General features: G+C 40.4%; 2 protein-coding genes, 1 long non-coding RNA gene and 1 pseudogene across 5 annotated transcripts; 2 read left to right on the forward strand and 2 right to left on the reverse strand.

The window, feature by feature from the left end:
* Positions 1-9529: 9529 nt before the first annotated feature.
* LOC121028514 (uncharacterized) lies at positions 9530-15375 on the reverse strand. Its single transcript, XR_005789275.1, has 3 exons — positions 11187-15375; positions 10199-10380; positions 9530-9740 (listed from the first exon to the last, which is right to left on the reverse strand). It is a non-coding gene; the product is annotated as an uncharacterized LOC121028514 (long non-coding RNA).
* Positions 15376-17495: 2120 nt separating this feature from the next.
* On the reverse strand, positions 17496-88891 carry AVL9 (AVL9 cell migration associated). Of its 3 annotated transcripts, XR_005789276.1 has the most exons (17): positions 88579-88891; positions 66507-66596; positions 64910-64995; positions 62180-62251; positions 50783-50872; positions 49979-50045; positions 48314-48354; positions 47295-47333; positions 42782-42851; positions 41719-42257; positions 33106-33240; positions 31091-31310; positions 28505-28622; positions 25802-25855; positions 25233-25321; positions 21735-22059; positions 17496-20920 (listed from the first exon to the last, which is right to left on the reverse strand). XR_005789276.1 is itself a non-coding variant. In XM_040472305.1 (16 exons), exons 1-16 carry the CDS (start codon positions 88874-88876, stop codon positions 21944-21946), a joined length of 2124 nt encoding a protein of 707 aa, XP_040328239.1. In that variant the 5' UTR covers positions 88877-88891; the 3' UTR covers positions 17496-21943. The 3 variants fall into 3 exon arrangements, 2 of the variants coding, with proteins under 2 accessions (XP_040328239.1, XP_040328240.1); XM_040472305.1 differs by having other exon boundaries at positions 17496-22059; XM_040472306.1 differs by having other exon boundaries at positions 17496-22059; positions 66507-66627; positions 88579-88780.
* A 6444-nt stretch (positions 88892-95335) lies between these two features.
* On the forward strand, positions 95336-98452 carry LSM5 (LSM5 homolog, U6 small nuclear RNA and mRNA degradation associated). The gene is made up of 5 exons (XM_040472307.1): positions 95336-95453; positions 96592-96687; positions 96973-97000; positions 97724-97796; positions 98194-98452. The coding sequence occupies exons 1-5, from the start codon at positions 95408-95410 to the stop codon at positions 98224-98226; spliced, it is 276 nt and encodes a 91-aa protein (XP_040328241.1). The 5' UTR covers positions 95336-95407; the 3' UTR covers positions 98227-98452.
* An 8628-nt stretch (positions 98453-107080) lies between these two features.
* On the forward strand, positions 107081-108154 carry LOC121028009 (ribose-phosphate pyrophosphokinase 2-like; annotated as a pseudogene).
* Positions 108155-144179: the final 36025 nt, after the last annotated feature.

Below are 144179 nucleotides of genomic sequence, written 5' to 3' on the forward strand. Positions count from 1 at the left end.
AGCTTAGAATTAAAGGGGGAAAAAACAGGCAACTAGAATGAATAAACTTAGCAAGTATCCTTAGGCAAGGATACAAGAACAATACATATAAACAAAAGTCAGTTGTATTTTATATACTATCAATCATAAAAAATCATTAACAATGACATAACAAAATTAGGAATAAATTTAGCAAAAGATGTATAAGGCCTGTACACTGATAACTATACAACATTGCTGAGACAGATTAAAGACCTAAAGAAGTGCAGATAGAGCATGTTCATGGACTGAAAGAATATTGTTACGATAGCAATTCTGAGGTGTTCTACACATTTAATGCAATCCCTATCAAAATGCCAGTACACTTTTTTTTCTCAGAATTGAGCTGATTTTAACATTTTTACAGAAAAGCAAAGGATCTGCAATAGCCAAAACCATTTTTACAAAAAGAACAAATTTAGAGCCCTTACACAAAAAATTTCAGGGGTGCCTGGCTGGCTTCAGTCAGTAGGGCACGTGACTCTTTGTCTCAGAGTTGTAGTTTTGAGCCCCATGTTGGGTGTAGAGATTAGTTAAAATCTTTTGGGGTAACTGTGTGGCTCAGTTGGTTAAGCGTCCGATTTGGGATCAGGTCATGATCTCCCAGCCTTTGAGTTTGAGCCCCATGTGGGGCTCTATGCTGACAGCTCAGAGCCTAGATCCTACTTTGGATTCTGTGTCTCCCTCACTCTACCCCTCCCCCACTCACGATCTTTCTCTCTCTCAAAAATAAACATTAAAAAAATTTTTTAATCTCAAAATTATACTATAATGAAGAGAGTGGTACTACATGATGATGTAGATAGGCACAATACAGTAGAATCCAGAGACATATTTTCATGTGTTTATGATCAATTTTTTGACCAAAGTGCCAAGGTAATTCAATAGGGAAAGACAGTTTTTCAACAAATGCTGCTTGAAAAATGTGTTCATGTTTTTATACATATGAATATTCATAGAATTACTAAAAGAAACATGGATGAGTTCCTCTATGTGATATTGTGACACCTGCTGGTATCTGAGAATATTTAAAATTGTTACTATCTCTGATATCTTTAAAGAGCTTTTAAAAATAAAAAGACCAAGGACTCTACAGGGAATCGATTCTGTGAGATAAACAATGAACAGGAAAAGAAATGGCTAACCGAAACATGCTCACCTCATTCATATTAAGTGAAACACACACACAAATAAAACCAACACTGAGATACTATTTCTTATATATTAAATTGGCAAAAATCTAAAAGATTGACATACTGTTAGTGGAGAAACAGGCACATTCGTACATTGTTAATGGTCCTGCAAATTATTATCATAGTTGTTGGGGATTTGGCCATACCGATAAAATTACCAATCCTTTCAACCAGCAATCTCATATCTAGTGATCTCTCCCCAAAACAAAATGACAAAATGTATTTTTCCACCTGGCAAAAAAAATATTTTTAACTGTAAATATGCACAAGGCTGTTACCCTTAGAACATTAATTGCAATAGCAAAAAAAAAAAAAAAAAAAAAAAAAAGGAAGAAAGAAAAAAAAGAAAAAACAACAACAACAACAAAAAACCCAAACCAGAAACAACCCAAATGTCCATCAGGAGAGGATTGGTTAAATAATGTCAAATCCAGGGGCACCTGGGTGGCTCAGTCGGTTAAGCGGCCGATTTCGGCTCAGGTCACGATCTCGCGGTCTGTGAGTTCGAGCCCCGCGTCAGGCTCTGTGCTGACAGCTCAGAGACTGGAGCCTGTTTCGGATTCTGTGTCTCCCTCTCTCTGACCCTCCCCCATTCATGCTCTGTCTCTCTCTGTCTCAAAAATAAATAAACGCTAAAAAAAAAAAATTAAAAAAAAAAAGTCAAACCCACAGAGATTTCCAAATTAATGAGCAAGGTAGAAAGTGTGTGTGTGTGTGGTAAAATATATATTATTTTATCTATAATATTTGCTTATGTGTTTAAAGTAGAAAAAGAAATTACAAACATTTTTAAATGGTTAATTAGAGGGAGAGGGAAGGAACAGAATGAGGGCCAAAAATAAAAGTCTTCTTCGACTTTGAATATATCTTGTTTGGTAAATCTGACTAGAACTAGGTAAACTTTTACATAATTATAAGGCAAAATTAAATTTTAAAAATTTAGGATGAAGCTAATGAATCTAAATTAGTATCCAGTGGGTGGCATAACCACACAAAAAATTACACACAGTAATTTGTGCATCCCTAATGGAACAAACCGTAAGGAAAAAAAAATCTTTCAGTGTTGTCAGTCACATCGTTAGTGGTAGTGTTGGTATCCGCATCCCGAGACATACTGTGTGTTCAAGCAAATGAATAATAATCTAATCTGTTATTACGAGAATCTCTTTAGAACTGGGATTCTCTGCGTGGGGGAAAGGAGAACCAGACGTAAAACAGAGGAGGGCAAGTAAAATCCCTGTGGTCCTGAGTTTGCAGTGCGAATATCTGTAGATACTCACCATACATCTTGAACAAAACATTTTCCTCCTTTCTACTGAAAAGGTCTGGAAACAATTACCAATCATGGCAGGGAGCATCCTAGCCCCTGGACTGTAGTTTTGGAGATAATATTTCCTAATAAAAGGAACCAAAGATTCTGGAAGAAAAGGCTGATTCTAGATATGAGGCAAGAAATGTACAAAGGAGGCTAGAAACACCTTACACCAGCTACCAAGGAAACTATCGAAGGCTGTTACAGTCACGTCAAAAGACTTAGGAACCAACTAGCCAACATGAACCATTGGCCAGGCCTGACCAGGGCTCCGTCGGATGGGAAACATCTAAGATTCAAGATTGCTGGAAAGGCCCGAGGGCCCATAAGGGAAGCAGAGGCATATGGGGTGTGACAGTAATCACCATGCAAACCTTCTCCTCAATGGCTTAGTGCTATGGAACTGCTGGCCACAGGAATATGACCTGGTGGGTGAGGGTAGGCCCCATCCAACAGGCCAGGATGGCCCAATGCTTGAAGGAAGGTGCGGGGAGCAAATTGCACTTGTGAGAGACGGCCTGACTCAGCATCCAGGCTCCCTGGGATCAGTCCCCAGTCTGGCTTTGTAGGGACTGACAGCATGCACAGAATTCTTTTAAAAAGAGAAAAAGGGCACCTGGGTGGTTCAGTCAGTTGAGCTTCTGACTCTTGCTTCTGGCTCAGGTCACGATCCCAGGGTTGTGGGATTGAGCTCTGCTCAGCGCAGAGCCTGCTTGGAATTCTCTCTAAAAAAATAAATAAATAGAATACAATAAAAAAGAAAAGAACCATTGCAAAGAGAGGACAATGTGAGCAACAGTAAGAATAACTCCAAGAAGAAGATACACACGTTAATAATTTTTTGCGAATTAAAGCTTCTGAATCATAACACATCTCCCCTTCACTTGTTGTGGTTAATTTTCGCTGCCTTTCATCACTGTGCCAGAAGCAGTATTTTGGGCGGGGGACGGGGGTGGGGCAGTAAAATGCAAATATTAATATATGTCTTTGAAAGTAGATCTTTTTCCAATACCAACCACATGTTGTGTCACATATCTTCTATGCTGAAAATATTCCTATGAGGGTGCCAGCTGTTTAATGGTACATAAAGGGACCTTAATTTTACCCTTAATCTACTGAACCTCCTAGTGGATACCACATAAAATAGGTTAATGCCTTTTTTTTTTTTCCTGGAAATGGTCTATTAAATATTTAACCTTTTTATCTTCTTCAAAAATAAAAACATTAGCATGAAAATTTTCAAAAACTCTCTTACTTTTATGTGGAAAAAGTGTACCCATTAGAATATTTGATTTATTAAACCCTAAATAAGAGGACTTTATGTCAAAAGAAATGTCATTAATCATCTAACATAATGAATGTCAAAAAATCTACTCATGTGTTCCTGCCAAAATATGGAAACTTACTATTTTTTTTTTAAATTTTTAAATGTTTGTTTATTTTTAAGAGAGAGAGTGAGACAGAGCATGAGCAGGGGGAGGGACAGAGAGAGGCAGACACGGAATCGGAAGCAGGCTCCAGGCTCTGAGCTGTCAGCACAGAGCCCAACGTGGGACTCAAACCAGGAACCTTAAGAACATGACCTGAGCCGAAGTCAGATGCCCAACCGACTAAGCCACCCAGGTGCCCCTGGAAACTTATTTTGAGGGAAAAAAAGAACTATTACAGAAAAACAAAATAACTCCAGTGGATTAGAATGTATCAAATACATTTAATCCACAAGTTCATTTAAAAAAAAATTTTTTTTAATGTTTGTTTATTTTTGAGACAGAGAGAGACAGAGCATGAGCAGGGGAGGGGCAGAGAGAGAGGGAGACACAGAATCCGAAGAAGGCTCCAGGCTCTGAGCTGTCAGCACAGAGCCTGATGCGGGGCTCGAACCCACAAACCCCGTGAGATCATGACCTGAGCCGAAGTCGGATGCTTAACCGACTGAGCCACCCAGGCGCCCCCACAAGTTCATTTTTAAAACCTACAAATAGTTGATCATTATTAGAGGATAAAATAAAGGGAAAGAATCAAGCATTTTATCCTTCCTTTTATATGCAAACTGAATCATGTGATAATAAGAGGGGCAAATTTTTTCTTTATATATATTCTAGCTAACAGATAAAGAAGGAATGACAGAATGAGATATCACTACTTTTTTTTAAATTTTTTTTTAACATTTATTTATTTTTGAGAGACAGAGAGAGGCAGAGCATGAGCAGGGGAGGGGCAGAGAGAGAGGGAGACACAGAATCCGAAGCAGGCTCCAGGCTCCGAGCTGTCAGCACGAGCCTGACGTGGGGCCCAAAGTCACAGATCGCGAGATCACGACCTGAGCCGAAGTCAGACACTCAACCGACTGAGCCACCCAGGCGCCCCGAGATACCACTACTTCTTATTCCAAAATGGATCTATGCAGTAATCATTAATATCAAAATATCAGGAAAACAACAACAAAAAGAGAGAGAGAATTATGTTGGTAGGATGACAGCCTACCTATAATCATCTTGCCTCTTCTCTCCATCAAGGAAACCTGATCAAGTCTCTATACCCAAGTACCAATTTATGAAACTATAGAAGTTAGAAGAACGCGTTAAATTATGCAATCAACAAAATCCAGATTTTGGAAAACCACACAGGACAAATGACTCCATTTCTTTAACAAATTGAAAAAATAAAGTTGTAGAAGGAGGAACCTATAATAGAGACTTAAAAGATGTATCCACTCATAGCATTATGTAGACTTTACTTTGGTCCTGATTCAACCAAAAATTAACATGGCTTCACACAGAAACTTGTACACAAATGTTCATAGCAACATTATGTATAATAGCCAAAAAGTGGATAAATAAAAATGTGGTATACCCGTACAATGGAATCCAGCAGTAAAAAAAGATCCATGCTGCACTATAGATCAATCTTGAAAACTTTATGCTACGTGAAAGTAGTCAGACAGAAAACACCACATATGGTATTATTCCATTTATATGAAATGTACAAAATAGGCAAATCCATAGCATGTATGTTAGTGGTTGCCAAGGGACGACTGGGAAATGGTAAGTGACTGCTATTGGATACAGGGTTTTCTATTTGGGATGATGGAATTAAGATAGTGATCATGACTGTACATCTTTGTGAAAACGCTATAAACCACTGAATTATACACTTTAAATGGATAAATTTTATGGGATGTGAATTGTATGTCAAAAAATATGGCATTCATGAGACAAATGGAAATTTAATTACTGATTTGTTACTTGATAATATTAAGTTATCAGCTTATAACATTACAACATCTTTGTTTTAGAGATACATCTTAAATATTTACAGATGAAATATACTGCTGGGGTTTGCTTCAAAAACAGTATAGGATATAGCTGGAAAACCGTTATTTTCCAGGTATCAGAGAAAGAACTGTATCAGGCAAGAATTATCAGTGGATGCTGTGATGATCCTAAAATATGTCCACAAATTCTTTGATAGTCTCCCTTCAAGAATTGGAGCTTGGGGGAAAAAAAAGTTTAGAGCTTATTGTTTCTTGTAATGTGGGTTGGACTTAGTCACTTAAAAAAAATGTTTATTTATTTAGAGAAACGGGGGGTGGGGGTGGGGGGGAGAGGGAGACAGAGAATCCCAAGCAGGCTCCATGCTGTCAACACAGAGTGTGATGTAGGGCTCGAACCCACAAACTGCGAGATCATGACGTGAGCTGAAACCAAGAGTCTGACGCTTAACCGACTGAGCCACCCAGGCGCCCCTGGATTTAGTAACTCCTAATGAGTCCGCTGTAGTGGAAATGACAGTGTATGAGTCCCAAGAGCAGGTCACAAAAGGCATTGCTCTCTCAGGGATCACTTGCTCTGAGGAAACCAGTCCATGCCACGAGGACACAGAAGCAACTCTAGAGAGAAGTTTGTGAAGCAAGGAACTGACAGTTTCAGCACAACTTGCCAGGTATATGAATGAACTGTCTTGGCAATGGATTCTCCAGCCCCAGGCAAGCCTTCAGATGATGGCAACTTCTGGCCAACACTGAAATGTAATCTCACCAGAGATCCTGAGGCAGAAACATCAAGCTAACCACTACCAATTTCCTGACCCACAGAAACTGAGATCATAAATACTGTTTTAAACAACTAAGTTTTGCATATGTATTATGCAGCAACAGGTAAATACAGACGCTGAATCTAAGGGAAATGTTGATGATAAGCAGATTATTTGCATGATCTTAAAGCATCTCCGCACAGACTGTTTCTTATTTGCAAGGGGGAGGCAGTAACTGTAGAGTGATGCAATTGGGCAACAACCTTGACCAGTGATCAAGATCAACATCACCAATAAGGGGCAGATAGACATACGCCTCCACATGTGATATCCTGAGAGGAACACAACATAAACTAGGCAGTATTCTGGGCAAGAATGTGTATTTGGAATCTAATCATAAGAAAATGGTAGACAGATCCCCAGTGAGGACCATCTTACTAAAAAAAAAAAAGGAAGAGGTATTTATTTTGCCAAAATGTCAATGCTATAAAAGAGAAAGTCTCTGGAAATGGAGGCTGACAACTGAATACAACACCTAGCCCTGAACTGGAAGGGAAAAAATGCTATAAAGAACATAATCAACAAAATTGGAATATGCAAGGTGGAACAGAGGTAAAATTGAGTCAGTGTTAAATTTACTGAAGTTGGTGACTGTACTATACGTAAGAGAGTATCCTCATTTTAAAGAAATACATAATGAAGTATTTAAGGGTAAAGGGCTATGATACACGTAACTTGCCCTCAATAGGTGGAAAAAAAGTGTTTGGGGGAGGGTTGTGTGTGTGCGTGAGAGCGAGAGAGATGAAGGGATGAATCTGGGTAAAGGGTGATAGGTATTTGATTTTGTCTTACTATTTTCATTTTTTGTTCCTTACATGTATGCTTGAAATTATTTCCAAAAAAAAATTTAAAAGATAAAAATTCTGTGGGGTTGAGGGGAAAAAGTAACGGTAAAAATGAAATAAAGCTGGCTGTAAGCTGACAATTATTGAAGCTGAATGGTATATTGTAAAAGGAGGTTTACTAAATTCTTCTACTTTCGTATATATTTGAAATATTCCATAATAAACGGCGGTGAAGTGTAAGAGAACTGAAGTTAAAGATCCCAGGTGTCTCTTCCAGTGCCTAGTTCTATGGTCTTTTTAAATGCATTAAAAAAATTATTTTTAAGGGGGCGCCTGGGTGGCCCAGTTGGTTAAGCGGCCAACTCTTGATTTTGGCTCAGGTCACGATCTCATGGTTCATGAGTACGAGCCCCACGTGAGGCTCTGTGCTGACAGCATGGAGCCTGCTTCGGATCCTTGGTCTCCCTCTCTCTGCCCCTCCCCTACTTATGCTCTCTCTCTTAAAAATAAGTGCTAAAAAAGAAAAAAAAAATTTTTTTTTAGTGCATTCCCAATGTTACATAACCATCACCACCATCCATCCCCAGAACTTTTTATCTTGCAAAACTGAAACTCTGTGCCCAGTAAACACTGTCTCCCCTCCCCACTCGCCCTCCTTCCAGCCTCTGGCAACCACCCCTCTACTTTCTGTCATAGAGACTAGGACTACTCCAGGTCCCTTATACAAGTGGAGTCACACAGTATTTGTCCTTTTGGGCCTGGCTCATTTCACTTAACAGTGACTTCACGGTTCATCCGTGCTGTAGCAGGTGCCAGAATTTTCTTCCTTTTAAAGGCTAAATGATACGCCATTGTCTGTACACGGCACATTCTGTTTGTCTGTGCCTCTGTTTGTGGACACTTTGGTTGTTTCCACCCCGACTACTGTGAAAAATGCTGCTGTGACCATGGTGTACATGAGCTCGTTGAATCCCTGCTTTTAATTTCAAGCCTGGATTTTTACAATTTGTTAGGGAAAGGGAGTTATATTTTAAATTCCTCTTACCATCTGGGATCTAGTTTGTTTGATGTTTTTAAGTGATCTTCAAAGGGGCGATGATCATGCTTTTCCAGAGAAAGCACAGACGTGACTGGTCTTGACCGTTGCAGCTGAGCTCGTGTCTCATTTCAAACGGGTTCCTTCACGTGCAGTGCTATTCACGTGCCTATTTGACAGTTATTTCTGTTGGACGGATTGGATAATAGGAACCCTGTTTTAGGTTTTGGACACCGGGTAGGCACAGGGAAAAATGACCAAAGTTGGTCAAGTTCATGAGAAAGGGCTTGTGGGCCTGGTTTCTCTAGTAGCACAATCCCCTTCTGTGAGGCCTGAGTACTATTATTTTCTCATGGTTGCTTTTCCATTAGCAGCATGTACCCCAGGATGGTGGCACTTCCTTCCCCTTTCCTAAAGGGTTACATAATTATGCAGACCAGCATCATGGGCCTTTTTCCACTTGGACAGTACTTTCTGGAACTGCTAGATTTCCAGATGAGAACTGTTTATTCTGGATCAGACTTACTTTGGTCAGCTGAATCCTCCTGGGTATGGAGAGTTTTTCTTACCCTTGGCCTACTTTTTGTGGTACTAAATATCCTTTTACAGTTTCACCAAGCACTTTGTAAAATAGAAATAGTTGAAAGTGCTGCTTTATTTTGCTTCCTTAGCTCCTTTTGCTGTTTCAGTACGTACATCAGTTACCCTGGGGTTGGTAAACTGTAACCAGAGAGCCTTGCACTGGAAGGGATGTCACAATATTCATCAAGTGCCTACTATGCGCCAGCCCCTCCCCCGCACCATCCATTATAATACTAGATAGTTATTACCCCCAGAACATTAAGAGTGGTGATGGAGGGGCACCTGGGTGGCGCAGTCGGTTAAGCGTCCGACTTCAGCCAGGTCACGATCTCGCGGTCCGTGAGTTCGAGCCCCACGTCGGGCTCTGGGCTGATGGCTCAGAGCCTGGAGCCTGTTTCTGATTCTGTGTCTCCCTCTCTCTCTGCCCCTCCCCCATTCATGCTCTGTCTCTCTCTGTCCCAAAAATAAATAAACGTTTGAAAAAAAAATTAAAAAAAAAAAAAAAAAGAGTGGTGATGGAGATGTGTTCAGGGCCTAATGGGAAAAAAAGAAAGGCAAAGCGAGAGGCTTTTACTTATGTGTAATGTCTTCTCTACCCTGATCACTGCTTGGATTGTCCCCTCCAACACATTACCATTCATTAGCAGAAGAAAATCACCAAAGTGTCATTGATCTCCAAAATCAACTCATTTTTCCATGTTCTCAAACCAGCATGGGAAAAACTGGGAAAAGACAAAGGAACAAGAAGTGCAGAGGGAAACAAGTTGGGATTCCTGCCCTCCTGTGAACCGCCTGTATTCGTAGAATCTTTTTTCTGTATTTTCCTCTTCTCTACATTACCTCACTTTTCAGTGATTAATAGCTAACATTACAAGTGAGCATCATACTTATTAGTATTAGTTTTTCTAAATGTTTATTTTGTGTATTTTGAGGGGGAGAGGAGCAGAGAGAGGGAGAGAGAGAATCCCAAACAATTTCCATGCTACAAGCGGAGAGCCCATTGCAGGTCTTGATCTCACAAACCGTGAGAATGTGACCTGAGCTGAAACCAAGAGTCAGACACTTTACCAAGCCACCCAGGTGCACATTGTTAGTATTACTCTTAAGTGACATAGCAATCCTTCTGTTGTTCCCAATTTTTCATTATCCTTTTCAGTGACATAGAACTCTATACACATACCTTTTTCCCCGTTTTGGATGACTTCCTTGATGTAAACCCTTAGGAATGGAATGTTGGCCAGGCTTAGGATGAGATTAAGTCCATTTAAAATGACTTCGATGCTCTCCCCTAATTAAGGTACAGGTCCATAAAAATGCTCATTCCTGTGTTAGTGACTGGGATCCTGCTTTTTAAAAGGGCACCTTTTAAAGCAATGAAACAAGTATTAGCTTAACATTCAAACGCACTCGAAAAAACTGTTGGAATGCGTGAGCTTGCTAGACTACGGGAAGCATGGATACCCAACAAAGGAAGGAATAAATGGTCAAGTGCTGGAGGAGGGTGTCCACTTCTGTCCGAGTGGCCTTACTCATCATTCATCTGAGACTTTGAGCAGTTTCCCACCTTAGAGAGGAAGTTGGCACCTGTCAGGTCCACTTATATGTGGGGTTTTTTGATATAGAACTGTAATATATATTTTCTCTTCCTTATGATTTTCTTAATAACATCATCTTCTTCTCCCTAGCTTACTTTATTGTAAGAATATCATACTGAATCCATATAACACACAAAATATACATCAATAGACTGTTTATGTTATTATCAGTAAGGCCAGTGGTCAACAGTAGGCTATTCGTAAAGTTCTGGGGGAGTCCAAAGTTACACACACATTTTTGACTGCAAGGGTGCCCTTAATCCCGTTGTTCAAGGGTCAACTGCACTTCTTTTCCTTCCTGTATCTGCTGCTTGGGGTTTTCCCTCTCTTCACTCTCTTTTCCTTAAGACTTGTATTCTCACCAAGAGTAACTCGGGGTGGTTGCTATGCATCTCAGTCTCCTTCTGGCTTTAGCATCTCCAGAGGTTCTTAGTTCCCTTCCATCATCACTCATCCCTTCCTAGAGCTTTACTCACTCTGAGCTTCTCCTTTTCTGCATCACAGGCGATGGGACCCCCTGAGGGTGGGCTAAAAATCTGCTCTCACCTTTACTGTCTCTCTTCAGAATCTTACCTTCTTCACTCAAGAAACAGAGCAAATGCCACTTCCTCTGTTGGAGAAGTCAAGTATGCCAAAGATGGCCGACGGGGCTAAAACAAACTCTGGTCTCCAGCTTAGAGACCCCTCCTCTGGGTTCTTCTTCCTTTGTTTGCTGTGTGGGCAAAACCCCCCACAGATATGGACGTTGTCGGCTATAAATTACCCTCCCGACTTGCATTCTGGGCTCAGTCCTTTGGAGAAACAGTCTCCTCTGAGCCCAGCGGTGTAAAATAAATCTCCAATTCACCAAGATCTCCGAGTGCCGCTTGCTTCTTCCACCATGGTTCCAGCCTGGTTCCGTAACACCTCCAGGAAGCCTTCTCTGATTGTCCCAGCAGAAAGGACTGCCATGGCACTTTAGTGGCCCTCTCAAGACACTCATCACTTTTTATCAAATTTTAGAGGTCTCCTCTTGTCTTCTGGACTCCAGACAGGACCCTAGTAAGTCGGTTTGTGACTGAGTGCATCTTTACTTGCTGCTGCTGGGGCTGCAGCCGAGGGGAGCTGTTTTTAGCCGTCAGGTTTGGGGGGCTGCTACCCAGAGCATTTCGGTTCTCTAGCACCTTTATCCTATGTTTTCATATATACGCTGTCTCTCTGACATGCAGGTTTCTATGAATGGAGACAGAGACCCCATAAACAACACTGTCCACAAGGAAACCCATTCCACATTCCCGAGGAATTGTGTTAGAAATTTTGGAAACACTGCCTGCTTTTCAAGGGAGAAAGGTCACAGGATTTAGCCTGATAACTTAGAAGGGAATAAAACACATATCTTCCAACCAGAGAAGTAGTGGAGAGTATCCTTCATTTCCAACAAAGCCCCCAAAGAAAAATGCTAAGGATTCATTAAGCCCAGATGCTCAAAGGAGTGGAATTCATGGCACACAGAATAAAAATGTTTTAAACCTCGAGTCTCAAAACGAGGGAGCTATCACTAATACTTTAAAGGTGGGAAAATATGTAAGATGAAAAAATTCCAGTCCTGCTGGCCCTGTGATTTTGAACAACCATACAAATGGGTGACACACACAAAATATTCATCTTTACCTGTGAACCTTAACCAGGGAATTTCCACTGTAAAAGCATTTAGTGGGAGTGAATGACCTATTGAGGGCACGGAGGCATTGGTGTCTCATGGATGACCTTGCACAAAGGGCCAGTTCAGGGTCACTGCAGCTGAGGACGGTGTAGTTTAACTTCAGTCTCAGTGGTTTCTAGGAAGCGCTGCTGAGGGACCATCATCTAGGGCACAGCCAGGAGGGGCACGTGGAGAGGCTACTTTTCAAATCCTCTGCTATCCGACTTTGACCTAACCATTCCCCAGAGCAAAGCACTGCCTTCTGGGAAAGTTGATCGGGGGTAAAAAAAAAAAAAAAAAAAAAAAAAATCCATGGACTGGATCAAATAGAAACGAAAATCCAGATGATGACTGCAGATGGACTTTCTGAGCATACAAAGTACTCCCTGCCTGTCAAGTGTGTGAAGAAAAAGTGAGTTTTCTACACCGCGCTGGTGGGGCAGGTCTCCTGGGTCTTCACTCGGCCAGAAGAGTAACTGAGACGCTGGAGTGGCCCCCGTGCTCTCCCCAATCTCTCAGACTTGCTTTTCACTGACAAGCGCCGCTAAACTCTGGCAAAATCCACGGAAAACACGGTCTCACAGTGACCGCTTTTTGACGGAGAGCGGCAGTCACAGGAGTTTTGTTCTTGGGCCTATTGTTTGGGGCGAATGTGATTTAAAGTCGGCGGAAAGCTGGGAGATTGGACTGCTGAGGAAAGGGCAGGGTGGCTGCTGGGTTCCGATAAACATCACTGAATGTGTGGCCAAGGGCAGGGCGAAAGAGGGTGTGAGTCCTTCTCAACCAACTTTCTAATCCGCAGCACCCGACCCGCCTCGTGCCCGCAGCCAAGCCCTTCCAGGTTTTCCCCTGCCTTCTCTGAGTCTATCCCCCTTCTGCCGGCTGACAGGGCTCTCCCCATCCTGACCTAGCTGTGGAGGGCCCAGCCACACCGAAGAACATTCACTGCTTCCAAGTCTGCCTGTGCTGATCTCCCAGCCCCGGAGTCCTCTACAGCCTCTCCCATCACTGCACCTGACTCCCACCTCATCCCCAACGACTCTCACTTAGCCTTCAGGTCTCAACTTGGGCCAGGAGAAGAGACTTTGAGTCGTCCCTGTTCAGAAAGCAGCTGGCCACCTTGATGGGCTTAAACGCATCCTGGCCTTTGACCTGGCCCTTTTTGCCCTCTGTGATAACTGCTCACCTGTCCCTGCTGAACAGCGGGCTCCAAAGGGCCAGGCACCACGTGTGTACATAGTAGGCCCTTAAATATTTGATGGGGAGCAGCTGGCGTTTAAAATGCAGTATGAGGGACTTGGGTTAATCTTAAGAGGGGCTTCCCAGTGCGAGTAGCTAAAGAGGAACAAATCTTGGGTCTCTGGAGGCCAGTGTGTCTCTGATGTGTTAAAAGTCCTTAGAGTTTGTGGCTGCCTGGGACAGTTCTGGAAAACACTGGACACTTATGTGATTTTTAGACTTGGGGAATGTCAGCCCTTCAGATTCAAAAAAATAAGGTTCCTTCATCCATCTCCATAAACCAGTGCATAGAACCTGTAACAAAATGAGAAAAATACAGACAAATTAATCAGTACAACTCAATTATTTGGTTTAAAGGATTCTCCTTTACTCTGACCCTATGCTCTTCTCATGTTTGCATATTAAGATGTCTTTGTATGAAGTGAGAGTGAGAAGATGAAGTAGTTTATAGTAGTCCTTACATGGCAAAAGAAGAAATGTTAAAACTTTCTAGCCATGTCCGGGCGCTGGGGTAGTGGGAGGAATTTGACCTCTCTACTCTAGATCACCCTAAAAAGAAGTTCCAGGTGTCCAGGTGAATAAATATGAAAGGCAAAGCTTTAGAAACTCCTAGAAGATCATAGAGAATCTCATGACCTTGAGGTAGAGTAGTCTTATTTACAAATAAGACACAGAAAGATAGGATTTCCTCTAACCCTAAGAGGAAAGACATATTTAACTACATTAAGAATTCTAATCATTAAAACAGATCATAAAGAATGAAGATAAGTCACAGAATGAGATATTTACAACACACATAAATGACAAATAGTATCTAGAATACAAACATATACATGCATATAAAAACTCATAAAACGCTCAAGCAAATAAGAAACAGACAACCTAATAGACAAATGAGTGAAAGACTTGGAACAGGCATTTTACAAAAGTAGAAATCTAGGGGCGCCTGGGTGGCTCAGTCAGTTAAGTGTCTGACTTCAGCTCAGGTCATGATCTCGCGGTTCACAGGGGTTCGAGCCCTGCCATCGGGCTCTGTGCTGACAGCTCACAGCCTGGAACCTGATTCAGATTCTGTGTCTCTGCCTCTCCTTCCTGTGCTCTCCCTCAATGGCTAATAAATGAAAAGGCACTCAACCTTATTAGTATTCAGGGAAATGCAAATCAAAAGCCACAATCGGATACCATTTCACACCCACCAGACTGGCAAAAATTAAATTCCTTGTGATACCAAAGCATTGGAGACAATGCGGAAAAACATCCAGCAGTTTCACTCTGGCATCTACACCCTGGAGAAACACATGCAGGTGCACTAGAATGGTCAGAGCAGCACCGCCATTCATGTCAGCCCTGAACGGGAACAGGCTAAGTCCACCTTTGGCAGACTGGATAAACTGTGGGATAGCTGTAGAACGGCATTGTATTAATAAAACAATGAAGGAGAATAAAATCCTAAAAACAAGAATTAAGCAGAAAAATACAAATGGTAATTCCACTTATTCAAGTTCAAAAATAGACACAAAATAAACTATGCAATTTGGGATACAAATGTAGGAAGAAGGAGGTAAAATTATAAAGAAATAATTATCTCAAAAATGAGTATAAAATACTTCTGGAGGAGGAAGAATTAGGACCATGGAGAGACACACGGAGTAGGGTGTTTAGGTGCTGGCTAATATGCTACTTCTTACCTGGGTCGTGGTTACATGAATGGTTGCTTTAGATTTATTTTAACGTATATTCCTTGCTCTTTTCTGTAGGTATATTTCACTTGTTGCCCATCTTTTTTTATTTTAGAGAGCAAGAGAAAGCATAAGCAAGGGAGGGGCAGAGAGAGAGAGAGAGAGAGAGAGAGAGAGAGAGAATCTCAAGCAGGTTCCAAGCTCAGGGTGGAGCCTGACTCAGGGCTGGATCCCAAGAACTGAGATCATGACCTGAGCCAAAACCACTGACTGAGACACCCAAGCGCTGCCCCACACATCTTCTTAAAAAAATGTTTTACCAACTGCAAATCTCCAAGCCTAGGAAGCCCCTATTTACGTGGTTCTCACTAAACTCTGAGTCCAACTGTTTTAGAAAGGACTCAAAGTAGCTCCAAGGCGGGGGGCACTTTAAGAAAGGAGAGAGGCTGGCGCTGGGTCTTCGATTGTGGGTTCTCTCAGGAATGCTTCTCTGAACAATCAGGGGGTGGGAAAGTGAGGCACAGCAAAGGCTGCAGTCGGCCCCGGAGCTTGTGGAGGCTAGGGCAGCAGTGGAGAAGCTAATGGGGCATGAGCTCCCGTGTGGTGGACCTTGGGTGCCTGACTTAGGAAACTGGACTTAATTCTGTAGACAGTAAGTAGATATGGAGGGTTACCACGTAAGAAAAATGCCATAATGTTTTGGGAAGATGTATCTGGGTGTGGGGGGTAGGGCTAGATGGAAACCAGTTAAGGGTCAGATGCACTGGGAATGTGGAAGCAGAGCTAGAAAGAGATGGAATGGAGACACATTACTGAGGAACAACAGTGAGAACTTCGTGACAGAGGAACACATTTTCCAAAAACTGATGAGCTGTCTTTTCCAGTCCTTCCACTATAAAGCTGGCTCTAGGGGCATAAAGAAGAACTAAGAGAAATTCTGTTTTACAAGGACAGGTGGCTGGAACCACACATGGTCAGAACAGGACTGGCAGACACACTGACTTGATGCTGAGGGCCTGACCTGAAACTTTAAAATTCCCTACAACTTTTGAGGAGAAATTGCCTGGGCGGGAATAAGCAGGAAAAGTAAAGGATGGTGGTCATAGCCCAAACCAGAACGAGGAGTCTAATGAACCCCAACATCCTCATCACCTGGCTTCAACAACGATCCGTATTTCATCATGTGGCTTTCGTCATTTTCCCACAGCTCTAGTCCACATTCATGTGCTGCAGGAATGTAGCCTGATCCAGTGAAAGGTAAAACCCATACATTTAAATGGTTTGAATCTTGGTTCTTGTCCTATTGGGATGTCAGCAGTTCCAAATACAGGTGTTCACAGGTTATGCAAAGAGCATAACCATTCTGATCTCCTGCCCCAGGCTGTTCCCTGGCTTCTGACTCCATGATCATACAAAGTGTGCTTAGTGTGGGGAGATTAAGTCCAGGCAGAGAAGACCTTCACGAAAGGCTATTCCTTGGAAAAAAACTGGCCCCATAATCATACTCCTTCTAGATGTTACCAGATTCAATAATTGCAACTCCCATCTTATCGGAGTAAAAAACAGGCAGTTCTGACCTTGGAGAGGAGGGGGAACCATCACCCCACCACAGCAGAGCCTGACGCCCAGTTGGCAGAGGTCCTTGGAAAAGGGGAGAGGCCGGTGGCACCGAGCTCTACTGTGGCCAAGTACCTCATCAGCTCCGGGGTGTTAACGGTGCACGTCAGAGAACATTGGTATCTTAAATTAACCCTGCACTCAAGTCAGCGCACGTTCCTGTGGGGCAAAGAAATCTATCTGCTTCTATGAGGCACATCACAAAGCTCATCTTTTGTAGAACAGCTGTAAGAAAATCACCATACATGGAAATATATATGAAACTATGCCAGGAGCCCTCAGTGGAAATGCCAAGGGCTAGTCCGAAGCTTACCGGTCCAGATGGGAAAATGGGCTGCTTGCGACAATGTTCTATTCCCCTGAGGGTTTCTGTCAGTGAGCGTGTGATATGACTGCACGACCAATCTCTGCTTGGTTATACTTTGTGCACTTAGCCTTCCACAGAAGCTAAGAGGCTCTTCCTGCAGAAGCCACCACCTTAAAAATAGAGGCACCACCATAAACAACATCAACACGAGAGTTTAAAGGAGTAACGAGTCCTTTAGTTGGGTCTGTGTGCTGGTTTCTTACACGAAGTTGGCACTGCTGTCCAACTGTGGAGCGGGCCAGAGACCACACCAACAACATGAAGGGTATTTCTAGAAAGACAGGCCAAGTACAACTGTGTGCAGGACAAACAGGATAATTTTATTCTTATGTTTCCTTAAAATAAAAATACAGAACTTTTACAATTCACTATGATTAGACATGATTTATAATTTTAACATCTTTTTTTTTTTAACAAATGACAACGGAAAGAAAGAACTAGTACAAATTATAAACCTACTGGAGCAAAGAGAAACTATCTTTCTGATCAAAACATGTGCCACAGCCAAACCTCCTCAGAAAACTTTCTAAGATTTCTTAGCTAAACTTTCTCAGAGGGTTTGTGGGAAGCCTTTAATCTCAAATATTTAAACTATTTTTGTGACCACTAAATGCCTTCACCAACTTGTTAATCAAACGCTTCCTACATTTAGGAAGCAATGACCAAGTGGTCTGAAACACGTTAAGTCTTGATCCTATTTTTCCAGCTATAAATTATTAATATTTCAAGAAAACAAAGTATTTTCTAAGCACAGAAGCTTTCTAAAAAACTTCAATTACCATTTCTGGCTCAGTACCTGACTGAAATGTTCAAATGTTTATATTGCACACAAAAAAATCTGAGCAGCATACTGTGTGTGTGTGAGAAGCTGATGAAAAAGAAGACTGGGGAAAAAACCCTAAATTGTGTCCCATTTACATGATTTAAATATATAGTTTCTATATCTTTAATTAATAGAAGTAAAAAGGTAAACTTTAGAACAGCACAGAAATACAAATCATTAGAGTTTTACAAAATATACTCAACCCCTATACGTGCACAATCTTTTTAATTCTGGAGTTACCATACAAGGGAGGAGCTAATTTCTTCCCCTTCATACGAAAGCAGGAAGTCACACGTACAAAGTTATTTATATGAAAACAATAAAGATCCACATTCCTCTTCTTTGTCCTTGACAAATATTTATGGAATGTTGGAAATTATGAAAAAACAATTCCAATGTCACGAAGTCCAAAGACCTGGAATGAAATACTCCCAGTGGCACACTGCGTTGCACAGAATGACAATCCTCTTCTGGAAACCAGGGCTGCACTCCCTGTCAGCTTTAATGGCTGCCCACCGACCTGGGTGGAAAGGCCACAAATGCTGGGCCACCTCTGGTGGCATGCAAATGTTGATGCCATCTCGAGTCCCAACCAGCTCCCTGATAAAATAATGGACAATATGTAGCAGCTACCGTCCCAACAGGCTACTCGCCCCAACCGCTGACAAGTATAAAAGTTCATGCGGTTCAAGATCAGTCCACTGCCCCTCCCAGAGCTGAACACTCCCCAACTTGTCACCAGGCCCAGAGGGAAACACGGGCTGTAACTTCCACAAAACAAAGTAAGAACAAAACCTGCCTGCCGGGGAGATAAGATTATAGCTTCATTTTCAAACTTGTAACCAGATTAAAATCCTAACTTCTCTGTAAAAGAATTCTTATAACTTTCAGCACATTAAATACTGTGTCCTCAGAATACCTTCATTCAGATTGTAAGTACCTTGTTCCTCAATTTTGTGACTTCTAACTTCTCTCCCTTCCAAATTTGCTTTCTTCTTACGTTTCTAAAGTAAATTATCATAAAAAAAAAAAAATCCAATGCTTAATATAGAACTGAGAAAGCAAGATAAGATTGAGGAAATCACGTCATATGCTCTGGTTTGCTGCCTGAGGATATTTCTGCTGTTTCTTAAAGCAAAAAGTAGATAAGGATTGTTTTAGACCTTGGGCACTGACTAGTAAATCACTAGGGGATCTGGAGATAGACTATTCATCCTGGTTATGTGAGTCAAATGCATACGCGAGAGAACTCTGAGCCTCACTCTTGACATGCAACTTTTTCTCTTAACGCAGGTCGGGTGGTTGGTAGCCTTAACTCTTTTCCTTCCCTATGTCAATTGTCATTACAATGCCTTAGTAGGAACTAAATGCCAGGGACTTTTCCCCAGCACTACTTTTAAGTTACCTAGATAGCAGTGAGGCCACCGCCAAGCTACAGATGCAGTCTGTGTGGCTGGCACGCCCTGGAAAGGCCTGGCTGACCCTAGCTCCCTCAGGCCTACTTACCAATACTCAGTTCTTAGACACAAAGGGACTGGAGCGAGTGTGGCCAAAGCAGAACATCCATCTTTACCGGTGCTATGTCTAAAGATGGCCCCATGTTGGCTCCCGTGGCTCACAGAACCAGGAAGGCTACAGCTTCTGGGGCTGGCCACTCAGCTGAAGCCTGGAATCCAAGTCACAAGCACGCGGGCTCCCAGGACAAGGGGCCAAGCTTCCTGCCTTCGACTGTGCTGGCCGCCCTGGGGCCCCTGCCAACAACATATTAGCTTACGCTCCCTGAAAACTCCAATGCCTCCCAGAACCTGAAGGAAATATAGTTAGTCTTTTGACTACTTCTCTGACAAAAGTTCTATCTTTTGAGATACTCACTTTATGCTGAAAGTCAGTTAAATGACCAGCTTAAGAGCTGAACTCTGAACTAGAAAAATTAATAGCAAGTTCATGTAAAGGTATATGTTAAAATGGGGAAAAAGTGATCTTAAAGCAAAGTTAAATTTCACGTAACCATTTTTATCTCAGTGGGATAGCAACGTGTAGATTGGCCTGCTTCTGAACAGTGAGAGATGAGAGTTTACCCCAAGCCCGCAACCCAAACAAACTGGAGGATGGACCAGCGGCGTGCCGGCCGGCCTCGCAGCTGCTCTTGGCGCTGTGAAGCTTGGGCAGCAGAGAGCTAACAACTGCACACTAACACTAGACACCCCGACTAATGATGCGGCCTCATGAAACAGGATGTTAGAATGAATTCTTTACAATCTCAGTGCAACACTAATTAAAGTTACCTTTTAAGGTGTTGTTTGGTTATTACTTTCTTCTCTTCAAATAGTATTTCCTGAGAAGGCTAACTTCCCCAGCAGAAGTGGAGTTAATAGAGTTCTCACAATAAGCCCTTTCATTGATCATCACTGAATTCTTGAGTTATTGTGCTCAAAAGGAAGTACGCTTTTACGTTTGTCAGACTTGTGTTAAAACACAAATAGGAGATTTTAGAGACATTTAGATTATATCCCTATGTCCGTTTCACATGCCCTAGAAGAATTTACTTCTTACATCAACATTTTGTAAGGGATAAATCAAATATAATCACGTGTTCTCCTTAATTAGATCCCTTATTTTCCCAACACCCTGTCATATGTAGATCATACTCACAACATATTTGTCAAGTGTCCTTTGTTACTGAAAAAAGTCTGTCCCCTGTAAGTACTCCCTGAGAACACCCATCCAGAGTCCCCTTGAAAAGCAAATGAGAGCTGTGCATGGCAGATACGTGAGGTCCAGTTGTATAAAAATCTTCAGTACGTAGCACACATGTGCATGCGTCTAAGGTGAAACCAGAGGTCCTTTGTGAAACAAGACTGATGTCACAGCTGTAGTTTTCTCCTCTTGCCTCTTGCTTTTCTAAACGTGAGTGAAGATGAGATTTCTATTTAATATTTATGGATCATCTCGTTTTTCTTTTATAAATACTTTTATAATGGGGTAGGGATTGATTACCGAAGGATTTTCCATCAGGGAAGTAGAAAGGCCAAGTGCCTTGAAAAGCTGTATGAAGAATAAGACTAAGAAAAAACCTGTTATGTCTGTAAACAGCCAATGGGAAACGGTTTAAAAGAAGAAATAGAAGGCACAAACTGCGGGTTAAAAAATGCTTGTAGAAGACTGCAAGATAACTAGAGTTGACAGAACTCACACCTAGGGCTTCTAAAGCCTTGCCCTAAATACACATTCTGGTTATACCACTCCAACACCACTGTGACATTCTCGATGCCTCAGAGCAAGTGCTTAGGACTGGGAAAGAATAAACTATAAACATAAAACACTTCATCCTCAGAACTACTGCCTCTGGCTTTCACGTTTCTGGGAGTCAGTGAATTGATAAGTGTGTTTTGTGGGTAGAGAACCAACAAACAAAAAACCATCACATAATCAGCAAAATAACAACAAAGGGCTGGACTGTATGGCCCCTTAACTTTATAAGCACATTTTAGGGCCAACTTGAAATTAAAATAGTAAGATAACTTAATTTTACCACATATAAATTACAATGGCCACCTGGATATTCAAACAGCGAAAGAGAACAGAATTTACATAAGTAAAAACTTTTCTAAAGTAAACAAATGTAGAATATCAGGACTGAAAATTCATTAGAAGGTTCACTGTCTGTTTTAATCAGGCTCAGACTGAAATAAAAGTAGTCAATTTAAACCCCAACCTGGAAAGCCATCCCCTCTATGGCTGCGATTTCATCTCTCCAGCATCCTGTGAATTCATCTAGACAGAGGGCAACCATCCATGTAAACAGTTCGACGTACTGGTCCCCTGCTGTGGACCTGTGGCCGATGAAGAGGAACAGTCTGGGAGCAGCAGACAGACAGGGAACACTTAAACTTAAGGAAGCGACCACGGCCTCTGGACACCTTGTCAGGGCTTCCCGTCGGGCGGCTCAGTGAGACTCTGGGGGGCGGGACTGGCGAAAGTGGAAAGCCAGGAAGACATAGCTGTCTTTGCACTGGAAAAAGCTCCTCCAACTGATTGGCCTGGAGGGAGAGGAGAGGAAAAACAAAAGGAAACATGTCTTCACTTTTGTTAGGAGATACCGAAAGACCAATGCTAATAAATGTTTATTTACTGTTACACATCAGTATGTTAATAGTTACTAAAACAGCATTAAAAAATTTTTTTTAACGCTTATTTTTGAAAGAGACAGAGAGAGACACAGAGTGTGAGCAGGGGAGGGGCAGAGAGAGGGAGACACAGAATCCGAAGTAGGGTCCAGGCTCTGAATGGTCAGCAAAGAGCCTGATGCAGGGCTCTAACTCACGAACTGCGAGACTATGACCTGAGCTGAAGTCGGACGCTTAACTGACTGAGCCACCCAGGCGCCCCACTAAAATACCGTTTAAGTTTCTAGGTTCAAAACAATCCCTTTCCATGGGCATATTTAGTAGGAAACTGGGTAACTTCTGGGTTAAGAGCCTACTCTCCTAAGCGTTCGTTCTGAAGGTGGTCGGCCAGTTCTTTCCTTTATACCCAGCATGCTAGGCCAGCGGTTCTCAGCACTGGCTGTGCATCAGAATCACCTGGGAGAGCTGAAAAAAAACCAAAACAAAAAACAAACTATGTGCTCTCTTGGTGGCTCACATGCAAGTTGATAACTGATAACCACCTCCCCAGGCAAGAGTGGTTAGGCTGCTCTCAGGAAATGTGCTTTTGTCATCTGAGACACTGCTGCCAGGGGCGCCTGGGTGGCTCAGTTGGTTGGGTGCCCGACTTCGGCTCAGGTCATGATCTCACAGTTTGTGAGTTCGAGCCCTGTGTCGGGCTCTGTGCTGACAGCTCAGAGCCTGGAGCCTGCTTCGGATTCTGTGTCTCCATCTCTCTCTGTCCCTAACCCACTCACATTCTGTCTCTGTCTCTCTCAAAAATAAACAAACACTTAAAAAAAAAAAAATTGAAACGCTGCTGCCATAAATGAAGATGCCGACTGCTCCATCTGCCTCAGGTCTGTCTGTTTTGTTTTAAAGAAACTTATCTCCAAAGCTGATGTACAAGTGAAATTACTGCAGTTAAATCATATACTCCCACTATTCTTAGACAGGGGAGTGGGGAAGAGAGCTGGCCTTAGCAGCAGCATCACTAATAATGAAGTAACAATCGACATCATATACCTATATGAAGTAGAATTTTTCTGTTAAAAAGAATTCAAAGTAAGTTAAACGCGTAATATTGTATGGAAATAAATGCTCACATCTTAAATTCCATTCCCTGCCATGAGACAGACCCACTTATGGGCTTTGTGCTCTATGTCTGTCTTTTAAAGGGTCCACACAGTACGTATGTAGCTCACTCACCCTGACTCTAGGTACACAGAATGTTAGAGCTCAGGCCTGCACAGAAATCACCTAATTCCAAGGCTTTTGAACTGTGTACAGGAAGGGTTAGTCAACCTCTCAAGGAGGCTAAGGAAGGAGATGGCACCTATTTTTACATACTGATGTGACAAAGCAAATATGGCAAAATGTAAATAACTGGTGAACCTGAGATAATTGGGAGCATGTACACTGTTGCACCATTCAAGTCTGAAATTATATAAAAAAAGGTTAAAAATATAAAAAAGGAACGAGACTTTTTTTTTAGAATGGATATGGAACAAACTGCAAAGTATTTTAAGTGAAGAACACTCTGCACAAGAATGTAAACGACACCATGCTACCATTTGACAGGCTTCAGTTCTCAGGGTAACACTGGCCTCATTAGATGAACTGGGGAGGATCATATCCCATCCACTACATTCTGAAAGAGTTTGTATAAAATTAGTATTATTCCTGGGGTGTCTGGCTGGCTCAGTCAGTAGAGCGTCCAACTCTTGGTTTTGACTCAGGTCATGATCTCATGGTTTCATGAGTTTGAGTCCCGCATAGGGCTCTGTGCTTGGAATTCTCTCACTCAAGCTCTCTCTGCCTCCCCTACTCACGCTGTCTGTCAAAAATAGATAAAACTTAAAAAAAAAATTCAGTATTATTTCTTAAACATTTGATAAAATTCATAAGTGAAGCCATCTTTACCTGGATTAAATAAAAAACCTTATGGCATGGTTTTTATTTTTTTTTTTTTATTTTTTCAACGTTTTATTTATTTTTGGGACAGAGAGAGACAGAGCATGAACGGGGGAGGGGCAGAGAGAGAGGGAGACACAGAATCGGAAACAGGCTCCAGGCTCTGAGCCATCAGCCCAGAGCCCGACGCGGGGCTCGAACTCACGGACCGCGAGATCGTGACCTGGCTGAAGTCAGACGCTTAACCGACTGCGCCACCCAGGCGCCCCATGGTTTTTATTTTTAATTCAATTTATTTACTAGATACAGGGCTATTCAAATTCCCGACTACTTACTGCATCAATTTTGGCAATTTGAGGGTTTTTTTTTTTTACTGTTTATTTTTGAGGTGGAGGGGCAGAGAGAGGGGAATAGAAGATCTGAAGCAGGCTCTGAGCTGACAGCAGAGAGCCTGATGCGGGGCCTGAACTCATGAACCATGAGATCATGACCTGAGCTGAAGTCAGATATTTAAGTGACTGAGCCACCCAGGCACCGTGGCAATTTGAGTCTTTCAAATAATCTGCATATTTCATCTAAATTGTCAAAAAACTGGCATAAACTTATTCACAATATTCCCTTATACTTTTTCATTTCTGTAAGATCTATAGTGATGTCCCCTCTTTCATTCCCAATACTGGTAACTTGTATTTTTTCTCTTATTAGCCTATGAAGGTTTTATTGATATTGTTTTAAAAATCGCCTGTTCATTTCAGTGATTTTTTTTTACTGTATGTTAATACCTTAGAAGACAGCACTCTTAATGTCTGCTTTATTATGGTGTTCTACTACTTATACAAAAATGCAGGCAGCACAGGAAATGGGGACAAAACTCCAGTGAAATTTGAATCCTTGTAAGAAAACAGTGAATTCATCATAAAATTGGTTTCTTTCCATCAGGTGTGGCAAAATTTGCTGAATTTTGACATTACCTGATGTCACAAGAATTTTAACATTTTGTGAATATTTTCACAAAAACAACTTTTGTATTCAACAATCTTGTATTATAGGATACACAGATTTCTACAACTTTATGATTTTATCAATGACACACTGAGTACAGAGAAGAGATGTGTTATGATTCTAATCTGTTTCTGGCTAAGGGCATGTCTTACCAACAGCTTTTCCTGTTTGTACAACATTTCGGCTGGTTGTGACCATGACGTTTCCAATTTTTTTGCCACGTTCACTGTTTTGAACAGAACTGAGTAAAGCAAAGAAGTTTTAAGTACATTACAAAAATTCACACACAGCACCTTCTATAACCATCCCCCAAATTAGAATTGAGAAAAGAAGCTAAATTATTTGTTGTGCATCAATTAATTTAGTAAACTTTTAAGCATGTACATTTTCAGAAAATACTAAAATAACATGCAGATGAACCAAAAAAAAAAGGACATAAGGATGCATGGTTAATTCTCCCTACAGTTATGATTGGCTAAAGTTACTCCACCAGAATAAAAATGGCAACTCTGTTATTAGTTCACACCATTCTCTATGAGACAGCAGTGTTTTCACTCTGAAACATACACACTGCTGAGCTGAAGAATGTTATGCACATATTTGGTTACTATTTGAAGCACAAGTCTATCAAGTGGAGAAAAACAATTCCTAATTAGCAATGAAACACATGGCATAAACTCAGACATAAAAATTTTCCTAGTTTTTTTCTCTAAATACTCACTGTGAGAATCTTAACTTCATGTCTGACACTGAGTACTGGCCTTGAAAAGGATGACTGTAAAACAAAGTTTGAGTCTATGAGATTCTAAGTATTTGACCAATAAAGCTGCAAAACAAAGCTGTCATAAGAAAGTAACAGTAAACCTTGCAGGGATGACTCAGCTGGGTGGTGGTGCTCTGCATGTGACAACAGGTCTTTGATCACAGCTCTCTACTTACAGTCTCGGGAGCCTCTCTGAGCTTAATTCGTCACTTGTAAAAAGGTGTTTTGTTTTGTTTTTTCCTTGGAGTGCGGTGGGTGGTTTGTGTTAATGTTACACTAATGTTCTGATTTATTTGGTCTGGGGTTGGGCTAAGCATCAATGTTTATTTTATTAAGTTTAGTTTTGAGAGAGACAGAGACAGCATGATTGGGGGAGAGGCAGAGAGAGGGAAAGACAATCCCAAGCAGGCTCCACGCAGTCAGCGCAGAGCGTGATGTGGGACTCGAACTCACAAACTGTGAGATCACGCCCTGAGCTGAAACCAAGAATCAGACACTTAACCAACTGAGCCACCCAGGCGCCCGCCCCTATTTGCACATTTTTAAAACCACTGTCTTAGAATCTTTTAAAGCCCATTCCAGCTAAGTCTCTTATGAACCTACATTAAAATCTGTAGAGTTGGTTCAGGGCACCTGGGTGGCTCAGTGGTTAAGCATCTGACTTCGGCTCAGGTCATGATCTCACAGTATGTGAGTTCGAGCCCCATGTGGGGCTCTGTGCTGACAGCTCGGAGCCTGGAGCCTGCTTCAGAATCTGTGTCTCCTTCTCTCTTTGCCCCTCCCCAACTTGGGCACTGTCTCTCTATGTCTCTGAAAAAATAAATAAACGTTAAAAAAAAAAAATCTGTAGAGTTGGTTCAAATTTGAGGCACCACAGCAAATGCAGAGACTGGATAGAGATCTGACCAGCAGGGGAGGAGACCAGATGGCCCTGCATGACACACTGCGGATGGTCGCAGTGGACCCCCCAAACCCCCCACCCCAGCACCACCACAGTGAGGGCCACCAGGCAAACAAACTCACATCTGTTTCCCTTCATCACTCTTTAAAATACAGGCCTTGTGGTTAGTGAGGGAGAATACTTTGAACTCTCAGCTCTTTCATTTAATACTATTAAGCTGTTTTTGCCTTTTAATTCTGTTTTTACCACATTCAAATGGCAACATAGGTTTCTGCTACAGCCCAGCGTAATGATTAAATCCACCAAAATCGTTGCTGAACCTAGTCATTTTTCTTGATAGATGATATAAAGGTTAACAGACATGTTCTTTACAACCCTGCTATACTTCATCCTTGCAGATGCTTCCCCAAGTTACTACGACATAAATATCTGGATTTTGGGGGGAGGGAGAGGGAATATTCTTCATAGCACCACTTATATCACATTCCCAGTCTAGTTAACTCTGGCTCCCAAATAATACAGTAGTCAGTACAAAGCTGATTTTTGTCTCTTACTGAGAAGTTTAAAATACAAATAAAAACAAATGTTCAGTGTACACCTGATAAACATTCTGTTCATCATTACAAAAACATTTTAATAGTTTAATTTAGAAAAGAAGTTCTCAGGATGTACAGCAGTTCCCCCTTATCTGTGGAGGATACACTCCGAGATCCCCAGTGGATGCCTGAAACCACAGACAGTACTGAATCCTATTTACATTATGTTTTTTCCTGTACATACATACCTGTGATAAAGTTTAATTTATAAATTAGGCACAGCGAGATTAACAAAAATTAATGATAAAACAATTATAACACTACACTGCAATCAAAGTTATGTGAATGTGGTCTTTCTCTTTTCCTCTGAAAATCTCTTCTGGCACTACACTCACCCTTCCTCCTCTGGTGATGGGAGAGGATAAAATGCCTACACGATGAGAAGAAGGGAGGTGAAGGATGTTAAGTACTGGGATGTAGCGTTAGACTGCTACTGACCTGACGATACATCACAAAAAAGATCATTTGCTTCCAGACTGCGGGTGACCTGGAGTAACTGAAACTGGAAAGTGAAGCCACGGATAAGGGGGTACTACCGCACATGTTCCATCAATGGGTCTCCTCACACTCCTCTGTTCCATTCAAAGATAACCTCATGTCATAATGGCCCCACGCCACAGCATATTTAAATGTCTTTTATGCCTACGTGGATAAAGTCTGTCAACATTCAATACTGCGACAGGTATTAAATTTTGTAGGATTTTAGAACCTGCGGTGGAAGCCAGGCTTGACCACACACCTAGGAGTTCAAATATCAACTTTAGCTTTTTCACACTTCATGTTTTAAAATAACCTCTCAGTGGTATTTCCTTCGAGGTTTCTACCTGGTTTGACCATTCAGCTAAAGTACAGATCCAGGGAAAGGGAGAGAAGAACTATCATGTATCGAGTATCACCATGTGCCAAGACTTCCTCTTCTGAATTATGCCAAGATCTGGGAGAAATGCAAATCCTTCCAAAAGTGTCTGGAGCATTTTGTGTAAGAAGAATAGGGAAGCAGTTTTCAGCTGCTTCTCTGTATCTGGGATTTTATAATTTACTTCAGGAGATTTTTGGAGATATTCACAATGTCATCAAAGTTAAAATACAATCCTTCTTTACATTAGGGCATACTTAGTAAATCCACCATGTTACATACTATCAACCTTCAGAGGACGTGCTTACTTTGGATTTATTTCTGCAAGTGCCGGATGCTTGTTGCTGTTCCACACCCTGTAGTTGTGAGTATTCTTCCATGCTGTAACAAAGGTTGTCCCATAGTCCGATAGTATCTTTTCATTATCTGTCAAGCAAATATTTGAAAGTTGAGCTGGACTGTAGCCAGTCAGGGATGTGAAAATTAACAACCAAAAAGGGTCCTTTGAAGGAATGGCTTTGTCCCCTCCACCCCCCTGCTTTATAGGGGAGATAGCCTACCAGATATCAGGAAACTTGGGTCTAGTTCCAGAAATCCTGTTAAGAAGCTATGTGGCCTTTGGCAAGTCACTTAATCACTCAGAACTTCATTCTCCTAACCGGAAAATAAGAGGGTTGAGCCAGATATAGTCTAAGGTTCCTTATAATTCCAAAATATTTCCACGTTCTCCTTACCAAGGTTAGGAGGCATAGTATTATTTAACAAAAACTGTAGGCTGGACAGTAACTGTATTGATGTATACATATGGACTAGGCAATCAGAGCATCTTTCTGTCTTTTCAAATTGTTATTTTTCTATTAAAAAATTAGAATGAATACATGAATTGGTTTTTGAGTCACTTTTTTCTTCTTTGGACTTTATCACACTATTTGGTGAAACTCATTCCTTAGTTTCCAAGCATTTCACTGTTATTTTACTTAAAATAACAAAGGAATTTTCATATTTAATGTTGAAAACTTTTCAGTTCAAAAAAAATTTTTTTAATGTTTATTTTTGAGAGAGACAGACAGACAGACAGACAGACCCCGACCCAGAATCTGAAGCAGGCTCCAGGCTCTGAACTGTCAGCACAGAGCCCAACGCAGGGCTCGAACTCAGTCTGCGAAACCATGACCTGAACCAAAGTTGGACACTTAATCTTAACTGATGGAGCCACTCCAGGAGCCCCACGGCTTTTTCATTATCATGAGGAAGCTTTAAGAGAGCATTTGTTCTGCTTGGAAGAACACAAAACGTTTGGAGAATGGATTCGAATGGCTTTTTCTTCACATACTAATTATAAGTTGCTTGCTTTGAAAGTGAAACATGACTTTTGTGGCTGGGAAAAAGGAAGAGGATACACATGGCTCTAAATGCAAAATATACGGAACTTTTTTTAAGAATATATTCCTCAAACAGTTCACTAGGCTGAATCTCCTTTAACAGCAGCATGGGCCTGAGTCAGATTATTTGAGTTTAAATCACAGCTCAGTCTCTACCAGATGGATGAGCAACCTATTTAACCTTTCTGTGTCTCACTGCCTCCCTGTAAAAAGATGACAGGGTATGTACCTCCAGGACTGTTGTGAGGTTGAAATTAGTTAGTAGACACAAGGTGCTCAAAATAAAACAGGTCCCTGCACGTATGAAATGTTCCAAAAGAGAAAGAAAAAGAAAAAAAAAGGCCAGTTACTACTATTATTCAGCACTTACAGCTATCGGGGCAAATATGTTTAAAAAGTAAATTATTCATGAAGCTAACATGACTGGTGGAGACTGGGGTTTTCTTACTAGATTACTGAATGATTCTGAACTTGAGCATTTAGTCTTGGGTGTCTCAGCCGCTAAATCTGTAGAAGAGGCAGATATCTAAAAATATCTCAAATAAGGACAGAGTGTTCCTTTATAAATGAAGCACACACCTGGAGCCTGGGTTCCAAATGTCACACACACTTCATGAACAACTAACCTGAGAGGTGACAGTGGTGGGTTGATTACAACATCTACTGACAGGACAATGTGAATGTACTTAATGTTACCATGGAACTATGTACTTATACATGGCAAAGATGGTAAATTTTAGGTTATGTGTGTTGCACCACATTTTTAAAAACTTCCCCCAAACAGTGGTAGAGGTAATTGGAAAAAAAGGAAAAACAAAAGCTCAACACTCTTTTAACAACAACAAAAATCTACCAAATCTATGCTACATATCCATGGTGGTAGGTGACCATGTTGCAAAAGCTCGTTGCGGAGCTTCATTTGCTTTTTATAGATTTTCTTCTCTATGGGGAATGAGATGGTTTTAACACAGGAGTGAGTCTTTTACCTGCTCCACCCTAACCATTTAGTAGGAATAGTTCTGAGAATGTGAAATTGGAAGGCTTAATCATTGGGAATGTGATTTCCAGTGATTTCTACCTTTTATATTTCTCTTTTCTTCCTTCACAGATCTTAAAAACACGTAAGCAGTATTTATAAATAGCCCCCAGATCCTGACATGTCCTTCCTTCCATATGGCAGAGCACAAAGCAGCCACGTAAAAGTGATGAAGACCTGGATTTACCGTCTTGGAAAGTTTTGTTTTTTTTTTAAATAAAGAAAAGCTAAGTTTCAAAAACTATTTGAAACGTGATCCACTTTTGTAAAAGGATCACCACAAATACCACAAAGCTAAAACCCAAAACATATAAACAGAAAAAGGTCTGGGAGGATATAAAGTACTCAAAATGCTAAGAGAAGTTATCTCTGTATGAGGGAGTAACAGATAAGGTTTCAAAATGAAAATGTATTTCTTATGCAATTCAAAACCTCACAAAGATTACAAAAGGAAAAACTGGCTATGTGCTCCTTACCTAACTGCAGCGTGGCAGCCAGCAGCGCGTGGATGTAGACTGCAAACTGGGCTCGGATCCATTCATCACCTCCCTCCCAGCCTGTGCCATCCAGGAAGACGTCATCTCGGTTCTCCGTCACGTGCCTCACTAGGTAATCTGCGAACCTGAGGTCTGCGGTGGTTGGGTTAAGCAGCTTCCTGAGTTCCGGATCGTGGATCTGGATCAGAGCTTCTTCCACCTAGAGGGTACCCGGGTACAAGTCAGAGTCTGGCCATTCACACAGATATCCATGTAATACTTTAAAGAGTCACTACTGGGAAGCTGAAGCTGGAAATAAGAAAATACGAATAACAGCATTCTCAAAAAGTGAGGCTAAGAGGTTTTTACACTGAAGTTTTTTCTTTACTTCGAAAATCCTTATTTTATGGTTTTAGAAAACAGATACATTAATATTGGATTCTGAGTTACAAAAGTAACACATGTTGATTCTAAATATATTAGAAAATGGAAGTGTGTAGTAAAAATCACCTTTGTCACACAACCAGAAATAATTACAATTTGTAAGTACAGTTGCTAAAAATCCTTTGTTGAGTATACAGATACTTTGGAATATTCGTATAATGTAATATTGGAGATACAAAGAGATATATATAACTTACAGGCTAATTTTGAAATATAACAATAAATTACATAACTATGAACCCACCAACCAACTTCAGAACCAGAACGTAACCAGTAATATTGAAGCAACTCTGTCCTTCCATCTTTACCCTCTGCCTGGGGAGGTATGGACTTATTTTTTTTTCCCCTCAAAACTGGGACCCCCAAATTTTCATTTATCATACTATAAACATTTTCCCATGAAGCACGTTTTGGTACTTTGTATTAGATATTATATGGGGCACCTGGGTGGCTCAGTCAGTTAAGTGTCTGACTTGATTTCAGCTCAAGTCATAATCTCAGAGTCGTGAGATCCAGCCCTGGGTCGGGCTCTGTACTGGGCATAAAGCCTGCTCTCCCACTCTCTGCCCCACCCCACTCCTACTTTCTCTCAGACACAAAATAAACAAATATTTAAAAAAAGTTTTATTTTTAAAAAGGATGCCTAGGTGGCTCAGTCGGTTGAGCATCTGGCTTTGGCTCACGTCATGATATCGTGGTTCGGTTCGTAAGTTCGAGCCCCATGTCGGGCTCTGTGCTGACAGCTCAGAGCCTGGAGCCTGCTTTGAGTCTGTGTTCCCCTCGCTCATGCTCTGTCTCTCCCTCTCTCAAAAAAAAACATTAAAAAAAATTTTTTTAAAGTTTTATTTTTAAAACAATTTTTAAAGATTTTATGTTTACTTTTGAGAGAGAGAAAGGGAGAGAGGGAGGATGGGGGAGGGGCAGAGGAAGAGAATCCCAAGCAGGCTCTGTACTGCCAGCATAGAGCCCAATGTGGGGGCGCAAACTCACGAACCATGAGATCACGACCTGAGATGAGATCAGGAGTTGGACATCCAACCGAGTCACCCAGGCGCCCCCCCCCCCCAAAAAGTTTTATTAAAAAACAAAACAAAGTATAAAAATCCAGGCTGGGTGAAATTTTTAAAAATTACTTCAATTTAAAAAGTGAACACGTGATTTAAATTTCTCATATGTTGATGTCAAATATTTATCTGTAGCTACTTCCTCTTCATATCAGGAGCAAATTAAACAGGTTAGAAGTATTTAAATTATTTAAACAATAAACACATTTTAATTTTGATATTGTAGTGGGACCAGACTGCCTGGCTTGCAATCCTGGGTCACTCCCACTTACCAGCCATTTAATTTCCCTGCTCCTTATTTCCCAAATGTGTTAAGATCTGGACAGCATATTATATATCTCACAGATTGTTACGAGACTTAGATCACTTGATACACCCTAAGGTGTGTAGAATGCACGGGACAGCAATTTTTACCTTTATTAGTGTTATTCCCATGCTGTTAGAATTCCAGTTAACAAAGAAACAGGACCAGCAGCGTCAGGGACATGTACTCATATGCAAACCCACCTCCACAATGGCATCACTGAGGTGCTTCTGTTGTCGGAAGAGGATGTTAGTAGCCCCGGCAACAAATCCGCGAACGGTGACGTCAGAGAGAAGGTGGTGCTGCTGCAATGCCATATATGGCAGACACAGATATCCCTACGAGTTACAAGAATAATAGACCACATCAGAAAATAACGGGGCAGCCACCTGTTTTCAAGCTAAGACAGCCAACAGCAGGAAAGGAAACTCCCAAACTTGTCCTACTGCCATACCATCCCTAGCACAGTTGATCTCCTACTCACTACAGTACTTATTCCAGGGAACCCTCGGGTCTTGACTGCACAGAGTCCAGTTAGTCACTAACCTCTTCCATGTGTGCTGGTCTAACATGAAAATTGTCTTACTTGATCACTTTGTTCTCGGTTCAACTTAAAAGATTTCACGGTAACTAACGAACTGGACTTTTTCAGTTAGGAAATGAAATATTAAACCCATTAAAAAAGTATGTTGTTTAGTAGAAAGCTGTTAGTTCTTCCAGGAAAATTTGAAAACACATAACCAGTGACATACTGTTATGAGAACAGCAAAGCACTGCATATGGCATTTGTTTACTTGCCCTATTGTTAAAAATCATGCAAAAATATTTCAAGTATTTGCTACATGTTTAAAGCAAAGAAAAAAAAAGACACTCGCAGTAGTTATATATTTAACTTCTGTTTGAACTGGTATTTGAAAATACTGCCCCGAAAATTACAGTCGAATTGCAAACCACAGCAGGCCGTTAAGTGTACAGAAGGCAGCATATTTCATGAGAAATAAAGCTGTTAACACTGCAATGATGCAATGAAGGAGGATATGGCATTTCTGTTGGAAGACTATCAATCAAAATAGATATCCAACAAGTGGCACAATTTGTGTAATGACGCCAGGAGGGCAGAATTGTTGAACCCCTGAACTTGTTTTGACTCTCAAGTCCTGTGACAGTTTTACTTTTTTTTTTTTTTTTACTTCTCATCACTTTTTTTTTTTTTTAAACAAACATGGAACTAGAGAGCATTCTCTGGATGATGTCTTATTTCTGAACTTGTTTTGAATGTCAAGTCCTGTGACAGTTTTACTTTTTTTTTTTTTTTTTACTTCTCATCACTTTTTTTTTTTAAACAAACACGGAACTAGAGAGCATTCTCTGGATGATGTCTTATTTTTGAGGGCAGGAGACATCTCTTTTGCTACTTCATGTTCTTCACTGTGTCCTGCGATGTGCTTTGTACCTAACAGGTTGTTGTTAAATATCTTAATGTGGGAGAGAACACTTCCAAAAGTTGGAATATAGGTCCAGTAACCTACTTTTATTCTTTTTCTTCACAGTATCTTCCTCCATTTAATAAAATGCTGACCAATAGAAACAGCAGAAATAACCCATTTATGCATTAGAGATACTCAGTACAGCACTTCTCAACCCATGCCCCTCTTGGGACTAAAGGCCGGAAAGACCCCTGTTCCTCATTCAGAATCACTCAGCTGGTAAGGCTCAGGGTTCATGCTTTACTTTGTGAGCTCTGTATTTAAAAACAGACTCCCCCTGATCCCAAGTACCTGTTTCTAAACATAAACATTACAATATTGAAAGCTCCCTATGTATTACACCAGCATGAAAACAAAGAAGTAGGTTTTAAAAAATCAATAGTTCAGGGGCGCCTGGGTGGCTCAGTTGGTTGAGTATCCAACTTCGGCTCAGGTCACGATCTCGCAGTTGACGAGTTCGAGCCCCGCGTCGGGCTCTGTGATGACAGCTCAGAGCCTGGAGCCTGCTTCGATCCTGTGTTTCCCTCTCTCTGCCCTCCCCCACTCATGCTGTGTCTCTGTCTCAAAAATAAACATTAAAAAAATATTTTTAAAAATCAAGAGTTCAAAGCTTTTAGAAATATTAAAAAATTACATTCCTTAAAAAACTACATGTATGCTTGACCAGCATTCTACTTCTTATATTATCCTACAGATACACCTGCTCATATGTGAGATTTGTGAAGAGTTATTTATTGCAGCCTTGTTTTTTATAGCAGCAAAAGATTTGAATCCTAACCATTCATGGGCAGGGAACTGAATAAACCATTTGTCTATACAATGGAACATCCTGCACTGATAAAGGATGCAAGTCACTTCCAAGGAATAGTTGGTGAAAAAATATAAAAATGGGGTATAGGGGCATGTGGGTGGCTCAGGTGGTTGAGCATCCGACTCAGGTAATGATCCCAGGGTTGTGAGATTAAGCCCTGTGTCAGGGCTCTGAGCTGAATGTGTGGCCTGAGATTCTCTCTCTCTCTCTCTCTAAAATTAAAAAAAAAAAAGGGGGGGTATCGTCTGGTACCATTTGTGTAAAAAAGGAGGGGAAAATATCTACACACTTATGTATATATAATATACCCCCAGAGAAAACAGAAGACTAATAATGCTGGTTACCACTGTAGCCATGCTTTGGAATCTTCCGAATACTGAACCATGTGAAAGTATTACATATTTATAAAATTAATTAAAATAGTTCAAAATAGTCTTAAAATTGTGTCACAGTTGCTTTTAATAAATGATCTATTTTTCCCTAAATCTTTTAGAGCTCCTTATTGTACGGTGATAACAAGAGCACAAATCCTTTCACATAAAGCAGCCTCCATACCCAAGCCCCCTCCTGGCTTTTCACTTTTCTAGGGTACTTTAATTTCCATATTTGGAGCTATAGAATAGTAAAAACAAAAATCCAGGGGCACCTGGGTGGCTCAGCCGGTTAAGCGCCGGGCTTCAGCTCAGGTCATGATCCCAACAGCTTAGAGCCTGAAGGCTGCTTCAGATTCTGTCTCCCTCTCTCTCTGCCCCTCCCCCACTCACGCTCTCTCTCAAAAATAAACATTAAAAAAAAAAATTCAAACAGTATTTGCACACCCATGTTCATAGCAGCATTATTCACAATAGCCAAAGCATGGGAGCAACTCAAATGTCCATTGACAGATGAACAGATAAAGTATGATATATGCATACAATGGAGTACTTTTCAGCCTGAAAGGACAGAAATTGTGACGTATGTTACAGCATGGATGAACCTTGAGAATATTAAGTCAAACAGGCCAGTCACAAAAACATAAATAATGTATGATTCATTTAGAGTAGTTAAAATCAGGGGCGCCTGGGTGGTTCAGTCGGTTGAGCCGCCGACTTCAGCTCAGGTCATGATCTCGCAGTCCATGAGTTCGAGCCCCGTGTCGGGCTCTGTGCTGACAGCTCAGAGCCTGGAGCCTGTTTCAGATTCTGTGTCTCCCTCTCTCTGACCCTCCCCCGTTCATGCTCTGTCTCTCTCTGTCTCAAAAATAAATAAATGTTAAAAAAAAAAAAAATTAGAGTAGTTAAAATCATAGGAACAGAAAGGGTGGTTGCCCAGGGCCAGGGGTAGGGGGTAGGGGTAATGGGAGGTTATGGTTTAATGGGTATAGAGTTTCAGTTCAAGATGAGAAAGTTCTGGAGATCAATAGCACAAGGATGTGAATGTAACTTAACATTACTAAATTGTATGCTTAAAAATGCTTAAAAAAACAGATAAATACATATACGTATATACATATGCACACATATATATGTATATGTATGTATTATATATTTTAACACAATTAAGAGCCAGACAAAACCCCTACATCTCTGCTTGGTAAATCTAGCAGAACTGTCATGAGCTAATAATCCATGAGCTAATAATCTGAGCTGAAAAAGCAGTGTGTCTTCTCTCTTGTGACTTAGAAAGTGCTACAGTATGATCAAGACTGTATGCCATCTTCTCACCTCTCCTTTGGTCAGGGATGATAAACATGTTCATGAATTGGAAGCCTCCCTGGTATAGGGATGTCCATTCTCTCCACAACTTATCTAGAGTTTGAAGATAATCCTAAAATTAATGTGGAAATACAAAGGACTAAGAAACACTTGAAGAACAATAATAAGAGGGGGAGAGCCTTTTCTCTGCCTGATAGGATATACGTACAGTGTGGGACCACCCCGGGGATAAATATACCAATGGAAGAATAAGAGTCCAGAAAGACTCCTTCCTCAAACATACACAAACTAATTCCAGTTAATAATAACCAAATTGTGCAAGGCAACACTATACAGCCTAAAATTTTTTTTATTATGTTTATTTATTTTGAGAGAGCGAGCGAGCGAGTGCGAGTTGGGGAGGGACAGAGAGAGAGAGGGAGACACAGAATCTGAAGTAGGCTCCAGGCTCTGACCTATCGTGCTGAACCCGACACCGGGCTTGAACTCACGAGTGTGAGATCATGACCTGAGCCGAAGTCAGACACTCAATTGACTGAGCCACCCAGGTGCCCCAAAACTACAGAGGTTTGAAAGATAACCCAGGAAACTGTCTTCATGACCTCGAGGTGGGGCTGGGTGGGGGATGCTTAAATAAAATTCCCAAGGCACTAACCACAAAGTAAAAAAAATGATGAACAGAAAAGGTATTTAGAATATATTAAGTCCCACAAATCAGTGACAAGGAAAAGTTTTTAGTTTTTTAAAAATGTTTTTATTTATTTTTGAGAGAGAGCGTGAGCATGAAGGTGGGAGGAGCAAAGAGAAAGGGGGACACAGATCTGAAGCAGGCTGCAGGCTCTGAGCTGTCAGCACAGAGCCCGATGCGGGGCTTGAACCCATGAACCTCGAAATCACGACCTAAGCCAAAGTTGGACGCTTAACTAACTGAGCCACTCAGGTGCCCCAAGGACAAGTTTTGAACACATACCACAAAGGATATGGAAAGATGCTCAGCCTCAAAAGTAATTACTGAAAAAAATGCAAACCAAGAGACACAAGATACTATCAGGTTGGCTAAGTGTTAGACTAAATATTAAAAAGGCTGGCAATACCAAGTGTTGGTGAGAATGCAGAGCAATGGGAACTCACACCCTGCCTTGGGAATGGAGGACATTGCCACAACCACTTTAGCAAACAATTTGGAATTCTTCTAGTAAAGCTGAGGGCACCCATTCCACATAATCCAATATTCTTTCTTTTAAGTACTGAATGCTACAGAAACTCTGGCATGTGTCTGTCTAGCAAGACTCCTGAGTAAGATTTTCATAGCAGCATTACTTATAGTAACCAGAAACTGGCAACAATGCAGATGTCCATCCACACATCTGATTAGTTGCAGAATAGCTGAAAATGGAAAACTACATAGAAATAACAACATGCAATGTCAGGCAAAAACACGGATGAAACTAAAAACAAGGTCAAGAGGAAAAAAAAGTATGGTTCCACTTACTTAAATAAAAAATCATAAACATGCATCCAGGACTTTTTGGCTAGCCAATCAAGGTATTTGTAGATTCCCTAAATTTGAAAATGACAAGCAGGGTGCCTGGGTGGCTCAGTCGGTTGAGTGTCCGACTCTGAACTTCAGCTCAGGTCAAGATCCCAGAGTCGTGGGATTGAGCCCCATGTCGGGCTCTGCGGCGAGCGTGGAGCCTGCTTAAGAGCCTTTCTCTTTCTCTCTCTCCTTCCCTCTGCCCCTCTGCTCTGCTCACACATGCTCTCTAAAATGAATGAATGAATGTATGGATGAATAATGAAAGAAGAAAAGAAAGAAAGAGAAAGAGAAAGAAAATGACAAGCTGCAAGCAAGCAAACCAAATATAAGCTCAGAAGCAATAATTAAAGGAGGTTAATACATGTAGCAAAAAAAAAAAATCTAGTTTTCAACTATGTATGTTTTTAACTTTTTCATAAGTTTATCATTTTACTAAAAAAGTTAACATAAATTAGGAATTCAAAATCAAGTGATCTTCTGATGGAGGCATTATTTTAAAAACCAAGGGTACCAAATAGATATAATTTAAAAACCTAAGTAACTGATCTCTTAAAAAAGGCACAAAAGTCTCAAAAAGAATTTAATGGCTGCCTAAAATTATCTTCCCTATCTCTTAGATACTAAAAATAAAAATCCCTTTTATTCAATTAGAGTTGCCTCAATTGAGGGGACTTTTCATCAGAGTTCCATTTATGGAAAAACCTAATTTTTACCAAATAATAAATATTATCTCATAGCTGGAAAAGAGGAGGCAGAAGTGGACTCATGACACTAAAACAAGTGGGAACCCTAACTCCCAGGGCCCCAGGCCTTCGGGCTGCCTCTAACCCTAACTGCTTTGTTCCAGTATGTAGACAATTCTAGTACTCTTTGAATAGTAAGGTAGGAAGATTTAAAATCAGGGAAAGACATAAAAACCCTCAGGATGGTCTTCCACATCTGAAAATACTACCCCAACTTCTTTAGCTTTTTTCCATTTCTCTCATTCTCCTTCAACTTTTCTCTGGTTCTAAAGTGGTCTAGTCCAGCAGAGTGTATATATGATACACAGAATGCTCTAATTTTCCTCCTCCTTCTTTGGTTCCCCTCATTCTTTCCCTTCACCTTATGGGTACTGTACCCAAACACTGCCTCTAATTCCATCTTCTCTCCCTCAGCACCCAGGTTTCTTCTCTACACTTCAGAAATCAACTCTCCGGACAGGTTCAAGAATATTTTAGCATCTGGGATAGATGGCAGTGATTCAGTAAGCGTCATTTCTGAGAGTGACATGAAAGGCATCATTCTCCAGCAATTTCAAGTACCAGAGAGAAGACTAGAAACCTGGAGAGCTGAGGAATCTCTTCCAGACATAAATGTTTTATTATGTAGAAATTTGTTTCTATTTATTCATATGCTAACTGAGTCAGGGGACTAGTCAGCTTATTATTCTCTTCAAGGCTCAATATCCTGGGATGCCTAGGTGGCTCAGTCGGTTAAACTGCCGACTTCGGCTCAGGTCATGATCTCGCGGTCCGTGAGTTCGAGCCCCACGTGGGGCTCTGTGCTGACAGCTCAGAGCCTGAAGCCTGTTTCAGATTCTGTGTCTCCCGCTCTCTGACCCTCCCCCGTTCATGCTCTGTCTCTCTCTGTCTCAAAAATAAATAAACATTAAAAAAAAAAAAAAAAGCTCAATATCCTACCTTCAGGAATATTCTGCAAGCTTCTCTCTGGCTATTTTTAAAATCACTTTTAAGAACTTTGGCTAACCTAATTCCTCCTGTATAAATCTTTCATAATCTTCAAGAGAAAAAAAAAAGCCTAAACACAATTCACTTTTAAGAATATTTTGTGCTGGGGCGCCTGGGTGGCGCAGTCGGTTAAGCGTCCGACTTCAGCCAGGTCACGATCTCGCGGTCCGGGAGTTCGAGCCCTGCGTCGGGCTCTGGGCTGATGGCTCAGAGCCTGGAGCCTGTTTCCGATTCTGTGTCTCCCTCTCTCTCTGTCCCTCCCCCGTTCATGCTCTCTCTCTGTCCCAAAAATAAATAAACGTTGAAAAAAAAATTAAAAAAAAAAAAAAAAAAAAAAAAAGAATATTTCACACTCCAAAGTTACTGACATGAAAGAAATCAGCATTTGCATTTACAATTGTGATTAAATGACAAATTAATCAATGCATAATAAAACATAAAACCAAAAAGAAAAATGATTTACCAGCATGATAGCAGTAAGCCCATCATACATTCAGTATTGGTATAATGCACACCAACAGAATATTCTGCCAAACATGGTTTATTGACAGCCCACAAAATATATGTTTATTTTGCTTTAATTCAGCAACCTCATGGACAAAAACAAAATCCCTCCCCAGTTAATCACCCTCTTGACATCTCCACAATGATAAAAATTGGAGGGTCAGTGGGTAACGCGGCCACGTGAAGGCTTCAAAAATATAGGCAGTTCTCACACCCACATGTGAGTTCAGAAAACCCACAACTGGTGGCTACTGACCTATACCTAGTAGAGTGAGAACCCTGAGTTTTCTCCCCAGGTTCCTAAATCCCAGCTTTAAGAAACTGTGCATTATGGGATGCCTGGGTGGCTCAGTCGGTTAAGAGTCCGACTTTGGCTCAGGTCATGATCTCACGGTCCGTGGGTTCGGGCCCCGCGTTGGGCTCTGTGCTGATAGCTCAGAGCCTGGAGCCTGTTTCAGATTCTGTGTCTCCCTCTTTCTCTGACCCTCCCCTGTTCATGCTCTCTGTCTCAAAAATAAATAAATGTTAAAAAAAAGATTAAAAAAAAAAAAAGAAACTGTGCATTAGTTTGATCATAAAATCAATTAAAGTAACTTCAGAATCCCCTAGCAGGCCACAAAATGAACAAAGCATTTCCCATTATCTATGCAGCATTACTGACGCAGGGCAAATACTTATTTGTAAAGTTGGAGAAACCCAGGAAGAATTCATCCTAGAGGAAGAAATACATGTTCAAATCAATGCTACCCATCTTCCTTTTCCACATAAAATTTTACTTCATGCATAAAGGATGCTATTTGGAGAAAATCAAAAAATTTGCTGTAGTTACTAGAAAGGTGTATCTTGCAAGACACATGGATAGAAGAACTTAGAACCTAGTATGGTTCCTGGCATATGTGACGCTATGGTCAGAGACAACCACAGCACTATACATATGTATCTTACGGTTTTCAAGGAAAGTTTTCAGACCTGAAAATATGTTCAATACTGTAAGTTAAATTCCAAAAGGTTGTCAGTTTCTTTAAGGGCCTCAATAAGGAACACAAGCTTTACCTTTGTGAAGATGGCCAGGGGCATGCCATACTGGTCCTCTTCCAAACCAGAAATTAGCCCTGGTATCAGGACCACCTGGCCTGTATTAGCTTGAGGTTGTACAGTAATTGGAGGACTGTCTGAGGGCACAGACTCCTTTGGAAATGAGTTTGTCTGTTCTGACCCCGCCTGTTCCTTTTCTTTCAAGGTGGGGTCCTCCAAGACACTAGGATCCAAGGTCTCCCAGTCACTTTCTGAAGATTCTGGAGATGGGCGAGAAGGAGGTTTCAAATATTGACCGGTATCATTGGGTTCCTGTCCTTTGCTGCTGTCCTCTTCTGCTTGGAGCAAAGGTTCTTCAGTCTTGATGCCAGCATCTCCTCCATGGTTCCCTGTCATGATTTTCTTAACAGTTCCTGAGTTGGTATTTAAAATTTCAGGAGCGGACATAGAAACCAAATCATCTGCAGATGGATTACTTTCATGAGGCCCAGCATCTTCAGACATACTCTTTCGGGGTCTGTATTGAGAACAGTCACTGAGACCATGTTCAATCATGCCTACAACACACAATATTGGAGAACATCTAGGCTTACAATAAGGTGGGAGAAAATAAGAGTTGCATATTCCATTTTAATTAGAACTAGAACTCTCCTATAAAAATTTTATTATGTTTGCACATATTTTAATTAAAGGAAAAAAAAAAAGACAAGAAAAATCTTGTACAAAAGAGAGAAACTCAGGGGTGCCCGGGTAGCTCAGTTGGTTGGATGGCCAACTTTTTATTTTAGCTCAGGTAATGATCTCGTAGTTCGTGAGTCTGAGCCCCACACTGGGTTCTGTGCTGACAGGACTGTAGATCCTGCATGGGATGTGTCTCCTCTCTGCCCCTCCCCTGCTTGTGCTCCCTCTCTCTTTTAAAAATAAACTTAAAAAACAAAAAAATAAAAGAGAGAAACCCACTGCCAAAAGAAAACCATGTTAAAATAGAAATATTTTCCCTAACAAGTTTATCCTTGAAACATTTTTATCATTGAAAGTTCCAGTACAAGTTAAATAAAGAGTAGATACTGTATCCTCTTACCTGGAAAAAGGGATAACACAGTCATCAGGGCACCCACCAATTTATTCACTGGAGAAATATAAAAGAGAACCTGAAATGGATTCAATCAAAATTAAATTAGAAAATCCTGGGTCTACAATATCAAAACAAAAAAGGTAGAGGGGAGTACAGAAGGGAAGATTCTTTACAGAAGAGTAACACCTAATAAATAAAACATTAATGAAAGAATCAAAAAAAATCACCAAGCATCCATCATGATTCAGTTAAAAATTACCAGTGGGAGCTAAAACTATTGTGAAAGGTTGTTGGGCAAGGGGCTCTTCACATAGCTTCAAATTTATCATCCCACAGATTAGCTATTAGTTGTAAATAGAAACACATGTACCTCACTATGAAGAAATCTGGCAACTACCACCTTAATCAAATGATTAAATTTCACATCACCAGTGATAGTACCAACAGTTATGAGCCTCCTGGTGTGATAACTCTGTGGAGGACACACCACCAGTTGTACAGTATTCTCGCCCAAAAAAGTTTAAGCTGCAACTAGCCACAAGAAAATAATCAGGCAAATATAATCTTAAACTTTAGCCTGGATTTAAGTGTTTGTTTATTTTTGAGAGAGAGAGTGCAAGCAGGGGAGGGGCAAACAGAGAGGGAGAGAATCCCAAGCACACTATGTGCTGTCAGTGCAGAGCCTGACGCAGGGTTTGACCTCATGAACCGTGAGATCAATGACCTGAGCCTAAATCAAGAGTCTGATACTTAACCAACTGAGCCACCCAGGTGCCCCTAGTCTGGATTCTTTGGGGAAAAACAAAAACAACAGCAAGGTGGTACAGCTGTTAGAGATTAAAGAGGACTACCATGCAGTACATGATTCTTAGTCCCCAAAGTGGAAACAGCAACTAGTTTATAGGACATTATTACAACAACTCAAGAATTTGAAAAATGGACTGATTCGATGTCATTTATTGCATCAATGTTACAATTTCTTGAACGTGAAAATGGTATCTTATATGGGAATACACTTAGTCTTAAGAAAGAAATATATCCTAACGTATTTAGGGGTAAAGTACCATGATCTTAAAATTAGGATTCAGGGGGAAAAAATGAACATATATAAAGCAATATAATGCAAAAGTGGCAAAATGTTAACAAATGGTAAATGCAGATCAAGGGTATAAAAGTTCATTACAGGATTCTATCAACCTTTCTGCAGGTTTGACATTTTTCAGAATAAAAACTGAGAAAAAAATCACGAACAGGATTAGACATTGCATGAAATGTAACAATGGTCATCATTAAATTGGTTGGGAAAAAAAACAAGCAAAGATTTGCTTAGGTGAGTTTTTTTCCCCATTATAAACAAATTATTTAGTGACACTCAAGTGCTATCTGACAGAGCACAGTACCCCCAATTGTCTATGTTTTCCTTACAGAGTAATCTTGAGTGCTTTGCAAGTATGGAGAAACCAAATGTTGCATTAAAGGGCAGCCTTATTTCATCAAATCAATATGAAAAGAGCGTACCTGTGATTTGCCACATTACACAAAGATACATGATCATAAATGCCACTGCATGTAACTAGTTTAAGTTCTATTTTGCAAGATTGTTGTTTCAGATACGTGTATCTATATGTGCTCTGGGTTGCAATGTAAAGCATTTTTTATTATGAATACCAAAGTTTGAAACCTACAACTCAACAAAAAACCCACAACCTGATCAAAAAATGGGCAAAGGACTTAAACAGACTTCAAGGAAGTCATACAAATGACCAATAAGCACATGAAAAGGTGGTCAACATTACTAACCATTAGGGAATGCAAATTAAACCCAGGAGATACTACCTCATACCTATTAGAATGGCTACTATCAAAAAACTAAAAAACAGCAAATGTTGGTAAACATGTAGAGACACTGGAACCCCTGTGCATTATTGGCAGGAATGTAAAATGGTGCAGCCACTATGGAAAACAGTATGGTGGTTCAACAAAAGAATTAAAAATAGAATACCGTCTGGTCCAGCAATACGACTTCTGGGTATATACACAAAACAACTGGAAGCAAGGTGTTGAAGAGATGTACACATACCATTCATGAGAGTCAGAAGGTGGAAGCAACCCAAATGTCCATCAAAGGACGAAGGGAGAAACAAAATGTGGTATGTACAACAGATATTATTCAGCCTTAAAAAGGAAGGAAATTCTGACACATGGATCAGCCTTGAGGACATTATGCTTAGTAAAATAAGCCAGTCGCAAAAAGACATACTGAATGATTTCACTTATATAAGAACTTAGTGTAGCCAAATTCATAGAAACCATAAGTCAGGGTCAGTGGGAATAAGAAAATGGGAAGTTATTTAAGGGACACAGTTTTAGTTTTGCACAATAAAGAGTTTGTGAGTGGATGATGATGATAGCACAACAATGTGAAGGTATGTAATGCCACTCAACTATACACTTGAAAATGGTTAAGATGGTAAATTATATGTTACGTGTATTTTACAACAATTAAAAATTTGGTTAAGAAGTTAAAAACATTGTTGGGGTACCAATTGAGCCACCCAGGCTCTCCAGGAATAAATACTTTTAAGGTAACCATACTAGACTAAACCATACCAGCCATAAATGGCTGACTTTCAACAACTGTTCCACCCCTACTCTGCTTAGCACAGTAATATGGTATATAAAACTGGCCCCAGAGGTCCCTGAGTGGCTTAGCTGGTTAAGCATCCAACTATTTATTTTTGGCTCAGGTAATGATCTCCCCGTTTGTGAGATCTAGCCCCATGTCGGGCTCTGCACTGACAGCGAGGAGTCTGCTTGGGATTCTCTCTCCCTCTCTCTCTGCCCCACCCCCACTCAGGCTTGTGTGTGCTTGCCTCTCTCAAAATAAATAAGTAAACTTAACACAATAACAAAAAACTGGCCCCAGATCCAAGGGTGGCTCCTGATTAGTCTCAACCAGAGGTGAAGCCAACGCTTTTTTTTTTTTAATGTTTATTTTTGACAGAGAGAGACAGAGCATGAGTGGGGGAGGGGCAGAAAGAGAGGGAGACACAGAATCTGAAGCAGGTTCCATGCTCCATGCTGCCAGCACAGAGCCCAACGCGGGGCTGGAACTCACAGACCATGAGATCTTGACCTGAGCCAAAGTCGGAAGCTCAACCTACTGAGCCACCCAGGCGCCCCGAAGCCAATGTTTTCTATAAAGGGTTATAAATAGTAACAATTCTTCCTTTGTAGGCAATATATATAGTCTCTGTCACAACAATTCAACTCTGCCACTGTAGTGCAAAAATACCCTTAGTGATAAGTAGATGAATGAGTATAACTGTGTTCCAATAAAACTTTATTTATAAAAACAGGGGTGGGCCAGATTTGGTAGAACCTTGGTTTGTAGAACCTTGGTCTAAAATCATAGCAATCCCATCTCTTTGTACCAGAGAGTGGTGTGGACCCCAAGTTAAAACCAATCAGTATATGTACTTCTCTGGCAACAGTTTTTTATTCATTCTAGGCACATGGCCTCATGGGTCTAAACAAACTGGAAGGAAGATTCTTTTTAATGGTTTGGGAATAGGTATAGACCAGTTATCTGGCAATTAACTGGCAGTTAACCTACACTACAAGGGAAACCAGGCTCAGGATAAAGCTAGCACTGCAGACTGTAAAGCAAAGAGATGGAAAAAAATCTAGGTACTTAATTATACTGTAGAACCATTTAATCAACCAGTCCTGAAGTCTGCCGTAAGCCAATACATATCCGTATTATTTAAGTCAGTTTAAAAAACAATTTTTTTAATGTTTATTTATTTTTGACAGAGAGACATAGCATTAGTGGGGGAGGGGCAGAGAGAGAGGGAGACACAGAATCCAAAGCAGACTCCAGGCTCTGAGCTGTCAGCAGAGCCCGACGCAGGGCTCAATCTCACAAACCTCAAGATCATGACCTGAGCCAAAGTCAAGATGCTTAACCAATTGAGCCACCCAAGCGCCCCTAAGTCAGTTTAAATTGTTATTTATTTATTTATTTATTTATTTATTTATTTATTTTTTACATTTATTTATTCTTCAGAGACAGAGTGAGACAAAGTTGAGAGTTGGGGAGAGTCAGAGAGGGAGGGAGACACAGGATTGGAAGCAGGCTCCAGGCTTCAAGCTGTCAGCACAGAGCCCGACGTGGGGCTCAAACTCACAAACGTCGGGCTCAAACTCACAAACTGTGAGATCATAACCTGAGCCGAAGTCGGACACTCAACTGACTGAGCCACCCAGGAACCCCTAAATTGGACTTTTATGTTCCCTGTAGTCAAAACTATTCTGATAACTGGTTACTGTCAAATTGTCCCCAGAAAAGACTACACAAATTTATACTTCTATGGTAGTGAATAATAGGTGCTTCAGTATACCACAATTTGATAGACAAAAAAAGTCTTAATTTATAATTCACAATTAGGTTTTAAGTTTATATAGTAAGAAATGTCAATAATGTCAATGTTAAATATTTCATTCCTTCAAATCTCACCTTTTTTTCAAGAAGAATTAGTTTAAACAGGATTAAGACCTAAAGAAAAAAAAATACTATATTAAAATAAACTCATGCTTATTTCCTTTTTCCCTTCCTCAAACATAACCATAGATCATTTAATCAATAATATTAACTATAATGCTTAAAAATACACTGGAAATTATTAACTTATGCTGAAAAATAAAAAATTATGTGTCTTCTAAAAAATGTGAGAACCCCTTAAATCTCTAACAAATTGTGCTTTTTGGAAAATTATGCATTTCTGCTTGAAATATTTGCAAGCTCCTTAAAGGGCAGGGACTATTCATTTATTTCTGGATGTCCAGGGCATTCACATAGCAGATACTCAATAAGTGTTCGTTAAATGAATAATCAATGTGTATATGTCCCAGTCAGCATATACTTTAATAATAAAGATCAGATAAGTATAGATATTTTAAGGGAAAATGTTTCACTATGAGTAACATATAAAGTGTTCTGCAAGATTAAAACAGGGTTCTTTCTGCTCTAACTTCATGATATCTGAAATTACAAAGGCAACAGAAAAAAGTATCCTCTCCTGCATAGAAATAGACAGTATTCCTATACAGTACTTTAAAAACTTTCTATCAGGGGCGCCTGGGTGGCTCAGTCGGTTAAGCGGCCGACTTCGGCTCAGGTCATGATCTCACGGTCTGTGAGTTCGAGCCCCGCGTCGGGCTCTGTGCTGACAGCTCAGAGCCTGGAGCCTGTTTCAGATTCTGTGTCTCCCTCTCTCTGACCCTCCCCCGTTCATGCTCTGTCTCTCTCTGTCTCAAAAATAAACGTTAAAAAAAAAAAAAAAAAAAAAAAAAAAAACTTTCTATCAGATAAGCACTAACACTACCAACACTTTCAACTTTTATCCTTATGAGTACTGTCTTAGAAGAACTAAAACCTAGTATGCCACAATCTCCATTTGACCTTGTAGCACATGGAATTTACTAAGTTAAATGAATACAACTTTAATACATCATAAGTTAAATAAGGTATCATACCTTATGTCGAAAATGAAGCACAAGATCTCGAGGAGACAGACCTACAATGTTAACAAGAAAGCTAATCTGTGATGACAACATATGGGTTTTGTTAAAGAAAGATTTTTCCCCATCAAAAGAAAGGCGGGTAAAAAACAGGAATGGTAAGAATATGCAAATATTAAAATACTTATGTAATATTCCATTATGTACACATATACTCAGGATTTAATCAAACAACTGGGGCACCTGGGTGGCTCAGTGAGTTAAATGTTGGACTCTTGATTTCAGCTCAGGTTATGATCTCATGGTTCATGAGGCTGAGCCCCGTGTCAGGTTCCGCACTGGAATTCTCACTCTCCCTCTCTGTCCTTCCCCAACACACATGCTCATGTGTGTGCGCTCTCCCCCACCTCAAAATAAAAAACCCCAAAACCAAAAAACAAAGAATTTCTCAAATAACTATTAACAGTCAAACACAGCATGGTCGAATGGAACTTTTTACAATGATGGAAATGTTCTACATCTGTGCTGTCCAATACAGTAGCCACATGTGGCCAATGAACATTTGAAATGCAGCCAAGTTGGGGTGTCTGGGTGGCTCCATCAGTTAAGTGTCCAACTTTTGGTTTCGGCTCAGGTCATGATCTTCAGGTTCATGAGTGCGAGCCTGGCACTGTCATTGCAGAGTTTGCCTGGGATTCTCTCTCCCTCTCTCTGCCCCTCCCCTACTTGCACACAGGTGCTCTCTCTAAAAATAAATTAAAAAAAAAAAGAAATGTATCAAGTGTACTGACAGACTGACTTTTTAACTTTATTTAACTTTTACTAATTCTAATCTAAATGTAAATAGTCACATGAGGCTAATGGCTACTGCTCTGGGCAATGCAGCTCTACTGTTTTCTCCCCATTCTACAAGTATCTTACAAATCATACAAGTTTAGATATTACAAAGCTTATACTACAGTGGCAATCATTTAAATATGGTTTTTGTTCGCCACACTCCATGGCTATTATTTCTGCATCATAGTCTTCTCTGAACATCTGTCATAGGACTAGAGAAAATAATTCAGAGAAACATATATTCTTAGGAGTTTTGTGACCAGCTTACATTATACACAGGATTATAAAAGGGAACTACTACAGTTTAGCTACTTCATGCTAAAATAGGAACCGAGTCAGTGAGCATAAATCACTATGATGCAAATTTTTTTTCTAATCATAAAAAGGATATTTATTGAGTGCCTATTGAGCAACGTGGACACCAATGAATATCCTGGACTGTCAGAACAGTATAAACAAAACCCCCTACTTGAAAAAATCTTAGGATAAAAAAGAACTGAGCAGATCTCTCTCTCTCTCTCTCTTGCTCTCCCTGTCATGAAAGGGAATTGACTTGGCCAGCATTACCATAAGGAAAAGAAAACACTTTCACTACTACTCTGAAAAGCAGAAATGTGATTTATACAGTAATAGTTCCAAATATCGCTACAATTACATTGTAACTCTTTTCAATACAAATACTAGTGAAGAAGATATTTAAGGAAACAACATCAAACACGGAAGAATTTAAGTTTAGATCACTTATAGAAAATTAATTTTGATTATGCAGTTTTACATGCAACTTGGTTTACCAAACAAAAAGAAATGAGGGCATTTCTTCTGATCTGTAGAAAAGCTACTTACCAAGATATACTTGGGATCCTTCTAATGAAGTTCCTCCCAAGGAACTATTCATATGTTCATAAAGCTCCTATAAAATATAGACTCAATTTAGAACATTTTACAATCATTTCAGACACTAAATTAGAGGTATGATGACCAGGAAAAACTTGGTTCTTTAACCTAGACAGTTTGTTTTGCCATACCCTAAATTTAGAAATAATCAAGGTCTCTCTGAAACCTTACCAGTTTCCAGCACTCCCTCCTTCTCTTCCTCTTCATTTAAGAGCTTAGTTCATTCACATGGTGGTATGGATTGTAGGCTAAGTTCCCTCTACTTCTTTGGTAAACACCTAATTGTCCTACACTCACTAGGATCCAGGAGAGATCCATGTTCTACACATTCATGGCAGCCCTGAGAAAAACATGTTATCCATCTTTAGTAAAATAGTCACGTAGTATGTATTTATTTATTTATTTATTTATTTATTGCTTTGGGAGATAGAAACCAGAAGACTAATATATAAACACACTGTGCAGTAAATAAGTAAAATAAGCAAATTTAGAAAAGCAATGCCATAGCAAACGAGCTACTATCCATTAACAGAGGCACTTAATTGCACTTCTTTGTAGTCATTATTTAATAAAAGGCAGTATGATTAAATTTAATAAATATGATCTGTACATTTTGGGCAAATCCCTTGCCATTCTTAAGAAGAATGTCTTTCTTAAGCTAACAAAAGATTATCTTTACAATATTGTTGACAAGATTTACTTGATTCATGAAACAGTCTTCAGCCAAATACAGCTATAAAGGGATATAGTTACCTTTAGAATGGAAATTTGGGAAAAATCCTTCTCTTCAAAATATGCATGTGTAATGAGCTGAAGTTTTGCTTGAAGCAAGCCATAGAGAGGCTTAAAGAAGAAAAAATTACTATTAGTTTGGTAATAGGAAAAAATCAAACACCTTACAAACTTGTAATTGAAAGAGAACAGGGAGAAAAAGTAACTTCAACTTTAGTATCTTACTATTCACAGCTGAGAGCTGTTAAATAATCTGTTCTAGCTCTATGGCTGCTGTTGAAAAGCACCTGACCCTTGGAGTACAGTGGTTGAGCGTGTGTGGGCAGACGTCTTGGGTCTATTGTATCACTCAGCTACGTGACCCTGGGCACCAAATTTCCCCACACCTGCTTGCTGATATGAACACCAGGATATGAAAAGACAGTACATCTTATGAGGTTGTTTCCAGAATTAATATAACACAGGGTAAAAGCATTTAAACGGGGGCACCTGGATGGCTCAGTTAAGCATCTGACTTGGGCCCAGGTCATGATCTTGTGGTTCGTGGATTCAAGCCCAGCCTCAGGCTTTGTGTTGACAGCTCAGAGCCTGGAGCCTGCTTCGGATGCTGTGTCTCCCTCTCTCTCTCTCTGCCCCTCCCCCACTCATGTGCGCACATGGGCACGCGCTTTCTCTCTCAAAAATAAACATTGGAGAGATCCAACATGGTGGAGAGGTAGGGGAACCCAAAGTTCCCTTGTCCCTCAAACACAGCAGTGTTGAGGCCAAAGGACTTTGAATTCCAAGAGTCCAGGCTGCAGAGTGACAGAGCCTTCTCCAAGGGCCCACAGGGATAACCTGGAGGGCCATAGGTGCGTGACTGTGAACTGGGAGAGATAAAATGGGCAGTGCAGGCAGGGATGGGTGGGATCCCCTTCTGCGGAGAGACAAAGGGAAGAGAAAGGCTGGGGAAGCATATCTGGACAAGAGAAAAACCACGGACTGAGATGGACATAGATAAAACCACTAATTGCTGAGCTTTCCCCAGACTAGGGCTGGCTGCCCTGTTCGGGCACCTGGGGATGAGGGGAGCCAGCCCCAGGCTCAGTAAGTAGTTCAGAGGTGCAGTCCGCAGTGGGAGAAAGCAATCCCTCCCTGGAGTGCAGTGGGAAGAAGGTACATAACCGTTCAAAGGACAAAGACTGCCTGTGCCCGCGAGTCAGAGGCCATATATCGGTGGTGCGGAGAGGCACTTCCCCAGAACTGGGGCATATTTAAGACATCAGGGTTTAAATCCAAGTCCAGCCTCAGGGAGGCGCGGGAGTTGGCAGAGCGGGACAAACTGCCGTATTCATGCCTGTGCCACTGTGAGGATGGCCTGAATAGACTGGTCTGGGACACCCAGTGCAGGGAAGAGAGACTGGGTTGTCACCATTTTTCTCCCCATCACCAACAAGGTAGGGCCTCAGGGAACAGACAGTGGGCCCACAGTGGAGGCGGGACCCACCTACACCAAACCACGCCCCTCCACACCTGGTAACTGTATCTACGGGAGCGGGAATTGATGCTGATGAACTAGGCAGCCCCTCCTCCAGACCAATGCTGCCACAGGTTCCAAGGCACCCAGTGGTTTTGCATTTTCTGATTTAATTCTTGGACAATTCTTAGTATATATGTGTGTGTGTGTGTGTATATATATATATATATATTTTTTTTTTCTTCCTTTTCTGCTTTTTATTTCTTCTCTCCTCTAGTCTGATTATTTTGGTTGTTGGTTTGTTTAAGCAGACATATCTAATCTATTCTCTTTATACCTGTTCTGTATCTCCTTTATCTTCCTCTTTCTCTCTCTGGATTAAGCTGTATAGTTTCTCTGGCCGGTCTATTTTATTTTATTTTTCCCCCGCCCCTGTCATTTCTTTCTTTCTTTGTATGGGATAAGGCCTCTCACATCAACACTGCCCCCACCCCGATGTTTTGCTGTTGCTGGTGTTTATTTTTGTTTTGTTTTTTTGGTCTTTGTTTTTTGTTTGTTTTCTCTTCCAGGGCTACTTCAATGAAAAAAATCAAAGCACACCTGGTGGAGGGTCCAAAACATCATTATGAACAGGGAGATGAAGCAACCAGTCACAACAGAGAGCAAGTAATACACTCCAAAAAACACCTCCTGAAGGCCAGGCACTGGGCAGTATATGACCCCTCTTTAATACACTAGTGCTCGCAGGTACAGGACACACAACAAGCTTTTTAAAACACATAAGGTACAGAAAACTAGCCAAAATGACGAAACAGAAGAATGCTCAAAAGAAATTCCAGGAAGAAATGATAGCTAAAGAATTGATCAAAACATATATAAATAATACAACTGAACAAGAATTAAATTTTTTAAAGTGTTTATTTTTGAGAAAGAGAGAGAGAGCGAGCGAGCGAGAGAGAATGCAAGTGGGTTAGGGGCAGAGAGAGAGAGGGAGACACAGAATCTGAAGCAGGCTTCAGGCTCTGAGCAGAGTCCGATGCAGGGCTCTAAGTCACGAGCTGTGAGATCATGACCTGAGTCTAAGTCGGACGCTTAACCAACTGAGCCACCCAGGTGCCCCCGAACAAGAATTTAGAATAATAGTCATAATATTAATCGCTAGGCTTGAAAAAAGCATAGAAGACAGCAGAGAATCTATTGCTGCAGAGATCAAGGAACTAAAAAATAGTCATGATGAATTAAAAAATACTGTAAATGAGGTACAAAATAAACGAGGGGCTGTGATAGCGAGGACTGAAGAGGCAGAGGGGAGAATAAGTGAAATAGAAGATAAAATTATGGAAAAAGATGAAGCTGAGAAAAAGAGAGATAAAAAAAATTCTAGACCACGAGGGGAGGATTAGAGAACTAAGTGATTCAATGAAACGTATTAATATCTGTATCACAGGTGTTGATAGAAAAGAGAAAGAAGAGAGAGAAAGGGGTGAAAAGTGTCCTTGAACAAATCATAGCTGAGAACTTCCCCAATCTGGAGAAGGAAACAGACACTGAAATCCAGAGAATTCCCTTCAGACATAATAGGAATTGATCTTCTGCATTGACATAACATAGTGAAACTGGCAAAATACAAAGATGAAGAGAGAATTCTGAAAGCAGCTAGGGACAGATGAGCCTCTACAAGGGCAGACACATAAGGGTAATAGCAGACCTATCTACTGGAGCTTGGCAGGCCAAAAGGGAGTGGCAGGAAAAACTCCAATGTACTGAAGAGGAAAAATATGCAGCCAAGAATCCTTTATCCAGCAAGCCTGTCATTCAGAATAGGAAGGATAAAGGTTTTCCAAGACAAACAAAAACTGAAGGAGTTCATCGCCACTAAACCAGCCCTACAAGAGCTCCTAAGGGGGATTCTGAATGGAATGTTGCAAAGACCACAAAGGACCAGAGACATCGCTACAAGCATGAAACCTACAGATAACACAAGGACTCTAAATCCATATCTTTCAATAACACTGAATGTAAATGGACTAAATGCTCCAATCAAAAGACATGGGGTATCAGAATGGATTAAAAAAAAAAAAAAAAAAAACACAAAAAAACAAAACAAACCCAAGACCCATCTATTTGCTGTCTACAAGAGACCCATTTTAGACCTGAGGACACCTTCAGACTGAAAGTGAGGGGATGGAGAACCACTTATCATGCTATCAGACAAACTGGAGTTTAAAGGCTGTAACAAGAGATGAAAAAGGGCATTATACCATAATTATGGGGTCTATCCATCAAGAAGTGCTAACAATTATAAATGTTTATGCACCCAATTCAGTAGCATCCAAATATATAAAACAATCACAAATATAAACAATCTTATTGGGAAGAATGTGGTAATTGCAGGGGACTTTAATATACCACTTACAACAATGGACACATCATCTATGCAGAGCATCAATACAAAACAATGGCCCTGAATCATACACTGGACCAGATGGACTTGACAGATATATTCAGAACTTTTCATCCTAAAGCAGAATACACCTTATATTGAGTGCACATGGAACATTCTCCAAGACAGATCACACAGTGGATCATGAAACAGCCCTCAATAAATATAAAAGAACTGAGATTATATCATGCACATTTTCAGATCACCATGCTATGAAACTTGAAATCAACCACAGGAAAAAGGTAGGAAAATCTCCAAATGCATGGAGGTTAAAGAACATCCTACTAAAGAAAGAATGGGTCAACCAGGCAATTAAAGAAGAAATTAAAAAATATATGCAAAGAAATGAAAATGAAAACACAACAGTCCAAACCCTTTTGGGATGCAGCAAAGGCAGTCCTAAGAGGAGAGGACATTGCAATCCAGGCCTATCTCAAGAAACAAATCCCAAATGCAAAATCTAAGAGCACTCCTAAAGGAACTAGAAGCAGAACAGCAAAGAAACCCCAAGGCCAGCAGAAGAAGAGAAATAATAAAGATCAGAGCAGAAATCAACAATACAGAATAAAAACAAAACAAAACAAAACCCAGAACAGATCAATGAAACTAAGCTGGTTTTTTGAAAAAATAAATAAAATTAATAAACCCGTAGCCAGATTTCTCAAAAAAAGAGAGGACCCAAACTGATAAGATCATGAATGAAAATGGACTTATCACAACCAATCCCTCAGAAACACAATTATCAGAGAATATTATGAAAAATCACATGCCAACAAATCGGACAACCTGGAAGAAATGGACAAATTCCTAGGTACCCACACAATACCAAAACTCAAACGGGAAGAAATAAAAAATTTAAACAGATCCTTAACTAGTGAAGAAACTGAATCAGTTATCAAAAATCTCCCAAGAAGAGTCCTGCGCCAAATGGCTTCCCAGGGGAATTCTACCAGACATTTAAAGAAGAGTTAATACCTATCCTTCTCAAGCTGTTCCAAAAAACAGAAATGAAAGGAAAGTTTCTGGACTCATTCTATGAAGCCAGCGTTACCTTGATTCTCAAACCAGAGACCCCACAAAGAAGGAGAATTACAGGCCAATATCCCTGATGAACATGGATGCAAAAATTCTCAATAAGATACTAGCAAATCGAATTCAACAGCATATAAAAAGAATTATTCACCATGATCAAGTGGGATTCATTTCTGGGCTGCAGGGCTGGTTCAATATTCTCAAACCAATCAGTGTATTCGCAAATACATCACATTAATAGAAGAAAGGATAAGAACCATATAATCCTGTCAATAGATTCAGAAAAAGCACTTGACAAAATACAGCATCCTCTGTTAATAAAAACCCTCAAGAAAGTCAGAACAGAAGGAACATACCTAAACATCATAAAAACCATATACGAAAAGCCCAAAGCTAATATCCTCAGTGGGGAAAAAACTGAGAGCCTTCCCCATGAGATCAGGAACACGACAGGGATGTCCACTTTCACCACTATTGTTTAACATAGTGTTGGAAGTCCTAGTATGAACAGACAACAAAATGAAATAAAAGGTATCAAAATTGGCAAAGAAGAAGTCAAACTTTCACTTTTTGCAGATGACATGATACTCTACATGGAAAACCCAAAAGACGCCACCAAAAGGCTGCTAGAACTGATACATAAATTCAGCGAAGTCGCAGGGTATAAAATCAATGTACAGAAATCAGTTGCATTTCTATACACCAATAATGAAGCAACAGAAAGAGAATTCAAGAAATTGATCCCATTCACAATTGCACCAAGACCCATAAAATACCTAGGAATAAACCTAACCAAAGATGTAAAAGATCTATATGCTGAAAACTACAGAAAAGTTATGAAGAAAATCGAAGAAGACACAAACAAATGGAAAAACATTCCATGCTCATGGACTGGAAGAATAAATAGTTAAAATGTCAATACTACCCAAAGCAATCTCAATCAAAATTGCACCAGCATTCTTCTCAAAGCTAGAACAAACAATCCTAAAATTTGTATGGAACCACAGAAGACCCCAAATAGCCAAAGTAATATTGAAAAAGAAAACCAAAGAGGGAAGCATCACAATCCCAGACTTTAGCTTCTGGTACAAAGGTGTAATCATCAAGGCAGTATGGTATTGGCACAAAAACAGACACACAGACCAATGGAATAGAGAACCCAGAACTGGACCCACAAAAGTATGGCCAACTAATGTTTAACAAAGCAGGAAAGACTATCCAATGGAAAAAAGACAGTCTATTTAGCAAATGGTGCTGGGACAACTAGATAGCAACATGCAGAAGAATGAAACTAGACCACTTTCTTATACCATTCACAAAAATAAACTCAAAATGGATGAAAGACCTAAATGTGAGACAGTCATCGAAACCCTAGAGGAGAAAGCAGGAAAAAACCTCTCTGACCTCAGCCGCAGCAATTTCTTGCTTGACATATCTGTAAAGGCAAGGGAATTAAAAGCAAAAATGAACCATTGGGACCTCATCAAGATAAAAAGCTTCTGGACTGCAAAGGAAACAATCAACAAAACTAAAAGGCAACCGACGGAATGGGAAAAGATATTTGCAAATGACATATCGGATAAAGGATTAGTATCCAAAATCTATAAAGAACTTACCAAACTCAACACACAAAAAACAAATAATCCAGTGAAGAAATGGGCAAAAGACATGAATAGACACTTTTCCGAAGAAGACATCCAGATGGCTAACAGACACATGAAACAATGCTCAACATCACTCATCATCAGGAAAATACAAATCAAAACTACAGTGAGATACCACCTCACATGGGTCACAGTGGCTAAAATTAACAACTTAGGAAACAACAGATGCTGGTGAGGATGTGGAGAAATGGGAACCCTCTTGCACTGTTGGTGGGAATACAAACTGGTACAGCTGCTCTGGAAAACAGAGTGGAGGTTCCTCAAAAATTAAAAATAGAACTACCCCATGACCCAGAAATAGCAATACTAGGAATTTACCCAAAGGATGCTGGAGTGCTGATTCATAGGGGCACACGTACTCCAATGTTTATACCAGCACTTTTGACAAAAGCTAAGTTATGGAAAGAGCCTAAATGTGCATCAACTGACGAATGGATAAAGATGTGGTTTATATATACAATGAAATACTACTTGGCAATGATAAAGAATGAAATCATGCCATTTGCAGCAATATGGATGGACTGGAAGGTATTATGCTAAATGAAATAAGTCAGAGAAAGACAGCATGTTTTCACTCATATGTGGATCTTGGAAAAACTTAACAGAAGACCATGAGGGAAGGGAAGGGGGAAAAAATAGTTACAGAGAGGGAGGGAGGCAAACCATAAGAGACTCTTAAACACAGAGAACAAACTGAGGGGGGAGTGGGGGAGAGGAGAAAATGGGTGATGGGCATTGAGGAGGGCACTTGTTGGGATGAGCACTGGGTGTTGTATGTAAGCGATGAACCACAGGAACCTACCCTCAAAACTAAGAGCACACTTTACACACTGTATGTTAACCAATTTGACAATAAATTATATTAAAAAAAATCAATAAACATTAAAAAAAATCTTAAAAAGAAAGGCACTTAAACATTAGTCATTATAAAAATTTCCCTTTTATTTTTATTTATTTTTTTTATTTTATATCCAAGTTAGCATATAGTGCAATAATTTCAAGGGCAGTGACTCTCCCCCACATATAACCAGTCTTCATCCCAACAAGTGTCTTCCTTAATGCCCCTTGCCCATTTAGCCTATCCCCCAACACTCCACCAGCAACCCTCAGTTTGTTCTCTGTATTTAAGTCTCTTATGGTTTGTCTCCCTCTTTTGACGTTATTTTTGCTTCCCTTCCCTTATGTTCATCTGTTTTGCATCTTAAATTCTGCATGAGTGAAGTCATATATTTGTCTTTCTCTAATTTAGCTTAGCATAATATACTCTATAGAGTTCCATCCATGTTGTTGCAAATAGTCATTATAAAATTTATGACATTTTAATTCTACAGTTACACTGGTTTGTGGTGACATTTAATCATCCTTATAATAGCTGGTTCTTATATCTAATTGAACATTCATGATTAAATTTAAGTTCATTTCCCTTTTTTGTCTTCTTTGGAGGCTTAGAACAACTGGTCTGTGTCCTTTATCAAAATATTCCTTTGTATGCTTCAACAAAATTATTCCTTAATTCTTACTTCTACTTAAGACCCTCTTATACCATTTCCATCCTTTTTATTTTCAATGTTATTTTCTAGATGTTTTCTGATTTCTATGTCCTCCTTAGAATGCAGAGACCAATGCTGTATATAATTATTATACAATTAGTTAATAGAAGTAACACTGGAAGAGTCCCCTCCCACCACCAATATCCCTGTTACTATATCATTATTACCATCCAGAATATCTAAGTATAGAGTCATTATATTTTTATATAGAGATTACAATGCACTATGAACCATCAAACCTTTCTGCATAAGCTAGCTCCCCCTATTCCCTATGCTTATTTAAAGACAGATAAAACCCGGATCTTCACCCCAATTTTATCACTTAGTAGTTACATGGTCTATGAGAGTTAGACATTTTTTTTCCCTATTCTACATGTTTCTTTGTAAAATGAAAGCAACAAATACTTAGATCTGTTTTGACATGAGGATTCAAATCACAATTATATCTAAAAAGTGTCTGGTATTGAATTAAAACCTGACATATAGTCATCTGATAAATGACATTTATTGTTATTATAATTGCTCTTTGAAGAAAGATTACTCAGGAAGCCTTTCAACATGTGTTTGCTTTAACATCTGGTACTCCTATGCTTTGGTTATCTGGCCCAGTATAAGAGTAATTCATCGCTTAAAAAAAAAAGTAATTCATTGAATTCTATTTTTCAGGCTACCATTTTAGAAACTGTGTACAATCTATTAATTTTCTGATATCAGGGTCTTTTACATCCATTCTTTTTTTTTTTTTTTTTTTTTTAAGGAGTCAATTCTTGCCCTCTATGTAAAACTAAGATCTTGGAAGAAATATCTGATCCTCAAAATCTTATTATTAAGGCTCACAGTATATTATTATTATTATCCAGGATTTTTTTTAAAGCTTAGTACTAAAAAGTCAAAATAAATCCTATTTTACAAATCTCAACTTATATTAAGCAAACTACATTCAAATTGTCGGTGGATGATTCACAAAAATAAACTCAAAATGGATAAAGGACCTGAATGTGAGACAGGAAACCATCAAAACCCTAGAGGAGAAAGCAGGAAAAGACCTCTCTGACCTCAGCCGTAGCAATCTCTTACTCGACACGTCCCCAAAGGCAAGGGAATTAAAAGCAAAAGTGAATTACTGGGACCTTATGAAGATTAAAAGCTTCTGCACAGCAAAGGAAACAACCAACAAAACTAAAAGGCAACCAACGGAATGGGAAAAGATATTTGCAAATGACATATCGGACAAAGGGCTAGTCTCCAAAATCTATAAAGAGCTCACCAAACTCCACACCCGAAAAGCAAATAACCCAGTGAAGAAATGGGCAGAAAACATGAATAGACACTTCTCTAAAGAAGACATCCGGATGGCCAACAGGCACATGAAAAGATGTTCAGCGTCGCTCCTTATCAGGGAAATACAAATCAAAACCACACTCAGGTATCACCTCACGCCAGTCAGAGTGGCCAAAATGAACAAATCAGGAGACTCTAGATGCTGGAGAGGATGTGGAGAAACGGGAACCCTCTTGCACTGTTGGTGGGAATGCAAATTGGTGCAGCTGCTCTGGAAAGCAGTGTGGAGGTTCCTCAGAAAATTAAAAATAGACCTACCCTATGACCCAGCAATAGCACTGCTAGGAATTTATCCAAGGGACACAGGAGTACTGATGCATAGGGGCACTTGTACCCCAATGTTCATAGCAGCACTCTCAACAATAGCCAAATTATGGAAAGAGCCTAAATGTCCATCCACTGATGAATGGATAAAGAAATTGTGGTTTATATACACTATGGAATACTACGTGGCAATGAGAAAAAATGAAATATGGCCTTTTGTAGCAACGTGGATGGAACTGGAGAGTGTGATGCTAAGTGAAATAAGCCATACAGAGAAAGACAGATACCATATGGTTTCACTCTTATGTGGATCCTGAGAAACTGAACAGGAACCCATGGGGGAGGGGAAGGGAAAAAAAAAAAAAAAAGAGGTTAGAGTGGGAGAGAGCCAAAGCATAAGAGACTGTTGAGAACTGAGAGCAAACTGAGGGTTGATGGGGGGTGGGAGGGAGGAGAGGGTGGGTGATGGGTATTGAGGAGGGCACCTTTTGGGATGAGCACTGGGTGTTGTATGGAAACCAATTTGACAATAAATTTCATATATAAATAAAAAAAAAACAAATTGTCGGTGGATGTAAGAAACTGGACAATGTAGAAGACATAATGAAACAAAACCTACATACATTTGGTGACTAGGCAAATGAAATATTCTCCATTTTGACTGAGGTTAAATGCAGAAATGATTGTATTCAATAATCATACAGCTGTAAGATAATTGACATGATAGAGATCTGGATTTCTCCCCACAAAAGGGACTTGGGGGATAATATTTTATATGTAGAATTGGTCGTTTGATGTTACCAGTAAAGGTGTTAATATCCTATTAGTAATAAAAATGGAATATTACAAACGATTTAATAGGGAACTATGGAAAATAAGAAGTGTTACACATTTCCTACTAAAAATAAAAAGTTAAAATTATACACCTGCATCTGATCAACTTGTACATGGATGAAACAACTGTAAAGCATTGCTATTGTATAATTATGTCATTTCCATTCCTCAAAAATCTTAAGTTTTAAAGAGCAAGTTAAGGGGAGCCTGGGTGGCTCAGTCGGTTGAGCCTCCGACTTTGGCTCAGGTCATGATCTCACAGTCCGTGAGTTCGAGCCCCGCGTCGGGCTCTGTGCTGACAGCTCAGAGCGTGGAGCCTGTTTCAGATTCTATGTCTCTCCCTATCTCTGCCCCTCCCCTGTTCATGCTCTGTCTCTCAAAAATAAATAAACGTTAAAAAAAAAAAAAATTTAAAAAGCAAGTTAAGGCTACAATTTTTCATAGCAAGAGTCATATACTTTTATATCAATACAATCTGAATGATTATGATATTCTGAGTTTTAGTAAAGTATTATCCAAAGTCTTAAAAACAAAATAAAAAAGGATAAATGAAATATATCAGCTACTTCATTTTGGGCAAGTGTCAACCTCTTTCCCAAAAACCTATCTAGAAGATTTCCTTCCACTTATCTAGTTGTGGGTAATGGTGCAAATGAGAGTAAAACTGCTGAAAGGCAAAGAGAAAAAGCTGATGCACAAGAATAAAAAATGGGCCCCTGATGAATTTTAATCTATTACTGTCCATAAATCTCTCCTTATTCTAATAATGCCTTATTCTCAACTAAAAATCTGCCATGGTTAACGAACACATTAACGAGTTATTTGGTCTCTTACCAACTTGCTTAGAACACAGACACTTTTCTGAACCGTCTCTCTGGTGATATCTGCTTGCCGCACTTTCAATGCCTATTATAAACAAAGAGTCATTATTAATAATATTTCATAGAAATATTTAAAAATCATTCTCTTTCACTGTAAAAATAGCAGTGAGATAGAAAAAAATTCTAACATTTAGTTAAATTCCAAATGTATTGAGAATCTCTGAAAATATCTATTGAATGAGTCCGCCAGGAAACTATGTGCCAGAATCTGGTAGGCACGGAGAATGTAACAGGGAGAGACAATCCCTACCCTCAAGGAACTTACCGTCTGAGAACACTTTTTGTTTAAGTTGCCACACCCATAATTCAAATCAAATGTCCTTGGTTCTGGGGGCGCCTGGGTGGCACAGTCGGTTAAGCGTCCGACTTCAGCCAGGTCACGATCTCACGGTCCGTGAGTTCGAGCCCCGCGTCAGGCTCTGGGCTGATGGCTCAGAGCCTGGAGCCTGTTTCCGATTCTGTGTCTCCCTCTCTGCCCTCCCCCGTTCATGCTCTGTCTCTCTCTGTCCCAAAAATAAATAAACGTCGAAAAAAAAAAAAGTCCTTGGTTCTGGTTTGCAAACGGGCACTCCGAGACTACTGTTTCTGGTGAGAAGGGCCTAGATTATACTGGAAAACTGGTATTATAGCCCAGCCCTGAGCCATAACTCATGCCTTGATGACTGTGAGGACAACCACGTAAGAGGTCTACATTCTCTGCTAGTAAAGAACAAGCCTTGATTTAATCATCAGGTAACTCTAGGTAACTCTGTGAGCGAACTAAGAACTACTCTTCCCCTTTGTGGTATACAGCCTAACATCTCCTGGCACCTGTCCTGAGGACCAATGGGCCTCAGTGTCTTCAAGTGACTTATGACTGACGACTAGTCTTTAAGTCAAGAATACAGCCTTCCCTCAATCTGTTTTCTACCTCTCTGCCTTGACTGGATTCATCTGTCAGGTCTCACCCTCAGTCAAAGGGAATCAGTTTTTCTCCTAGGCTCTAGGTCCTTCTGATATCTGTTATCAGGTGAGGATAGAAATATTAAGAGAAATGGGCAATGCCAATATACTGTGGAGTGGATCAGACCCAATGGGTAAGGGAGACAGATGGTATGAAATGCCATTTAAAGGCTATGTGAAGCACGAGAACTGTTGTTAATGTCGACAGTTTGAGGAAATAATCTTACTTGTGTCTGCGCAATCTATAGGGGACTAGAGTAAAAGGGACGGTCTCCAAGAAAGGGGAGCAATTCATTTCATCTCATGTAAACATAGATTAAGGGTAATAGTATATGAGGCAATCAAATGCACAAAACTACCAAGCTAACTCTTACCCTCAGGTTTACCTTTAAATTCAGTTATTCATTCCATAGGTATTTACTGGGTGTGTCCTATATTTCAGGCCCTGTACATGAAGGACTATTTCACAGTAGTTAACAACTTTGGGTATGGTGGAATTTACACCTGCAATTTATTTCTAAATGGTTCAGGGAAAAAAGCAGACACACACTAAGCAAATGTGGTAGAATGCTGACTACTGCTGACTCTAGATGGTGGGTATACAGGTGTTCATTGTACAATTCTTTTCATTTATCTGCATGTTTGAAATGGTCATTATAAAAAGCTAAAGAAAATTTTAGAAGATTTACTAACTTAATCATTCCCTGAGGAAGCCTTTTAAAACTTAGAGTTACCTAAGCTTACTCTCAGAGATTCTAATTTAGTAGAAGGAAAGGCCAGCTGTGTATTTAAAAAAAAAAAGGGTCTCCAGGTAACTCCCGTTAAAAAACACTGCGGAGGTTTGCAATCACCTGATAACCAGAACATTAAACCAGAATCTCTGGGGTTGGGACCCAGTCGTCTGTAGTATTTAGAGGTCCCCAGGTGACTCCAATGTGCAGCCAAAGTCTAGTGTTTCTACTAGAAACACTAGAGTATTAATGATCTAACGAAAGGCAAGAGATTTTTACTCACAGAGTATCTTCACCACAAAAAACTGGTGAGACACAAAAAAGTGTTGCTCAGAATCAAACCATGAAAGGGGAAGCTACCCATCTTGGCTTATTTGTATTAATTAGAGCTATTATAGTAATTCAGACATTAAGCTGGCAGGTAATTTAAGAATTAACAAAATCTGAGTTGTACATAATTAACATGCAAGTATTTCAAAGCTACAAGTACTTTCCACTAATTCTAAACCGCTGCTTAAAATACAACACACATTATCACTTAATTTTTCTAAATTACATACCAAACATTAGAAAAAGAAAATTCAAGGACACTGTAAAATTTAAATACAGCATTCTGAAGACATGGATAATTTAGGTACAACTATCTAGAGACAATGGATGCCTGGGTGGCTCAGTCGGTTAAGCACCTGACTTGGGCTCAGATCATGATCTCATGGTTTGTGAGTTCCAGCCCTGCATTGGGCTCTCCACTGTGAGCACAGAGCCCACTATGGATCCTCTGTCCCTCTCTCTTTCTCTCTGCCCCTCCTCCGCTCATGCGCTCTCTCTCTCAAAAATAAACATTAAAAAAAAAAAATGGACAAACTGTTTTATGGCAATTATACTTACCATGTCAACTTACAAAAACATTCATGTGAATAAACTGGTACTACTGGGAAAACAACTTCAAATTGTTTATAAAAATTTTAAAAACACTCTCAGTGTTTTTGTTGTTCACTGTACTACCATACCTTGGCTTCAATTTGCCGATAGCAGGAGATACCATATACTGTAGCTCCATTTCCATTTCTGGGTGGCAAGTGAAAAAATACAGTATCTAAGAGACACACAGAAAAATGTAAATACCAAAGTGAATTACCCTTATTAATAATGTAAATTGAAGTTATTATATGCAGTTAATTAAAACAAAAATGATGATGTAACGAGGAACCCATGTCATACTTAACACCTAGCATTGCAACCACTGGTTTCTTAGCATCCCTCTCACTGCCTTATTGTGTACATTCATTCAGGCATTCTCAAAAGACCAGGAGGCTGAATAATAGATTAAGTTGAAACTACAGTCACTTATCCCAGAAAATACTTTATTCCAGATTAAAAGAAAGTAGAGAATCATAAAAATGAAAGGCCACTCATGAATCTTGGATGGATGCAAGAAATTCTTGGAATAACTGGGGAAATTTGAACATGGATTAGATCTTAGATGATATTCTCGAATTACTGTTAAATCTCTTAGCTGTGATAATGGTACTGGAAGTTATCCTGAGGAATGATCTTATTCTTAGGAGTGCATACTGAAGTATTTAGAAGTAAAGTGTCGTGATGTCTGCAACATGGTGTTAGACTTTCAGATGGTAGGGCAAAACTGTACACACACATAAAGAAAACTTGTGGAATATTTGCTATACTATTTTTTCAAACTTTTTTTCTATTTAAAAACTTTCATGATAAAAAAGTACACCAAAATATTTGTAAGTTTAAAAATAATGTATTTAGATTTTATGTTAAACTGCATAGTAACATTTTGTTTCATTTCATATGAAAATTATTAAATATTAGGAAAATAAGTAATTAAACCAAGTTTAATCTGGTGTTTTGGTAGAGCCCCTAATGCCATGATAAAACTTAGTCCTTTGTTAAGCCAGTCAAAACATGCATTTATAGGTAGGAGACTCAGTACTAACCTCACAGTGTTGCTTTCTCTGAGGATGTTAACATGCTTCTCTGACACATAAACTTTTATATTTTATTTTTTTAAGATTTTACTTTTAGGTAATCTCTACACCTGACATGGGGCTCAGATTTACAACCCCAAGATTGAGTCGCAAGCTCTACCAAATGAGCCAGCCAGGCGCCCCTTACACGCAACTTTAAGCAGAGCACTGCAATAGCAGTGGCTCTAGGGGTGGAGAAGCAATCCCAGGTGGGCACAGGTGTAGTAAGCTAGTTAAGTTTGCAGCTAGAGCCCCAAACAGTAGCTAGCATAGGTAAGCCCTGTAGCTTCCCTCCAAGAGGAGTCTCAAGAATAAATGCAGAAAAGTGCTACCAGTAACAGATGTCCTAATCTGGCCAAATACTTAATTTAGCCAGTGCTCCTGGCAAAAGAGTGGCCAGTGCTCAACAACATTACCAACATAAAGCCCAGCACTCCTCTGGAAATCTTCCAGTGCCTGACTAGTCATCTCCAAACAAACACGTGTTTTATAAATAGTTACAAGAAGCCAAAGGCCTTTCATTTACCAAAATATTTAGAATCTAAGATGTCTTGGTAAATTAAAAAGAAAAAAAGGGGGGGGGCACCTAGTAATTGCTCCATTGTTTACATACCTTCCTGGTAGTTGTGTGCGCCATCTGGTAAGGCAAGGAAGGGCAAATACTTCCATTCTTCAGGTAAAGTGTGGCTGTCATGTCCATCTCCTGGAATCAGGGGTGGGTAAGAGAATTCAACCTAAAATAGTAAGCAATGGTAGCCAAAAGGTTGTTAATCAAAGGGAGCATTTTATCCTGATAGCCAAAAATAGTTTTAAACTCTACATACTTGTTGATGCCATTTGGCATTATCAGCAAACTTATGGTACACAAGAGGAAAAAGAAAAAAGGAGTAAAAGGAGGAAAGATTTTTAAGACCTTTCCCCTTTCTGACTTAAAGGTTTTTGGATTTTAATGTGCATAGGAGGATAGGAGGTAGTAGTGGTGGTAACTGGATTTACATTTGGAAACTGTCATCAAGAGATGGTAACTAAAGCCATGAAGCCCTGAGAAAAACCAACATCCTACTGAATTGAGCAGAAGAGGTCCAACAAAGAAGCCGAGAAGTATAAGCCAAGATCTAGGCTTGCTTCCATTCAACTGACTCCCTTGCTCACAATATGTGTAGCTTTGAGCTTTGTTTTTGCTGCGGGGTTGGTAGGAGGAGGAGTGGGCATTAATCAACATTTCAGGTTATTTTCTTTTAAGACTGAGAATTGGTCAGTGAAAAGTTCAATGAAATCTCTCCAACACCATGTCTTGTAGAAGTAACAAAGTTTCTAGTAAACACCCTCAGTTTCTGGTATTCTCCAAGTTTATCAGCATTTTCTCTGTTTCTATTTCTTTTTGTTATTTCAACGAGACTTGTGGAGAAGAAGGAAGAATTAAATGCATGAGACCTGGGGGGCACTTGGGTGGCTTAGTTGGTTAAATATTGGACTTTGGTTCAGGTCATGATCTCACAGTTTGTGAGTTCAAGTCCCACATCAGGTGAGCTGGAGCCCCACTTCAGGTAAAACACGAGCCGTGCTATGGGTGAGTCCCGCTTCTCTCTCTCACTCTGTCCCTCCCCTCATTCATTTGCACCTTCTCTCTCCCTCAAAAAAAAAAAAAAAAAAAAAAGAAAGAAAGAAAGAAAAGAAAAAAGAGAGAGAGAGAGTCAAAGATATCTGAAGATGCTAAGGTTCAACATGCTTTGAAGGTTGAGGAACAGGCCAAGAGGCAAGGACTGCAGGTGACCTCTAAAAGCTGCAGAATGCCAGAAAATCGATTTTCCCTAAGTGTCCTGAAGAAACACAGCACTCCTTGATTTTAGCCCAGTGAAACCCATTTCTGACCTCCGGGACTTTCTATGTACTGTTTTAAGTCATTAAGTTTGTGGTAATTTATGATGCAGTAGAAAAGTAATACATCCTGTTAAATAGAAGAAACAAGCAGAATATCAGTAAATGTAGTATAATTCTACTTATACTATGATTACATTTATGCAAAAAATTGTACTTCTATATCTTTGTAAATTAATTTTTTAATTCATCGCTTGAAAAGATACAAGCTAACAGTTTACCTCTGTAGAGGTGAATAGGGTTGGGGACTGGAGATAAAGGAATATTCCTGTTAAGTTTTTTTATCCCCATCTTCTTTTGGAAAAAAATTAAACTTATAGAAAAGTTGAAAGAACATAACCTTATAACCATCTATATTCACAAACTACTAATATTTTGGTCTCATGTGCTTTATCTGTGTTGCATGTATATTAGCACACACTTTTTCTGCATTACTTGACAATAAACTGAGATTATCGTTGACTTTTAAGTAAATGGGTATTTATTTCTAAATGGATATGCATTACTTTTAGAGTAAAAAAAGGAGGGGGGCAAAAGATAACCACGAATAGTGACTGGCTTTCGAAGGAAATCTTATTTCCATTCTATCCTCTTGGACACAAAGGGAGATGTACAAATCTATCTCCTTCTCTGAAGATTTAGTTAACAAATTACCAATAGTCAGACTTTAATATCTGATGCTTTGCTATGTTCAGTCTATTCTCCCAACTCCTCATTCTACTGAATGAAGATCTGTTTTGGACTCTAGTTGGAACTTAAAATGAAGTCAATTCATAAAATTGTTTTAAGTGTAGATGTTGCATATAATCCAAGAATTCCAAGGATAAAATTAAGTTGGCTTTAGGCTGAGCAGGGCCCAGAGTACTTACAATATTGTTTCTTTGAGGTGTTATAAGGAAACCCACAGGCCCAAAATGGAGCCACTTAAGCTAAGTCACTAAACAGGGCTTAATACCTAACCTAACCAGAGTTCCAACCCCCCTAGGAAATAACTCTTAACTGGTCAGTCAGGAACTTTCTGATTGGCACCACATGAGGTAATCTGTCATATGGCCCTCTCCATCCCGCAAAGAAAGATGAGGTAACCCATGAACCCCCTTGCCCTTCTCATCACAGAAGAAAAAGGAGAAAAAGGGACAGTGCCTGGAACAATCCTTCCTTTTCTTTTGCTAATAACTTCTTTGCCCCACCCTCTTCCTATAAAACCCTTCCAAATTTTTGTACAACTCCTTGGAGCTCCCCACTACTTGCTAGATGGGATGCCACCTGATTCAACAAATCACTTAATAAAGCCAATTAGACCTTCACATTTATTCAGTTGAATTTTTGTTCCTTAACAGGGAGAATATATTCAAAATTTCAAGCAGCTAACTTTGGGAACACAACTTTTTCATAAATTATACACTGTCTGTGCTGTGTTGACAGCTCTCTAGAATTCTTATGTTGGTGTTATTTGCTACCAACCAATTCTTGCATTTGGAAACAAGATGTTAACCAAGTTCAAAACAGTTTACACAAATTCCTTTCTGTGCCTACATACACACAACAGTTTTAACAGTGATTTGGTATTGCTTCATTATTTAATCAATCTTCTATTGTTGAGCGCTTGTTTTTCTCTAACATCTTTACAAACTATTCAGTACTATTCAAGTATGGTATAATAAAAAATATATTTGGTCTTTGTTCTTGGTCCTGGCCTAGAGCTCCTAAAGCCCTGGAAATTCCTGAGTGAAGGGAGTACCTTTTGTTATTTATAAGACAATTTCAACTGTACCTGAGTTTATTTAACAAGGGGACTTGGTAGTGGTGGGGCTACTAAGTAGCGTTTGGATGGGGCCTGGTCACCAGAAAGGTGGACCTCCCAGGAAGGGAGAGGGGCTGGAGATTGAGTGCAATCACCAATAGCTAATGACTTAATCCATCATGCCCATGTAATGAAAGTTCCATGAAATCCCCTAAATGATAGGGTTCAGGGTAATTGTAGGTTACTGAAGACAATGAGGTGCCAGGAGGGCAGCATGTCCACTGAGGACATAGAAACTCTGTGCCCCTTCACCACATCTGGTCCTACGCAACTCTTTCATTTTCCAGAGTTCTATTTCTAGCAAATTACAGAACCTGAGACAGGGGTGTGAGAACCCCCAAATTTGTGGCTAAATTGAACAGAAGTGCAGGTAGCCTGGGGACCCAGTACTGGCATCTACAGTGAAGGTGTCTTGTGGGAGTGAGCCCTTAAACGTGTGGAGTTTGACACTAACTTTGGGTAGTTAGTGCAGAATAGGACTGACATACAGGATACCCAGGTTGGTGTCTGGGGACAAAAAAAAAAACAAAAAACAAAACTAACAAGACTGTGTTATTTCCCAATCAATGGGATTTTAAAACCTTAAGTCGTATATTCTTCAAATTTTGAATACTGACTACTCTATACACTCCCCTTAGGATAAGTCCAAAACAATCCAGACAGACACAATTCCATGGCACAGAGGCTTAAAAGGAATTCTCATGGAAGTTACCAGAGTTTCTCGAATACTACTCAATTGAATCAAAAGGCAATTTGGACAAGAATGCCAATTAAACTAAGCAGTACCACAGAAAGTAAAGGTAGGGACAGCTGGCTGCCCCACTGCACAAGTCCAGCAGAACCACCATCACTGCAGTTTACATGAAGGGCTCTTCCTGCAGCTACGCTGTGCAAAGTCTGTAGAGCTGTACATGGCAACCCTAAGTATATGTGAAAAAATCATAGGCAAAAACCAAAGTCAATCTCCAAAGACTAAAAAGAAAAGAAACACTTAGAATGATTATCATCCAGTAGGGTTACTACTAAATAATGAAAGTCCCTACGGGCGCCTGGGTGGCTCAGTCGGTTAAGCGACCGACTTCAGCTCAGGTCATGATCTCACAGTTTGTGGGTTCGAGCCCTGCGTTAGGTTCTGTGCTGACAGCTCAGCCTACTTTGGATTCTGGGTCTCCCTCTCTCTCTGTCCCTCCCCAGCTCGTACTCTCTCTCTCTCAAAAATAAATAAACGTTAAAAAAAAAATAAATAAAAACAAAAAAAGAAAGAAAAAAAAAGAAATAAAATAATGGAAGTTCACAGCCCAAACTCTAACTTAAATTTGGGGATCAAATAAAGTGTCTGATAGGACATCAGTACATACAATGTACAACAGATATACCAAATGTCTCCCCAAAGGGTAATATTATTAAATCCTGCAGATTTCAAATTTTTTTGTCAACTCATATTCATGCGACTGAATCTATCTTGATCCCAATTAGCAGTAATTTACATACTTCTTTTTTAATTTTTATTTGAGAGAGAGAGAGAACATGCAAGCAGGGGAAAGGGGCAGAGGGAGAGAGAGCGCATCCCAAGCAGGCTCCACACTCAGCGCAGAGTCTCATGTGGGGGCTCGATTCACGACCCTGGGATTGAGACCTGAGCTTAAATCAAGTGTCAAGTGCTCGACCAAATGAGCCACCCAGGCGCCCCATACATACTTACATGATTACAACAGACGCAGAGGGAAAAACAATGGCTGATTTCTAAAATGTGAAAGCAGAATAAAGATGGTCTAATTATAAGGAAATAAAAGGCAATTTTTCTAAAGGCTAAGTGAACTATGTATGAAATGGTGACGTATGTTTGTTCACCATGAATGGTAAAAATTACCACTCATTTTCAGAGTTTATAAATCAAATTGCAAAGGTGTGCTCTATAGGCGCCCTTTAGAGGTGCCTGGCTGGTTCAGTCCCCAGAGCATGTGACTCTTAATTTCTATGTCATTAGTTCGAGCCCCACGTTGGGCCTGGAGCCTACTTTCTAAAACAAAACAAAAACAAAAGTGTCCCCCCAGTCAGACTGCATTTACGTGGTCCTCAGAAACAAAAAGTTGAAAAAACACAAAATAATAACACAGTACCCTGGTGTAAACTCTGAGTGCTGTTCAAAAGTAGCCTTTGTTCACTTTCTAACAATGAAACATCCATTCCACTGTCAGAGAACAATAAAAGCCACCATGCCAAACAGCACATAAATTAAACACTAACACAGTGCTCACAGACACTGATGGCATAAGAGGTATGCCTCCTAGAGTAGCTGAGTCAGCTACTCTCTCTGCTCCCTTTCTAGGCCCCTCAGGGATTCCCCTGACCCTTCACTCAGAAGCATGGGTGCTTGTTTTCTTAATAGTCAAAGCATTTTAGGGACCAAAGTCAAGGCTCTGTCATGATGTTTTTCTCTTTGAAGAAAACCCTGGATATAGAAGACAGGTCTTCTCAAAGTTATGTTTACTCGGCCAAATCTCTAGTCAACACTACAAGAGTACTGACACTATCTCTTTAGTCTCTTAAAAAGTTGGCAACAAATGACTATATTCATCAGCTGTTTATTTCTGTAATAGATTGTGCTTAATTCTCCTCTATCTCAGCACCATACATTATTTTATAGTTTCACGAGTGCACTGGATGCCCAGAAAAATAAAGTGTGTACTGTAAAGGTGCAATGGTACTATTGAGACTTACCAGTTAAAACCAAGTTTTACTGTTTTTAATAAATGCAAACAAAGAAAACAAAAATTAAACAAAAGAAGTATCTTAGTTTAAAACATGTGCTTCTATATATTTAATTGAATAAAGACTGCCAGTTCTTTTTTTTCTAGAATTAAATAACCATTTTACTATTCCACATTCCTTTTATTTAAGATGAGGTACTTGGGCCTTTTGGCTGGAACCACCATCTTCCAGTAATTCATCAAAATGATCAACACAAAGGAAAAGAGAAGAGGCACCCCCTATATTCTCTAGACCTCTTAGAAAACATGGAGTTTGTCCTTTGGCCACATACATGCAAATCTACAAGAAAGGTGATATTGCAGGCATCAAAGGAATGGGCATGGTTCAGAACAGAATGCCCAAATGTGGTCCCATGGCAAAACTGGAAGAGTCTACAGTGTTACCCAGGATGCTGTTGGTATTGTTGTAAACAAATAAGTTAAGGGCAAGATTCTTGCAAGACAGTTAAGTATTGAGCATATTAAGCACTCCAAGAGTCAAAATAGCTTGCTAAAGCGTGTGAAGGAAAATGATCAGAAAAAGAAGAAAGCCAACGAGAAAGGTACTTTCTGAAGTGTCAGCCTGTTCCACTCGGGCACATTTTGTGAGAACCAATGGAAAGGAACCTGAAACTGCTGGAACCCATTCTCTATGAATTCATAGCATGGTAACTGTAAAAAAAAAAAAAAAAAAAAAAGACCTCAAGACTGTAAACAAAACAAAAAACAGATGAGGTACTCACATTATGAACAACAAAACAGATGACGTGTATTTTAATTTAATTACAGAATTTTTAGGGATTCCTGGCTGGCTCAGTCAGAAAAATATGCAACTCTTGATCTCAGGGTGGTGAGTTTGAAACCCATGCTGGGTTGAATTTTAAAAAATTAAATCAGCTCAGGTCATGCATCATCTCATGGTTTGTGAGTTTGAGTCCCTTGGTCAGGCTTGCGCTGACAGCACAGAGCCTGCTTGGCATTCTCTCTCCCCCCTGCCCCTTCCTCCACGCTAGCTCTCTCTCTCAAAATAAATAAACTTTAAAAAGTTAAAAAAAAAAAACTTCATTATCCTGTTTTTCTACTTTAATTTTTTTTGTTTTAAATCTTACTTTTGAGAGGGAGAGAGAGACAGAGTGCAAGCAAGGGAGAGACACAGAGAGAGGAAGACAGAGAATCCAAAGCAGGCTCCAGGGTCTGAGCTGTCAGCACAGAGCCCAACACGGGGCTCAAACTCACAAGCTGTAAGATCATGACCTGAGCCGAAGTCGGACACTTAACTGACTTAGCCATCCAGGTGCCCCATGTTTTTCTACTTTAAAACCACTGAAATTCTGCATAAACATACATGTTCATTAACACACAACTGTATACACACAGCTAATTAAAAGTCTATAAGAGGGGCGCCTGGGTGGCGCAGTCGGTTAGGCGTCCGACTTCAGCCAGGTCACGATCTCGCGGTCCGTGAGTTCGAGCCCCGCGTCAGGCTCTGGGCTGATGGCTCGGAGCCTGGAGCCTGTTTCCGATTCTGTGTCTCCGTCTCTCTCTGCCCCTCCCCCGTTCATGCTCTGTCTCTCTCTGTCCCAAAAATAAATAAAACCGTTGAAAAAAAGAAAAAAAAAAAAATTTAAAAGTCTATAAGAGATTTTATAGAGCCATGCTCTTTTTAAAATTGTTTCTTCCAGGAAGGATAAATCTTTATTACTACATACGAATAGTGAAATTGAGAAACTCTACAAGTATTCATCTCTATACATCTCAAAGATATCTGAGAACAAATAGTCCTATAAGGATTTGGCATTCATTAAGACAGTATTTGCAGATCTACAGCTCACAAATCAGAAATGCCATCAGCTATGGAGTCAATGCAGTTTGATTTGTGTTTCATATAAATAAGAAAATGCCATTTATTTCCAGTAATATCAGATTTGTTTTGTAGCACTACTTTATGTAAAGCTGGGTAAAGATAATTTCAAATGCATTTATTAATTACGAGCGCTTACTTAAAAGCAAAAAATAGTTTTGAAGGATCTTAAATGTATTGGACTTTCTAGGATCTTTAATATTAAAAAAACTAAAACTCCTATATTATTTTAGGTCCCAAGTAAAATGAACACTTTGGTCACATAGCACAAATATGCATAAGTACATGGGGGAAAAAATCCAACTTTCATAAACTTAATTTTAAAAAACCACTTAGGGGCGCCTGGGTGGCGCAGTCGGTTAAGCGTCCGACTTCAGCCAGGTCACGATCTCGCGGTTCATGAGTTCGAGCCCCGCGTCGGGCTCTGGGCTGACGGCTCAGAGCCTGGAGCCTGTTTCCGATTCTGTGTCTCCCTCTCTCTCTGCCCGTCCCCCGTTCATGCTCTGTCTCTCTCTGTCGCAAAAATAAATAAACGTTGAAAAAAAAAATTAAAAAAAAAAATAAAAATAAAAAATAAAAAACCACTTAAATTTCAAAGTAAAATGCTTTTTGTTATATTTGTAATAACCCAAAACTAGGAACTACTCATATGTCTCTTACCAGAAGAATGGGTCAATGATGGCATACAATTATAATACAGAAACTATAATATAATCAACAACATGGATCAATCTCAGACATAACACTGAGTGAAACAAGTCAGACACAAGAGACACAAATATATGGTGGCGTAGGTCAGAACAGTGGTAACCTTCAGGCAAGTAATGACCAGGAGGGGGCACCTGCATGGATCTTCTAGAAGTGCTGGAATTAATTCTGTATCAGGATGGTGGTTACAGGGATGTATGTGTACGTAAAAATTAAGTCTCTCCCTTAAGTTGTGTGTACTTTATTGGTGATAAATTATACCTTAACTTAATAAAATACTTCTACACCTCAATTTCCTTATCTATAAAAGAGGGCTAATAAAACCTCAGTATGTTCATAGAATGAGATAAACACACATCTAACAGTGCTCAGTATATAGAAAACATTTAATAAAGGGCAACTACTATTAACGCTAATAATATCTTCATAGAATAGCAATGACAAATTGCATGGTAACTAAACCTTATATTAGTACCACATAAATATAAATTATATAAATATAAATATTTAGAGCATCTTCATGGAGTTTAGAATATTTGCTGTAACTTGTTTACAAAGTGTAGAGACAAATCACTGTGCTTAATGGAAATTTATGCTTTCAGCACGTAAGTTATGTTAGCATCCAAGAGATGCCTGGGTTCTTGTATTAAAGTATATAGCTTCTATGTCTCCAAAGATACCATGCTTATTTAATACAACACATAAGGACAAAACATAAAAAATGAGCCATTGTTTCTTTGAGTTATTTTTGTGAATTAAATCCTTCTAAGGCTCAAAATTTAAAGAATACAGATGGAGAACTGTTGCTAAGCCCTAGCTATGCACAAGTAGGAGTTTAAACAAAGAAAATCATATGAATAATAGTTTTTGAAACAGCCCTTTCAAAAGTATTGAAGGATAAAGAATTTTGTGATTTGTTACAAGGAGAAAGGTTTAAAAAAAAAACCCTAGGATTTTATTTATTTATTTATTTATTTATTTATTTATTTATTTATTTAGAAAATGAGAGAGAGGGAGAGAGAGAATCCCAAGCAGGCTCCGTACCATCAGCAGGAAGCCTGATGTGGGCTTGAAGTCGCAAACCATGAGATCATGACCTGAGCTGAAACTGGGCACTTAACCAACTAAGCCACCCAGGTGCCCTGAGATTTTTTTATTTTTGAGTAATCTCTATACCCAACATGGGATTCCAATGCAAAACCTCGAGATCAAGAGTTGCATGCTCTACAGACTGGAGCCAGCCAGGTGCCCCTAAAAAAGCACTTTTAAATTATTTAGACTTGGGGTGTTATTACAAGGTATGAAATGCAAAGATCTTAAATGTACAGAGTTCATAGGTTTTAATGATTTATATACAGCTGTGGGCAACCATTCTATTAAGACAAAATTATCATATCCTAGAAAGTTTCTCCGTTCAGACTGCTACAACAAACACTATGTTCTGCCTGTTGAATTGAAGGGAATGTATCTGAACGTTGGCTCTGAGGATGGGTATTTAGCAAATGTGTGTTGATTTCATCTTATAATCATGCAAGTGAAGGGTGATCTTAGTAATCACCTATTTTAAAACCCTCATTTTACAGATGAAGAAACCAAAGTTCATAAACATTAGGCAACTTGCCCCAGGTTACACATCTAATAATCACTAGGGTCAAGCTAAAACTCAGATATCTTGGGGCGCCTGGGTGGCGCAGTCGGTTAGGCGTCCGACTTCAGCCAGGTCACGATCTCGCGGTCCGTGAGTTCGAGCCCCGCGTCGGGCTCTGGGCTGATGGCTCAGAGCCTGGAGCCTGTTTCTGATTCTGTGTCTCCCTCTCTCTCTGCCCCTCCCCCATTCATGCTCTGTCTCTCTCTGTCCCAAAAAAATAAATAAACGTTAAAAAAAAAAAAAATTAAAAAAAAAAAAACCAAACTCAGATATCTTGATTACCAGATATCCTTTGCTATTATTCAAGCAGACAGTGGTAAAAGAGAATCTATCAGAGCTCCAAGTACAAAGGAATATTAGGAATACTGCATACAATGTTCCTCTACAATGGAAGAGATAGGACAAGAATTTGTATAAAACATGGTAGAATGACGGAGACTGGTCTTTTGGATGAAATAGTACAATTAGAACACTGTTTATCTCTAGGTTATTGAAAATATATACAAAGATGATATCAAAATTTCAAAAACTATTTTCTTGCAGGAAAAAAATTAATTATTTCCTAACAAAAGATTGAAATCTATTTTAATGAACTCTACCTTAGCAATCTTTTATATTTAAATTTGTTTTTAACATTTTTATTTTTTGATTTTTAACATTTTAAAAAAGATTCCAATTTCTGGTAATGCACTATCTCCATCAGAGTCTAACAAGTTGCTAACATCACCAGCGAAAGCCATGGGGGCAGGAACAGATTTCATTAACAGCCCTGTTTGTTATTTCTTCATATACTCAATACACACTGTGACAATGAGCATCAGTTGGGTGAAGAAAATTAAGTGCAGAGGCCATATATGAAATCGAACCCAAACATAGTTTATTCAGAGATCAGACTTCTGACAATTACCTAGACCACTGCCAAAAACCAGAAATAAGAAAAGCATCTTTCAGCCTAGCCACCTGTCATAAAGCCCCTGATAATATTCCAAGGAGAAGGCTTTAGGTTTTCTTTTAAAACCTCTAAGTCATTTTATTTCAAACACAGTTCTAATATATTTATAAGATGTGGTCTCCCAGTCTATGGAAGAAAAAGAAAGTAAGAAAGCAGGGAGGAGAAGCCAAAAACTACAACGCTGTGTTTGGGTCAACACCAAGAAGTACCTGCTAATTGCTCTGTCATCTCTCTTTCCGACTGGCTATCAAAAGCCCAACAACTGTCAGGAAGGTATGTGAGAAATAATCTATGTTAAAATAAATTGAGAATGCCACTGGACAAGTGACAGTTCCTATGAAGGCAGAATCATCCAGGCTAACTTAAATTGTGTTCAGCACGTTCTGCTTCAAAATCCATTTTAACAAGACCTATGTGAAGAAAAAAGATGGCTTAAATGAAGTCTCCATACATAGGCAAAGAGGTGCAAAGATTTCACTGCAAGGATGTTATCTGTATCACTATTCAAAATAGCAAAAAATTGGGAGTACCAAAATTTTTAAAAAGCAGAGTTAAATATTTCCACAAACTACTGTTCAGCCATTTTAAAATGTTATAATTCAGTATTTATTAATGTGGAAAGATATTAATGGCATAGACAAAAAGGTAGGCCATAAAACTTGATTACAGTATAATATGTTTTTGGGAAAAGGTATCCATATTTGTAAAAAAAAAAAAAATAACTGGAGAACTGGAGAGATATTCATCAAGGTCTTAAGAGCAGATTTCTTTAGGATATAGGATTTTAAGTGATAGTTCTTTTCTGTATTTTCTGCTTTTTACTAGTGAATACATATTATCCTGATCATTAAGAAATGTTATTTTTCAAAACAACTAGGGAGTGTCTGGGTGGCTCAGTCCATTGAGCATCTGGCTCTTGATTTTGGCTGAGGTCATGATCTCACGGTTTGAGATCCAGCCCTGTGTCAGGCTCTGGGAAAGAGCCTGCTTCGGACTCTCTCTCTGCCCCTCTCCCACTCACACTCTCCTTCTTTCTCAAAAAATAAACTTAATACAAATAAAAAATAAAACAACTGGAATGATTTAAAAATTGCCCAAAGTACCAATTTAAATAACATCCTCTAAAAATATCCTAGACACAAACTAAGGTTTTAATCTGATGGCATCTCAACCAAAGAATATAACAGGGCCAGGGGTGCTGGGCTCAGACACTTAAACATCCGACTCTTGATTTTGGCTCAGGTCATGATCTCACAGTTCTGACAGCACAGAGCCTCCTTGGGATATTCTCTCTCTCTCTCTCTCTCAAAAAAAAAAAAAAAAAAAAGAATATAATAGGGTCAGTCTTTCTCAAAATTATTCAGTAGGTAAAAAGTCCTCTCCCTCTATGTGTTTATCTTCTTCTTGTAGTGCCCATCCCCAGTAGACCAGAGTTCTTCTGCAGTTTTCCCTTATCTAGAAAAATCCATGATCTGCAAAGGATCTGAATTATATTATATCATGAAGGAGAAGGTTACGAAACATAAGCATTTTACTAGGGAATCAAAGACTTAAGCCAAAGAAATAGGCACAATTAGGTACCTGGGGGGAATTATAGGAGAACAAAAGAATCTTCTAGTTATTTCTAAACTTCCCTTATACAGGTTGACACCCATCTTGCGTGGCTGTGATGCCAAGGCCTAAAAGAAAACTATCCCACTGCTCTGTTAAGGTTCCAGCCTTACAAAGCCAGAGATTTTCATCATTTCAGTATATAAAAAGCATGGCTAACATTAGGAAAAAACCTCCACCAAATGAAAGTGCCAGTAGAGGGCTAGAAAATATAATCTTGTTTCAGGACAGTTTCTCTGAGTAGCTAAAAAGAATCTTTAGACATTATTCTTCCCTAACCTCTAACTCCCCAAAACATTGTTCTTTCTGTTCCAAAAGACTTCTATTCCGACAAGAATCACAAACAATACTCCACAGTCACCACATGATCGCATCAATAGCAGGTGCCAAAACTACATGTTTGTCAGGCAGCCATGTGTCACCAAAACCTGAATGGGTCAGGGCTTAACACTACCACCCTACCATAAACCAACCTCACCTATTTCCTCAGCCCAGCCCTGATTTTGCAATGCAACATTCTGCTACTACTGGAGATTTCCCCATGATCAGCCCACATGGACCAAGAGGAAAATATCCTTTTTCTCTTCAGTGCTTCATTTACTTTATTTACCTTGGAACTAGTGTAAACATGAGTTCTAGTTCTTTCATAATTCTGCTTTTTATTTTTTTTTTTAATTTTTTTTTCAATGTTTATTCATTTTTGGGACAGAGAGAGACAGAGCATGAACGGGGGAGGGGCAGAGAGAGAGGGAGACACAGAATCGGAAACAGGCTCCAGGCTCTGAGCCATCAGCCCAGAGCCCGACGCGGGGCTCGAACCCACAGACCGCGAGATCGTGACCTGGCTGAAGTCGGACGCTTAACCGACTGCGCCACCCAGGCGCCCCCATAATTCTACTTTTTAAAGTAGTATAGCCTAGTAAAACCAGTTTATTCAAGAACTTAAAACTGTTAGCTATGAATACAAAACTATAAATTCTATTAAAGCAGTAGTAAAAAAATCAAGTAATAATTGCAGCTTTTTATGAGGTCACCTTGGAAAATAATGATTCTTTATTACTTTCAGTGTTAAAAAAAAGTCCAGTCTATTTACGAAAGAACCAAAAAGTTTGATATTCACTTGTTTCACTAAAAACCATGCTTATCTGACAGTTTACGTATTTACAGCCACAAATAAGGACAAAAGTCTAGAGAACACATAATCTATAATAAGTAAACCAGGTGTTCATAAATTACATCACAAAGAGTTTTTGTCCTCTTATAATTTCCCCCAGGTATCGCACGTGAGGTTTTAAGGAAGAAGAGTCTTTTGCTAAATGCGAAATTTAAAAAAATTTCAGGGTGCACCTGGCTGGCTCAGTCAGTTAGGTGTCCAACTCTTGATTTCGGCTCAGGTCATGATCTCATGGTTGGTGAATTCAGGCCTCGAGCTGACAGTGCTGCAGAACCTGCTTGGGATTTTCTCTCTTTCTCTCCCTCTCTCTGCCCCTCTGGCAGGGTGCTCACACTCTCACTCTCTGCCTCAAAATAAATAAACTTTAAAAAATTTTTCAGGAAAAGAGTTGACATGGATAAATATTTCAAAACTACTTTAAATGTCATGGTAGTACTTTCACTTAAAGTGACCTAAATGTTAACTATATCAATAAACTATAATAATCCATCACTAGAAACTAACCTGTTAACCTACAGAATTCATTACACAAATCAAAGTGAAAAAAATGATCAAGTGATAAAATTAAAGTTTCATTTTAATTTAAATGAAGGAGTTTTTCATTTAAGATACATCTGAAGGCTTCAAAGGTGCAAAAATGTAGGAAACAAGATGAATGACCATCTTCTATGTCTAGTTTGGGGATCCTCAACACAGCTGTGTTAGAAGATGGCTTTATGGCACAAAAACAGACACTCAGATCAATGGAACAGAATAGAGAACCCAGAAATGGACCCACAAACATATGGCCAACTCATCTTTGACAAAGCAGGAAAGAATATTCAATGGAATAAAAACAGTCTCTTCAGCAAGTGGTGCTGGGAAAACTGGGCAGCGACATGCAGAAGAATGAATCTGGACTACTTTCTTACACCATATGCAAAAATAAACTCAAAATGGATAAAAGACATAAATGTAAGACAGGAAGCCATCAAAACCCTCGAGAAGAAAGCAGGCAAAAACCTCTTTGATCTTGGCCGCAGTAACTTCTTACTCAACACGTCTCCAGAGGCAAGGGAAACAAAAGCAAAAATGAACTATTGAGACCTCATCAAAATAAAAAGCTTCTGCACAGCGAAGGAAACAATCAGCAAAACTAAAAGGCAACCGACAGGATGGGAGATGTTTGCAAATGACATATCAGATAAAGTGTTAGTATCCAAAATCTATAAAGAACTTATTAAACTCAATACCCCAAAAACAAATAATCCAGTGAAGAAATGCGCAAGAGACATGAATAGGCACTTCTCCAAAGATGACATCCAGAGGGCCAACCGACACATGAAAAAATGCTCAACATCACCAGGGAAATACAAATCAAAACCACAATGAGATACCACCTCACCCCTGTCAGAATGACGAACATTAACAACTCAGGCAACAACAGATGTTGGCGAGTTTGCAGAGAAAGAGGATCTCTTTTGCACTGCTGGCGGGCATGCAAGCTGATGCAGCCACTCTGGAGAACCGTATGGAGGTTCCTCAAAAAATTAAAAATAGAACTACCCTATGATCCAGCAACTGCACTACTAGGTATTTATCTAAGGGATACAGGTATGCTGTTTCGAAGGGACACATTCACCCCAATGTTTATAGTAGCCCTATCAACAATAGCCAAAGTATGGAAAAAGCCCAAATGTGCATCGATGGATGAATAAAGAAGATGTGGTATGCATACACACATACACACACACACAGGGGTATTACTCGGCAATCATAAAGAATGAAACCTTGCCACTTGCAACTACATGGATGGAACTAGAGGGTATTATGCTAAGCAGAGTTAGTCAGAGAAAGACTAAATATCATATGACTGCATTCATATGAGGACTTTAAGACAGAACAGATGAACACAAGGAAGGGAAGCAAAAATGATATAAAAACAGGGAGGGAGGCAAAACCTAAGAGACTCTTAAATATGGAGAACAAACAGAGGGCTACTGGAGGGGTTGTGGGAGGGGGGATGGGCTAAATGGGTAAGGGGCATTAAGGAATCTACTCCTGAAATCATTGTGGCACTATATGCTAACTAACTTGGATGTAAATTTAAAAAAATAAAAGAAATTAAAAAAAATAAAATATGGCTTTAACCTGGTGGTTCATGTGAAACTACCTGATTCCTCTATCATAGCACTACAGAACACCTTTGTAACAGAAGAGTTTACAAAGATTTAGTATATCCTCCCACGTAAAGTCATCATGCTAATTAACCCAGATGACTGCTGAAAGGCATTACTTTTACACAAAGTTTTACTTTAACTCACTGCAATCTAAAAATTACAAACTACATGGGGCGCCTGGGTGGATCAGTTGATTAAGTCCTCAGGTTATAACCTCGAGGTTCCTGAGTTCAAGCCTGGAGTTGGACTCCGTGCTGGAGGTGCAGAGCCTGCCCTCTCTCGCGCGCTCTCTCTCTCTCTCTTCAAAATAAATAAACTTAAAAAATAAATAAGTAAAATACAAATTACAAAGGACAACCAAACATGGGAATTTTCACTATGCATAACAGAAAGAAGTAATCAACAAGACCAGCAGAATTTTGAATACTTGGAAGAGCAGTTTAACAAAATACCCTCACACAGCCTAAAATAATCTGAAGTCAGAATCACAATTCAATGAGCCATGCACTTTTAATCCTTTACACCTGGAATACAGTGGCTCATTAATCCATCCTGGGGGAAATCTTACATAATTACAGTCTCCGAAACACTCAATATACTGATTAAAGAAACAGCAGTGTCTAAAACATTCTTAAGAATTAATGCATGTAACAAACTCACTTTCCAAAACAATTGGATTTTTAAACTCTGCTTAAGAAAGCAGAGTTGTAAGACATCTAAAAAGACACTGAGAAGCACCTGGCTGACTTAGTCAGAAGAGCATGCGACTCTTGATCCCAGGTTTGTGAGTTTGAGCCCCACATTGGGTGTAGAGATTACCAAAAAAAATAAACTTAAAAAACAAAATAAAAAAAGAATTGGACATGTAAAAAAGATAAAAAACTAAATCAAAAGATACTGATTTGTGGAAGTGAGAAACACCCTTAAGAACTAATATAACATATTGGAAATTTTAGTACACTTTTTTATAATATTCCTCTCAAGAATTTGGCAAAACCAACATTCTTCTTGAAATTTTATAAAAACTAAGACAAAAAAAATAGGGCAGCCAAAAATGAAAAAAATATATAGTTGAACAAACTATTTTCCTATCTTTTCCAATACTATTACACATCCATTGGGCAAATTACATCTCTGACAAGTTTCATTGTTTTTGACAGAATTAACCTGTCAATTTTATCAACCAACTTAGTGGGAGAAAATTTTTCATTCATTTGTGCTGTTGTGTGAGTGCACTGGCTGTGTTAGCATGCCCTACATCCAACCTGGCTAACACCACAGAGGGTTTCCAATGAAGGTTTTTGGGATTATCCACTTATCCAACCATAACTCTCTCAAGTCCAGAAATCATAGTGTCATCTATCCAACCAACCTTCATCAGAAAAACAACAGAAAATTAACAAAAGATTAACAGTAAGCCAAAATTTTTCTGAGAAATAGTAAAAGTTCTACTAAAATTAAATGTTTGACTCTTGCAAGAGTCAGAAAATACTCTACATAAATCTCAAAATCATTTTGCTCACTGTGCATTTTGATTGACTAAATATAGCACTTTTTTTTTTTTAAGTTTGTTTATTTTGAGAGAGAGAAAGCATCCCTCTGCACTCACAGTGGAGAGCCCAATGTAGGGCTCAAACTCACCAACAGTGAGATCATGACCTGAACTGAAATCAAGAGTCAACACTTAAGCGACGGAGGCACCTTTAAAAATAGCAAATTCTTGTTTGATTTGCAAAACCAAACAAGGTCTTCATTTTCTGCTATGAGAGGTAAGTGTAATTTTTAAAAGCTGCTTTTAGTCAGCAGTAAGAAAATAATCCATTGGGAATGCAAACTGGTTCAGCCACTGTGGAAAACACTATGGGGAAAATAGTATGGAACTTCCTCAAAAAATTAAAAATAGAACTACCACACAATCCAGTAATCACATTACTGGGTATTTACTCCAAAAATACAAAAACACTAATTTGAAAAGATATATGCACACCTATGTTTACTGCAACATTATTTACAATAGTCAAATTATGTAAGTAGCATGGATAGATGAATGAATAAAGAATATGTGGTATGTATATAGTTGATATTATTCAGCCATAAAAACGAACGAAATCTTGCCATTTGCAAACATAGATGGAGCTAGAGAGTATAATGCTAGGAGAAATAAGTCAGATTGAGAAAGACAAATACCATATGATTTCACTCATACGGAATTTAAGAATGAAAACAAAGGGAAAAAAGAGATAAACCAAGAAACAGACTCTTAACTATAGGGAACTGATGCTTACTAGAGCAGAGGTGGATGGGGGGTGAAACAGGTGATGGGATTTCACTATATCGTGCTATATTTGACTGTATTGAATATTGTATTGTATGTTAATTACATTGGAATTAAAAAACTTAAGAAAAAATAGAAAAGAACCTATACTAGTTTTCTCATCTTTGAATGCACTGTGGCAGAATCCCTTGCATTTTCTTCCATTCTATCAGCAACCCAGACAACAGACACTACTAAACAAGTACATTTATTTGAAAATAATTGCCCTAGTCTGGGGCACCTGGGTGGCTGGCTCAGTTGGTTAAGCGTGGGACTTCAGCTCAGGTCATGATCTAGTAATTTGTGGGTCGAGCCCCAAATTGGGCTCTGCGCTGACAGTGCGGAGCTTGCCTCCTTGGGATTTTCACTCTCCCCTCTGTTCCCCTCCCCAGCTCGCACTTTTTCTCTCAAAAAAAAAAAAAAAAAAAAAGAAAGAAAGAAAAGAAAAGAAAAAAAATTGCCCTGGTCTCTGTGAAACATCATGTAGATTAAAAAATAAATGAAAAACAAGGTGTGTAGTTTCCCTTGCTACTAAGAGCCAACAACCTAAAAGTGCTCTTAAAAAAGAGATATGACTGGGGCTCCTGGGTGGCTGAGTTGGTTAAGCTTGGGTCATGATTTTACCATTCTTTGGTTGGGGCCCCAAGTTGGGCTCCACACCAACAGTTCAGAGCCTGCTCTGGACTCTCTCTCCCTCTCTCTCTGCCCCTCCCCAGCTTGCACACACTCTCTCTCAAAAATAAACATTAAAATGGGGCGCCTGGGTAGCTCAGTCGGTTAAACGTCCGACTTCGGCTCAGGTCATGATCTCATGGTTCGTGGGTTCGAGCCCCACATTGGGTTCTCTGCTCACAGCTCAGAGCCTGGAGCCTGCTTCAAATTCTGTGTCTCCCTCTCTCTCTCTGCTCCTCCCCTGATCATGCTCAGTCTCTCTCTCCTTCAAAAATAAATAAAAAGATTAAAAAAAAATTAAAAAATAAAATAAACATTAAAAAAATATATGGTTGATAACAAAGACTAGGGACATCTGGGTTTCAATGTTAGTGCTAACAGTCTCTCAATCAAAATTTCGTTAGTCTCCTCAGAACTCTCTTTTCAACTAGGGCCTGACTTTTGGGCTTCCTTGTTCTTCTCTGCATTGTCTAATTTTAGCATGAATCCTGTCAGCTGGGTTAAGCCAGAAACCCCCTTTACTCTTGATGTAGTAATTTTCCATCCATTGACTCCCCCGCCCCCACTCTGCTCCCTGGCTATAAACGTCTGCTTTTCCTTGATGTATTCAGAGTTGAGTCCAGTTCTATACCAAGGTCTGTTTTCCTCTATTGCAATAGTTTTTCTGAATGTTTTTATTGCATTAACTATTGTCCAGCTCTGGGTTTTCTGATATCATACTAAATTTTTTTTAAATGTTTATTTTTGAGAGAGAGAGCGAGCATGCCAGAGTGGGGAGGGGCAGAGAGAGAGGGGGACAGAGGATCCCAAGCAGGCTCTGTGCTAACGAGACAGAGCCAGACTAACGCGGGGCTCAAACTCATAAACCGTGAAATCATGACCTGAGCTGAAGCCCGATGCTTAACAAACTGAACCACCCAGGTGCCCTGCTAAGTATTCTTAAGTTGCTTAACCTTTCCGGGTTTCAGTAAACTTAAGAGAGACGGGAGTAGAATGATCTCCAGGGACCCTTGCCAGGTCTAAAATTCTCATGAAGAAATCTGGTAGATGAAAAAATGTTACAGAAAAATTAAGTGATTTGGAATTGCTGGAGGTCATGAAGCTGTGAGGCCAGGATGTCATCCAGGTCTCCTGATTTCCAGCACAGTGTTCATTTAACAAAACCAGCTGCCACTACCTTAATGCTACAACCAAAAGCCTAATGAATCCAGTGAAATGCCAAGGCACCTAGTGTGCCACTTCAGCCCAAAGTGCCTCCTTCATGTCATAATCTGTTGTCCAGTTTCCTTCAATTTCTAAACAGCATTACATTTGTTTCCTAAAATAAATCATTTTTCCTTTCTGGGAGTACAACTGATATTACTTTTGACAATAAAACTGGTATAAAACATAATTAATCTTGAATTTATAGGACAGCAAAAAATTAAAAGATTCTATTCTTTCTCCTACCAATATTCCCTTTTTATTTTTAAAAGTCCCATTCAGTCTGGCTTGGGGTGCCTGGGTGTCTCAGTCGGTTAAGCATCCAACTTGAGCTCAGGTCATGATTTCACAGTTTGCCCACATCGGGCTCTGTGCTGACAGCTCAGAGCCTGGAACCTGCTTTGGATTCTGTGTCTCCACCTCTCTCTGCCCCTCCCATGCTCATGCCCTGTCTCTCAATAATAAACGTTAAAAAAATTTTTTTTAAATAAATAAAAATAAAAAAATCTTTAAGAAACAAATGAGCAAGGTATAAAAGACACAAACCTTTTAAAAAAACACTCTCTTAACTATAGGGAACTGGTGGTTACCAGAGGTAGGTGGGAGGGGACGGGTGAAACAGGTGAAGGGGATTAAGATTATACCTATAGTGAGGAGCACTGAGTAGAGAATTGTTGAATCATTGTATTGTACCTCTGAAACTAATATAACACTATGTCAAACTGGAATTAAAATTTGAAAAAGCATTAAAAGTCCAATGAACAGTTTGCATGCCATGGTACAATCTCAAATATCCATCCTTTTACTTGTAAATACACAGCCACGTTAAAAAAAACAAAAAACAAAACTTATGCTGCTGCCTGGAATTTTTTTAACACCACACTAAATAAGGCCACATCCTCGTTGGTATCTTTCTATGCTTTTCCCTGAGAGATAAAGAATACCTTAAAGTCAAGCAGTCGTTAGAACACATACAAACACAGCCATCTTTTCACTCCAATTTCATCATCCTCTAACAAATTTAAATTTTGCCAGTAAGTCTTTCAAAATGTTACATTTTCTGTGAAACCCAAGAAACGAAATGCTACATTACCTAGGCGTAGCAGTCAGTAGTTTTAATACTTCAAGCATTTCAATTTCCTGTTCACTAGCACATTATGACATCATTGCCTTCCAGTATTTGGGCTCATTAAATAATTCTGCTTCTATTTTGTTCCCTTGACTCCAAAACATATACTGCAAACGTTCCATTGTTCCTATTCACTATTTCAGTGAAGCTTAAAAATAATTTTATATTTGCACATTTCTTTGCTAGATAAATACACTTTCTCTTACTGCAACTGAACTAGAAAGGTCAATCTCTCACCAAAAGGCAAGATTTGGACAAGATCAAATAGCAAAAGCAAGGCCCAATGGGAAGCGGGGGAGGAGTCAATACACCACCCAAACACGACGGATTCTAGGGCTTCCACAGATAAACAAAGAAGTGGATTTTCCCACGCCGCCGCCTGCTTCAAACAACCCGAGGCATTTGCGTGGAAGCCCACCGAGTTCATTACCTTGAAGACGCAGTCCAAGTGCTGAATTTTTCTAAAGCCTCCCATAATGGGTGTACATCCAGAAAGTCAATGGAGGCAGAAATGAATGAGGAACTGAGTGGGGTTGACCTTCGATTCCTTCCTCCCACTCCACCAAAGAACCTAAACACCTACCACCCCAACATACCAACACGTAGCTCCTCGACTGCTCAAAACACAATTTTCAGGGCAGGAGAAATAGGGAGTGTGGGGGATGGGTTTCACGTGGGACAAGTGCTAGAGCAGGAATGGTATCAAGATCAGATGGGCCGAGGGCGCTTAAGGCAGCACGGAGGCGGGCTGATGGAAGTGGGCGCCGGCTGAGCGCGACCGCACGAACCGCGGGGGGGCGCGGATTCAGGCCCCTTCCTCACCTGGCAGCCCTTCTTGTGATGAAAGCCAACCACCACAATGTGCAGTACAGGCCCCCGGGGGGCGCCATCGCCTCCCCGCCCGGACTTCTCCATGGGCGGCCGCCGCGGGCCCGCAAGACGACGACTTCAACCGCCAAGGGCGGCGGGCCAGGCGACCCCGCGGTCCCGAGGAGGACTGCGAGCGGTGGACTTCAGGTGTCAGCAGGGGCGCCGCATGAGGGCCGCGCAGTGGCCCGGAGGAGGCCGAAGCTCCTGCAGCTGCGCGCCGCCCCCAGGGCCGGGGCCGCGCTTCCCTCATCCGCTTCCGCTGCTTCCGGGCTGTCACCTGACGCGGCCGCCGCCGGCGAGGCAGGGCGGGGCAGGACCCTGAGGGAACCTGACGGGGCGGGGCCTGGTGCGGGGTGGGGGGGTGGGGGGCCCGAGGTTGGGGGCGGGGCTTGCGGGGTTATCCGGCTCTTCTATCCCCTACTGCTTTCGTTTGATCTTAACCCACTTTCTCCTCCTTTGCCCTCTCTTCTTCTTAAAGTCTCCGCCCTTTCCCTCTTTCCTTGGCTTTCCTTCTTTTTCACTATCTTTTTTTGTTTTCTCTCCATTATCCAATTCCTTCGTTCATTTCCTTCCCCTCTCTGGGATAACAGGGAGGCATATTAGTGGGACTCTATACCTGTGCATTTTACCTTTAAATTACTTGCTCACCCAGGGTTTTTCTTTTGTTTCGTTATATATATTTTTTCTCTTTATTATGTATGGGAGTTTGGAAGCCTTTTAAAGCCTGAAGTAAGAGATCCTCGACAATAAAGGAAGTTTATAGGGAGACCTGTAAATGATTATTCCAGTACCGATATTTTAAAAAATACATATTATTTTCATTCTTTTTCTGGGTTTAGTACTCTGGTCAGTACAAAATATATATCATCTATTGTCACCAGGATTCTTAATTTCCTTACTGACTGTATTGTACTACTTCAATTTTATTTTTAAAAACTAAAGGATAGGTAGGGGCCTACTTCAAATAGAATTTGAGATTACTGCAATAATTGGCTGTGAAGTTTATCATTATTCGTGCATATCCCTTAGTTTAGACAACGTTGGCAGTTGATATTTTACACTCCTGACCTTGTAATTTAAGAACTTGCATTCTAATTGAAGTAAAGCTGAGAAAAACAGTAGGCTTCCTGTAATTAAGTTATTTTTCTATGATTCAGTACAAGTGTTTTAATGCTAATAAAAATACGGTAGAGGGGCGCCTGGGTGGCTCAGTCGGTTGAGCGTCCGGCTTCGGCTCAGGTCATGATCTCACGGTCTGTGGGTTCGGGCCGCATCAGGCTCTGTGCTGACAGCTCGGAGCCTGGAGCCTGTTTCGGATTCTGTCTCTTCCTCTCTCTCTGCTCCTCCCCTGTTGGTGCTCAGTCTCTGTCTCTCAGAAATAAATAAATAAGCATTAAAAAAAAATACTATAGAAAGTTTTCATTTCTTTATTATATTGCAATATTCTTGGTGTTGGTTCAGAACTATGTGTAAAACTATATTTTTCCTTGTATGCAGAATATATTACTGTTTTCTTTCATCTGTCTCAATATTTTCCACAATTGGCATAGCCAAAATTAAACTCGAACAATCTCTTTTATTTTTTTAAAACATTTATTTATTTTTGAGAGAGACAGAGCATGAGTGGGGGAGGGGCAGGGTAAGAGAGAGAGAAAGAGAGAGAGAGAGAGAAACAATCTAAAGCAGGCCTCAGGCTCTGAGCTGTAGCCAACTTTGAGATCATGACCTTAGCCCAAGTCAGACACTTAACCGACTGAACCACCCAGGTGTCCCCAATTGAACAAACTTTTTAAAAAGATTCAAGGGCAGGGCATCTTAAAACTTTACACCTGGGGCGCGTTGGTGGCTCAGTTAAGCATCCGACTTCAGCTCGGGTCATGATCTCACTGTCTGTGAGTTCGAGCCCTGCGTTGGGCTCTGTGCTGACAGCTCAGAGCCTGGAGCCTGCTTCAGATTCTGTGTGTGTCTCTCTCTGCCCCTCCCCTGATCATGCTCTGTCTCTCTCTGTCTCAAAAATAAAAAAAATAAAAAAAATAAAAAAATAAAAAAATAAATAAAAAATATGTTTTAAAAATTAAAAAAAAAACCCAAAAAACTTTACACCTGCAGTGAACACCAATTGTTTAATTCATTGTGCAGGAGATCCAGTAACAGTAACAGCTTTATAAATATCACTTTGCATCCTAGGCAATCCAACTAAGACTACATCATTTATTCATAACTATTTTGTTGCTTAAATGTTTAAAAAGTATGTTACTGGGAAATTCGGGAGAGAAAATGAGCAAGGGAATTTGCAGAATTTTTTTCCAACTCTAAATATACAGACTGGTGCGTCTAGAATAATAATTTTTAGGGGTGCCTAGGTGCTCAGTTAGTTGAGCGTCAACTTTGGATCAGGTCATGATTTCACAGTTCCAGAGTTTGAGCCCCACACCAGGTTCTGTGTTGATAGCTCCGAGCCTGGAGCCTGCTTCGGATTCTGTATCTCCCTCTCTCTTTGCCCCTCCCCTGCTTGCACTCTGTCTCTCTCCCCAACAAAAAAAAACAAAAACAAAAACAAAAAATTTTAGAATAACTTTTACATTGTGTGTGGGGTTTTTTTTTTTGTTTTTGTTTTTTTTTGTTTTTTGTTTTTTAAGAATGAGAGAGCAGTAGCTCACACAAACAGGGGAGGGACAGAAGGAGAGGGAGTGACAGAATCTTAAGCAGGTTCCACTTCCATCACAGAGCCAGATGTGGGGCTTGGTCTCACAACCATGAGATCATGACCTTAAGATCATGTCCTAAGCTGAAATTAAGAGTTGAATGCTTAACCAACTGAGCCACCCAGGGGCCCCTTATATTGGTTTTTGAATAAGTTGTATTAATATAGAATGAATTCACTAACAAGATACTGTTTTTAAGGACAAATATCTATTGAGGAAAAAAACAGAAATTTCTCTTAGTTTAAAATTTTGGAAGAATATTATCAAGATTGTGAGTAATTTGAGATAACAATACTTTCTGAACATTATTCTGAAAGGAAACTTTTGTTTGCATTTTTATGATAACATTTATCTAGAGGAGAAAAATTAGAAAAATTTTTCTGAACACATGGTAAGTTGAAGAGCCTCTTTTGGTTATATATATTTTATGATGAATTATAGATTCTATTTTATGTTAGCTCTGTAAGTAAGGGCTAAGGGGAGAAAAACCCTGGAGACACAGAGCTATGACATGTTTTTAAGTTCATTAAAAATGAACTCTCCATCTGGAATTGGACTGTTGTTTCTTTTTGCCTCTTGCCTCAAGAGAGAACATGATAAAATAAAACCACTCTAAAGCAATCCCCATTAACTCTACTGTGTAAATGAACCATATTTCCTTTTTCAGAGTATAAAGAGACTTTTATTCTTTATCAATAGTATTGAAAATTGCTAATGGAAAACTTAAAGTATTGACTTTCTCAAAGCATATTTTTCCTGAATTGTAAACTTTATCACATAGGGACAATGTCTTGAATTTGGTCCCTATTCTCATTATGGTATTGTGAAAACAAAACAAGGATAGCAATAGAAAAGAAAACCAGGGAAGGAAAAGGGTGTCACAAACAAATTTGGCATTACTTTGTCTTTAGAATCCTATGAAGGTTAAGGAGGATATTGATGGGGATGAATAAATGGAATCAATTTAAAGAACATTCATTAGACCCTACAGTGTACCTGGAACTGTGGTAGGCACAGTGCATCAAAAGAAATTTAAAAAGAAATTTAAGGGGCACCTGGGTGGTTTGTCCGTTAAGTGTTGAACTCTAGATTTCAGCTCAGGTCATGATCTCATGGTTTGTGGGATCGAGCCCCAAGTGCGGCTGTGCTGACAGCATAGAGCCTGCTTGAGATTCTCTATCCCTCTTCCTCTGCCCTTCCCCCCATTGTCTATGTCTGGTTATAAAAACAAGATATATGTGAAGCCAGCCAGCAATGCTAGCGTTTGTAGCACTCACTCGAAGCCACCCATCATGTTAATAAGTATTAGGAAATAAGGATAAGCAATAATAGCTCACATTTAATGAATAAGCACTGTGTCCTCAGCTGGTCACTTTTCATGGATCATTTCATTTAATCTTCACAACAATCCTAAAGTAGATACTATCATCCTCATTTTTTTCCAGTGGGTAAATTGACACTTATGTTAAATAACTTGCTGAAGGTCAAATTAACTAGAAGGAATTGTGGTAGGGAAAGGATTTGAACCAAAGTCATGTAATTTCAGAACCATTGAATTAAAAAAATATATACATTTTTTGCATTTTATTTATTTGAGAGACAGAGAGAGAGCAGGGGAGTGAGGCAGAGGGAAAGAGAGAAAGAGAGAGAGAATCCCACGCAGGCTCCACAAGGAGCCCGACTTGGGTCTACATCCCATGACTCTGAAATTATGACCTGAGCCAAAATCAAGAGTCAGACACTCAATGAACCTTGCCACTCAGGCACCCCTCAGAACCAATGAATTTAATTACTGTACTCTATAGCTTCCCTAAATTCTTGACATAGAGGAACTCCAGAGTCTTTGGGGAGGGAGGTAACCCTCTGCAAAGATAATTATAGGAGAATACGTTGAGAGCCTTCTGAGAACTATTGAAGTTGTCATGGGACAATGAAAGAGCCTATCAAGTCTGCAAGTCAGAAAAGCTTCACAGAGGCAGTCACATTTGAGCGGGGTCTTTTTTTTTTTTTTATGTTTATTTATTTTGAGAGAGAGAGAGCATGAGCTGGGGAAGGGCAGAGAAGGGGGCGGGGGAGAATCCCAAGCAGGCTCCATGCTGTCAGCACAGAGCCCAACACGGGGCTCAAAATCATGAACCATGAGATCATGACCTGAACTGAAATGAAGAGTCAGATGCTTAACCGACTGAACCACCCAGGTACCTTTGAGCAGGGTTTTGAAGGATGAGCAGCATTTTACCCCAATTTGGTAGCAGAACATCGTTAAGTCCAATAAAATAAAATGAAGTAATAGGGAAAACATTTGGGAAGGTAAGAGTTTTACGCCAAACTTAGAGGAAGTATGTTAAGATTTACATAAAAGTGAAGCGAGAGTTTTGGTGGTGGACATATCCCAATTGCACACAGTGTTCCCTCTGTTTGGAATGCTGCTTCTACCCCTTTTCTGCCTACCCAATTCTTATTTATCTCCTAAGACTAGCCTTCTGTCAATTCCTTTGTGAAACTTCCCAAACTATGTGACCAGTGGGCAAGTTATTTAACCTCTCTGAGTATGAGGAACTCCATTCGAACACTTGTCTCACAGGATAGTCATAAAAATTAGGATTAAGTGTATTTGAAAGTTTTCTGGCACATAGTAAGTGCTCAGTATTTATGAAATGCAAAAAAGCCAGAATTGGCTTGGTATTTAGAAGGCTGAACCCAAGGAAGCTTTGAACTGAAGGACCCATCTGCTTCTGAACCCTTCTTGTTGATATTTGCCTTAAACCATACCAAGGATCTCTAGTTCTCTAGGATTTGCTTTATATATTTTTTATATTATATTGCTATAATTTAATTTGTATTAAATTTCTTGTTTCTTGTACATAATGTTTGTTAGTAGTCTTCCTCCCCCATTCATCCTTAAGCTCCTACAAGGGAAGACCTTGTAATTCTGTTTTGTAAATTTTATACTCAGCGAAATGCCAACTAGTGTGCAACTAATGCACACTATTAATGATGGCTGCATCACAACTATCTGTTGTATGAATGAGTGATGTTCTTTCTGCTCTCTCCTGTTTAGACTCCTCGGCTTTAAGTTCCTGGGACACAAACAAAACAGACTTAAGGCAGAGAATTTGTCTGCTTTCTATTCTTTTCAAAACAAGTGCAGGGGTGCCTGGGTGACTTAGGGGGTTAAGTGTCTGACTTAGGTTCAGGTCATGATCTCACCATTAGTGGGTTCGAGCCTCGCATCCCGCTCTGTGCTGAATGCTTGCTCAGAGCCTGGAGCCTGCTTTAGACTCTTTGTCTCCTTCTCTCTCTGCCCCTCCTCCGCTTGCGCTCTCTCAAAAATAAATAAATGTAAAAAAAATTTTTTTTCAAAACAAGTTAAAAAGCATTAAGGTTTTCTAGGTGTGATGGCCTTAACAAAGAGTGACATCTGGTGGTTGCTTGTTAGACAAAACAGTAAGTATCTGTTGAAAGTGAATACAAAGTCTAAAATAAATTAGACTCCTATAAATTAAATAAAGTAGCAGAAAGAAAAAGAAAACGTATTTTAAATTTCCACCCTAGAAAAGTTAAAAATAAATGCTGGTTGTGGGTTTTCAATTCACTGGACTTTTAAAAGCGGTTGATTCTTTAGAAAACAGTTTTTACAAAAATTGTAACACAGTGAATTGGTGGCGGGAAAAACGAATTGATTTGGTCCGACAAAAGATCCTGACTTGAGATGAGATGCAACTTTATAGGATAAAATAAGACGACTCAAAGGTTTTCCTAATTTGCAAAACCTTTCAGGTTCAGGAAGAATTTATTCACAAGGCAGTACCTTTAAAGTCTGTAGGAAACTGCCTGGGGAATGAAGATATCTGCTGAGGCCGCACCACGTCCCTTGGACAGAAATACTTCCCGGGATCTCAGGACCGCGGAAAGAACTGACTGGGCTCGACTCGCGTGGACTGGCTGGATCGCATGTTCGGCCTCAGATTGGTAGAGCCTGCCCGGACTGCGCGGGTTGGGGGTGAGAGCGGAAGCGCGCTCTTTCAAACTCGCCGTCCTAACGTCGATGCACGCAGGCCACTTCCGGCGTAGCCATGGCGGCGAACGCTACCACTAACCCGTCGCAGCTGCTTCCTTTAGGTAATCGTTGTCCTGTATGGAGGGGGACCCGGAGAGCTCAAGCTAAGCATTGGGGGCCGAGGGTCTGCAGCCGAAGTAGCCCTTAGCCGAGTGTTAGGGAATTGTGTTGGAACAACCGCTTTACTTTTCCGGGGCTGGTTTCTAAGCTCCCAAGTCTGCTTTCCCCAACCGCTCAAGCCTTTTAAGCGTGGTAGGAGTTCTTGAGGCGGGAACGTGTGACTCCCCAACCAAACCGTCACCCAAAAAGGTCCACAGTTAGTGAATGTGTCCTCGGCCTTCTTTGTTGTGGGCTCGCCTCTACAGTCATGGGTATCCTACCCACTCCTCAACTTGGTATTTAGGCTCCGGATTAGATCCTGCAGTTAGTCTGGCTAGTTCTTGAGAGAAGCACTGGCGTCTGGAATGAGCCTAAAAGGGAGATCTGGAAACTAGTTTTGTCACTGAGCCTGTGTGCACTAGACGCAATGGCTGGGCACTATTCGGCAAATTTAAATCACATCCATTGGTTTCAAATAGCACATAGCATTGGAAGAGATAGAACACGGGACAAGTAAATAAACATCATGCCAAGTAATGCTAAGTCAGCTAAACTCAACTGCGTCCAGAGCACAGAAATGATGACAGGAAGAAATCTCTGGTAAAGACGGTTGTGCCTCTATCTTCCAGTATTTTGTAGCTAAAGAGTTCATTTGAGTTATCGGAGGTGGCATGATTTAAAAGTTTTCATTTCTTCATTGGACAGACTCTTTTTGAATACTTAGTATATGTCAGGCATTGCCCATTGGGGAAATAGACATGCGAAAACGGGGTTTAGACTCTGAGGGGGAGGAGGTTCATAGGTTAATCAAACAACCTACAATAACATAAAACCACGACTGTGATAAATTTCAACAAAGGAGAGGTAAGTAGTGAATACAGAATTTTTTTCTGTTGATTATGCAACAGAGCTATGTAGTATAAAATGTACAATTTTGAATGAATACTTTTCCCGGTTTATCTTTCACCGCATGCAAGGAACAAGTGCCAGTAGACAGTTAAATATTTGTTGAAGTAATGGTAAAATAATCTTTTTTTCTCTACCCCCTCTTTTTTTCTTTCTTCTTTCTTTCTTTCTTTCTTTCTTTTTTTTTAAATAAAGAACTTGTGGACAAATGTATAGGATCAAGAATTCACATTGTGATGAAGAGTGATAAAGAGATTGTTGGCACACTTTTGGGATTTGATGACTTTGTCAGTATCCTTTTAAAAGGTGGTGGTGGTGTGGGTTTTTCTTCAGTATTTAAGAACAGAAGAATATCAACAGTCAATTCCTACTGATTATTATAATAAAAATTTATTCTCAGGGAACTTGTGATGGTGTTTTAAGAGGTGCATATACTGAAAGAAGGTAAAGTTCCTACCACTGACATGTATTTTGCATTTGAGCTATTGTGTTAAACATTGTAACTAAAACTGAATAAAGGCAGAAGCCAGAGTAAATTCAACCTGGTATATTTATTTTCTTAACACCAAATTTCAGATATGGTACTGGAGGATGTCACTGAGTTGTGAGTAGTGTTAAAAAATTAAAGAATTGGGGGAAATCTTTCTTCAAAGTAATTTTAGTATTAATGAGTTGCAAATGATTTGTGGGAAAACATTGCCTGTTAGAAATACCTTGAAGGTAGAAATTTTATCTACTGATAAAATTGGATGCCAGTAAAATTGGAACACAGTTATAACCATGATGTAATTATTAATGAATTGTTAGGAAGTTAATGGAGACAGAGCTTTAAAGTAAAAAATATTCAAAATTGCCAGGAATCTTTGGGCTGAAGCAAATCAAGGTACTGATGATAATAAGAGCATTTAGCTATGTATAGCATAAAATGTAAATGCTTGTTCCATTATATTAGTTACAAAGATCATGACTAGTAACTGCTTTCAAAATTGAATTGATTAAAGATTTGTTTAACAGATAGGGATTAGTGGTAAGTAATAGTAAAAAAGGGAGGCTAGTAAATATTTCATTTCATATTTGATCTCTTTGGCAAGTTTCAGCTTTTATGAAGGTCAGTCCCAGTGAGTGTGGATCTCAAGCCAGTCAGTTCACTGTGTTGCCTTTGGGGAAGAATGTACATCATTCAGTCAATAACCATTGCCTCTTAAAACTACTGATGTAATTGCTTGACCTCACATTCATTTATATACAGGAAAAACCTTTTTAGGGGTCAAAATGTTGGCTTTGATTATCATTGTTTATCCTGACTCTATTTTATCTCTTCATTTAGTGAAATCACACCAGAAGGAAGAAGGATCACTAAATTAGATCAGATTTTGTTAAATGGAAATAATATAACAATGGTAAGACACAGTAAAGCTGTTTTATTTAGATGTTAGCGCATTTTTGTGGGGCAAGGATTACAGATTACCTTGCTTGATGAGATGTTCATGTCTCAGTGGCGCTTAAGTTGGGAAGGAGATGCTCTCGTGATCAAGGCTCTAAAGCTGAGCTGCTGGAGATGACTTTAGGCTTAAAAGTTAGTTTACTTGGGCTATTTAATCTTTTAGTTTGCCAAGAATCATTGTTTAGGCTCTGAGTATTGATGATATTGGGAACTGTAAACAGAAGTGATGACCCGGAGAAAATGGGAATGTGAGGGAGGTGCAGAGAGGCGCAAGTGGCTTGGATTGATGAGGAAGGGTTTTTAGATGGTGCGGGTGGTGGTGTTATTAATAAACTCTTTTTCCTTCTATGCAGCTGGTTCCTGGAGGAGAAGGACCTGAAGTATGAATGGATTTCCTTGACTTAACTCTGTTTAGTTTTATAATGACAACAAAATAGAATTTTTTTTTTTAACCTTTTAATGTTTGGATTCTGTAAATCTAAGTTTCCCGTTGAAGGGAAATGTTTTGAAGATGCATTGTAAATGCCCATTTTTGTAAGTTAATCATTATTATCTTGGAGAAAGAAGAACAGTTTGTTCTTTGAAGACGAAAATAAAAATGTTTTTGGTTAATTGTCATTTTATTTTTTGTGCTGCAATAGCCAGTGTAACAAGTATTGTAGTTATTTTGTCACTTGCTTTCCTGTCATTTTATGTCCATTTTCTTACTCAGGTACGTGACCATTTGATTCTCAAAAATTGTTCCGAACAAAATGACACACTTTGATTTTGAACAGTTGTGTTTGAAAAACCTGAAATGATTACTTACAGAATTCCATTTAAACTCTTGATGCTTTGACGTGCTTTTTCTATCGAACTTAACTCCTATTAAAAACAAGCAAACTGGGGCAGGCACCTGGGTGGCTCAGTTGGTTAAGGGTCTGACTCTTGATTTCAGCTCAAGTCATGATCTCATAGTTCCTGAGTTTGAGCCCTGCGTCGGGCTCTGCTCTGATAGGGTGGAGCCTGTTTGGGATTCTCTCTCTTGCTTCCTCTCTCTGCCCCTCATGCATGCGCTCACTCTCAAAAAAACAAAAAACAACCCCCCACACCCCCCCAAAACAAGCAAACTTCTAGTTATAAAATAAATAAGTTACGGAGGTGGAAAGTAACAGCATAGGGAATATTGTCAATAATATAATAACATGATGACAGATGGTGTAGTCACTCATAGTGGTGAGCATAGTGTAATGTTTAGAATTGTTGAACCATTATGTTGTACACCTGAAACTAGTATAACTATTGTATATCAACTATACTTCAATAATAAAAAACAAAATATACAGGTAACATGCACATTGTAGAAATAGAGATAAGTAAAAGGGAAAATATTCATTACACTTTGCTGTATACCTTCTTAGACTTTCTCAGTACATTCATGCACATTATTTTTACAAAAACGTGCTCATCCTGAATACACCATTCTGTAGCCCCATTTAAGACTTTTTTAAAAAATTTAAGTGGTGCACATCTTTCCATGTCATTTCAGTAACATCAGTGTTTGCATTGTATTTCATTAAATGATTTACCATAATTTAGCTGATTTTTATTATCGCCCATAGTAGTCTATATATATTTTTCTTTTCAATTTTTAAAAAAAAATTTCAGTGTTTGTTTTTGAGAGAGAGACAGTGAGTGAGGGAGGGGCAGAGAGAGAGGGAGACACAGCAGGCTCCAGGCTCCAAGCCGTCAGCATAGAGCCCGAAGCAGGGCTCAAAATCATGAGCTTTGAGATCATGACCCGAGCCGAAGTCGGAGGCTCAACTGACTGAGCCACCCAGGTGCCCCTACATTTTTATTTTTCTTAGAAGAAATTCATAATGTGAGGTCAAAGGTTATAGTGTTGCCAACAAAAAGTTTGTACCATCCTACACTTTGCCAGCAGTTTTTCATGGTATTTTTTTCCATAGTACTCTACATACTTACCAATGTTGGCTATGCTCTACCGTCTCGCTTTGCCACTGTGATAGGCAAAACCTAGTATGTTTAAAGTTTTCATTATTAATTTTGAACTCCTTTGTATTTTGTGAATTACTTCTGAGGCTTTTGCCATTGGGATGCTTGTCTTTTTCTTACTAATTTGTAAGAATTGTTAAAGAGTTTACTCTTAAATTTTTTTTTTTCAACGCTTATTTATTTTTTTGGGACAGAGAGAGACAGAGCATGAACGGGGGAGGGGCAGAGAGAGAGGGAGACACAGAATCGGAAACAGGCTCCAGGCTCTGAGCCATCAGCCCAGAGCCTGACGCGGGGCTCGAATTCCCGGACCGCGAAATCGTGACCTGGCTGAAGTCGGACGCTTAACCCACTGCGCCACCCAGGCGCCCCAAGAGTTTACTCTTAGTCGTGTATTTTGCAGGTAATTTCCCCGGTTTATAATTTGTCTATTTTTGGTACTTTTTTTTTTTTTTTTGGCGTAAATGTGCTTTTATGTAGTCATGTGTTGATCTCATCCTTTATGATTTTTATCACCGGTACACATGGATTAGAAAGACCCTCTTTGCTATGATTAGATACAGTTTTGTTATTTTTGTTTCATTTAAATCTTGCATCCATCTTCAATTTTAGTGTTTCCACAACAAAAAAGGATCCACCTTTCTTTTTTTTTCTTAAAAATTTCTTTTTAACATTTTATTTATTTTTTTTCAACGTTTATTTATTTTTGGGACAGAGAGAGACAGAGCATGAACGGGGGAGGGGCAGAGAGAGAGGGAGACACAGAATCGGAAACAGGCTCCAGGCTCTGAGCCATCAGCCCAGAGCCCGACGCAGGGCTCGAACCCACGGACCGCGAGATCGTGACCTGGCTGAAGTCGGACGCTTAACGGACTGTGCCACCCAGGCGCCCCATTTAACATTTTATTTTTAAGTGATCTTTACACCCAAAGTGGCGCTCAAACTCACAACCCCGAGATCAAGAGTTGCATGCTCCACTGACTGAACCAGGCAGGTGCCCCTCTTTATTTTTCAATCCAAATTTATTTTCCAAAACAAAGCACTGCTTTGTGCCTCCCCCACCCTCACCCGGTATAAATACTCCTACTGTGGCTGATTTCAAGCTGCCAAGGGTTTAACCACAAGCTTGCAAACTTGGATTTAGCAGTTGGTTCTCAGGAGCTACTAGGAGTCTGTTGCCCCACCTCGCCACTTCTGGCCCTTGTTGGGGAATGCTTTTCTCCTGTTATTTTTTCTCTTTGGAGGGGGGTCAAATGTAATAGTGCCCCCTTTTCACCCTTTTATTCACTATCCTATGGGAAATGGGTGGTCATACTCCACTCTTCATTTCCCCCCCCCTAAGAATTAGCCTTCAAGGAGCACATGTTCTTAGTTCCAACATGCTAGGAGTTTTAGAGAAGCCTGACCTCACTTAGAGAGGCATACAATTACTTGGTCGGCAAGGTAGATGAGTCTATTTCTGGGGTTCAGTAACAGGAAGTTCACTAGCCTACGGGTAAATGATACTTCTTAATCTAGTCTTAACAGTAATAAAGATGATGGTAGGCCTCCCATCTGCTGCTGTTTTTGTCTTAATGCTGCAATTCGTTTTAGAATGGGTACTACCCTAAATAAGGGTCTCGACATTTTTGGGTAACTCTTAGTTGTAGGGGCTGTCCTGTGTATTGTAGGATCTTTAGCAGCATCCCTGGCTCTATTCACTAGATCCCAGTAGCATCCTTCCTCTTCTTCCCTTTCCCCAGTTGTGACAAAAATGGCTCCAGATGGTGCCAATTGTCATCTGAGAGCAAAATAATCACCCATAGTTAAGAACCACTGTTCTACAATAGAGATACTATTTATTGGGCCCTTTAAAATTCCCTCATGTTTGATGCATGGGTGAGGAGCACTGTGTCTAGACAATAAAATTGGGGAAGAAAATACTGTGAGTATTCCAGTAGAGTAGAATGGTTAGTTTGAAGCTGAAATGTCCTCGTGTTAGGTGTTGGCCATATAGGATTTTCACTTTGGCAGGTTGCTGGTGAGTGGCTGTTTTTACACAGGTGTTGTTTCCTCTCTGGAGGCAGGGCTGCGTGTGCTGGGCCCTAAAGTGATGGAGGCCTCAGCAAAAATGAGGGCAGCAAAGGCAGAAGCTATGCTGGCATTGGTGACTTGTGTAAGTTTTTCTCAAATTTTGGTTTGAAAACTGCTATCAGAATCACTTGGAGAGCCAGTAAAGAACACAGAGGTCCAGGCTTATTGAAGTGGGATAGGGCCTTGGGCCTGTGTATTTTTATGGAGTTCCCCAATTCCCCAGCTAATTCTAATCCTCATCAAAGCTTGAGACCCACAGCCTTAGTGTCGTAGACTCTAAAGTTCTCTCTTGTCTAGCAAGAGAGCGGAATGCAAGATGAAAAGCGAGAGATGGCTAATGTCTGGGAACAGACAAGAGCCCCGAATAAGGGTCCTTCCCCCATTTTTATTAGGATCAGAAGGCTTACAAACATGGCGATGGATGTGCACAAAGAGACAATGAATCTGTGAACATTAACTTGTGAACGTGAGGGAAAGGGGGTCTTGAAGATATTTGGGGTTAGGGGTTTGGGTTAATACAAAACAAACTCCAGGCACCGGGCAGTTGGGTTGAAGGTTGTTTACAGCAGATATGAGGCAGCACCTCTGTTTATCTTAGCTAGCCTAGGGGGATGAGACAGATAGGGGAAATAACCTCAGGGTGAATAAGGCACCTTTTCTTTGGTTAACCATCTCTGCTCTGGGCTGCTTTGCCTGCAGCACAGCGGTACATAGTCCAGTTCACCAATTTACCTAACCTGGCCCTATCCTGTGAAAACAGCTTTCTGCTACAGTACTAAATTGGGGGTGCTTCCACCCTGAACATCTTGTTTATTTCATACACCTCTGTATTGGGCACCTTTGTGCCTGTTCCTATTTTAGGTCTTTGCCTCTCTCTATTCTGGGGGCTCTGCACCCCCTCACTATTTTGGGGTGCCTTTGCACCGCCTATCCTTGGGGTGCCAATCTGGTTTACCCAAACTCAGGTGTGAGCGTTTCATGAATTTGTATTTCTTTATGCCTTGTCAACCCATTGGTGTAAACCTGGGGGGTTCCTAAGCTTATCCCCACACCTTAGAGTGTAGATTGGTGCAGATACAGCTTTTAAAGCAGGTGTGACTAAAGCAAGGATCTGATGATAGAGAATCTGTATATGTTAGTGGTTGTGTTAGTGGAGAGAACAGTTTTTGCTGCATTTAAACTGCAAGGCAGCTAAGTTCCCTGTGTGCTATGGAGTACTGGTGGAGTTCTAGTTTACATTGTTAGTGCCAAGCCTTGGTAGGCAATGATTCATCTGCTGCCTCAAATGTTGGACTTTGGACCAAGGAGGAATTTGTGCATAGGTTTGGGGGTCACTTCCTATCCAGGTGGTCTCAATTTCTTTCTTGAGCATTGATTTGTTGATTACACAAGTTCCAATCATATCTTTAGATTTCAGGGTACAAAACTGCAGCTTCACCCACAGAGGTGTGGTAGATTTCTATCAGTTAAAAAAAAGGGGGGCCCTTATTGTAAAGGAAATATGAGATCTTCTAGGATTGAACGTGAGAAGAATGTTAGTGAAATTATTATAAGTCAAAAGAGGGATGCCTATGCAGGGGGCTTTTTATTTTTCAAATTGTATTTTGTAAAATATACATTGTAAATATACACTTTACAAAACTGTATTTTGTAAAATAAAATCGTATTTTATAAAATATATATATTCAGACTCACTGAAGAAAAGTTGCAGGAATCAGAAACACTCAGACCCGACTCAACTTTCATCAGTTGCTGTAACAGTGTTCATGGCAAAAGGATCTAGGCCTGGATCATGTGCTGTATTCAGTTGTCAGGTTTCTCCAATCTCCTTCAATTTAACAGTTCTTCAGTCTTTCCTTAACTTTTATGACTCCAACATTTCTGAAGGTTGCAGACTAGCCATTGTAAAAGATTCCTCAAATTGGATTTGTTTGTTGTCTCCTCATGAGTAAGCTCAGAGTGTGCATTTCTGACGTGTGTCACAGGAGGAATGCTATCCTTCCGAGTGCATCTCATTGCACATTACGTCGACTAGTTCCATTTCTAATGTTGTTAATCTTGAGCTTTGATATTTGCCACCTTTTTCCGTTGTAAAGTTACATTTTCCTCCGTTTTTACTAAATATTTTATGTGGTGACTATCCAAGACCTGTTGCAAATATCCTGTTCATCCTTCCACTTTAACCCACAAGTTTTTGTATTCCTCAATGTTTCTTACTGAAATTAACTAGTAATTGATTACTACTTAATAAGTAAGTCCTGTGTTAGACTAGCAGTCAGACTAATGGGAATAAGACAGGAAACTACTTGAAGGTGGTTGTTTCCAAGTATCAAAAACAGAATAAGGGCTAAATATTGAAACATTTTGACAGATTTAATCTACTTTTTTTTTTTTTAATCTTTATTTATTTTTGAGAGAGAGAGAGACAGAGTGCGAGTGGAGGAGGAACAGAGAGAGGGAGACACAGAATCCGAAGCAGGCTCCAGGCTCTGAGCTGTCAGCACAGAGCCCGACGTGGGGCTCAAACTCACGGACCATGAGATCATGAACTGAGCCGAAGTCAGATGCTTAACCTACTGAGACACCCAGGCGCCCCAGATTTAATCTACTTTATCCAAGGTTGACCCTGACTGAATCTTTGGTTGTTGACAATCTCATTCTTAAATTTAAAAATAACCATGAATGACACCAACTGGCCACCAGAGTGCATTGTAGAACAGGCAGTTTGTTGCTAAAGGCCAGGCTTTTGTGTTTTTCCCAAATCCAGCTTCAAAGTGAGGTTTCTGGGCTTCCACTCTGCTGTACTTACTGTTGAATCACACCACAAGGGTAGGTAAAGGGTTAAATTGTTATTATTTTACACTGATTTTTGACAAAGAGGAATCTATTTTCATTCACATTTTCTACTTGAGGTGCCCTTTTTTTATTGTAAAAAACTTAAGAATAAAGTAGATAAAAACAAGGGCTCCAGAATCAGATTTACCTGGACTCTAATCCCAATCAATCCTTTATTAGTTGTGTGAATTTAGGTGGCTATTTACTGTCTTTGGCCTCAATTCGCTCATTTGTAATTTGGGAAGAATAACCACCTCTTGGAATTGTAAAAATTAATGAAGATAATATATGTAAAGCATCCAGTATAGTTTCAATCATATAGTAAGTGCTCAATAAATGGCAGTAGTTATCGCTACTATTTAAAGAGACTCTGGATCAACTTATTTTTTTATCATTTTTTCCATCACAGCAATTCCATTTCAACAATTTAAGCTACCTGCCACTTAGTCCATTACATTTCCTCTGAGAATTGAGCTCTTAGTTATCTTTGAATTTTTTATCACAAAGCACAGTGCTTGGGCAAAGGGACTCGAAACATATTTGTTGAATTAAGTGGTGACAACAGAGTAGGAAGCTTTTTTATTTTTAGGATGAGACTGAGAAAGTGGCCTTTATTAATCAGAAAATGGCTGAACTTACAAAGCAATTAGTTTTAAGTTTGGAATGAAAGAAGCAGGGAGATTTCAAATTTTGTTCATAGTTATCATTAATTCATTAATAAAGCTAACATTTGTCGAGCACTTACTTTGTGTCTGCCTTTCAGAAGCTCCCTGCTTGGCCAGAAAGATAGGAGGGATCTCCTAAGTGTGATACAGTGTGATGAATACATTAGCTTTTGGAACATGTGGACGGGGGAGGGTGTGGGAGTGGGAAGTAAGGAAGGCATTTTGTCTCCTAATTGCTGCTCCTTGAGCCATGGGCCACGTTAATACTTCCTCATGGCAACCCTATTATTTGTCATTAGTTACAGTCAGCCTCACCATCAACATCTCAAGAGGGTAGTAAGAAATGGGAAGGACCTTATTTTTGCCTCTACTGAATTGCCTGGAGAGCATCTCTTGGTGATTGCTGCTAGAAGTGTGACGTTTAATTAGTGGAGAAAATTGAGTCAGGCAAGAGGCAACCTGTGCCAGCAAAGGGGTGAGAAAAGGACGGGGAAGAAGTGATATGCTCAGTGGGACGGTTTGGCCCAGGTTTTCTTCTAGATCCAGATTGCGTGCTCACATTACTACAGGTGGAGATTGCAGAATCTTAAGGGATTTTCCATAGCGATGGGGACCACAAATGAGCCCCTATGGACAGCTAGAGGTGGAATGGAAAGAGGGGGCTGTAGGTGCACAAAGGGAAGGGGAGAGTGATCACCTCCATTAGGAGGGGGTCAGGAAAGGCTTTCCAGAAAAGATAATCATTGAGCTGAGTTTCAGTGGTTGTTTGCCCAGGAAGGGGAAAAGCATTCCAGGTAGTGGGGACAGACTATGCCAAGGCACTGAAGTTTTCTAAAATGCCACCAAGGTGTTGGGCATAGTGTTTTAAAAGTTGCATGATGGACCCGTGAAAATACTGCCATACACACGTCACCCAGATTCTTTCCACTTAATAGGTGCTGAATTTCTGGGAAATGTCCCCCTAGAGGAAGGTTATGTAGCTTTCTGTCCTGTGGCCTGTTCCACAGCAGTTCCTCCTCATATAAACTCAAAGCAGCAAAAATAGCCTGATATGTAAAGGGTTTTGTGTTGAGTGGATGTGTATTAAGGAGTGGTTTATGTAGTTCAGGGGTCAGGTACAATTTCAGTATTAGTAAAAGATGTTTTGCTGGGCAATCAGGTTTATTTCACGCTAAGCTCTGGGAGAACTGGAGCTTTCTGAAGTTTTCAGGAATTATTTAAGCAGGGTCTCTTGATCTAGGGGCAATGTTTTTCCTGAGAGGTGAAGAGACTCTGGTTTCTCTTTATGTGTTAGGAGGAAAAGGCAGGAGGTTTTGGAGTTAAGCACACTTGGTTTGCTTGTTGGCATTATCACTTTCTAGCCATTCGAGATGGAGTAAGTTACTTGTCTCTCCAGGTCTCAGTTTTCATATGTATATGTGTATGTGTATGGATATGTATACATATATAGAATTGGGAGGATATTATGTATGTCATAGGGCTGTTTTGAGCATCACCCTGAGTCTTTGTATGTATAGAATCTGGCCTATAGTGGGTATTTAACACATGTTAGGTCTTGTCCTTTCCTGAACTACTACTGGGTGCTAGCCCAATGCACACTATGGGGAAACCACTCCCCACCCCATCACTGTTTCAATCCAGATAAAATCTAGTTAAAATAGACAACAAGAACATCTGAGAGAGGAGATTGTGGTTGAGTTGTGGAAGTTGAGGGGTCGGCCTGTGGAGTGGGTTCTGGGAACTGTAAAAGATGCTGTCAGTGCTCCCTGCAATAGCCCCTTGGACCACCATGGAGGTCACTTTTAACTTGGGTGGTCAGCTTCTGCGTCAAATCAATTACCTACTCAAGCACACGATTCTGTTTGAAGGTTTTCTCTGGCCTCATACACATGCTATGCCTGGAAGTTACTGCCCCCAAGAGTGACTCTTGACTAACGGGGACAGGAGTTGATGGATAAAAATTCCAGCTCTCTTGCTTCTAGGTAGGGGTAATTCTCAGGTGTGTTCTACTCAGTCTCTTGGAGGGATCTCAATGGGGGGGGAGCCCTAGCTGTCATAGCAGCATTAACGCATCCCGTCACATACTTCTCTGCTCCCCCACTTGCTTCCTGGGATGACCTCCAGAAGTACTATGTTCCCAAATAATTCTGTGCTTCCAGTAGCTGGGGCAGATCACATCACTACCGTGGGCCTACATGCTGCTCATCCAGGACTTCTTTGCCATCCCTGTGAGTGACTCACATGGAGAAACCAGAGAATATTGCTGACCAGAGGATGTGTGTTGTCATTTCTCCCAAAGCAGGAGGCTGCATCATTCACGGACAGACTGCATGTGGTGTTGGCCTTGGCACACAGAGAAAGAAGGAGAGCCATGGAGGTGGGTAGCATGATTTGGACTGGTGCTTAAGTAAAGATCAGGTAGCCATCCTTGTGGACAACAAATGCTATATACTGCAGTCAAGCCACTCTACCAAAGCCACCAAAGTTTATGCCATCTTTACTCATGGGATCTTCTCTGGGCCAGCTATTTCCAGAATTAATAATGCTGCCTCTGTAGCTATCAACATCACAGAGACCATTCTACAAGAGGACAAAACAAAACATTGCTCTAAGATGCAAGTTACGGGTGTTTCAATGATTTTGGCGGAGGCAATCAGAAGGGCAGACAATGGTGCGTGTCTCCTACTTGTTTAGCCATAGCCCTTCATATCTCCACGATATTATGATTTCATACGTGATATCTTGAATTAAATTTTTTTTCACTTCAGAATTCAGTAAAATATAGAATGATGACTATTAAAGTATCAGATCTCTGTTTTAAGCCTTGGAACATATCTTTGTGGTTTTAGGAAACAGTGGCTAGGGATACAGGAATGCTCGTTTGGTTTTTAACTGAACTTGAATGAGAAATGTCAGTGTCAGAGCGCCTGAGTGGCTCAGTTGGTTAAACATCCAACTCTTGATTTCAGCTCAGGTCATGATCTCACAGTCGTGAGATTGAGCCCCACATTGGGCTAAGCACTGATAGAGCGGAGCCTGCTTGGGACTCTCTCTCTCTCTCTCTCTCTCTCTCTCGGCCCGTCCCTTGCGTGCATGCTCTCTCTCACAAAATAAAAAAATAAACATTAAAACAACAACAAAAAGAAGTGTTGGTGCCATTTTGTCTTGTTGTGATGGGGAACTTTTACCTTTGTTCTTATGATAGTCTTAAGCCACAATCATATAATTGCACAACTTTCTTATACAATATAATCCCCTTGAGGAAATTCATATTTTACATACTTCTGAGGTTGTCAAAGATAGCTTCCTATGAAAGCATTTTGTGTACTAGTTTACATGTAATAATAATATTATGAACATTCAAGTAAAGCCCAAATTAGTTCTCTCCTTTCAAGTGTACATTAGAAAATCATGAAATACCCCGAATGTTAACTTTCAGGGTTCAAATAAGCCAGTTAGCTATTTTGCTTAATTTAAACCGAATTTCATTTAGCTAAAAATGCCAGTGAATCATTTATTTTCTCATAGGAGTTAAACAAATCAGGCAATGTAATCATAAATAAATGTAGTTTTATGAATTACCTCTAATCCAACCGGGACATCACCGCAATTTTTAAAACTACCACTTCTAAAAACATGTGGTAAGTACCCACACTTACTTCACCTTCTAAGTCTTAAAATCCCAAAGTTCTGTCCAGCAATAGAGTTACTCTCTTCAAACTTATCATCAAATTGATGAGCAATTTCTGACTGCCTTAGTGGGTTGCAAATTGAAGCTGGAAGCTGTCCAGTATTTCTTAGTTTTTTGAGGTGTGCTCTAAAAATGCATCATTTTTTCCTCAATCGTTTTATGTTGTGGATTTTCCTCAAAATAAAGACTACCTTAAATCCATTAACACTTATTCAGTCTGATCTTTTATTTTGGTTTTTGATATAAGAAGTAGATAAATTTGTTATGAGTGCTTCTAAAGGCATATTTAAACACTATCCCCTTTCTGTATTTATTTCATTCATATTAAATACCTATTTGCTTTTTGTATTCTGAAGCAGCAAGTCTGTTAAGCAAATGATTATTTTAACTGCAGATTTTGTCTGAAAGATATAGGTAAGAGAAAGTGAAGAAAAAGTATTAATAAGTAAACCTTAATTGTTCCATTGGGATAATGTTCAAAAATTGCCAAAAGAGAGGATGGAGAAAATCTCATTGAGGATTATGTGACCCACAGGCTGATAATATACAACAGTTCCCTAAGTGAGATGCTCTACTGCCACAGAGAAAAGTTGAACTTTAGATAAATATTGGCTGGAATATGCAACCTGAATAATTCAGATCAAAAAGAAAGGTGGGGATTTGCCTGGCTAGACAAAGCCTGGGAACCTCCCTTCTCTAATTTCATAAGGGAGACAGTATATCCTCTGATCTAAGTTCTGAATTGAAAATCCAAGCTAGTTAGCAAGGAGATTTGAATACCATTTGCAGATTTATTTATTTATTTTTATTTTCAATGTTTATTTATTTTTGAGAGACAGAGAAACAGAGTGCAAGTGGAGGGAGGGGCAGAGAGAGAAGGAGACACAGAATCCAAAGCAGGCTCCAGGCTCTGAGCTTTCATCACCGAGCCCGACACGGGGCTCGAAGGCATGAACCGTGAGATCATGACCCGAGCTGAAGTTGAATGCTCAACCAACTGAGCCACCCAGGCGCCCCACCATTTGCAGTTTTAAACTCTGATATAGTAAGAGGTCAAAATTAAAGCTAGCAAGTGGAGTTTAGTTGTTATTGAAGACAAGGTGTGGAGCTTTCAAGTGAGAACTTTATTTAAATCTGACAAGCATTACAATGTAACAATGTATATCTGGAAAGAATTGGTTTAGCATGATGAAAGGATCATGTTTTTTTTAATTTTTTTTTTAACTTTTATTTATTTTTGAGACAGAGAGAGACAGAGCATGAACTGGGGAGGGTCAGAGAGAGGGAGACACAGAATCTGAAACAGGCTCCAGGCTCTGAGCTGTCAGCACAGAGCCCGACACAGGGCTTGAACTCACGGACCGTGAGATCATGACCTGAGCCGAAGTCAGACACCCAACTGACCAAGCCACCCAGGTGCCCCAAAAGGACCATGTTTTGAAGCCGTGTAGTATTTATTATTTTTGAGAAATACATGAATTCTGCATTTGAATATCTTTCCTTGGAGAAATGGAAATGTAGTTTTTGGCTTGTTTATGAAGACATCTGACATGCCAATACAGACATGTTTTTTTTTTAAATATAATTTATTATCAAGGAGGAGTCAAGATGGCAGAACAGCATGGAAGTTTTTTGTGTGTCTCGTGTCCATGAAATACAGCCAGACCAACACTAAACCATCCTACACACCTAGAAAACTGATCTGAGGATTCACACAACAATCTACACAACATGAACCACAGAATTCAGCACGTACAAGGCGCAGAGAGGTAAACTGAGGGAGAGAGAAGCCGCGGAGGGCAGGGAGCCAATTTTGTGTTCGGAGAGAGGACGGAGACGGGGGTGGGAGGGATACAGGAAAAGCACGCCCCCAAAAAGCAGCTGGAGAGAAAGTGGAAAAGTGGAAACAGCCGCAGGGACTGAACTAAAAAGGGAGAAAGGAGAAAGGAGAGGGTTTAACTTCCATTAAGACTGTAAACAGGGGAGGGCAGAGTCTGAAATGCTGCAGCTCCATACCTGGCGGTGCTCTGGTGGGAAGGGCGAATCCCCAGGAGCAGAGTGGGGTCTGGGTTCTTCAGGCCACACGGGGAGAGGCAGTTCCCCTGCTGGGAGGACACCTGGTAGCGACTGTGTGGGTCCCCCAAAGGCAAGGCCCCAGTGGACCCAGGAGAACAACCACATTCGCTGGTGCTGGAACAAGGTTGCTGTGGGTGAAGCCTGATGCCAGATGTGCGTTGTGATTTTCCATAATCCCTGAAACGCTGCTGCTACACTGTCTCGCGAACTTTTTCTGGGGCAGGCTGGCACCTGGCCACAGTCTCTGGACATTGGCAACAGCACGGACCTGCAAACGCTCCTGGGTGCGGCTGACACACAGCCATTGCTTGGTGAGACCCTCTGCAGAGGGGCGGAAAGGGTAAAAACCATAGTCCCTCAGAAGTAAGGGGTCGGGAAAAACAGCCACATCGGAGACAAAACTCAGGAGGGAGGTGCTGCCTGGGGCTTTGTCACGGACTGTGTAAAAGCGGGGAGCGGATGAAGCCAGAGACAAAGGACAGGTGCGTGATTGCGGATCAGTGAGAACAGAGTTCCTATACTAGAGACTGGGTTGCTGGGTGACGCCATTTTCACCACTCACGCGCATGCGTATACGCACCTACAAGCATCACAACAAGCGGCCCCAGTAAGCTAAGCAGCGCCATCTAGTGGAGAACAGAGCTGTTACACTAAGCCCCACCCAAGTGGGCCAACCTCACTTTTCAGGACCCCAAGTCTCTTCTGCCTCCTTTGTTTATGGACTATATAATGCTTCATAGTCTGACTTCTAGGGGAAAATGAAGTAATTTCAGTCATATTTCAGTCTGTTCGCTGGTCCATCTTTTCAATTTTCTTTCTTTCTTTTTTCTTTTTTCCTTTTCATTTACTTTCTTTTTTCTTGAATATGGAAAGAGAAAAAATTCATTTTTATTTTCAATTTTTATTAAAAATATTTTTCTTGGGGCGCCTGGGTGGCGCAGTCGGTTAAGCATCCGACTTCAGCCAGGTCACGATCTTGCAGTCCGTGAGTTCGAGCCCCGCGTCAGGCTCTGGGCTGATGGCTCGGAGCCTGGAGCCTGTTTCCGATTCTGTGTCTCCCTCTCTCTCTGCCCCTCCCCCGTTCATGCTCTGTCTCTCTCTGTCCCCCAAATAAATAAATAAATAAATAAATAAATAAATAAATATTTTTCTTTAATTTTTTTCTACTATATTTTTTACTTTTGTGTAAATTTTTTCAAATTCTATTTTACTTCCATCATTTCATTTTAGTCTACTTCAGTGTATTCATTTTTTCAAATTTTCAAATGATTTATTTCTCATTATTTCTTTTTTCTTTCCTCTTTTTTTTTCTAATCTATCAAGCCCCTTTCAACACCCAGACCAAAACACACCTAGGATCTAGCATCATTTATTCGATTTTGTGTGTGTGTGTTTTTAATTTTTTAATTTTAATATTTTTTAAATTTTAATTTTTTAAATTTTAATTTTTTACCTCATTAATTCCGTTTCTCCCTTCAAAATGGTGAAATGAAGGAATTCACCCCAAAAGAATCAGCAGGAAGAAACAACAGCCAGGGACTTAACCAACACAAATACAAGCAAGATGTCTGAACCAGAATTTAGAATCATGATGATAAGAATACTAGATGGAGTTGGAAATAGATTAGAATCCCTTTCTGTAGGGATAAAAGAAGTAAAAGCTAGTCAGGATGAAATAAAAAATGCTATAACTGAGCTGCAATCTTAAATGGAGGCCATGGCGGCAAGGATGGATGAGGCAGAACAGAGAATCAGCGATATAGAGGACAAACTTATGGAGAATAGTGAAGCAGAAAAAAACAAGGAGATTAAGGCAAAAGAGCACAATTTAAGAATTAGAGAAATCAGTGACTCATTAAAAAGGAACATCAGAATCATAGAGGTCCCAGAAGAGGAAGAGAGAGAAATAGGGGTAGAAGGTTTATGTGAGAAAATCATAGCAGAAAACTTTCCTAATGTGGGGAAAGACCCAGACATCAAAATCCAGGAAACAGAGAGGACTCCCATTAGAGTCAACAAAAACCGACCATCAACAAGGCATATCATAGTCAAATTCACAAAATACTCAGGCAAGGAGAGAATCATGAAAGCAGCAAGGGAAAAAAAAGTCCTTAACCTACAAGGGAAGACAGATCAGGTTTGCAGCAGACCTATCCACAGAAACCTGGCAGGCCAGAAAGGAGTGGCAGGATATATTCAATGTGCTGAATCAGAAAAATATGCAGCCAAGAATTCTTTACACAGCAAGGCTGTCATTCAAAATAGAAGGAGAGATAAAAAGTTTTCCAGACAAACAAAAATTAAAGGAGTTTGTGACCACTAAACCAGCCCTGCAAGGAATTTTACGGGGAACTCTCTGAGGGGAGAAAAGATGAAAACAACAACAACAACAACAAATAAAAAGACCCAAAGCAACAACAAAGACTAGAAATGACCAGAGAACACCAGCAGAAACTCCAACTCTACAAGCAACATAATGGCAATAAATTTATATCTTTCAGTACTGACTCTATACATCAATGGACTAAATACTCCAATCAAAAGACATAGGGTAGGGGCGCCTGGGTGGCACAGTCGGTTGGGCGTCCGACTTCGGCCAGGTCACGATCTCACGGTCCGGGAGTTCGAGCCCCGCGTCAGGCTCTGGGCTGATGGCTCAGAGCCTGGAGCCTGTTTCTGATTCTGTGTCTCCCTCTCTGTCTACCCCTCCCCCATTCATGCTCTGTCTCTCTCTGTCCCCAAAATAAATAAACGTTGAAAAAAAAATTAAAAAAAAAAAAGACATAGGGTAACCGAATGGATAAGAAAACAAGATCCATCTATATGCTGTTTACAAGAGACCCACTTTAGACCTAAAGACACCTTCAGATTGAAAGTAAGAGGATGGAGAACCATCTATCATGCTAATGGTCAACAAAAGAAAGCTGGAGTAACCATACTTATATCAGACGATCTAGACTCTAAAATAAAGACTTATCAAGAGATGAAGAAGGACATTATATCATAATTAAGGTGTCTATCCACCAAGAAGACCTAACAATTGTAAACATTTATGCACTAAATGTGAAAGCACCCAAATATATAAATCAATCACAAACATAAAGAAACTCATTGATAGTAATACCATAATAGTAGGGGATTTCAACACCCCAGTCACAGCAATGGACAGACCATCTAATTAAAAAATCAACAAGGAAACAATGGCTTTGAATGACACACTGGACCAGATGGACTTAACAGATATATTCAGAGCATTTCATCCTAAAGCAGCAGAATATACATTCTTCTTCAGTGCACATGGAATGTTCTCAAGAATAGACCACATGCTAGAACACAAATCAGCCCTCAACAAGTACAAAAAGATCGAGATCATATTGTGCGTATTTTCAGACCACAACCCTATGAAACTTGAAATCAACCACAAGAAAAAATTTGGAAAGGTAACAAATACTTGGAGACTAAAGAACATCCTCCTAAAGAATGAATGGGCTAACCAACAAGTTAAAGAGGAAATTAAAAAGTTCATGGCGGGGCGCCTGGGTGGCGCAGTCGGTTAAGCGTCCGACTTCAGCCAGGTCACGATCTCGCGGTCCAGGAGTTAGAGCCCCACGTCAGGCTCTGGGCTGATGGCTCAGAGTCTGGAGCCTGTTTCCGATTCTGTGTCTCCCTCTCTCTCTGCCCCTCCCCCGTTCATGCTCTGTCTCTCTCTGTCCCAAAAATAAATAAACGTTGAAAAAAAAAAAAAAAGTTCATGGAAGCCAATGAAAACGATAACACCACAACCTAAAACCTCTGGGATGCAGGAAAGGCGGTCATAAGAGGAAAGTATATAGCAATCCAGGCCTTCCAAAAGAAGGAAGAAAGATCTCAGATGCCCAACCTAAACTTACACCTTAAAGAGCTGGAAAAAGAACAGCAAATTAAACCCAAAACCAGCAGAAGACAGGAAATAATAAAGATTAGAGTAGAAATTAATGCTATCGAAACCAAAAAACAGTAGAACAGATCAATGAAAACAGAAGCTGGTTCTTTGAAAGAATTAACAAAATTGATAAACCACTAGCCAGTTTGATCAAAAAGAAAAAGGAAAGGACCCAAATAAATAAAATCAAGAATGAAAGAGGAGAGATCACAACCAACACAGCAGAAATAAAAACAATAAGAAGAGAATATTATGAGCAATTATATGCCAATAAAATGGGCAATCTGGAAGAAATGGACAAATTCCTAGACACATATACATGACTAAAACTGAAACAGGAAGAAATAGAAAATTTGAACAGACCCATAACTAGTAAAGAAATCAAATTAGCAATCAAAAATCTCCCCCCAGACAAGAGTCCAGGGCCAGATGGTTTTCCAGGGGAATTCTACCAAACATTTAAGGAAGTGGCAACACCTATTCTCTTGAAGCTGTTCCAAAAAATAGAAATGGAAGGAAAACTTCCAAACTCTTTCTTTGAAGCCAGCATTACCTTGATTCCAAAACCAGACAGAGACCTCACTAAAAAGGAGAACTACAGACCAATTTCCCTGATGAACATGGATGCAAAAATCCTCCACAAGATATTAGTCAACAGGATCCAACAATATATTAAAAAAATTATTCACCATGACCAAGTGGGATTTATACTTGGGACTCAGGGCTGTTTCAATATCCGTAAAACAATCAATGTGATTCATCACATCAATAAAAGAAAGGACAAGAACCATATGATCCTCTCAGTAGATGCAGAGAAAGCATTTGACAAAATACAACATCCTTTCTTGGTAAAAACCCTCAAGAAAGTAGGGGTAGAAGGATCATACCTCATGATCATAAAAGCCATATATGAAAGACCCAATGCTAATATCATCCTCAATGGGGAAAAACCGAGAGCTTTCCCCCTAAGGTCAGGAACAAGACAGGGATGTCCACTCTCACCACTGTTATTCAACACATTATTGGAAGTCTTTGCCTCTGCAATCAGACAACACAAATAAATAAAAGGCATCCAAATCAGCCAGGAGGAGGTCAAACTTTCACTCTTCGCAGCTGACATGATACTCTATATGGAAAACCCAAAAGATTCCACCAAAAAAACTGCTAGAACTGATTCATGAATTCAGCAAAGTTGCAGGATATAAAATCAATGCACGGAAATCGGTTGCATTCCTATGCACCAACAATGAAGCGACAGAAAGAGAAATCAAGGAATCTATCCCATTTACAGTTGCACCAAAACCCATAAAATACCTAGGAATAAATCTAACCAAAGAGGTGAAAAATCTATACACTGAAAACTGTAGAAAGCTGATGAAAGAAATTGAAGAAGACACAAAGAAATGGAAAAAGATTCCATGCTCCTGCATAGGAAGAACAAATATTGTTAAAATGTCGATACTACCCAAAGCAATCTACGTATTCAACGCGATCCCTATCAAAGGAACACCAGCATTCTTTACAGAGCTAGAACAAATAATCCATCCTACAATTTGTGTGGAACCAGAAAAGACCCCGAATAGCCAAAGCAATCTTGAAAAACAAAACCAAAGCAATAGGCATCACAATCCCAGACTTCAAACTATACTACAAAGCTGTAATCATGAAGACAGTATGGTACTGGCACAAGAACAGACACTCAGATCAGTGGAATAGAATAGAGAACCCAGAATTGGACCCACAAACATATGGCCAACTCATCTTTGACAAAGAAGGAAAGAATATCCAATGGAATAAAGACAGTCTCTTCAGCAAGTGGTGCTGGGAAAACAGTACAGAGACATGCAGAAGAATGAACCTGGACCACTTTCTTACACCATACACAAAAATAAACTCAAAATGGGTGAAAGACCTCAATGTAAGACAGGAAGCCATCCAATCCTCGAGAAGAAAGCAGGCAAAAACCTCTTTGATCTTGGCTGCAGTAACTTCTTACTCAACACGTCTCCAGAGGCAAGGGAAACAAAAGCAAAAATGAACCATTGGGTCCTCATCAAAATAAAAACTTCTGTACAGCGAAGGAAACAATCAGCAAAATAAAAGGCAACTGGCAGAATGGGAGAAGATGTTTGCAAATGACATATCAGATAAAGTGTTAGTATCCAAAATCTATAAAGAACTTATCCAACTCAACACCCAAAAACCAAATAATCCAGTGAAGAAATGGGCAAAAGACATGAATAGGCACTTCTCCAAAGAAGACATCCAGATGGCCAAGCAACGTCACTTGAGCAAGTGATGCTCAACATCACTCATCATCAGGGAAATACAAATCAAAACCACAATGAGATACCACCTCACCCCTGTCAGAATGGCTAACATTAACAACTCAGGAAACAACAGATGTTGGCGAGGATGTGGAGAAAGAGGATCTCTTTTGCATTGCTGGTGGGAATTCAAGATGGTGCAGGCACTCTGGAAAACAGTATGGAGGTTCCTCAAAAAATTGAAAATAGAACTACCCTACGACCCAGCAATTGCACTACTAGGTATTGATCCAAAGGATACAGGGATGCTGTTTCAAAGGGGCATGTGCACCCCAATGTTTATAGCAGCACTATCAACAATAGCCAAAGTATGGAAAGAGCCCAAATGTCCATCGATGGATGAATGGATAAAGAAGTGGTATATATATACAATGAAGTATTACTCAGCAATCAAAAAGAATGAAATCTTGTCATTTGCAACTATGTGGATAGAACTGGAGGGTATTATGCTAAGCGAAATTAGTCAGAGAAAGACAAATATCATATGACTTCACTCATATGAGGACTTTAAGACACAGAAAAGATGAACATAAGGGAAGGGAAGCAAAAATAATACAAAAGCAGGGAGGGGGACAAAACATAAGAGACTCTTAAATATGGAGATCAAACAGAGGGCTACTGGAGGGGTTGTGGGAGGGGGGATGGGCTAAATGGGTGAGGGGAATTGAAGAATCTACTCCTGAAATCATTGTTGCACTATATGCTAACTTGGATGTAAATTTAAAAAAAAAATTAAAAAAAATTATTGTCAAATTGACTTACATACAACACCCAGTGCTCATCCCAACAAGTGCCCTCTCAATGCCCATCACTCATTTTCCCCTCTCCCCCACGCCCCTATCCACCCTCAGTTTGTTCTCAATACAGACATGTTGACATGGCTAAAACCAGTTGATTTCGAGATAAACATTTGACTTTGAGATATTTGGAGTCTAAGAATACATTGAACTAGTTTTACAATAATGATCCTCAGAAAGAAAACATGAGTTAGAAGTTTGCACTGTCTATCCCTGGCTTGAGAATGTATTGTTCTACCATTACTTAACATCACTTCTGTATTTTAAAGTATTTTATATACATTTGTGACTTAATTGGTATGAATTTGGCCATATTCAGGGGCCAAATTTTAAGATTTTCAGATTGCTACCCAACCAAGTTGATAAAGATCCTCTGTAATCAGTTGATCCCAGGCATTCCCCAGCTCTTACTCCTCATTGGTCCTAAAGACCAACCACATTTTCTGATCATGTCTAACTCTGTTGAATCTGGAGAGGCTCAGCCTCTATGTCATCAAATAAGGGAGTCAGGAAAATAAGAACATGAAAAAGTCATTGAATCCCAAACTTAAATTATATAAAAACATTTACAGACATTCATATTAGACCATACTGTATGATGGCAATATCCAGGAATAGTGAATATCCTATTCACTAGGAATAGTGAATCCTGGTGTCTGTATGGAATACGATGTTTCTCAATACTATGCTAAACATTTTCTTTAAAAAAAATTTTTTTTTAACGTTTATTTATTTTTGAGACAGAGAGAGACAGAGCATGAACGGGGGACGGTTAGAGAGAGGGAGACACAGAATCTGAAACAGGCTCCAGGCTCTGAGCTGTCAGCACAGAGCCGGTCGCGGGGCTCGAACTCACGGACCGCGAGATCATGACCTGAGCAGAAGTCGGCCACTTAACCAACTGAGCCACCCAGGCGCCCCTATGCTAAACATTTTCAATAAAATCATGCAGTGAACTAAAAATGACAAAAAAGAACATCCCTTTGTCCTTAAGAATATCTTGTTCCTTCTTGCTGAAGATTTCATGGAAGTTGTTCCAGTCAAGCGTTCTTCATGAGCTGAAGGAGTGAAGAGGCATATCAAACACATTCTGGGATCCACATAGAAATCTGTACAAGAATGTTCATAGCAGCATTACTTATCATAATCCAAAGGTGAAAACAACCCAGATGTCCACCAACAGATGAGTGGATAGACAAATTGTGGTATATACACACAACGGAATACTATTCAGCCATAAAAAGGAATGAAGTGCTGATACATGCTACAACATGGATAAACCTTGAAAACATTACACTAGGTGAAAGAAGCCAGGCACAAAAGGTCACGTATGATTCCTTTCATATGATGTATCCAGAATGTGCAAATCCACTGAGACAGAAAGCAGATTAGTGGTACCAGGGGATGTGGGTAAGGGCGAGTGAAGAATGACTTCTTAAATGGGTGCAAGGTGTTTTAATGGGGTGATGAGCGAGTTTTGAAACCATAGAGAGCTCATGGTTGCACAAAACTGTGTGGAAATACTGAATACAACTGATTGTCCACTTTAAAATAGCTAAATCTGGGTGTCTCCGTCAATAAGCATCTAGCTGCTGAAAGCGCAGAGCCTCCTTGGGATTCTCTCTCTCTCCCTCTCTCTCTCTGCTCCTCCCCTGATCTCTTCTCTCTTTCAAAATAAATACATTTTAAAAAATAGATAAAAGGGGCGCCTGGGTGGCGCAGTCGGTTAAGCGTCCGACTTCAGCCAGGTCACGATCTCGCGGTCCGTGAGTTCGAGCCCCGCGTCAGGCTCTGGGCTGATGGCTCGGAGCCTGGAGCCTGTTTCCGATTCTGTGTCTCCCTCTCTCTCTGCCCCTCCCCCGTTCATGCTCTGTCTCTCTCTGTCCCAAAATAAATAAATAAACGTTGAAAAAAAAATTAAAAAAAAATAGATAAAAAAATAAAATAGCTAATTGTATGTTATGTGATTTACCTCAATAAAAAAAAAAATTAAAAAAAAAACAAACAAACACGGCTGGGAAGGTTTTCGAAAACCCTGAGCCTTGACCTTTCCCAGCCCACATTTGCCTCCTAGGGAGTATATTGACATGAAAGCTCACATTGTAAGGGATGTGAGGTGACTACCTAGCTAAGGGTGACTCATCATCATTTATTAAGCAACCTGGAGGCTTGAGAACAGTGCATTTTGGGCAATTTGATGATTTCTTTAGGCAGTCTTAATGTTGGGCTCCGTGGGTAGCAAGAAATAGCATGTGATTAGAGCAGAAGCAGTTGCTCTTAGAAAAGCATCATTAATTTTAAAAGCTCTTGTCCTGAGCTATGTGGCTAAGTGGAAACAAATTAGGATGCTGTCTAGAGAAAAGAAAGTGAGCTTTTCCCCTCTTGAAGACAGAAGGGAAACCTAAAGTCATCTGTTCAAGTAGTTAATTCTTCCTCGGGGGTGGGAGTGGAAGGTTTGGGGGCTTGAGGGTGATTGGTGGTAGATTAGTCGTAGGAGGCCTAGGGTTTGCATCAGTTCTACTTTGAGCTGCTTCAGTCTCCTCAGCGATAAAAAGGAGCTGTTCACATTTCCCACTTGTTCCATCTTAGAGTCTTTCTGGGGTCTAATTAGTAAGGAGGAAAAGGCAGGGTACCATTCTCAAGAGACCTGGTTTCTCGGGTCTGTTCTGCGATCACCTTTGGGGGCCTTGCCCTTCAGTAAAGCAAAGCAAAGCAAGATCATCTCCCAGGTTCTTACTTAGGAACGGATCCTGAAATGCAAATTCTTACTACCAAGAATTCAAAGCCCTTGGACAGTGGGTACTTTTACTCTTCACTTCTGGAACCCCGGCCAGATGGGATGTAAAAAACAAACCAAACCTCAGTGAATGTCTCTCTGAGGCTTAAAATAATACATATTGAACAAATGATGTGTCCTAGACTTTATATTATGTTCTTTTATAAAGATTATGTCACTGAATGATATTTTGAGGCATTACCATACCCACCGTACAGATAAGAAAACTAAAGCCCAAAGAGATTGCGTAGCAAACCCCAAATCTCGTAAGGAGGATGTGAGTGCAAGGTTTGTGTGTTTTTTGTTTGTTTTGTTTTGCTTGTAGTCCAAATCCAGTGTTCTTTCTACATGATAATATAGCTGGCTTTGCTTTGGGAAATGACTTAGCAGATATACTTACACTTTCTCTTTCCATCCTTCTCCCCTTTCTAGTTCTAAATTGAATTTCTACTCTTTGAAAAGAAAAAAACCACATCCAGTCTCTACAATTCTCTACCCCTTATGTCATTTTATAACCCAGAGTAAAATGACTTCTGCCTCTGTCTTTCCATGGAAACACTCTGCAAAATGTGGTTTCCAAAACATACAGGTGTATTTAATTCATATTCTTGCTGGAGCTCTCCATGGTGGTTGCATTGTTGGCCAGTCCTTCCTCCTGCTCTGATTGTCTTGTCTTGGTCTCTTCTGGTCCTTTTGCCTCTGCCAAATGTTCCTTCTCAGTCTCCTTTGAGGGCTCCTCTTTAATTCAGAATGATCACCAGTGGAAATGTCCTGGCACTCCAAGGGAAGTCCCACTGACACTCATAGTTACACAATGGTTGGACATCTGTGCATTTTCTAAAGTCTCGATGATTCAAGGTAGATAGCACACATATAGTATAATTACCAGGCTAGGCTGAGACCTTGTCTTTCTTCTTCACCTCTGAATCATTACTTATTGGCCTATTATTGATGTAGAAGGAAGTATATGCTGAATAAATAGAAAGATGGGTATATTTCCAAATAAAGAGTGGGTCCATTCCATGCAGAGGGTACAGAAAGTGCACCAGAAATGTGAACAGAAGCACATGGGGCTTTCCTAGGCAGCTATGAGGAGCATAGTGTGGCAATAACATAGGGTGAAGGGCTGAGGAAACAGTTGATGATGAGGCTGGAAGGTATAAAAAAATGATCAGACTTTGAAATGGAAAAAAAGGAAAAAGAAAAGATTACTGGGTATCTTACAGAATGCTGGGCATTGTCCAGTGCACTCTTCCATATTATGTGGTTCTATAGTGATCTGTGCCTCTCACTGTCTGAGTTATTTACAACCCTGTAAGTTATACAACTCTAAGAGTAAGGCAAGTGATTCTTGTCTAGAGAAATGAAAATCAATTTTGTCAGGTGGAGGTATAGTTGATTCTCCACCTCCACCAACCCCAAGCCATACAGGTGGAAGGAAGCATTCTGTTTTGCTTCTGTTAAGAAATTAATTTCAGGGCACATGGGTGGCTCAGTTGGTTAAGCATCCGACTGTTAGTCTCAGCTCAGGACATGATCCAGCAGTTTGTGAGATCGAGCCCTGAGTCAGGCTTCATGCTGACAGCACAGAGCCTGCTTGGGATCCTTTCTCCCTCTCTTTCTCTGCCCCCCTCTCAAAATAAATAAATAAACATTAAAAAAATAAATTCATTTCAGTATTCCTGAGTGTCTGTACACGTGTCTGCTCTGTAGAAGATACTCCTTTGAACTTGATCTTAATAACACCTTACCAGGTCCCTACTAATCAGTGGGCTAAATAAAATGTTCACTTCATATCTGTATGAGACAAGTGTTCACTTCATATCTGTATGAGAGTCATGATTTTACTCTTCATAAAAAAGTACTTTTTAGCAGAAAGTAGATGGGAGTTAGGTTCTGAGGGGTCTTGAAAGCCACTCTGGAAGGTTTAGATTTTATACACTGCCAGAAGCTTTTGAAGCTGAAACAAAATGGGTTTAGTTTTGTGTTTTTGGACTTGGGAGCACATGGAGTTGGGATGGAGAGATCAGGTATTGGGCCATTGCTAGAATCCAGGTAGAGACAGTGAGAGATGGATTAGGGCTGAGAACAAATTCCTAGCGTGTAGAGTCATGCCTGATACTTCATGAACACCTACTGAAGGAATAAAGAAATGGATGAATTAAGTACTAACTTTAGAAAAGAGGCAGATCAGGGAAGCATGTCTGAAGACAAATTTCAATTAGGCACACTCATTACCTTCCAGACTCAATAATTTTAACCATCTGATTAAATTTGGGGGGTTTATGTTTTTACCGACCCTTTCTAATATGATTTTTTTTAAGGTAACACCAAATAACAAATCTTCCTAAGACATATTCTGAAATCCTCTTTAACTCAATTCTATATTCACTGTTATTGAATTGTTTCTGGTGACTTAGAGTCTTCAGCCCGTAGAGTCTCACAGTTGTCCTCCCTGAAGAGTATTATGTTCCCCAGAGGGGTAAGTAGAGAAACTGGCACTTTGAGGCTGTGGTAGACAGTGAACCCAGTGAGCCACTTGTGGAGTCTCCTCCCACATTGGCCCTGTGGGTTTTTTTTTTTTTTTGCCAATGTGACATTAGTGAGCTTAAGATAGGCAGAGGCTAGATACACTGTTGTACACTGGGGCTTGTCCTCTGGACCACCCTTGCAACCCAAATACCATGCTGTGATAAAGTCAGGACTACCCTGTTAGAGGCAAGCCACAAGGGGAGATGCTAGAGTTGGAGATGTCACATAGAAAGAAAGACCATACGAAGGAGAAACAGGATCCCTAACTGAGCTTCCCGTCAAAAGCTGCACGAGTGACCCCAACTAGTCTCCCACAGACTTAGGAGAAATGATACATTGTTATAGTTTTAACTCACTGTGTTTTGGTGTGTGTGTGTGTGTGTGTGTGTGTGTGTGTGTGTGTGTTTCATCCAGCAATAGAAAACTGAAACAGGGTGAGAGAAGTTTGCCTGGAGTGCAACCAGAAAGAGTACTTCTGAGTGAAGTTTACTGTTTGAAAAAGTCTCAATCAGTGGTCTCAGAGATTCTGTTTAACCACTGTTCCTATCTCCAGTAAGGTAACAAGTGTACCCCCTTTGTGAGCTATTTCAGCTTCAGTTCTCAGGTGGTTAAGGTCAGTGGGTCTTTGAACACCTCACTTACTTGATCCCCAGTCTGTTTGGCCTACATCTCACTGGAGGGAAAGGTAACATGGCAAGCCCTTAGGTCCAGCGGATTCTAGAGGGTCCCAATAATTGGCTGTCTATGTCAGACAGACGCCTGTAAAATTGGTTTCACCACAGCAAGCTCTCAAGGGGTTTGGGGAATTGAGTCCATTTGGCTAATTATTCTTGATCTTTCTTTCTCCCTCTCTCTCTCTCTCACATGCACACACGTGCGCGCGCGTGCGCGCGCGTGCGCGCGCACACACACACACACACACAGTTTGAACATAAAATTAGAACTAATGAGAATGAGGTATGGCAGCTTAAAGTCATTTGTCTTGTTCTTGCTTTGGGTATGTATTTCACCTCACAGAGACAGGAATTTGAATTGTAAGTTAGCTACTCTTGGTGACCTAAAATGTGAATACCTTTCCCAAGATAAAACAATCAACACCCTGCTTCCAACATTCCCTATTAGAAATTACTCACTTTAATTCCTATGCTTTATTCCTTGCTCTCCTACTCACTCTACTTATCAACATCTATAATAGTGAATGATAATTTTAGTCGCTTTGCTTGAAGAATAATATTTGGTTGCAGATTCATGAACGGCCGTTGAGCCTTTGGCCGAGTGGAAAAAGCAGGCTGAGGCAAGAGCAGACTACTTAGGGCAGTTTTTGTAGAGGATGTGTGAAGTAAGGGCAAAGAGGGAAAGTGAGGAGCTTCCAAAGTAGGTCTGAAAGTGTTATTCAAGGGAGACTTGTTGGGGTGATGACTCTGTGCTGAGCCTCTCCACTCCTCTGTTTCCATTTCCATGGAATCTTCACTAAAATACCCATGACTAGCAAATTTGTCATGAAATCAGCCTGTTTTGGAGTGTTCCAAAGTGCTGAGGCTCTGAGTGTAGGGTATAGCAGAAACTGCCCTGGGAGATCCACATTATCTGGGTGCCACGGGTAATGTTTGTGGTAAGAACTCCAGCGGTATAATTAGTAGAAATTGGTGCTCACACAATGTGCCTCCACACTCTTTGAGAAGAGCTCTCCTCTTTTCTTCTGTGAGCAGGCCAAAGGGATTGGTTTCATCAAGGACCAGGTTCTTGGAGAGTGGACAATAATGGGAGAGGGAGGGATAATGGGTAGGTTGGGAATAGGAGATGGAGCCACTGTTGCTTGTGTAATCTTTATTTAAAAAATTTTTTTTAACATTTATTTTTGAGAGACAGAGCACGAGCAGGGGAGGGGCAGAGAGAGGGAGACACAGAACCCGAAGCAGGCTCCAGGCTCTGAGCTGTCAGCACAGAGCCTGATGCAGGGTTCGAACCCATGAACTGGGGAGATCATGACCTGAGCCAAAGTCAGACACCCAACTGACTGAGCCACCCAGGCACCCCATGTTGCTTGTGTAATCTTTAAAAGAAAGCTGATTTTTTTGGAGGCAACCAGAAGCCCCAAGTTTGGCTTAAGCTAATCATGGAATCTCTCTCTCTCTCTCTTTTTTGCTAGTGATGCAGTTTAGGGAACTGGGCATAGGACCTGGTTCTGGCCAGTGAGATGTAAAGGGGGCTGAGTTCTAGGGTACAGTTTTCCTCCCTAATAAAAGAGAGATCTGTACAGAGAGGGCCCTTTCCCACTGGTCCTCTTCCTTTCTGCTTGGATTGCTATCGTGTGAGGTTGCAATACTTGGAGTTTTGGCAGCCATCTTGTGACCCCAAGAAGAAGGTCAATACAATGGCAGAGAGGCTGAGAAACCTTGGAACCACCAATCTCCAGACATTTTGTTAGGTGAGATGAATAAATATGCTTGTGGTTAAGCTACTGTTGATCAAGTTTTCCATTATGTGCATTGGATACGGAACCCAAGTATTCCCCCCGACTTTTGTCATGGGCTAGATGAAATTGGATGCTTTGGTGTCCTCATCTTGAATGCAGAGTTGGAGCTTCCAAGTTGCAACCAGAGGCAGCTGCGGAATTGAGGTAGTGCCCTGGGGTTGGGAAGGGTTTGCTCTCCTTGCTAGGCAGCATACTGGGGTCAGGTCTCTACAGAGCTGGTGCCAATGTTCACTTTGGCACTTGCTTGCTTCTTCTCTCTCTCTCTCTCTCTCTCTCTCTGGGCTTCCTTTACCTTCATCTACACCCTTCCTTTCTTTCTGTAAAAACTGCATCTGCCTGTGGGGGTAGCAGCTCCTAGCCTAGAGAGAGAACCCCGAAGCAGCTCATGCTCCGGTGAGACTTGGGTGTGTCCCACTTTGTGTCTGGGATCCTTTCAACCTAGACAAGGCCCCACAATGTTCCCGTAGCTCATGGGCATAGATGCGGTGCACCACAGGCAACTGCCTTGGGTCACTTCAGAGGAATGTTCCATTGTTGTGTCGTCTGGCCCCTTCTTCCACTCCATGACGGTACTTAAGCTCCAGTACAAGTTCTAGCTACAGCCTTACTTAAAGGGAAAGTCATTTAACCTATTTATGTCGCAGTTTCCACATTGCCAGATAATTATACCTATATTTAATTGTTATTGTGGAGACCAGGGGAGGTGGAAATGTCCTGATCTCAGCCGGGCATTGCTGCTTCTCCTATTTTGACCCCCTGTACAGGTTAGGTTGCCACTGGACTCCCTGCTGGGACCCAGCCCCCTCCTCATACCCTTGACCTGTGACTCATCCCCTGTTTTTCAGGCCATGGCTGGATAATTTGTTGAGATCCTAGTTCTATTCTGAATGAATGGCTCTTTAGATAAACTGGCAAAAAAGTTCTCTAAAAGTTAAAAAATAGAATAAATGCACACAGATCCAAAACAATTCTGTCATTTTCAAAATGCTGCAGATTTGATAAATGGTGGGAGTTTGGCATAGCACAGTGGTTAAGAACATGCGTGGGTCTGAGTCAGAAAGACCTAGATTTGAACTTGCATAAACTTGGACAGGTAGCTGAACCTCGCTGAACTTGTTCCTTGACCATAAAATGGGATTAATACTATGCTGACCTTGCTGTGTCGTAGTGATGACGTGAGATGACGTGTGCTAATGTGTTAATATTTGCTGTGGGCACGCACTTTATGCACAGCCAGCATCGTACAAATGAAGAACTTAAAGCGTAGTATAGGTGAGATAATCCTCCAGCATCGTGCAGCCGTGAATCACGGCACTGGGCTTTGAACCTAGGATCTCTGTCACCAGAGGTTCTGCCGTAAACCGTAAGTGAAGTGCCTCGTCAACATCACCCAGCACATAGGAAGAGCTGAAGAAAGAATACCTTTGATAATTATTGTTTATAAATGCATATTAAGTCTGAAGTATCATTAGATGAATTTGTTTAAAATTCCTTAAAATTCTCCAAAGTTGGTAAAAGTAAGAATAATGCAAGCTGCAAGAACACTGAAGAGTGTTAAACATTAGTTTTAGTTTAAAATGTAATTTGTGGGGCGCCTGGGTGGCTCAGACGGTTAACCATCTGGATGACTTCGGCTCAGGTCATGATCTCACGGTGGCTGTGAGTTCAAGCCGCGCATCGGGCTCTGTGTTGACAGCTCAGAGGCTGGAGCCTGCCCTGGGTTCTGCGTCCCCTTCTCTCTCTGTCCCTTCCCTGCTTGTGCTCTCTCTCTCTCTCTCTTTCTCTCAAAAATAAATAAACATAAAAAAATAAAAAAATGTAATTTGTAATCGTCTGTAAATTATTTTAGACATATTGGGGAGAGTCCCACCTCCTATGGTCAGATGTGGCCTGCCTGCTTGTTGTGTATACCACTTTTTCATAGTCTCCCTATTACCGTGTCACCGTGTCACTGTTTTTGCCTTCCTGCTGGGCCCCACTCATGCCCATGATGGAGGCTTCTAGACAGGCCCTAGGTGATGGGCTCCTCTCCCTGGCTGCTCTCTCCCAGGGCTGGTCACAGGGCCCGGCTCCTACGGGCTGCATGTAACACCCCACCTGGTTTCGTTTGTCCCACTTTTGAGTTTCTGTTCTTTTTTTTTTTTTTTTTTTTTTTAAATTTTTTTTCAAAGTATTTATTTTTGGGACAGAGAGAGACAGAGCATGAACGGGGGAGGGGCAGAGAGAGAGGGAGACACAGAACCGGAAACAGGCTCCAGGCTCTGAGCCATCAGCCCAGAGCCTGACGCGGGGCTCGAACTCACAGACCGCGAGATCGTGACCTGGCTGAAGTCGGACGCTTAACCGACTGCGCCACCCAGGCGCCCCTTGAGTTTCTGTTCTAATGCACATGTGCATGAATCTTAGTTTGCAGTTTTGAGAGCCAGTCTCTAATAAGTGAGTTTATTACGTGTAATTGTTAACTACTTCCCAGGCAGTAGCCCATTTAATTTGCACAATGAGATAGATACTATTATTAATTCTAATCTTAATATAGACCTTCAAACTAGCTGGAGTCATAGGTTTTAAATAGCTTGTGCATGTGGAAGAAAATGAAAGTGCCATTAACTTTTTCTCCTGGCTTAAAGAAAATTTACAAATATTTATACTTCCCAGAAAACAAAGCTATCAATTTAGGTATCACCACCAAGGCAATACATTATTAGGATAGATTAAGTGAAATTTTAGACTTCAAGAAGTGAAAGCTTACTTTCACAGTCTAGCTGTCTTAGAAGACTCCTTTGTTAGAAAAGCCATTTGCAAGGGCAGTTTTGTGACATAGGCTCTTTGTTGCTTTTCTGAAGCTGGAGGGGTGGCCTATCTCGTGGAGATTTCTTTCATCAGCTGCTGGGAGGGCATTTGGTTTTCACAGCCGTGCCCGGTATTTTTCACTAGTTGGTACTGAGAGACATAAGGGCTGGCCCGAGAAGCCCAGAACCTACATTGAGGACAGGAAAAGGGTACAATAGGATTATTGACACCTTTATAGATGAGACCTTTTATTTAACTCTTGTTACGTTGTCCAGTTTGAGAGTGCCATCTGCTTCCTGCTTTACCTCAACTGATGAAAGACGTGTAATGTTATTATCTCTATTTTGCCGATGAAAATAATGAACGTCAGAGAAAAGTTATGTAACTTGCCCAGGGTTTCATCGGTGTACACGATGAGAACTAGGGAACAAACCAACATCTGTCTATTCCAAAGCTCAGCTTACTACTATGCTGTGCTTTATTAATGAGCTTGAGGAGACTCAAAAGCTGGAGCTGTGGGACAAGTTACATGAACTTTATTGTTTATGCTTTTACACGAGTATGCAGAGGCAGAGACAGGTGCTGTGAGGTACGCTATATCATTGGCCCTGATTCTTTCTCCTCCCTGTGCTGGGGGCCTACTTCCCTGCCTTCTTGACTTGGATTTGGCCATCTGACTTGCTCTGGCCAATAGAATGAGTCAGAAGTGATGGATACCATTGATAAAACTCTGTGAGCACAGCAGGACTTGTAAGATCCAAGAAAGACAGATGAGTGGAGGAAACTGAAGTACAACAGGGAGGGAGAACCAGGCTACAGGTGGAAAATTGGGAGTTCTGCCTAATCAGATTGGGAAAGAGGGATATAATAATTGGGGTATAATAATTGCTACTTGACTGGTGCCATTCAATACTCAACAATATGTTTCTAAAAAAAATCAACAAACTGGTTGTGGGAAGATGTTGCATCTTAGTTTAATCTATTTTTTATAGAGTTTTCACTCTTCTGGTTTGTAAGAGTATAAGTAACCGTGAATGAAAGAAATCCTATTGTGAGGATTTAAATTTAAAAACACATTAACAGTGGGGCCTGGGTGGCTCAGTTGGTTAGGTGTCCGACTTTGGCTCAGGTCATGATCTTATGGTTTGTGAGTTTGAGCCCCGCATCTGGCTCTGTGCTGACAGCTCCGAGCCTGGAGCCTGCTTTGGATTCTGTGTCTCCTTCTCGCTCTGCCCCTCCTCCACCTGTACTCTGTCTCTCTTTGTCTCTCGAAAATAAATAAATGTAAAAAAAATTTTTTAAACACATTAAGAAATTCCATGAATTTATCTTTTTGCTGGGTAGGCTTTGAGAACATTGTCTTAAATGTCAGCAGGACATATCTAAAAACAATTTCCTAAATCTAAGAGCCTGGCACTGCCTTTGAAGGTGGTGGAGTCTCTTTGGGAAGGTTATGTGTCAACAGCTCTTTGTAGACAAGTTTTAATTCCATCTCTACAAGAGATAAGGGATAGACTGCCTTCCGTATAGATTTTGTATGTGCCTCCTTTCCCACAATGTAGGGCAGTGACGATGTCATCTTTATCTTTTATTCCTGGCATCTGATGTGGTTCCTGGCATATAGCTAGTGGTTGTGCAACATTTGTGGCATTGAAGAGAACTTTAGCCTTTTGCATTTGAGAGACTAATATACAAACAACGATGAGACCATATATAAAAGTACAACTTGGACCAGTTGTCTGCAGCAACCAGTCCAGGAAGCCAAACAATAACTCTTGTAGCAACTGGCCCCAAATTACCCGGACTTGATTAATAGCTGACAGCTTCCTTACTTTTTGTCCCCACTTCTAACTTGGGACCAACTGGAGAAAGCCAAATATGCTGCCCTAGCCAATCACGTGGGATACCCCGTTTCTTGTTAGTCTGCTTACAGCTTGTGCATGCCAACAGCCTCCAGTCAAGGCACGGCCACAACCTTCCCCTTTTTCTACTAGAAAGCTTTACCATTCCTCTGCCTGCCTTTCGTCTCTCCAAGTGGAAGTCATGGTAGAGATGCCTTTGCTATAGCAAGGCCTGAGTTAATTGCCTTTGTTTTTTCTCATTTGGGTGCTCTTCGTTTATTTTCACACATTTGGAGCAACTGCTTCATTTAATGAATTGAAATAGGAAGAGTTAAACTATTTTAGCTAAATGCAACAAAAATTTATTGCATGCCTAGTATATGCCAGGTGCTAGGTGTTTCCTATGTAAAAAGAAAATGGTTATTATAATAATTTTTATTTAATAATTTCTAAAATTTAGAAAATTAAAAATCATAATTAAAAGTTAAGAAATAGTTAACAATTTTAGTACAATAATCAACTTTTTTGGTGACTTTGTGAAAAATTTAGACTGATTTATCATTTATTAAGTTATTTTATACTAAGATCTACTATAATAGAAGTACATGGGTAGGAACAAACCCCAAATCACTTGAAATCTTACTTGCTTTTGGGTCCAAAATACAAGTTGTAATGCTAAATCTGTGAAAGAAACTATATCCTGGACATGATGACCACTACCCTTTAGTAAACTTTTTCCATAAATGGCTAGATAGTGAATATTTTTGGCTTTGTGGGCCATATAGTCTCTGTCAAAAGACTCAACTCTGCTGTTGAATGCAAAAGCAAATATAGATAATATGTAAATGAGTATTGTTCTATTCTGATAAAACTTTATTTGTGGACCCTGAAATTTGAATTTCATGTACTTTTTATATTTTTTAATTTTATTTTTTCAATATTTATTTATTTTTGAGGAAGAGAGAGAGAGAGAGAGAGAGAGACAGAGTGTGAGGGGAAGAGGGGCAGAGAGAGAGAGGGAGACACAGAATCTGAAGCAGGCTCCAGGCTCTGAGCTGTGAGCACAGGGCCCAATGCGGGGCTTGAACTCAACAAACCGCGAGATTGTGATCTGAGCCGAAGTTGGATATCTAGTGGACTGAGCCATTTAGGTGCCCCTCATATTTTTATTTTTAAAATTCATTTATTTATTTTGAGAGACAGAGCGAGCAGGGGAGGGGCAGAGAGAGAAGGAGAGAGAGAATCCCTAGCAGGCTCTGCGTTGTCAGCACAGAGCCCAATGTGGGGCTTGATCTCACAAACTGAGATCATGACCTTAGCTGAAGTTGGACACTTAACTGACTGAAATATCCTTCTTCTTTTAATTTTTTCCCAACCATTTAAAAAATATAAAAAGCATTCTTAGCTCACAGGCCACATAAAAACAGATGAAAGGCCAGATTTGGGTCTGGGCCATCATTTGCCTTATATCATAAAGATACACTGAATTTCTTTTAACTTAGTAGGATACAGAAGATCTTAAGATTAATCATTCCTTTCCCCATGTATTCCTACTATGATTTTATATGTCTTTATATATGGTATATGTTATAAGGTATCTGTCTCTCTTAGTATGGACTGATTTATATACATACACACATTTCATATAAAATTAAAAAATATTTTCACATACATATGTTTCGTGTAATATTAAGTATAATTAAAAATATCATCATAATGTTTTCCTCTATCCTTTGGTTTCCTTTAGAATTGTGTTTCCTGTTTCTGATTTAGACTCTGGCTCAAAGTTGGGTGGGTGGGGATAAAACAGAATTATCAGCCCAGCACATGCAGATGTCCTTTGAAGTCTGAGGGAATTACAGACATTAGGTTTCCTTTTCTAGCTTTATTTCCTACTATAGGGTAGTGACAAATAAGAGCAATTGAATTATATGGCCTTTGGCAAAAATGCAACCACAGAAAAACCCATGGGTTTTTTTTTTTTTTTGAAAATTGGTGTCATACTTGCCTCTCTCTCTCTCTCTCTCTCTCTCTCTCTCTCTTTTAATGTTTTTTAAGAGCTCACTTTCTTAATTTTTAAAAAATATTTTTTTTCTTTTTTAAAATTTACATCCAAATTAGCATATAGTGTCCTTATAGTGTCCTTAGTGTCCCTGACCCATTTAGCCCATCCCCCCTCCCACAACCCCTCCAGTAACCCTCAGTTTGTTCTCCATATTTATGAGTCTCTTCTATTTTGTCCCCCTCCTTGTTTTTATATTATTTTTGTTTCCCTTCTCTTATGTTCATCTGTCTTGTCTCTTAAAGTCCTCATATGAGTGAAGTCATATGATTTTTGTCTTTTCTGACTAATTTCACTTAGCATAATACCCTCCAGTTCCATCCACGTTGTTGCAAATGACAAGATTTCATTCTTTTTGATTGCCGAGTAATACTCCATTGTGTGTGTGTGTGTGTGTGTGTGTGTGTGTGTGTGTGTGTGTATACCACATCTTTTTTACCCATTCATCCATTGATGGACATTTGGGCTCTTTCCATACTTTGGCTATTGTTGTTAGTGTTGCTATAAACATTGGGGTGCACGTGCCCCTTCGAAACAGCATCCCTGTATCCCTTGGATAAATACCTAGGAGTGCAATTGCTGGGTCGTAGGGTAGTTCTATTTTTAGTTTTTTGAAGAACCTCCATACTGTTTTCCAGAGTGGCTGCACCAGCTTGCGTTCCTAGCCTCTCTCTCTTTACCTCTGTCTTTGACAGACACCTTTAATCTTTTACCGCACTCTTTCTTGCTCCGCATGGATATGGCCCCATATTCCTGCTAAACACAGTGCTGCAGGCAGCCACCATCAGTCAAATGCAGGCATACTAAATGAAACTGTTTTGCAGTGTCTGCTTTATTTTTGTCTCAATCTTAAATTTTTTTTTTTTAATGATTACTTATTTTTGAGAGAGAGAGAAAGATAGAGCTTGAGCAGGGGAGGGGCAGAGAGAGACACACACAGAATCCGAAGCAGGCTCCAGGCTCTGAGCTGTCAGCACAGAGCCCCACACAGGGCTAGGACCCGTGAACCACAAGAGCATGACCTGAGCTGAAGTCGGACACTTAGCGGACTGAGACGCCCAGGCGCCCCTATTTTTGTCTCAATCTTGATCTAACAAAAGCTCATTTGTTACAGTTTATCATGTGAAGAATAGTTGAAGAAGCTGGGAAGGAAGACTCTTGTCACTTTAGAGATTTGGTCTTTTATATTCAGATCATGAAATCTAGTGTGTTCTTTTGTTTGTGTTTTTTTGTAGGGTTTTTTGGTTTTTTTTTAATGTTTTATTTACTTTTGAGAGAGAGACACACACACACACAGCACAAGCAGGGAAGGGGCAGAGAGAGAGGGAGACACAGAGTCAGAAGCAGGCTCTAGGCTCTGAGCTGTGAGCACAGAGACTGATGCAGGGCTCAAACTCACAAACCATGAGATCATGACCTGAGCCCAAGTTGGGCACTTAATTGACTAAACCACCCAGGTGCCCCTGTAGGTTGTTGTTGTTGTTGTTTTTTAATTCTTGGAAGTAGTTCCTTTCAATTTAATTTAACACAACTGGGGCAAAACATGCAATTAAATAGGAGTAGATAAAAAATTCTGCATTTAGGTTCAAAGGCCCATGTACCAAATGGGGGAAGCAGATTCCACAAAACAGGCCTGAGGTACGAGATATAACATTCTCAGAGCACGTTGTGGAAGGTCCAGGGTCTGCCACATCATAGGAAAGGACAATTCCAAAGTGTTCTATCCCGAGTAGACCACATCTGGATCATGGTCTTCAGCCTGGGAATTCAATTTTAAGAAAAACATTAAACAAAATAAACCCCACAACAACTAGAAGGTATTAGAAGGAGCACAATGGAGGAAAGCAAAGGGCCTGAACAGCCTGTCATATGGGGAAGAGCTGGTGAAGTGGAAAACAGTTGGCTTGAGTAAGAGAAGTCTGATGGAACACAATGGCTGTCTTCTATCTTTACACTTTTATCACCTAAAAGAAGGCACAGATTTGGTATTGCTCTGAAAGTCTTTGTTTCTTTCTTCTCAATAACTGAATTTAATAAAAACTGTGGTAAAATATGCATCAAATTTACCATCTTAGTCCATTAGAAGTATACAATTCAATGGTATGAAATACATTCACGTGGTTGTGCACCCGATCTCCAGAACTTTTTTATCTGGCCAAACTGAAACAACTCCCTCCTGGGCCTTGGCAACTACCATTCTACTTTCTGTTCTACGAGTCTGACTATTCTAGGTTCCTCATACAAGTGGAATTATACAGTATTTGTCTTTTTGTAACTGAGTTGTTTCCTTTAGCATAGTGTCCTCAAGGTTCACCCATGTTATAGCAAATGTAAGAATTTCCTTCTTTTTCAAGGCTAAGTAATATTCCATTGCCTATACATACCACATATGTTTTAATCTATTCATCTGTTAATGGTTAGGTTGCTTCCACCTTTTGGCTCTTGTGATTAATGCTATGAACATGGGTGTACAAATATCTCTTTGAGTCCCTGCTTTCAATTTTTTTTGCGCATATACTCAGAAGTGGGATTGCTGGGTCAAATGTAATCCTATGTTTAACTGTCTGAGGAGCTGCCATACTGTTTTTTAGAGCAGCTATACCATTTTACTTCCTACCAACAGTGTACAGGGTTCCAATTTTTTCACATCTTTATCAGTACTTGTTATTTTCTGTTAGTTTTATTTGTTTTTGTTTTTAATGTTTATTTAGAGAGAGAGAGAGAGAGAGAGAGAGAGAGAATGGGGGGAGAGGCAGAGAAAGAGGGAGAGAGAGAATCCCAAGCAGACTCAATGCTCAGCCCAGAGCCCAACAAGGGGCTCAGTCTCACTACCGGCTATGGGATCACGACCTGAACTGAAATGCTATTCAAAATAAGTTGAATATCTAGTCCCCAAACAAATCTAAGCAATGGTAAATTTTAATGTGTTTTTACCGACCACACAGACTCCTAAAACCTCAGCAGGGTGACCTTCCTCCTTCCCACAATAAACCTTTCCGTTAGAAACTCTAGAGCAAAGGACAGGCCAAATCTAGCCTGCCCCCTGCTTTTGTATAGTCCTAGAGCTAAGAATGATTTTTACATTTTTCAATGGTTGGGGAAAAAAATCAGAAGAAGAATATTTTGTGACAAGTGAAAATTGTATGAAAGTCAAATTCTAGTATCCATAAATAAGGTTTTCTTGGGACATAGTCGTGCATATACACTTCTGTCTTGTGTATGGTTGCTTTTATGATCCAACTGCAGAGCTGAGTAGTGTGACAGCAACTCTGTGGCTTACAAAGCCAAAAATATTTATTATTTGGCTCCTTATAGAAAAGTTTGCAGACCTCTGCTCTAGAGAAATGTTTTCCAAAAAATTTGCACTATAATCTGGAGTATGAAATATAACTTACGCCGTGATCTAGGAAATGGACAAATACCACTCATACACACAGAATGAATGAAAAGATTCATGAAACAGTTCTTGACTTTACTTATTGTGATGCCCTCTAATTCTATTCTATTCTATTCTATTCTATTCTATTCTATTCTATTCCATTCCATTCCATTCCATTCCATTCCATTCCATTCCATTCCATTCCATATGAAACAAAGGTCAGTTGAGGCCCACTGAATTCATTTCATGACCCAGTGGAGGATTACAACCACAGCTTGAACAGTTCTGCTCTAGACAACAGAACTAAAGCACAAAATGAAGTGAGACTGACTTCAGCAAAGTGTTAAGACCAGCTTAAAAAAAACCTTTTTGTTATAGAAAATTTAAAACATAAAAAATAGAGAGAATGGGATAAATAACTCCCATGGACCTATTACCATGCTTCAATAATTACCCACTCATGGCCAGTTTTGTTTCATCTCTATTCCCTCCATGCCTTCACCTGGGTTGTTCTGAAGCAAATCCCAGACCTATCGTTTCATCTGTGAGTTTTTCAGAAGGTGTCCTTAAAAGATAAGGACTGCTCATAAAAACTTAAGCATAAAATGTATTTAATCTAAAAAACTAATAGGGGCATCTGGGTGGGTCAGTTGGTTAAGCGTCCGACTTTGGCTCAGGTCATGATCTCACGGTTTGTGAATTTGAGCCCCGCATCAGGATCTGTGCTGAGAGCTCAGAGCCTGGAGCCTGCTTGGGATTCTGTCTCATTCACTCTCTGCCCCTCCCCTACTTGTGCTCTTTCTGTCTCTCAAAAATAGATAAACATAAAACAAAAATTTTTTTAAACTAATAGTAGTTCCTAAACACCATCAAATATCCAGATGGTTTTCATATTTTCCCGGTTGTCACATGAAGTTTTTTGGTAACAGTTTGCTTGAATCAAGATCCAAATAAAGTTCATACATTACAATTGTTTGAGATGCTTTTTAAATAGCTTTTATGTATAAGATTCTCCTCCACCTCTACTTCCAATGTACTTGTTGAAGAAATTAGTTGTTTGTCCTGTAAAATTTCAGAGTCTGGACTTTGCTGATTGTAACTGTATGTTGTCATTTACCATGATCCTCTATCCCTTGTATTTCCAATAAATTGGTAGTAGATCTAGAGATGTGGTCAGATTCAGGTTTGATTTTTTGGCAAGACATCTTCTAGGTGGTGCTGTGAACTTACACCAGGAGGCATTGACTATTTGTTGGTCTTGTCTTTCTTGTGATATTAGGGGCCATTAAAGATTATTGCCTAGAAATATTGATAAGAACAACTTTTTTTTTTTAAGGTTTATTTATTTATTTTGTGAGAGACAGAGACAGTGTGAGTGGAGGAGGGGCAGAGAGAGGGAGACAGAGAATCCCAAGCAAGCTCTATACTTTCAGTGAGGAGCCCAGTGCGGGGCTTGAACTCATGAAACCGTGAGATCAGGACCTGAGCCGAAACCAAGAGTCAGAGGCTTAACTGACTGAGCCGCCCAGACACCCCAGGAAGAACAGCTTTTTAAAACATTTGTCCTGCTTAATTGGTAAGTAGACTGTCTCAGAAAGCAATAATAAGAGCAAATTTATCAATTCTCCTTTGGCTAATCTGTAACATTGACTGTATTTCAAACAACATCTCATCTTTATAGGAGATGCTGAAGAGGTAAATCTAGAAAAAAATTTGTATAAGAAAATCCAAGGAGATTTTAGAAAGTGTTGTTCAAACTTACTACAAAGTTGCAGTGAATAAACTATTTACATGAGCAGGCTAGTAGATTAATACTTATTCCATGTTATTTTTATGAAAGTGAAAAATGGAAACAATGTAAATGACCAATATTAGAGTAGAGGCTAAATAAGTTATAGTGATGTCAAGGAATGAACAAATATATCGCAGACATTTCAAGTCACATTTTATGACAAATGTAAATTAAGTAAGACAATGATGTATTAAGGGAGAAAATCTGGTCCCAGGGTAGTATATAATATATGATCCTAATTTTGTAAAACATGGATATAATGGACTGGGTATTTATGATTAGATGGGTTTTTATGATTGGGAGACACTATTCCAAAAATAATATAGATTATGTCTTTGGTATCATCCTATGTAATACCACTAAAATAATCAACATAAACTTCATTTGTGTTTTAATAGCAAAAGGAAGATAAAGTGTGGTGGGGTTATGAGTGGTTTAAATTTTATTCTTTAGGGGCGCCTGGGTGGCGCAGTCAGTTAAGCGTCCGACTTCAGCCAGGTCACGATCTCGCGGTCCGTGAGTTCGAGCCCCGCATCAGGCTCTGGGCTGATGGCTCAGAGCCTGGAGCCTGTTTCTGATTCTGTGTCTCCCTCTCTCTCTGCTCCTCCCCCGTTCATGCTCTGTCTCTCTCTGTCCCAAAAATAAATAAACGTTGAAAAAAAAAATTAAAAAAAAAATTTTATTCTTTATGCTTTTTTGTAGTTTCCAAATTTTATCCCATAAAAATGTATCATTTTAATAATCACTGAAAGAATATATTATAAAAAGAAATGAACTCTCTATTACTGAGATATTAATTAGGTGCCATAAGTTTTAATTTTACCTTTTTTTTTTTTTTTTTTGGCAGAGCCCTATAGAAGGAACTCCTACACTGGGTGGTAAGTTGGAAAAGATAGATGGCCCAAAGATGCAACTTAAATTTTCTTTTTGATTTTTACAGTAGACAGAACATTTATTGGAGTCAGAAGACATGAAAGCCAGAACTAGACTTGTATCTATTCTTATCCCCACTTAGGTTTGGGCCATCCATTTCAGGTTTTAAATTTTTATTTTGTTTGGATATAGAATAGGGTGGATAATATATTTAACCTTTCTAATTTCCCAGGATACGACACAGGCAAATGAAACAGTGGAATTAGTGGGAAAACATCCTGTGTGTCATTGTTTTTAAGAACAATACTTGCCATGTTTATTCCTGTATTGTACCCAGAGGCTTAGCAATGCCGTCACAGCGCCAGGGCTCCACATCCCAACCCTTCTCTGGCTCTCAGATTTCCCTGGAGCAGGTCATCCTCTGTGTTTTCAAGGTTGAGTTATAGGAGTTTTTTCTTTTACTTGCCAATGCCTGTGGTACAGCTCAGGTTTCCAGCATTGTATTATATTCCCATAGTCCCCAGCCCTGGGCAGAAGCCATGTTTAATCCTGTGTTTGGCTGACCATAACAAGCTGTTGGTACCCAATCGATGTTAAAGGAGCCTGACTGAATCGCTTCTTTGCTCCTGTGTGTTCTGACTTGACCTGAAATCATTCAGTCTCATGAGTTTGGGGTCTTTTCTGGAGCCCTCTGAAGTTCCTTGGGAATTGTTTAGACCTCCTCAGCAGAGAGCAGTTAAAATAAGGTAGACGACAAGACTTCTGTGAAGCTGGTGAAAATGTTAACTGCGTTGTGTTGGGATGAGACAGTGGTTGGGGTGGAAGATTTGGGCTCTGCTGCCACTAACAAGCCGCCAGTTCTAGTTTCCCCAACATGACCAAGAAGGAGGCTAGACTCGGGGATCTTTAAGGTTCCTTGGGGGCTGTTGTCTGTGTAGAGCTGCTAATTCCAATTTAATGATCTAGGTTCCAGTCTGGCCTCTGCAGGGTATTCAGGAAATCATTTTACATTTCTGAGCCTCAGTGTTCTCATCTGTAAGATGAGGATAATAATACTTGTAAGATTGTGGTAAAGATTAAATGAGACAGGCACCTGGGTAGCTCAGTTGATTAAGTGCCTGACTTCAGCTCAGGTCATGATCTCACAGTGCGTGAGTTCAAGCCCCACGTCAGGCTCTGTGCTGACAGCTCGGAGCCTGCAGCCTGCTTCGGATTCTGTGTCTCCCTCTCTCTGACCCTCCCCTGCTCGTGCTCTGTCTCTCTCTGTCTCAAAAATAAATAAAACATTAATAAAAAAAAAGATTAAATGAGACAAACCATATATATTATCTAGGGCTGTGTCTAGTGCCCTGTGGGTTCTCAAAATATTCTTGCCTGTCCTCTTCCTTTACTCAAACAGGGGTAAATGAATCTCAAAAAATCCCTTTAGCTAACTAAGGCTTGGAGTACTCTCTAATAGGGATACTTCTATTCTTTTTTTTATTTTTTTTTAATTTTTCAAACGTTTATTTATTTTTGGGACAGAGAGAGAGAGACAGAGCATGAACGGGCGAGGGGCAGAGAGAGAGGGAGACACAGAATCGGAAACAGGCTCCAGGCTCTGAGCCATCAGCCCAGAGCCCGAGGCGGGTCTTGAACTCACGGACCGTGAGATCGTGACCTGGCTGAAGTCGGACGCTTAACCGACTGTGCCACCCAGGTGCCCCGGGATACTTCTATTCTACAAGGGATTCTTAAAGATGGTGTCAACGAAAACAAATCTGAACTTAGTAAGGAGAGGCTTTATTTGAAGGATTGTTGCAAGGGGGGAGAGACTATTTTAATTGGGAGAATGCCCTGACCATGAGATCTGCAAGTGTCTAAAGAGTTAGTCAAAAAGGGTTCTCCTTTCATAGAAAGGAGTAAACAAAGCCAAAAAGAACTGCATGTGATGAAGTGGGATGAAGGGGTTACAGGATCAGATAGCAGATCAGGGAATATTTTACCCTGAGGCCATCCTGTTCTCAGGGGGGCTTTGTGCTGCCTCAGGCTGAGGTTGGCCAAAGTTCAAAGTTCAGTTAAGTTTGGTTAACAATCATTATATCCAGTTGATCAATGGGGATGAAATAGTTCAGCTAATCATTTATGAGGCAAAGAATGGAAGTTTGGAGGGAAGGTCAGTGTCCTAGCTTTGTCATAGATAAACAAAGGAGCATCCTTGAGTCTTACCTAAGTCATTTGATGAAGGGTGGTTTTTGTAGTAAGCTGTTTTCCAGAACACCATAGGGCAGGGGACTTCTCAACCTTCAAGACTTTCCAGGAGTACAGGGCTCAGGTAAAATTCAACATTGTCAGTGGTAAAACCTTCAGGATCCAAAGGCACCCAGTTGGTGACATCTTTGCAGGATGTTGATGGGTAAGTCAGAAGGTCTTTCCAATGCCCCTCAGTGAACACTTTGCTGAGCACCCACTGGTGGAAATCTGGAGGGAGCTCTCCTGTCCTTGATGGATGAGGTCAGAGGCCTGGAAGAAGAAAGGCAAGGGCCATGAGAATGTCACCAATAGCTAGCACATTCTCTAACATGTTCCTCTAAACTCTAGCTGACCGTACACAGCCGCATTTTTTGAAATGCAAGTGGAAAAGTGAGAGGATTATTTCAGTTTTCCAAGCTCATTTCTTCCCACTGACAAGAGAACTGGGAGATTCTGGCTATCAGCAGAAATGTCAACAATCAAGCCCAGTTGATCTCAACACGCTCCAAGAAAAGGGTGTGCATGTGCATGTGTGTGTGTGTGTGTGTGTGTGTCCTGGGGCAAGGCCTGGATCGGCTAGTATGGAACAGGGGACTCTGGGGGCTTAGGGTAGCAGCTCTTTATCATCCCATTCAGAAATATTATGTTTATGTACTTTCACAATAGGTAGAGCCAAGTGGAATATGTCACACAGTCTAAGTCCAGAACATCTTACCTCTTTCTGTGCCCATCTTTATATTATTCCTAATGATGACTATGTCAGGTTTGCAAAGAAATCAAGTCAAGGTGCAAGGTGCAAGGTCTACCCAGGGAGCTGCCTTTCTAAAAAGTCCTTTGCCCAGAGTGAGCATTTATACCAGGCTCTATTAATTCATCAGGTGAGCAAGGAAATAATGAAAAGTGATTAAAATTATTTATTAAAAAAATTTTTTTTAATGTTTATTTATTTTTGAGAGAGACAGAGACAGAATGAGAGTGGGTTAGGGGCAGAGAGAGAGGGAGACACAGAATCCGAAGCAGGCTCCAGGCTCCGAGCTGGCAGCACAGAGCCCGACGCGGGGCTCGAACTCACGGACCGTGAGATCATGACCTGGGCCGAAGTTGGATGCTCAACCCACTGAGCCACCCAGACGCCCCAAAGTGATTAAAATTATTAAGCAATTAATATAGCCATACAGATACCTGGATAGGTGGACCCTGTTGCATTCCTTTTGCCTACTCTGAGAGGATGGGCTCATGATGTTGGCTGAGGTGAGAGGACACGGCATCATCCTTATATGATAAGTGGATCACAAGTGTGTGTGGTGTGTGTTCCCTTAAATGGTAGAGGGCGGTGTAATGTTAGCTCAGGACCTATGATTTCTGCTTCTTCCTGCCTCACAGGAAACAATGCCAAGGACAGAGGGATGTGTTGGACCTGCAGCTGTCCCACCCAAGTTAATTCTGACTTGTCTTCTCTAAATACCCTTTGAGGATTTTAAGAACTTTTTTTTTTTTCTCTTTTCATTTTGGGGCTTGTTGATCTGGAAGCCACTTCCATGATAATACTACTTTACATATACTTATTTGTATGCCCCTTTACAGATGACAATGTCCAGTGTCATGCTGTCATAGAAAGGGCACTGAATGAGGAGGAAGGTAATTTGGGTCCCAGGACAGCTGAGGAATCACTGATAAAGTCACTCTTTCTTCACAAACTCCAACCTTAGATATGCTGTGTATCACACAGTTGTTTCGCTTCACAATTCAATGCCTGAAAACCTTTGGAATGGGGAGCAGTGTGGTAGGAGGCTGCATCTAGAAAAAAGAGCCCCCCACACAAGACCCAAACCGACCACTTAACTGGCTGTGTAACCTTGGGCAAGGCCTAAAACCTATCTGGGCAACAGGATTTTAGCTGAAACATAATACCAGGCTGCCCTTCCTGCTTCTAGCGACGTATTAGGCCTCACCACCCTCGCTTTGCAGTCAGAGAAAGGATGGGGCCGGCAGGGTAGGCCTATTAATAGGGCCCCTGGCTGCTCTGGCTTCCCGTCAGGAGAGCCTCCAGAGCCCGCTGGCGCCTGCCTCCGCGCATCCCTGCAGGGAATTAGCAGAGTGGTCTCCCCTTGCACCTCCACCGCCACCTAAGGCCTAACCCTCCCACCCGCCTCCACAGAAAGGGTGGGCGGTAGTGGCTCCCATAGGCGGAGGCGCCCTGGGTGCGGGGCAAGGGCGGAGGCACGCTGGGGAGGGGGATTTACAAGTCTTCTTCAGGGACAGCTTCGAGCCCTACTCCTAGGGAAAACACAACCTAAAAGGGTAGTGATATTGGCTCTAAGAAGAGTAATTGAGAAGGAAACAAATGTAGGCTTCTCTTCCGCCCTCGCTAAATCCTCCATTCTCTCGCGGGACAAAGGAGAACTAGGAGTGTGGAGAGGAGGAGGAAGTACGTGCCAGACTCTTGGCCCCAGGCGAACCAAGGGCAGAAAGTAGAGAAAAAAAGTATCCCTAACTTAATGCCACACGTCTTCCTTCCCCCAACTCTCCAGTAGTCGCCAAACAACCTCTGTACGTCCCCCTCCCTCCAAGTGTCTCCATCCACCCAGGACTGTCGGACAGGCGCGGAGACGGCCCGGGTTGTCGTTGGTCCACTTGAGGTGGGCGCGCAGCCCTCTCTTCAGCTTCCTCCTCTTCCTCCACCAGGAGGGGCTGCAACCCGCGGGGTCAGAGGCGGAGCAGAGGCTGGGGGCGCTCCGGCGAGAAGAGGGAGTAAGTGTTTGGCAGGCAAGGAGTGTGGGTCTCCCGGGGAGACGTGGCCGCTCACCTGAGCCCAGCTCGGCCCGCTAAGATGGGCTCCTTCTCCTCCGCGCTGGCGCGGTCCCGCAGCGCTGTGGTGCAGTTGGGCTCGTCTTCACCGCAGTTCGAGGAGCCACCGGCTGCTCCCGCTACTGGGAGAGACCCGTTCGCCTTCCCCAAGACCCGGAGGCTAGGACCCGAGCGGGCGGAGACGCCAGACCCGTCGGCAGCCTGGGAGGCTCAGTCCGCCGCGGCGAGCCCGGAAGAGCGCGGGAAGTTAAAGAGTCTGGAGCTGTCCGCGGTGCTGAAGCGTGCAGAGAGTACGTCCCAGCCCTACTTGCCCCGGAGCGGTAGCGCCACGGGTGAGTCTTATCTCGCACAGGGATGTAGGAATCGCAGGGAGCTGCTGCTTGGAGACCTGTGGGGG

The sequence above is a fragment of the Herpailurus yagouaroundi genome, unplaced genomic scaffold, assembly GCF_014898765.1.
Source record: "Herpailurus yagouaroundi ecotype Mexico unplaced genomic scaffold, PumYag 100, whole genome shotgun sequence".
NCBI lineage: Eukaryota > Metazoa > Chordata > Mammalia > Carnivora > Felidae > Herpailurus > Herpailurus yagouaroundi.

What these genes read in the sequence shown, in the direction of transcription:
- AVL9 (XM_040472305.1), bottom strand. Translation starts at nt 88,876, where the DNA reads ATGAGGGAAGCGCGGCCCCGGCCCTGGGGGCGGCGCGCAGCTGCAGGA. An exon ending in CTTGCAGAAATAAATCCAAA is followed by an intron (nt 25,856 to 28,504) that starts GTAAGCACGTCC and finishes TTTGTTTTACAG; the next exon opens with TCATCCTTTTCAAGGCCAGT. An exon ending in ATGAAGTTAAGATTCTCACA is followed by an intron (nt 25,322 to 25,801) that starts GTGAGTATTTAG and finishes TGCTTTACTCAG; the next exon opens with TTCTGTTCAAAACAGTGAAC.
- LSM5 (XM_040472307.1), top strand. Translation starts at nt 95,408, where the DNA reads ATGGCGGCGAACGCTACCACTAACCCGTCGCAGCTGCTTCCTTTAG. An exon ending in GTCGCAGCTGCTTCCTTTAG is followed by an intron (nt 95,454 to 96,591) that starts GTAATCGTTGTC and finishes TTTTAAATAAAG; the next exon opens with AACTTGTGGACAAATGTATA. An exon ending in CTGGAGGATGTCACTGAGTT is followed by an intron (nt 97,001 to 97,723) that starts GTGAGTAGTGTT and finishes CTCTTCATTTAG; the next exon opens with TGAAATCACACCAGAAGGAA.